The 122702-nt window shown below is 37.0% G+C and overlaps 4 protein-coding genes and 1 long non-coding RNA gene across 18 annotated transcripts; 2 read left to right on the top strand and 3 right to left on the bottom strand.

Moving 5' to 3' along the window:
• The first annotated feature begins 33357 nt into the window (after nucleotides 1–33357).
• On the top strand, nucleotides 33358–38146 carry LOC115433189 (LIM/homeobox protein Lhx1-like). Its single transcript, XM_030154466.1, has 5 exons — nucleotides 33358–33870; nucleotides 34648–34868; nucleotides 35099–35373; nucleotides 35853–36009; nucleotides 36948–38146. Exons 1-5 carry the CDS (start codon nucleotides 33701–33703, stop codon nucleotides 37322–37324), a joined length of 1200 nt encoding a protein of 399 aa, XP_030010326.1. The 5' UTR covers nucleotides 33358–33700; the 3' UTR covers nucleotides 37325–38146.
• Nucleotides 38147–49991: 11845 nt separating this feature from the next.
• acaca (acetyl-CoA carboxylase alpha) lies at nucleotides 49992–86277 on the bottom strand. Of its 10 annotated transcripts, XM_030153432.1 has the most exons (56): nucleotides 86048–86277; nucleotides 84467–84725; nucleotides 83463–83522; nucleotides 82541–82673; nucleotides 82114–82252; nucleotides 81073–81182; nucleotides 80899–80980; nucleotides 80701–80799; nucleotides 80518–80624; nucleotides 80295–80405; nucleotides 79987–80196; nucleotides 79195–79365; nucleotides 78200–78361; nucleotides 77811–77974; nucleotides 77545–77695; nucleotides 77013–77116; nucleotides 76689–76916; nucleotides 76383–76533; nucleotides 76166–76300; nucleotides 75620–75766; nucleotides 75338–75526; nucleotides 74756–74856; nucleotides 74484–74572; nucleotides 74121–74245; nucleotides 73866–73979; nucleotides 73104–73217; nucleotides 72928–73017; nucleotides 72706–72824; nucleotides 70994–71017; nucleotides 70460–70609; nucleotides 69836–69979; nucleotides 69066–69168; nucleotides 68353–68460; nucleotides 68188–68244; nucleotides 67847–67891; nucleotides 66549–66590; nucleotides 65814–66029; nucleotides 65545–65700; nucleotides 65229–65453; nucleotides 63442–63597; nucleotides 63200–63346; nucleotides 62615–62884; nucleotides 62319–62416; nucleotides 62049–62169; nucleotides 61800–61910; nucleotides 59518–59661; nucleotides 59231–59351; nucleotides 57351–57447; nucleotides 57135–57231; nucleotides 56901–57036; nucleotides 56639–56816; nucleotides 56444–56556; nucleotides 54078–54232; nucleotides 52980–53150; nucleotides 51805–51941; nucleotides 49992–51684 (listed from the first exon to the last, which is right to left on the bottom strand). In XM_030153432.1, the coding sequence occupies exons 1-56, from the start codon at nucleotides 86127–86129 to the stop codon at nucleotides 51558–51560; spliced, it is 7395 nt and encodes a 2464-aa protein (XP_030009292.1). In that variant the 5' UTR covers nucleotides 86130–86277; the 3' UTR covers nucleotides 49992–51557. The 10 variants fall into 10 exon arrangements, with proteins under 10 accessions (XP_030009292.1, XP_030009295.1, XP_030009293.1 ...); XM_030153435.1 differs by lacking the exon at nucleotides 70460–70609 and having other exon boundaries at nucleotides 65250–65453; XM_030153433.1 differs by lacking the exon at nucleotides 83463–83522 and having other exon boundaries at nucleotides 86048–86276.
• Nucleotides 86278–87721: 1444 nt separating this feature from the next.
• On the top strand, nucleotides 87722–88885 carry LOC115433411 (uncharacterized). Its single transcript, XR_003937358.1, has 2 exons — nucleotides 87722–88123; nucleotides 88440–88885. It is a non-coding gene; the product is annotated as an uncharacterized LOC115433411 (long non-coding RNA).
• Nucleotides 88549–96602, bottom strand: LOC115433410 (T-box transcription factor TBX3-like). Its single transcript, XM_030154799.1, has 7 exons — nucleotides 96045–96602; nucleotides 93400–93667; nucleotides 93159–93305; nucleotides 92643–92719; nucleotides 92030–92193; nucleotides 91236–91789; nucleotides 88549–89628 (listed from the first exon to the last, which is right to left on the bottom strand). The coding sequence occupies exons 1-7, from the start codon at nucleotides 96395–96397 to the stop codon at nucleotides 89347–89349; spliced, it is 1845 nt and encodes a 614-aa protein (XP_030010659.1). The 5' UTR covers nucleotides 96398–96602; the 3' UTR covers nucleotides 88549–89346.
• A 17884-nt stretch (nucleotides 96603–114486) lies between these two features.
• Nucleotides 114487–122342, bottom strand: LOC115432933 (protein phosphatase 1D-like). 5 transcript variants are annotated; one of them, XM_030154040.1, is made up of 7 exons: nucleotides 121658–122340; nucleotides 120059–120287; nucleotides 119140–119264; nucleotides 118870–119051; nucleotides 118506–118733; nucleotides 118034–118121; nucleotides 116592–116724 (listed from the first exon to the last, which is right to left on the bottom strand). In XM_030154040.1, the coding sequence occupies exons 1-6, from the start codon at nucleotides 122175–122177 to the stop codon at nucleotides 118038–118040; spliced, it is 1368 nt and encodes a 455-aa protein (XP_030009900.1). In that variant the 5' UTR covers nucleotides 122178–122340; the 3' UTR covers nucleotides 116592–116724; nucleotides 118034–118037. The 5 variants fall into 5 exon arrangements, with proteins under 5 accessions (XP_030009897.1, XP_030009898.1, XP_030009900.1 ...); XM_030154039.1 differs by having other exon boundaries at nucleotides 116595–116727; nucleotides 121658–122339; XM_030154037.1 differs by lacking the exon at nucleotides 118034–118121 and having other exon boundaries at nucleotides 114487–116727; nucleotides 121658–122342.
• Nucleotides 122343–122702: the final 360 nt, after the last annotated feature.

The following is a 122702-nucleotide window of genomic DNA, read 5'->3' as shown; positions in this document are numbered from 1 at the left end:
ATTGTAATAATAGAATGGGAACCTGTTATTTAAGTATTATTGTGACTAAATATGCACAACTAGACAGATTTTGGTATGCTCCCTGGCTGCAGAAAATTTGGTAACAATGTGGCAAACGGATGTTTACATCAAACTGCATGTTTTCAATGGCGTGTTGTTCACCAAAATTCATGTAGTGTCTGTACACCAACATACTTCTATCAATAATATCAATAATATGCCTTATAGATATATTGTTATAACTTGCTCACAAATATTTATTTACTCATGTATGAGGAAGACTTAGTTACAGATCTAACAGAGATGCCACCATGTGGTAAACCAGATTTCCATTCCAATCTTGTTGTGTCCATACACCATATTCAAAATATGTGGGTCTAATTTTATTGTTTCTGTCAATATATGGAATTTTTCAGCATGCATGCTTTGGACACGACATCAATGCAATAAACAATGCATGATTATCCTGAGTGCTGAAACATTTGTATATCTTTGTAGGCATTAAATATGGAGGCTATTAGGATGTAGTGTCTGTACACCCCATAATTTCTGATTTGACAGGGGTACAAGCCTGTGAAATTTTTAGTAGACACCATAATATAAAAATATTTTGGACTTCAAAAGAGAAATATCAGACAAATAAAATGGCCTGTCTGATTTTTTGACAGAGCATTATTATTTTTTATCTATATGTGCACCCTTTCTGATACCCTTGCCAACTGGTTAACAGTTCTGTTTGTGTGTTTATCAACTAGCCTGTTGTAACTGTAACTGTCACACAAACTTACAATGTATGACAAAGAATTACGTAATTCCATCCCTTTAAGTCTAGACTTAAAATGCTTAAATGTACTAGAACCTGTTAGAGTAGTAGAGGACGTGCAACAAACAGATAAACTGGAATGATCACTTTAACTTTGACTGAGGCGAGCAGGTATTTAAACATTAATAACTTCACTGTTGGTTTGAAGTTCAAGTTCATTTGTCAGTGGATCCACATTTTATCCATTACACCACCAACAACTGCAAATAGGAGATACATTTCACCAACTACGATAGGAAAAAAAATATATCACATTTAAATAGCTGTTATATCTGGAAACAGAGTATGTAATTTCATCCTTTTATATGAACATATCCCAGATTTCATATATCTTAAAAGGCAATAATTATTTTAACTACAACACTTGTTTTTAAAGCGAGCTGTGGAAGGATACATACTAAAAATTAGACTTAAAATCTGTACCTGAATCATTAAAACCCATCAATATTACATTTTTTTTTTTTTTTCATAATTAAACATTAAATTTTAATATGTCATTTAATATGTTAACCAGAAGGCAACCTGAAGCACATGACTATTCTCTAGAAGTGTCTTGATTAATCACACAGCAGCAAATGCATTTTCAAATTATATCATAATTATTCATTTTATGATTCAATTCTGGCTGATGATAAATGAAATAGGCTGAGAGAACGCTGCTAAAATACTGGACTCTTTTTTTTTTTTTTTTTAACTAAAAAAGTTCCAATAAGAACACATAAATATTTCAAAAATTACTGTGTTTCATTTTCATGTTATTGTTTTGTTATATTGTGTTTTTTTTTTAAAGCAATTAAAGTAAAATGCAAAAAGTCTAGAAATAGTAAATCAGTCCCTATTGTAGATTCACTTTAATTAAACACAACATAATTTCCTATTTAAGCATTTATTTTACTGTGCTGTTTCAAGTGTATTTACTTATTGTATTACTCATACTGGAATAATCATCCATGGAAAAGGCAAAAATATATCCGATCTTAGCTGGAATGTTTCCTTCCACAGGGTCTTCAATATTCATGGTTAAAATGAAAACTGACCAAGATATTGATTCCTTGGATATAAAACATGGTTTTTCACCTAAGGGCAAAACTATGTTTACTTAACCAGTGGCTTAGTCATCTACTGTTGTACTCTAGGAACCTCTTTAAAATGTGAGAATTTTTGTTACATTTATTGCTGCAATAATACTTATTGGTGATGCATAACCTCATGTTGTATATTAAGGTGCGATCATCCTGCTTCTGACTGGGATTTGTACCTGTGGCCTTGTATTTTGGGGTGGACATTATTTATTTGCTGTGATTGTTGTTGTTTTCTTTGGTTTCTATCCTGTATTGCCTGTGGAGGTTTGTGGAGGTGCACGTGCAGCTGGGAGGGAGGAAGGGGAATTTGTTGAACTGTATCTGAACATGTACATTGTATTACACTGATAAAAAAAGAAACTCTAATAAAAACTAAGTTGAAAAAAAAAACTGAGAATTTGGTCTGTTTTACTATTATGAAAACACATGTCATGTCAAATAGTTGGTTAAATGTAAATGTCTTTTTAACAATGAAGGCAGGGTTCAGGTATGAAAGTGATAAAATCCAGTTTTTGGGATGTAAAGACACAGAGGTCCAGGAGATATGCCTTTAGATCTGTGACAGGTCTAGTTAATGATGCTCTGGTTAAACTGTGGACTCTACGTGGGGTTTAATACATGAGGTTGGGTACAGATAAGCAGAGCCTAAAGAAATGATTGGAGAGGTAATTGCAGAGTGCCAGACTATTGGTAATAAACTATAGTGCACTAATGATAAAATATGAACATATCCTTCACTCATCATTATCTACTCAGCCTTTGGTTTTAAAGCCCAGACCTCCACCTCCTTTAGCTCCATAGCTATATCTAAGATAACCTTACTAATTAAAAAGAAGTACTTTGGCTTGATAGTTTTAGTTAGTAGGTTTAAATGTATGAATATTGCCATTAGGGATGTGGAAAAGTCCAGGTACAAAGTACAAAGTACATCACTGACATATTGGTGCCATATGAACCATACTGGACTCTGAGAATTGCATCAGAAAAAACTTGATGATATTAGAAAACCTGCTACTCTTGCCATGTTTAAATTGAAAACAAAGCTGACAATATTTCTCTGTAACTCTGCATATGGCAACTAAAATCTGCACTCTTCTCTTTTTATTTTAAGTGCATACATTTTTTTTTAATATACTTAAAATCCTATGTTACGCTTTTTAATCTCTATTCTTGTTTATCTATTCATAACGTGTGTTTTATTTTTGTGAAGAACTTTGACTTACTATGTATATGAATTGTGCTGTACAGATAAACTTGCTTTGCCTAAAATACTGTCTTAACATTTGTTGTCATATGGTATTTTGGATGATTGTAGTTCTGACGTCGTCTTGGAATATTGGCTTCTCAGGGACAGTGGACTTTCCACCAGTGACCAGACTTCCCAAGGTAGGAGTGCAAACAAACCTGCCATAGATTACTTAAGGCGTAAACAAAAACAAAACAAAAAAAAATTATATTTTACATACCCACTGGAATTTGTACATTTATTATAAGTAGTGCTGTCAAACTATTAAAATTTGTAATCAGATTAATCACAGGGTTGCTGTGGATTAATTTTGATTAATCATGATTAAATATCATTCATTTTTAATTTATATTAATCGCGTTTAATTTTGAATGAGCAAACAGACACAAGAAAGAAGGGAATATATACGCACTTAACGTGTTTGCCACAAGCTGGGCGACATGTTAGCTGAAGTGCTAGCAGAATCCCCAACTAACGTATGCTTCGTGTTAATGTGGTATTTTAAGATGGAAGTGCTTCAGTGAAAAGAAAACTCCTTTCTGCAGAGTGTGTATGATACTTTATGTCAGTCAACGGTTCCGTCTTGGGTTTTTTGTCCTCATATTTCCATCCAGAGGGCCAACATGCTGTTTAGCGTCTTCCATCTTTATGGGTTGGTTCTGCTGCCTGTCACTACCAAATCAACTGCTCATTTGCACATGTGCAATGTTAATTCTACTTGGACAAATTGCCCAAAATGTGTTGCCACGGATATTCAGAGTCATTCTGCACTACAGATGGGTTAATTGCATTAAAAATTTTAATCAAATTAATCATGATGATGGATTAATCCACGTTAACATGTTAATTTTGACAACTCTAATTATAAATTGTTCTCTCTGTATACCTTTGAAGGTTATCAGTAGACATAACAGTTGATTGAGACCCTTATGGGAATTATGTATTTTTATTTTTTATTTCTTTATTTTTTTAATAAATGCAAAGAATCAGGCTATTTAGTGTTAGTTTAACGTGTCTTACATGCTTGATGGGCTGAGGGAAAAATTATTGCACAGCTTTAAATGTATATTGAAGATTTTTTTAAATGTCTGTGTTTGATAGAGAGAGCACAGCAAGAGGAAGGCAATGTAAGGAAATATGGAGAAAGAGAAGGGAAGATATGAATAGTCCAGTCAAGCAGAAATCAAACCTACCACTCACTGTTCATTGCATTTGTATCCATGTGGTTTACATCCGAAATACTCAGCTGTCAGGTCGGCCACAATATTTTGATATGATGGCTAATTCAAGAGAAGTGACTTTAAAATCCATGAGTCACATAAATTTATTATCATTATTATTATTATTATTATTATTATTATTATTATTATTATTATTATTATTATTATTATTATTATTATTATTATTATTTCAATATCAACAATGTATAGTGCGTTTATACTAAGAAATGTTTTGTGAGGGGGAAAGTGCATGTATCTATCATAAAATACTGGGTAAAAAGATGTTACGAGGCAGGCAAGCGCTGCCCGGGAACAATCAATCTGTGTCTGAGACAAAGGCCATGTGAGACAGAGAAACTGAGGTCAACGCTGGAGATGAGTGATGATGGAATAGAGAACAGCCAGCTGAACTCTTACTTCCAGAAGTGACAATATCAACATGTTACACTGAAGAAATGTTCCTCAAACAGGATTTCACAGTGGTTTGAGGTATTAAATGCCACTCTGCACCAATTATACACCACATCCTGCTGTATATCGGTGCTGTCACGTGTAATTTAAAGTGCTAATGAACACAACTAAAACAATGAGCGTGACAAAGAAGTAAATAAGCAGAACTGCTTCATTTTTATCACCAATAAGCAATATTAGAAATATTGACATTTTGTGCAATTTTACGTAATTTGCAGAACAGAGACAGAGGATTAAAATGAAAATTACATGTAAACAAAATGTTAATTTTACTGGCCTCCAGAAAATAGTGAAGAGTGGTTATAATTAAGTGTAGCAACCATTATGTATGTGTACAAAACAGTTCTTTAAGTAGTAAAATGAACTGCTGGGTAAGTGCCATGCTCTGCATATTAGTATAATAATCATGCATATAGGTCATAAATATAGGGTACAAATAAAATATTGTCCACATGACAAAATAAAACTGAACAGAAATTGGTGCAAATATTCAGACAAACCATTATTTCTGTTAGACTTTAAAGTGTAAACACCACTGATAATATTGGCTATAGCAGACACAGAGGCTTTAATCTGTCATAAAATTAAGATGCAACAGGTTTAGTTATAAACTTCAGTAACTTTAAGTGTCGGTGCAGACTGTTGAAATGTATTCTTTATCTGATGTAGATTTACTGCAGGTCATACACTGATTTATACACCTGGATTTGATGTTTCAGGTATATGTTCATCACACAAAGCTATAAAAGACATGTGAAAAATTATTTGTGACACCAGCGTTTCCCAGTATCTCTGTTTTCACTGACCATGTGGATACACACAAACCAAAAATCTCAATTTTTGCACTTTAAAACACTGTTTACATGTGGACAAAAGAAAAATATCGTAAATGGGCAGTTGATCGGGTAGTGACATTTAAATAAAGAAAAATATCTGTTTTGCTAAATTTCTGTAGAGTGTGGAAGGGGCATTATTCATTAGAATGTTATCATTGAAATTCCACCAGTACTGCAACTAGAAGTTATTTGAGAATCATCCCATCTACACTTACATTAGGGTGATATTAAGAAAAGGTAACAGGTGTAACAAGGCTGTTCACGTTTGAGTAGATCATTATTACTCTAGAGACCATCAATAGATTAATGAATATAAGTATCCAGTGGGAGGTTACAACCTTTGCAGGGTGTATACTTCACTTCCATCATGGCTGTGGTGTGAAGTGGAGTCAGTAATTAACCAGTCGGTCACACTACACTCTTCTTCTCAGTGGGGACAGAGTGCCTCTTTCCTCATGTAATTGTTCTAATTGTGCAATATCAGACAGGAGTGACCATTTAGAAAGATGACTTGTAAATCAAGTGCTCTTACGATTAATTATCAGAGAATCCAACAGCCATGAGACACGACATTATGTACCGTACAAATGCAAAGTGGGGAGAATATCCACTGATGATGAGATGAAAGGGTTTAAACTTTGAAAAAAAGCCATTGAGATATTTAATTATTTGTGACTTCTTTTAAATTTATTTTTTCGGCAGGTGGTCATTATGGAATTGGATTTTGGCTAGCACTTCACATCAAAAATCCAAAAACATTATGAGGGAAAACAATCCTGGACATTTACTGTAAATATACCCAATTTACCTTAATGGGATATGAAAACAGTTTAAGAACAGATTAAAAATAGAAGTGTGGTTTTATAATACAGTTAAACAGAAGAATATACCTGGCAGATCAGAAAATAAATGGACCTTTTAAATGAAAATGTTAAAGTAGACCAGTCAGAAGGAAGAATGGAAGATGGGAGTGATGGTTAAGGGTTATTACAGACTATTGTTGTGGCTAGAGATTGTTGCCTCTCCACCTGCTCTTTGTGCTGTTTTACAGTGCACAAAAAGCCTCTTCACTGCCGATGGCCATTTACCGAACGTTTATCCACAAGTGACATAATCTGCCCTGACTACTACAATTACACCATTTATTTCTTAGCCATAAAGTATATTAAAAGGGAACAACAATATCTCTCATTGTAACGTGCATTAGGTGAATGTGGTCGAATTGGAGCTTGACTTGGCACTAGATTTTACCCTTCGACCATTGTTTGCCTCCAATTTTATGTGTGTTTAAAAGCAGGGCAACTGCTGTTCCACCCCCAACAAAAGGAAGAGACGACCAGGTGAACAAAAGCCAGCGACAGGGAACTGGGCTGTTACAAAAGTATTGAAACAGGTCATTATTGAAGGCCATAAAATCTCAGCAGTCTGGACACTGTGCATTTTTTTATTGCTATTTTTTGTGTGTATTGACAGAAACTGTCTGAACTAAAGTCAAACCAAGCTGGATATCAGTTAAATGAAATGGTTTGGTTTCACAAAAATCTGTAAAAAAAAAAAAAAAAAAAAAAAAAAAAAAGCTTTACTTTCCATTTGTTTCTCTTCATTTAACTATTTATTCACCTTTTTAAGCCCTTCAGTATTACCAATTTATGAAACATTGCTTTAGATCAATTTTTTTTTTTTACCCTGTGTGGTTCATATATTACAGCGCTGGATGTCGGTGAAATGGATTAAATTTCTTATTTGCAGGATGGAGGTTCTCTGCCTCTAATAATGGATAAACAAACAAGCGTGACGAGTCTGATGTGTATCACTTCATAATTTAATTACATTTTAATGATGAGCACTGCAAGCATAAAAAGAACAACGGGAGTAAGTTGCTGTCATGCACTGTTTGGCAAAACAGGACCTTGAATAAATAATATAAAAAAAATAAAATTTAAAAAATCAAGTGCATATTACCTTCAAGCACTGATGTATTTTGTTATGGAGAAGTGTTGTTATACATCAGCAAGAAATATAATAAAGGAGTCTGTCACTGTTGAAACTATATAAGAATTTGCAATATTTGGTCAGTGTAACCCAAACGTCCCTTATGTTCTGTTTTGTATTGTACTAAAATCAAACAATAAAAATAAAGTAAAAAAAAAAAAAAAAGAAATTGCAATATTTGACCAGTAAAACCAGACCTTCTAGTATGACATCAGTGGCTTCTTGTGTATGCAGGTCTATGCTGTCGACGCTAGCACTCATGTTAACCTTTGGGCTGTGAATGGAGCACCCACATGCATCTGTGCACTGATGTAGATGGACAATACTGAGCTGCTCTGGCAGGCATGTTTTTGATTAAGCAGTGATCTCCCAAAGGCACTTGGAATAAACCTGACTTAATTTACATGATAGGATTGCAAGTAAGCACAGCGAGGTCAGATCAGTGCACTGTGGCATTAGATAGAGGCATGTAGAGGTGGTGTTGCTCACTGGAGCGGAGGTCAGAGAGTCATCTGAAAACAGCCGACCCAAAGGAATATGTATGACAAAAAACATAAAACATGTGATCTGTCCACCATTCTTATCTGAGAAAACAATATATGGACTGTGTGTGCAAAATGTCACAACAGTATTACAATGAACTACATATATTTGCATTTTTACCTCCACCAAGGAATGGCGGAGGTTATGTTTTCATTGGGGTTTGTTTGATTGTTTGTTTGTCTGTCTGTTAGCAAGATAACTCAGAAAGTTATAGATGGATTTGGGAGAAATTTTCATGAAATGTTGATACTGGGACAAGGAAAAAATGATTACATTTTGGTGGTGATCGGGGGGGTAGGGTGGGGGGGTGATCTGCCTCGGCGGAGGTCTGCGCTCTCCATGTGTTTTTCTAGTTTGATGTGTGATGACTTATATTAACAGATGGATATTCATGTGGCTGTGGCTAGCGAACAAACACAGACATACCAAATAGTTATTTCCTTCATTGTTATTGAGCGTTTATTAATTCATTCGTCTTTGTCTGGCTCTGAAGTTGTAATGTTGTAAAAATAGTTCAATTAAACAGAATCACTGAGCAGCAAGTCAAAGTTCCTCCCCACTTCCCAGCAAGGGTTAATTGAGTGGATCCATAGAAATCTGCTATTGAAAGTACATGTTCTCTCTCATTGTTCTATCATTAGGGTGATAAACACATTGTTAATGGATTATAGATAATGAGCTAAAACGTTCTTTGCATGCATGCACTGGCCTGTAAGACCTGTAAATGGTAAATGGACTTGCACTTTTGGAGCGCTGTTCTATCTTATAAAACTCAGAGTGTTTAATGTTTGAGGTTGAGCTGGTTTCCTGTGCTAAAAGAAGAAAATTTAACAATTCTACATAAACAATTTACATTTGCATGAACTGTTACATTACAGCAGTGTAGACCCTGTATAACAATAAGACAGACATGATCATAGATGTATATTGTTTTAATGTACCTATTTGCACTGGCTCTTAACCCTTGAAAAACCAGTGTTACTTTTCTGGTTGTTCCCAAATGGATTTTTCTATCTATTTAACCTTTCTTAAGTGATTTATCATCATTTATTAAAATATTATCCTCTGCATTTTGCTTTTTTCACTATAAATTATGCATTTTCCTATATTTAATTTGGATGTTCATGAAAACTCAGTAAATTCAATGGTTATTATATCAAAATGTACCAAAAATTGACAAAAAAAGTGACTTTCTCAGCAAATATATTAATAACTAAACATAAAACAAGTGTCTCCATCTGCTATCATTTATCCAACTTCATGGGTTTTACTGGTGAATCAATGTTACAGAAGATGTTTCCATGTTACCTATGGAGTCTCTGAACGTCCAAATGGGTCATATCTGATGACCATGAAAAGATGACACTGCATTTTACACCAATTATTTATATGTATTGATAGGATTTATGGATCAGCAGATATTAAACCTTTTAGATCAGTACATTGTTTTGTTTGTTAGTGGATGTTTGGGTCTTTATGGGTTAATACAAGTGTGTGACTTTTAATTTGTTTCATCTTCTAGTTGTATTTTTAGAGACTATTTAATTGTTGTGTAACTGTTTCATCAGTTTTACCATATCTTACATTTTATACTCATATACTGTATATATTTTTAATTTTATTATATTTTGTATTTTAGCTATATCCTTGTACTTTAGACACTTTATATTGATGTAAATGTGCAATAGAAATAAACCTGACCTTGACCTTAACCCCGTAAAGCCTAAACCATTAAATCAATTGACAGAAAATTCCAGTTCTTTGAAACTGGAGCCTTTATTGATCCTTCTGAACAACTAAAAAATGTTTTCTCAAATATCAATTTCTATGTATGAGTTTAAATTTTGTATCATATTTGATACATTGGATCTCAAAGCTCAAATATTACTATTTTTGAACAAATAAAAATATAACATAACAAATTGGTAATTCCTTCTCAAAATTGGCAAAGTTCTGCCTCCTTCCTCATTAATGATAATCTTATAGTGTCACTGGAAAAACCTCTGGTGAATGAATTTCTCCTCCCTGATGGATTATCCATGTATTGCTTGTATCTAATTGTATACATCAGGTTTTTCAAGAAAAAAATATCACACTGATCATGTAGAGGGCTTCAAAAGTCATGTATCAAATATGTTACATTTGGCGTTACAGGGTTAAAATATAGTGAAAATGGTGATTTAGTGAAGTTTTGCAACAGAGTGCATAAAACATACCCCTCTTATCAAATAAGTAAAAGGATCCCAATTATACCATCTAATATTTGACTAGTGGAACAGTCTTGTGCATTATATAGACTATGCCTTATATGAAGAGATGAAATACTTTACATTATGATTAGTTCAATGCTAATTTGCCGGCATAATCCTGTTTGTCAGCTTTATTGGACCGGATGCATTTTGCAGGTGTGACAGCATATGCAAACAGCCATAACCCTTATGTGCCCATGCTGAGCAGCACTAACGGTGCGCTATATTTCAGACTTAATACCGCGGAGGAGGATCAGAGCTCATCAAACCTGGGTAACACCCATGAAGAGCAGGGGTCCTTTATGCACTCTCGTTTCCTCTCGTTCTCCTCCCATTTGCTTCCCCTCCTCCTGCCATGACAGCATGATTAACCATCAACCGCACAATAGGGGCACATGTCCCCATGGCCAAGACCAGCTCACTCAGACCTGCGGTACGTCCTAATAAGGATTAGGCAAGAAGTTAACAATGAATGAAAAAGTCCTCCAGGAGCTGCTAATTCTATTCATCTCAGTGTCACCCTCCATCCTCGGCTATTCACAACCCTGTGTTTGAACACAAGGTATAATCCTCTTACATATCAAAGGTGGACAAATCATATTAATTTAGACATTGCCTTCCCCAGCTTGAGGGCACATTGTACTCTCAACACAGAGCCCCAAGTCTTGCCATCTGCTCTACTTTTTCACCTGCTGCTGAGACCTCTGTGTACCCAATGCTTTTTGGCTTTTTGTCACCATGAGTAGCTCATTCTCACATATTTTCATAATTATAGGTGGGATCATGAAAAATAGAGAAACAGATAGACGCATTGGGTAGATATTTGATCATATGCCTCATTTATCTGATTTGGTACTGACTGCAGTCAAAGAAATAATAAGATGATTTATTTTGGCTACATTGCTTAGTACACTGGATATAGATAGTGCAAAAGAGAGGACTATCCACATGCTTAGAATCAGAATCACAATACTTTATTATTTGCCATGACAGAAAATCATCATCAGTGCGGCACATTGGCAATCAAACAAAAAAAAACCCAAAAACAACTATAGCAAGTATACGCACATGAATTACAGCATAAAAACGCAGTAAAGGGTGAATTTCTACATCATACTCGACTAACTAGTGAATGGTTGAGTAGATGAATAAATAAAATACAGGCAGGAAAAATGTTCAGCCCATTAAATCAGCTCCCAAAATAAAATGGAGAGGATCCTTACCATGTCTTCTATGTTTACAAAGACTGCAAAGAATTTGTCATAGTCTAGTCTCTTTTGGATCTTCAGTTTAACAATAGTTGTTTTTCTTTTTTAAATGTAAACCTGTTTTTGACAATAAAATATACACATATAAAAATACTGCATGTGCTTGGATCCGGTGCTTTTAACAGAAAATGTAGTAGCAATCTAAATAATATCTGATTGCATTTTGGGCCCAGAGCCATGGGATGACGTAGGCAAGGTAGGCAGCTGCCTAGGGCCCCCTCACTGAAGAGGGCCCCCAATGGCCGCATGGTCATTTATCTGTACAACTTATTAAAAACCATCCACTGTAAACAAACCACCACAGTGAGGCAGCGCTAACCCTCTCCTGTACTGTTTTGTGACTGGGGCCCCCCAAACTAGAGGGATTCCCCCTATGCAATGACAAACACTATGTGGGTCATGTAGAAGTGACCTCCGCTCTCGCGCACCCCCCATCACACCCCCCCCTTGCAGTCAGTGGAGGAACAAACGGTCTGTCCACACAGAGCATGGCGGCGCGAGCATTTAAAAAGAACATCAATTATGAAGCTCCTACCCTTCAGGGTTTGCAAAAAGACAAAAACAAGAAAGAAGAAGAGGAAAAACGCCAACGACACAGCGGTAAGTATTAAGTAAACCATTGTTTTCTCCAATTAGGCTACAACTGTGTGATATATTCGAAAGTGTGCGAACAAAAGCCCTCACATCAGTGACCAAACACACAGATAGATGTTAGCATGAGAGGGAGAGGATTCAGTTCAAGAACTAATCATATACACACAACACAACTGTGTTCTGTTGGAAGAATTTAAGGAGAGAAGAAACACAACTTCTCCATCGCCATTTTCTGCTGTTGTACAGCGTTCCAAAACTTCTTTGGAGCTAAATAATTTGGATGTGGAGGACCGAAGTACAACAGCATTAACAGTATTTAGTCCTGAAAAGCCAAAGCTAAGCCTACTGAAGTGTTTTCACTTACTCTGGACGGTTGTCTGCTCCTGCTGCGGTCACCCACACAACTGTATTCCAAACAAAATCGTCTGCTCCTATGAATCCCATCCAGTTTGGACAAATAATCCATCCAGTTCAGTGGACATTTTCGGTTAGCTAGCAATTTCCGTTGGTGATCTGTCCATCCCATTAGGAGAAAAATGTCCCTTTTCCATTGTGTTTGTCCGTCTCATCCATACGTATGTTCCTTGTGTGTCAGCTGGTTTAGGCACAGAAGAGGACTAGAGTAGGACTGCAGCAAAAGTTTGGATTTTCAAGCCAACATTTGTTAAAGTCCCTCACATCAGCTCTGTGCCCTCACTGCGGAACTAAGTTCTGTTCACGTTCAAGGCAGCACACGTAAACCGGACATGAGGCGTTCAAGAACAAGTAGAATAATTAGGAAATTACAAGACTTTTCAAAATCGTCAAATATTCAGAATATTCAAATACAACATCAAAAATAAATAAATAAATGGCGGTGTCTGTTAACCATGTAATCACAATCCTACATTTTAAACTCTGTAATTATTACCTCCGCCAAGGAGGTTATGTTTTTGCCAGGGTTTGTTTGTTTGTTTGTTTGTTTGTTTGTCTGTTTGTTTGTTTGTTTGTTTGTCTGTCCGTTAGTGTGGAACATAACTCAAAAAGTTATGGACAGATTTGGATGAAATTTTCAGGGTTTGTTGGAAATGGGATAAGGAAGAAATGATTAAATTTTGGTGGTGATCGGGGGGCCCACGGGGGGGCCCACTGATCAGCCTTGGCAGAGGTCTGCACTCTCCGAGTGCTTCTAGTTATCTATATTTCCCACACTTGCCCATCAACACATCACAACACTTTGCACCATGTGCTCAGGTAGTTTTGCGGATGAGGTCTGACATTACATTTTGGTGCATTATGGGAAGTGAAGTTCCTCTCCTGCAAAGTTACTATCAAATCCTCCACACTTTAATCATATACTTCTAGAATAAGGACAAAAGTAAGCCTACTCACCAAATGCCTTTTTTTTTTTTTTTTTTTGCTTTTTTAGGTGTGTTGCTTAAATTTCAGTCAGGGCCAACTGATAGTGACAATGCCACCTCCTCACAAGCTGAAGGTATTTATCAGGCTACATGGAATTAGTAATATCACAGTCTAGGAAAAAAAAAAATCTTATCATTATTAAATCTATCACAATTAGTACTAATTGCATATTATTATATAATTAATAGGCCTAAAAAAAAAATAATAATAAATAAATAAATAAAAATTTTATTTGTTTATCCTTTTATCATCAGTAGTACTAGTACTAAATGCACCAGAAAACAGGAAATTGTATCTGGATTTTATTTTTCTTCTTCAGTGATTCGACCACCACATCTTCGCGTATTAGGGGACTCACTTTACTTTCTTGCCAAGGCCCCCCAGATATCTTGAAACGGCCCTGTTTGGGCCTTAGTGTTCCTTTTGTACCCACATATTTTCTGTTTATTTTGTCAATAAACATTAAAATGCTTGAGGCGTTTTCCTTATAAATAAAGGTGTAAAATGGCACAATTGCATTTGACTTTTTTCTTTTTTTCTACCCATCAGTAAAAGACTATCATATCTCTAAGCAGTTACAGTGATGACAACAATCTCCACCAAGGTCAGAAAAACAGAAATTAATGTCAGTGTTAGCAGCTGTTCCATTCTCTTTACTGGTGCTGAATCTGTGCTCTTCAGTACCCAGCTTCATTTCCACTTGAATTTTATCAACCTCTTGCTGGTCTCTCAAGGAGATAGCATACGCACTCTGACATGAATTAGCCCTAGATTGACTGATACCTCTTTACCTTGGGGAATTCATGTTCACTGGAACCCCTGGCTTCTCTCTTCCTTCGCTCTGTCTTCGGTTTTCTCTCTCCTTTTGCACCACTGAATCTGCTCTATTTTCTCTCCAACCTTGTCCTTGTCACTCACCTGCCTCTGAAACATCAGGCTTCCTCTTTGGCTGACAGACATGTGCTGGCAGTGTCTGATGAAGTCATTTGTCACAAATATACAAAACATGACTCATCAGGGAAATGTCATCCAAGGAAGTAGAAAACACAAAAGAGCAGGAATTCATTGGCAGTTTTCCTTTTCATTTTTCCAGTGTCTAGTAAAGCTTCACATCTTTTTCACATATATATCAGAATCAGAATACTTTATTTATCCAAGAGGGAAATTATTGGATGTTACAGTCGCTCCATTCAAGTACAATAAAAAGTAGCTGGGAAAAAAATTATTAGTACAACCGAAAAAGAAAAAAAAATATATAGCTATATACTGTATATATATCACAGGGTTGCTAAGGATTAATTTTGATTAATCATAATTAAATATCATTAAATTTCAATCTATATTAATCGCATTTTTATTTTGCATGAGCAAACTACAGTGGCCGACAAGGGCCAAACGCATTGCAATGGTCTAATATGTCTTAGTTTAAAAAAACAGCTGCAAGTACAGAAGCATTTTTCTTTTGCAGATGTTTTCTTGGTTTGCATTGTTTCTTTATTTGCAGAGCATTTGATGATTATGCATGTGTTTCTGTGTCTTGTGGTGCATTTTTTCATTTGCACCACGTTCCTCTTTTTGTACCTCGTTTAGATTTATTTTTGAGGTTATGAATTTGCATCGTGTCTGTACTTGCAGCTGTTTTCTCTAACTGAGACGCATTTGGTCATTGCAATGTGATTGGCCCTTGTCAGCCACCGTAGCAAACAGACTTAAGAAAGACGGGAGTACATATACACTTAACATGTTTGTAACAAGCTGGGCAATGTGTTAGCCGAAGTGCTAATAGAATCCCAGACTAACATGTGCTTCACATTAATGTGGTATTTTAAGTTGAAAGTGCTTCTGTGAAAAGAAAACTCCTTCCTGCAGAGTGTGCATAATACTTTATGTCGGTCAACTGTTCCATCTTGCGTTTTTTTTTTTTTCTTTGTATTCAAATTTCCCATACAGAGGACCAACGTGCTGTTTAGCATCTTCCATCTTTATCAGTTGGTTCTGCTGCCTGTCACTACCACACATATTAAAACACTCCAGTAAGATATAAAATTAGAACAGCAATTTGTAGAATATGTACTAAACAATAAAAACTTTCTGAAACCACATGTTTGAGAGGACAAATAAAACACAATTACAACTAAGTAATAAAACACAGATGAAGAAAGTAAGGGAACAAAAACGTTTAAAAGTATGGGAAAGGGCAGGAATGACTGAAAAAGACTGCATGCCGGTTGACACATGCACAGTGATGTAAAGGTGAAAACCACTTTATCACACTGACATAGAATTTGTCAGAGTACAAAATCTTTTTCCCTGTGTTTAATAATATATAAATCCTGAGTTGCAACCAACATTTTTGACTTATTTTTCCTAATTAGCGACTCAGCTACTTGTAGACCACTGTGTTGCACAAACACAAATATGACTGAACCTGAGGAAAAGCATGTTTTATTAAATGCAGTGCTAGTACAATGTAGAAAATACCAACTAATTGATTCAAAGACGGTTGTTTTATAGCTTTGTTCACATGACAACATTCGAAGGATCATCCCATGCCAATCATGGATTATCTGTGGTTCAGAAAGACCTTTAGAAATGGAATGATGAATGCAATGATTCTGTTTGTTGTCTGGTTAAAGACAGGCACTGGTACCAAATCACAGAAGGTAAACAACAGATGCAAAAGCTTAAAGGCAGCCTAATCATGTGGGTGACAAATGGAATTAAAATTTATTTTTTGGGGATTAAAACAAATTAAAATGGAAATCTGATATCATAGAAACCCCACCTGGTAAATGTGTTTTTTTTTGCTGCCTTTGGTAGGCATAAAGTCAGTGACAGTGGTGACTAATTATAATGACAATCTTTATTTATATATTTCATTTTATGATAATAACCTTAAATGTGTTTTTTTTAATACAGATTTGCTCCATGCAGCTCAAATGACTTGTTTTTTGTGAAATTTCAACAACATACAGTATATTTGGTTATTGTTGTTTTTAAAACTTTATTACATTTGAAACATTCAAGTTCTGTAATGCAAGCTGAAATGTATTAACAAAAACAACAACAAAAAATAATCAATATGTTGAAAGAGGACATTTAGAAATACCTACCTTCCACAGCACCAAATGAAAAAAACCTCCTTCTTTTTCCCTAAGATCCTCGATTTAAGTCATGCTAACTGAAAACTGAATAACATTGTATTGACATCAGTGAGACAACAGCAGAGTGGATGTGTTCACAAAATCCCAAGATGAGACAGGAAAGTGAGCAGCCATGAAAGGAATGATTGGTCTTCTGGCTGTGGTGAAAACTCCAAAGAAACCACAAAGAATAAAAGAAATCAATACACACACAAAACACTTACGATTCGGCACAACAACCCTCTTTCAAAGTCTGCTGTGACCCTGGAACGACCATATTCCTTTATTGTTCTCTCATCTCCATTGAGAGGACAAGACCCACACAGAATGGACTGTGTCCCCACAAACCTGACACAGCCATTGATTTTACACCTTTAAAAATACACTCAAGGTTTGTTTGTTTGTTTGTTTGACATACTGCATGCCTGTTTTTATTGTAAAAAAAAGAAAAAGAAATATAGAGAAGGAAGATATGAATGAATGAATGAATGAATGAATGAATGAATGTTTTTATTATTGTGTCTTGCATAAAGAACATCCCCAGCCCTTACATAGGCTTATAAGACACAAAAAATACACACCAAAAATCAAACACTAGACAATAGGCACAATAGATATGAACAAAACAAAATACTGACCTATTTAAACAAACACATCTGCCACTTTTTCCAGGCTTTACAAACAAATAATGCTAATTTATATACATTAGAACTAAACAACCATTTCATCTTGTCATCATCAGTGCTCCAGAACATATCAGGATTTCGGATACACATATCATCAAACAAATGGGCTCTCAGTTTATCATATAGAGGACAATACAAAAGAAAATGTGATTCATTTTTCACTTCCCCCAAATCACACAGTCCACAAAGTCTGTTTTCTTCTGGGGTTTGGGTGAATCTCCCAGTTTCTAAGGCCAAGGGAAGAATTCCTGTTCGCAACTGAGCAATTAGGGACCTCTGGTTCCTGGTCAAATTTGCGCTGACATAAAATTCTGTTTTATGAAAATCTTATTTCAAGAAATCTTACCAAAATAATTTTCATCTGTTCTGTTGGCAGATTTTTAATTTTTTTTTGCTTGAATTAAGCAAAAAAAATCTTGAATTCAGCAAAAAAAAAAAAAAAAAAAAAAAAATCTGCCAGTGGAACAAGTAAAAATTATCTGAAGATTTTCGTAAGATTTCTTGAAATAAGATTTTCAACATCTCTTGTCAAAAAATAAGCTCTTATATCTCACTGAAAAGTTACTCTTTAGGTGATTATGTCTTATTTTAAGTGTGATGGGATCTTTTGACTAGAAATTAGAAAAATACACTTGGTTAGATTTTGATTTTTGCAGTGTATAACAAAGAAGTACGTACTGCATGTTAATTCTAGTGTAAAGGATATGCTTAATACAGAGAGGAATTAGTATAAAACAGTATTTATTTGTACAAGGTTACTTTTGCAGTTGCCATTTGATTAATATCTAGAAGGCCATGAATTTGTGGATCAGTGGTTACAAATGTGAGGGTTAAAACCTTCAAAAAGTATTGCAAGAACAGTATTTGTGTGTATATAAGAGTGGTTTTGGCTAAGATACTGACTGACAGGCTGCTTTTGGCTCTACATGCAGTCTCATTGTTTAAGACATTTCAGTTCTGTGCTGTGTATTATACATGTATTCAAGTCTAGGAGAAAAGGGAGACGCCAATCACACCTAGGGTCATTTACTAGCTAGGTGTTGTATTGGCAGGTTTAGGTGTGTCTGTGGAGTGCATGTGGGGGAGGCAGAAGACAGTAGGAGGATTGAATAGAGAGCAGTAAGGGTGCAGGAGAAGTGTTTTGTTTTGAGCATATGTCTAAGTCAAGAGGCACTGAACATGGGGCTTGGCAGACACTCAGGGCTGTGATCAGCTGTTCGACTGTGTCAATCCATTAGCACTTTTCCCTCTGCAGTCCCTTGACTGTCACCACCCACCGATCTCCTGAGAGCACAAAGGATGACCGCATGTGAAATGAATGATACAATATGATACATAGCGGTTCATAGCACTTGTTTCTGCTATACTACACTTCAGTGAAACTACTATACACAATGTAGAATTCTGGATGGATAGACTTTATCATCACAGCAACAGCAGTGTAGAATTCTTTGTAGCGCTGTAATTGTGTCCACTTAGCCACCTTCAGTTCATGTCCCTTCCCCAATAGTGTGACGAATTAACTAATTTGAGGTAATACTGTTTAAAGCTCCGAGGCTATGCTGGAAGATAACAGATTAGCACACTGACATTGCAGAGGCTAAAAGACGACTCCTGGCTCTGCCTTAGGGCCTGTTGGCTATCAGAGCAACTGCTTCTCAGACATCAGCAGACAATTAGCCAGCTCCTTTTAGCAGTCAATAAAAAGCATCCAATAGAAAATTATCTTACCTGGTTTTCATGCTAACATTGAACTATTTCTTTGTTGCACAGAGTTGTAAATGTTTTTCCAAATGTCACACATTAGATATACTAAAATACATTTACTTTACAAATACACACATTCTTCCCAATAGATCAGTGGTTCCCAACAGTTTTTGGCTCATGACCCCATTTTAACATCACAAATTTCTGGCGACCCCAGACATTCAAAGCAGACAGATTTTTTTTTGCTAAATTAATTTGTGTATGATCATGTAATATTTTGCTATACTATGTTGCAAATAAATGTTAATTTTAGATGACATTTATCATACTAATATAATGCACGTTCTGTGTCCGTCTGATCGATGTTGCAGCACAGGAGAGTGTTTATACGGATTTTCCTCAGCCTTCACAGGCCCGATCGCCGCCAAACTTGCCAAATGAATAGAAACATCACCTCACTATCTACTAGGCACAATTTTATGTCCGTATTCAAATGTTGTGAGGTATGCTGGATGATTTTAGCCTCTCTCTACTTTGAATTCTTCATCCCTGCCACCATACTCCATTTTTGGAGGTGGTTATGCTGCCGTTCATGAAATTTCTACTGCTAGCACACGATGCTACAATGTGAAGGCTGCAGTTCACTACTGCTGTATGAATTTAATCATGCTTGACAGGCCAAACAAATACATGCTCTTCCCTTCATGCCTCACATGTTGGCTCAAATTATTACCTGCACAATGCATGATTAAATGGTAGTTTACAAATGGATAGTGATGGCAGACAACTTCTACTTATCTTGCTATCGTATAATGGCACCATGGGTACAATGCCGCTAGTGTATATAATGCACCTTTTTGGTGTCTGTTTCGCAGTTTCTCTTGGAGATGTCTTAGTGGGGACAGGCGAGCGAAGAAATCTTTCCATTCTCGGTTCGGTCCAGTTTTCTGACTGTGACTGTGTCCAGGCAGGTTGAAGCGTAGTAACACATGTGGTCACATGATCGGGTCAATCAAGATATGCCCTCTATTGTATCCTGCATTTTATTTGAACTTGATTTTTATTAGGAAAAGGGTGTGGTGTTTTAATTATAATGAAATACATATTGAATCTTTAAAAAATATTGCTATAAGTAATTTTTTTCTTTGATTTTTATCAATTACTAGAAATTTCAGGCGACACTATTTGAATTCCAGGCAACCCCACGCAGGGTCGCGACCCCAAGGTTGAAAAACACTGCAATAGAGGAACTATTTTTACTAAGTTTATTCAGTCCAGAGTCAATGGGATACTGTGTGCATTCTTCCCTGTGACTTCCAGGCCTTCGTCTAGACACAAATGTGAACCCACAAACCACGCTACCTTTTTAAAGAACTCCTCTTTCTCTCCAGGGACATTGACCCTGCCAGTTAGGTTCTGGCTGGGTGCACACTGCAGAGATGTTGGATTGTCAGAGGAAATATACGATCCTTGTCCAGAACCCAGGTGTGCAGAGGCAAACTGTTAAATTTGGTCATTACTCTTGTAATAGTGGCTTTACGGCTCGTTCACAGGGGTCATGTGTGCAGCCACTACAGCAGGTCTTAGGTGAAAAGTCTGCAGAGACACACACACACAGTCTCAGGCTTATCCGTTGTCAGGTTCATATTGAAATAGCATCCTGAAGGATCATATCCATATCAGTAAGCCATCACCAGATGCTGAAAGAGTGAAAAACAGATAATAAGAAAAAGAGAGTGCTATGAAGAAATCACCTGTACTTTCTAGAAGGAATACTAGATGCAAAAAAATGTGTTGATAACTTCAAGACCTCTGAAGGGTGTCGGACAAATCACGTGTACGTGTGTGTGTCCGTGTGTGTGCATGTGTGTGTGCATGTGTGTGTCTGCTTTTTCCTGCATGCAGCAACATATGTATAAATCCATGTGTTGATTTGTATGTGCAGACTGGGCTGGAGGCAGGACCAGGGGGAGGATACGGCAATTCTAACGGCTTTTTGATGTAGATAAATGGCTTACAGATGGCCCACTCAATATATTCAAATAAGATATAAATATAGGGGAGGGGCTATCAATAGAGAGCTGGTTCCAGTTGGAGCATCATATGGCTTGAATGCACAATTTAGTCACACTACAAGTTTCACATATATATCCTGTATATAAATATTTGCGCATCTTTAAAAATGACTTTTTTTTTGTCCTGCGTCTGATTACTTTTTCTGTTTGTTTGTTTGTTTGTTAAATTGTAAATGAGATAAAATATTAACAGAGCGTTAGCTAAATCTGTCTGAGCTGCATATTTATGTTTATTTGGTCTTGTGGATTAACAGGTTTACGGGAACATAATGCATATCTTGTCTGTAATTTTGCAGGATTGTAAGAAAGTGGAAAAATGTGCAAAAAAATGTATTCATATTACTTCATAAAAGTGAAGAAAGAACAGAAGGATAAAAAAAAAAAAAAAACAAAGCTTAGTTTTTGTTTTAATTAGATCAGTGCAAAACCACTGCATACACAGGATAATGCCAGGATATCCTCTACTGAAAGCTACCTTTGGTGGTATTACAACTTTCTAAAACCCTGCAGTCTGGGCAGTGTATGACTGACGAGATAATCCTCTTCATTCAGTCTGCAGATACTATCCTGAAGGTAAGAACTGCCAACACATTCCATACTACGATGGTAGATCAGTATAAATTGTATTTACCCACGTTTCACCTTTAACATCGGGTGAGGAAAAAAAGCCCAAATGTGATTATGCACATGAAGGATTAATCCAAAGATGAGCACAGGGTAATGTATGGTAATTATCCAACAGGATATTCTTACATAGCGATTAGCATATCTGGAAGGCCAGACAGCGATGGGAGGGCAGTCTGAGAGGAAGGAAAGGACACAGCTGCTGATAAGACACCCAGTTTGTTTTTTTATGTTGATGAAAAATGTGGATAGTCTGGCTACAGGCATGTTCTCACTCCCCTCTTTCTTCCCTCCTCTATCTTATTTGCACATACACAGTCTTGGATATGAATGGACATGTGAATGCATGGCAAACACATACACACTGACAACAGCCCTTTCACTGAACAGGATAAAATCAAAAACACAGATTTCAAGAAAAGGCTTCACTGCTAATAGTGTACTGGGAGTGTATATTTTTGCATTTAAAAATAGTTTAAGACACAAAACAAACTGCAGTGTATTACATTGTATTCAAATGAAGATTTTTAGAATAAAATGTGAATTCATATTAAATATATTGTTGTACTAACTGGCAGTTGGATGAGTACTGCTATTTTATACAAGTATTTCATTTAAGGTATTAAATGTGGCTAATGTCTAATTTTGACTGTCACTACAACTGGTCCAAGTGGGTGGGCTGTTCTACCCACAATACCACAGACAACTTAATACGTATCGATACTGCAAACATAATAAAAGAACATGTCTTTCTACATAGCTCTGTTTTGAAATCTGTACATGTTATTTGTTCTTCTTTCTAAAATCACCTTAAGTCTCTTTTTCTACATTTCTGATATTGTAGATTTGTGTTAGATTACATTTCATCATTGGCATAAAAGCTATAAGCTTTGTTTTTGTTAATGACACGTAATTATCTCAAAATCTATATCTCAGAATGTGCGTGTGTGTGTGTGTGTGTGTGTATCTGCACAGTTCTGAGAAACTGAGACATTTTTAAATGGCCAATTTGGTACCTACAGTTGAGGAATAGTCCCATCTCCATATTAATACCTTTTTTTCATTGATAGAACCAATATTTTGGGAGATATTAGTAATTTTGTCATACAATAGCCTTACAATCACGCCACTATGCCCATGACGGCTGACAGGAAGTGCACTACCATGCTGCATGAAGGGAAATAAAGTTAAAAACAGGAATGATGCTTTTGCTAACTTCAGTATCTATTAATATATTAACTGTCATTTAAATTTTAAACAATGATTTGCCAAACAATTTTTATGTCAGTACTTAAAATATAGATTACCATCTTTTCCCAAAAGTCAGCTGTCCCCAGCATAAAACCTACCACATCTAGAAACCTTAATGTGCTAGTCTGTGTATATTCCTCCTTGCAGTCACTTAATGCCTTGAGTATAAAGATTTATGTTTTTAGCTTTAATGTTATATATAGAAACACTGGTCACTTTTCCATTGACCCTCAAATTGCTCAAATATAATTTGCGCATAAAAATGTATCTAATGGAAAAATGACAATTTCGCCAAAAGTGTCATTTTTTGATAAAAAGTTTTTGCGCTGGCAAGAGATGTTTTTTTTGGGCGTAGTGCAAATGGTAAATCATGCAAAACTGCAATGGAAAGACCTTTTTTCGCAACTAGAGTCAGGTGATTTCAAAAAAACAGATGCTGACAGATGTTACAACAAGCGAAGAAGAAGAAGAAACATGTCATGGTATGTGTGGACACACCAGGAAACCCTATTATTTTTTAATGTAGTGCGAGATAGAGGAGTAATATATAATAATAATGAATGTATCTGTAAATCAACACAATATTTACACTCGTCACCATCGCATTTGTGATTTAATGGAAAAACCGACATTACGCACTTCTGTTTTTTCAACATTTAGTAAATATCAGTAAAGTTTTGCACAGATACCCAAAGGAAAAGCGACTAATGAAGAAATGGCTCTCAGAACTACTCCTGCAGCTTTTGTTTCTTCTGCTTTCTTTCTCTTATTTATTTATTTATTCATTTATTTATTTATTTATTGCCTTCCCTGTAACCCCGTGGTACAAAGTGACATGAGTCACTGTATCAATTCTGGGTTTGGTATTTAGGTGTAATCAGCCATGCAGGACACCAGCTTGCCAAGAAGCAGAGCCCTTTGTGAGATGCCCATCTGTTTAGTGGATTGGGACAGTCCCAGTCCCAGAGAGCTGCTGGAATGAAAGGGTGAGCATGAGAAGGCCCAGCTGAAAAGACAAGTGTGGGCGGCTGCATCAGTACACAGTCTGTCTGCGGCTCTCCTGCAGTCCACTCTTATTCTAATGTAGCATCTATGACTACCCTGCTTGCATACAACTCAGAGATCAGAGACTGACAGATGTACCGAGGGAAGCAGACTGGGATATGTCTGACACATGCACACATCTATCCTTTAATGCATGTGTGTCTGTGTCCCCCCTTCCTCCCTCTCTGTTAAGCTGTTTGGCTAATATTTTCCCATTGACTCACCAATGTACATATTCCTCAGTCTTGGTGACCTCTTAGCGGGACATATCTGTATGAGTAGAGATCGATTCATACAGTGTGCTCCCCCTCCTTTCTGTCAGAGGAGAAGCTGGGCAGTGTGGGAGCAGGTGATAAGCTGCTATAAGCCGGTCAAACCATTCCAGAAAGAGCCGTGACCCTGCTGCAATAGGCCTGATTATACTCCATCTATAGGTCTGAGAATCAAGCCAGTGCACTGCAGCCTGAACCATATCAGCCCTGACCAAGAAAACCTAAGCCACATAGGAAATGGTAATGGATAGCAATATGTGTGGGTTTTTTTTTTTTTTTTTCAAATATGTCTTCACTTTTTAACACAAGAACTGCTAACAGGTTAAATACACCTGCAGCTGCATCTTCATGACATGTTATAGCTGTCCACCCAAAACTGTGATGCATTATGTTCCCTATTGTTAAATATAGTCAAGATAAATTCAGATTAAAAATACACAAACTAATACCTGTAACAGCCACTGGGTCCAGTTTGCCCTAAAAGAAATGCATTGATTTTTTAGCTGTGTTTAAGCATTCCAGGCATTTTATTAATAGGAACCAAACAAATGGGCAGATATTTCCTTCTAATAACCATTGTCACTGTCATTTTAGAGTGATTTGGACTGATGTCTATGTGAAGTGGTTAGTGTTTTTAAAGATTATTAATTATGATACCAGACAATCAAAACACATGACATTTAACACATTTGTTCCCTAGTGAAGAAAATGACTTAATACAATGACAAGAGGATATTTATGAGGACTAGAAATGCTACATGGGTAAATTTGACCCATTTGACCATTTTTGTTATAGAGCAAAGTGTGGCTGTTCTAGTGTTAAAATGTATACGCTCATGTCATCAAACTGTTCTGTACTTTATTAACATTTGGTCTATGGTTAAAATTGTTGGACTCTGAAAGCTGAATGTTTCTATACAAAGTGGTCGATGTCTATATTGTCACCTTCCTAAAATAATTGTCTAAGTCTTTTTTTTTCAGATTTTTCAGGAAACAAAAATGTAACCAGGCCTAAACTGCTCTCTTGACATATGCAATTATGTTATGGGGTTAGAATCAGTTGATCTGTTCAAATTAGAATGTAGGGAATTTAATTAAGGATTCCAGACTTCATAGAAATATTCTAAAATGTCATGTACATTTGTTTTAGGACGCACATGCACTTTGCTTGCACAAAAGTTTTGTTTTTGTTTACTTTACTTTGAATTACAAGTCAAATGTGTCGCTGGTAGCCTGCTTGTGAGAGACTTAGCATGTGTTGTTTAGAAAAGAGCCCTTCTCTTCAGCCAAGCTCCATATGCCCCCCCCCCAACAATCCCCCATCTCTCCACTTCCCCCAAATGTACACACAAGCACACTCTTTTCTGTCAACACAGCCAACACCCCACTCCCGGACAACCAAGCCTCCCCTTGCAAACACTTGGTAACTGACAGCAGCTGCTGATGAGTACAATGCATGGGCCATGGCAGCTCAGCTGGCCTCACTCCCCACTTGACACTGGTTTGACCTCTGGCATGTGACTCATCCTGCCTGAAGGCGGCTCTGCGTGGCCTGTCTCTCTATCACCTCTGCACACACACACACATCGCTTCCACGCAGGACACACACTGCGTCCTCAGGTCAGCCAGGTCAATTATATTCAAATTGAAGATAAATGATTAGTAAATCATGTTCAGAAAAACAAAGTGATGCGCAGCGAAGAGAGGAAACATCACTTTCTCTCTTGTCAGATGAGAATCTTATGCTGTACTCACAGTTTTCGTCAATATCTGCTTGTTAATGTGTATTAACTGACTCTGTAGATGGTGTAAGACAGAAGTGCAATGATAGAGAGGTGGTTTACATCCTTTGTTCATTTGCTTTTTATAGTTAGAGAAGTCATTTAATTTATTTTAGAGCTGTCAAATGATTATGATTTTTAATCAGATTAATCACAGGGTTGCTGTGGATTCATTTAGATTAATCACGATTAAATACCATTCATTTTTAATCTATAGTAATTACGTTAATTTTGCATGAGCAAACAGACTCAAGAAAGAAAGGACTATATATGCACTTAACGTATTTATTAAACACCTTCGACAGTTTCAACAAAACAACTTGAAACAAAACAACTTGAAACAACTGTTTCGTCTTGTTTTTTTTTTGTCCTCATATTTCCACCCTGAGGACCCACCCTCTGTTTTGCGTCTTCCATTTTATGGGTTGGTTCTGCTGCCTGTCACGACCAGATCAATGATCGACACTAACTCTACTTGGACAAACTGCATGAAATGCGTTGGCAGACACGTTCAGAGTCATTCTGCGCTGCAGATGGCTTAATTGCATTAAATTTTATTTATCAGATTAATCATGAAGGTGGATTAATCTGCGTTAACGCGTTAATTTTGACAGCCCTAATTTATTTGTATATTAGCTTATTGGTCTGTTAACATAGAATATTTCATTATAAAGGAAAATGACGTGTTTCCAACACAGACAAAGGAGCATGGAAGCGAGATCTAAGAAAAGAGTGTAATAAAAAGATTTTTGACCATGTAAGATAAATGGACAAAGAAGGAATTGGTTTGGAAACAAAAAATGTTTTGGTTTTGGAATGAGGCTTGGTGATTAATTGAAGAAATTACGAACTTAGATAAATATTAAAAAATATTTTGAATCTTGGATCTTTTCTGTTTCTTTGTTCAAACTTTGCAATGTGAATCAAAATATTCTGCTCTCATTAGATTTACTTTGGGTTTTCTCCTTTAGAGACAGTGTTGAAACAGTTACTTTTAAGGCAATGCAAAAAAAAAAAAAAAAACCAAGAAGACCAAATTTTTTCTTGAAATCTTATTTTTCTTTGCATCACCGTAAAGTAAAAAACAGTCAACAATAAATGACAATAAAACTTGAGCTACAAAACCAGCAAATGGGTTCACTGTGTATATAAGATTCTATAATGCAGCATCACTTTGTTATATGTTTGAACTCACATAAATAAATGGCTCATGCAGAAAAACTAGTGATACCCTTTAAAATACAGAGTGAACAATATGGAAATTTCTTTAACAATTTGTATCAGAAGTACCACATATTTTGTTAAATAATTTAAATCTAAGTATCCATAAGAGGGCAACAGTACTATATGTATTAAATTCAGTCCCCCTCTAAAGCTGATGGGTTTACAGTGGGTTGTGTATGGATCCATATTTACCCCCTTCCACACACATGAAACCTCCATATGTGCACAAGCAGCATCAGCAGTGTATCTACTATGAATGAGCGTGAAAGGCTTGTAATAGCTTTTCTCCCTGAGGGATTGATGACACCGAAAAGCCAAACAGAAGCTGAAGTGTGACAGAGAGGCGGTGGGGAGGGGCTGCTCCTCTGTCCCCTCTGCCATTCTGCTCCTTTACAACTTTACAAAATAGCCTTTTAATTTGCTGCAGCGTCTGGGGTGTCTGAATTCTGCCTGAATCAATCACCATCGTCACCGGAGCTGTGGGCACTCGGTCCCTGGGGCCCTCTCACCGAACTACCCTCAGGCAGATCACTCTCTCTTTCCTCATATATTGTAGATTTCTCTTTCTGTGCGCCTCCTCTTCCTTCGCAGGATCTGCTTCACACCTATACTCACTCATGCAAACAATCTGAACCCCACCGCTCTATGTTGCTTTCAATTCACCAGCACTCAGATCAGGTACATGAATTGAATGTTTCAGTGGAGCTTTAACTAATCCACAGTGAGTTTAATAGCATTTTGCATTGATACACCAAGGGCCTATGATCAGTAGGATTGATTACCTTCCATCTACAATAACAGTTTGATTATACGCAGAGGAGTTTTTACATTAGCTTAATATAAGCCTCCCTCTCTGGAGAGATTTACTGTAATACGTGGTTTATGAGAATTACTCTCACTCAGTCTGTGGCACTAATGGCACTGCTGTAAAGATGCCAGTAAAATCAGCTCTAAGTGTTAGATAGAAACAAGGATGATTGATACAATTTCCATGACAAGACCTGGCAGGTCAGCGTAGAGGTGATCAGTATGGATCAGTCTTCCATTTGCACTGATGGGGATTCAGGCTCAAGTAATGTTTGTGTTTTTTATATAAAGGAGTCACATTTCTGCCTAGAACATATGAACTTGGATTAAACCTGTTTTCTTTTCTTTTCTTTTTGTTTGTCTTTTGTCCAACTAAGTTAGGGGAGAACAGGGTTGGTTGTGACACTCATCATTATCTCAGTCAACAGGGGGCACAGTCACAAAATATTGGTAGCGAAATAATCAGAATTGGGAACAGATTAAATGTTTGTCGTTCTTGCTGGAGTGTGATGGTTAACCTTGAGCTGAGAGGATATGACTATTTTTCATGTCATTTTGTAAACGTTAAGTACTTCACTGTTTTTTCTTCTAGGCTTTTACACAATAGGTTTCTAACAAAGATGCTGTTATTATCAAAAAATATGAAGGGAAAGCTATAGTTTTAGTTGTCATTTGCTAGCCAGCTAGTTGCTGCATGGTCGCTAGCTTTGTTGCCAGCCAAAAGTTCCACTTGGGGCTGGTTGTCACATTTTGAGGGGGTTTGGTTGTCACATGTGACAACCTCTGAATGGATATGGAGAGAGGTTTTTCCAGAGACTGAATTTGCACCAGCTACCACAACAGACCGTCCCACCCCAGCTTGCATTAGTGAATATTGTGCACCCCAACCTAGTTGCCAAGCCCAGTGCACCCCAGCCCAACCCAGTTGCCGAGGCCAGTCCACCCCAGCCCACTCCAGCTCACCCCACTGTACTATTCTGATTTCTCAGGTGCTTTAATGAAAACCTCAAGGATATGATGTTTCATGTGTCCTGTTTATGTCCCTTCCTGTTTATAATGTTTAAACAAAAATTTCACTTGTAAATTTAATTCTGAATGTTGCCATCATTTTTAACAATTTTCCCATTGAAATAATATGGACATCCAACCCTGCAATGGGGCTGGTTGTCACAATGTATCAGAATGTCTTTGATGGTTAATAAGTCACTGATAAAACAAGTTAAAATAATGAAAGGGATGCCTGTTACAACCCAAGACTTTAAGCTTTACTGCAATGTAGGAATGACTATCGTAAGATATGTTGATCAGGAGATATTCACACAAGAGTAAAAATTGTGACAGCCAACCCCGTTCTCCCCTACTGATTTTAACTAACATATTAGAAGCACCCAGGGGTGGATCTGCAGGGTAAAAAGTGTTTCATTTATCTACTCCACTACATGTTAGGGTCAATTATTATAATAATTCACTTTTACTCTTTACTTACTTTACTGGCTTCATCATTTTTGCTTTGTTTAAACTGGTGTTGTTCCTTTTGTACATTAAGAAAGACATTAAGTAGATTGAAAGTATTTTTGCTAAATCCATTTATATGCTATATTTATGGGGATTCCCATATACTGTGCTGAGACACCTCACCTCCCATTTGTCACCCCATGTAAAATTTCCTGGATCTGCCTGTGGAAACACCCTTCTGCAACACAACCTAAATATTAATTGAAGCTAAGAGAAGGTGGCTCTGACTTAAACGGATGATCTAAGGAGCTGAAATGCATAGTATAAGTCCAACACTTCTTGTCTGAATTTGCCATGTCAGGTAAAGGATGGATAGTAGTAGTGTGAGGTTTAAAATATTAAATATAGGGTTCTGTGCACTAGTGTCAGGTGTTTTGCCGCCTAAAAGTTGCTCACCCCACATCTAATCAACTTTAATTGACTTTAATTAGCATCTAGTAATTAATTTTGTTTTCTACAAATTATTTGTATGACTGGTCCCAGTGGGTGGCCCGTTCATCTCGTTAAGGCCAATTAGCTGCAATTAACAAACACTAATGACACGCTTTTTTTTTTTCCATTCCAAAACAAACAGTGCGCACCCTGCCAGATTCCAGTGCTGCACAGAGACCTCTTGTGTGTTGGAGTGGTGCTGGGGGCCAGCTTACTGGGCCAGACTTCCAATCAACACCTCTCATGTAGAAAACCCAGAAGGAGTCGCTTATCCTCAGCACTCACAGTCCGCGTCATGGAGATAATTGCATTCCTCTTTGGTCTTTTCATTGACAACTGTTACACTGAGAGGTCTAAAATGAGGTCTGAGAAGTAGGTGAGATGGAAGAGAGGTCAAATTATTAGAGTCTTCTATCAAGTCTGTGGGGCCAGAGGTGAATTGTACATGGAGTCACATGCAGTGTGACATATTCTGATGTTGGACACACAAGAAGAGCAAAATATTTTAGGATAAATGAACCCTTTCATGTGTGAATTATGAGAAACTTTGTCAAGATTTTTGTCTTGAGTGTTTTTATTCCTTTTTAGGTTTGAAAGAAACAATGTGATTGATTTTTTTTTATTTTTAAATGAACCTATTTTTCATGGAGTTCCAAAAATGTCCACTCCGCTGGACACTGTGAGTTTAATTTTTGAAGCAAAGACATGTATTTAAAACCTATTATCAGAAAGTGATGGACTGTGTGAAAACTATGAAATAAAAACATTTTTAATGCTGATAATCTGATGTTTACTCATATTTTGACATACTCTACACTGCAAAAATCAAAATTTTACCAAGTGTATTTTTTCCTCATTTCTAGTCAAAATATCTCATCATACTTAAAATAAGACATAATCACCTAAAGAAGAACTTTTCAGTGAGATTTAAGAACTTATTTTTAGACAATAGATCTTGAAAATCTAATTTCATAAAAACTTACCAAGATAATTTTCACTTGTTCCATTGACAGATTTTTTTTGCTTGAATTCTAGCAAAAAAATTTTGCTTTTGCTTTTTTTTTTTTGCTTAATTCCAAACAAAGTGAAGCAGCATTCAATTATTCTGCCTGTGAATCTTGAAAATCTTATTTCAAGAAATCTTACCAAAATAATTTTCATTTGTTCTATTGGCAGATTTTTTTTTGCTTGAATTAAGCAAAAAAATTCTTGAATTCAGAAAAAAAATAAAAAAATAAAAAAAATAAAAAATCTGCCAATGGAACAAGTGAAAATTATCTTGGTAAGTTTTTTATGAAATAAGATTTTCAAGGTCTATTGTCTAAAAATAAGTTCTTATATCTCACTGAAAAGTTCCTCTTTAGGTGACTATGTCTTATTTTAAGTGTAATGAGATATTTTGACTAGAAATGAGAAAAATACACTTGGTAAGATTTCCATTTTTGCAGTGTAATACAGTTGTTACTCACTTCATGGGAAAAAAAAAAAAAAAGTTTAAGAAAACTATTAATTACAGCCTAAGAACAATTAGCAATTGATTTACACTCAAACATGTTACAGCAGATCCGGTTTATGAAGAACAGCAAAGTTACGATAATGGTAGGAATTGCAGTGTTTGGGATGATGCACCAGCGTTCACTGTTTTGGCTGATGTGGAACTAAAACAACAAAACCCATGAGTAAACAAGAGAACAGCCGGAGAATGACTGTCCACTGGGGTGAACACTATGCATGAAAGGGTTAAGTGGTTTGATAAGGTTAGTGGAAATCACACCTTGTCTGCTTTGCGCGTCTGAGGAACAAATCATAAAAATGTACCAATGAGCAGCTGTTTTATGTCATATTTAAAAAAAAAAAAAAAAAATCTATAACGATTCAATGAAGATTTTGTTCGTACTCTTCAACAAATAAAACATACTTTCAGCATATTCAAAAAAAAAAAAAAAAAAAAAAAAAAAAAGGGGGTTGATTCTAGTTTGAAACAATCAGATCAGAGTTTGGATCCGTGCGTGTATTTTCTGCAGGGAGGTCCGGAGGTTGGAGAAAATACAAACGCTTACTTATACAGCAATAAAAATAAATTAAATATCAGTGCAGTGAAATAAACTAGTAGTGGTTTCATGTTGTCTGGAGCAAATTTCCCCACTACATCAGAGAATATCAGTGATAATATCACAGAGGCTCTGTATGGGGACACTTGTTTTGCGCACCAGAAAGAATTGGATTGGGTTGGTAACAGCTGTTTTTTTCCAACCGTAAAACACACCTTTAATGGATTCACATACAGTATAGATTTTCAATGTTTTTGTACATTCGTCTGTTTTGATAGATGTATTTATTGTGTTCATTCCTTATTTACTGTGTGCTGTGGAAGCTGTGTTTCTACATATTACAAGTGTAGCCCTCCAATATGTGTGTTTTTTGTTTGTTTGTTTGTTTGTTTGTTAAATGAGACAGTGAAAAATAAATTCATTCTGATGTTGGAGGACTCTCATAAGTGTCTCATAACCTGTATTTTGTGACTGTTTCCAAAAATGAGCCGATCCTGTACAAAAAAATAAATTAAACTAACACAATTATGAGTGGGATTTTTAAAAGTCTGTTGAGAAAAAGAAGAAAAAGATACAATAAAGTGATGACATTCGCATCCAATGACCAGTTAGGATTAGTTTCATCTGGTTGTTTGTTTCCGTTACGCACCACATTATAGCACTCAACATGTTTTTGATTTTGTCTCTTAATTTTTCATCTAATGCATTTCTTTTCTGTGTTTTTACCTTTTGTAAAGCTGCAAGTGTTGGAGTGAAAACATGCTCATCCTTTTTTTTTTTTTTTTTTTTTTTTCTGGGCCTGACGTCACTGGTTTCTTAATAGGCAATAGGCTGCGCGTTAAGAGGTGCGGTCATTACACTGCTGCGTTCACACCGAAAGCCCATCACAGGAAAAAATGGAACATGAATGACAAGACTGAGCGCTCTGACTGTATTTTGTAATGATTTTTCTCTACTTTAGACACCACTCAGGATATTTGACACAGCCGTGAGCTGATATTACTAATGGGTGGGCTGTATTTTTCTGCGCTTACCCCAACATACGCACACTTCGGATCATCTTAATGGGGCCGCTGTGTTCTCCACTTTATAATTTGGCTTCAGAAATGTTGTCTGACAGTTTTTTCAACAGGAGCTTCTTGTCAAATCTGGATTGTGGTCCTGGAGCAGAAGAGCAACATCTAAACTAACGGATCTTGTTATAATCAGCTGATTTAGATTGATTTGGACGCACTGGATTTCCTGGAACGCACCAAAGAACGCAGAGGTTTCTGGGACTATACGTCGGAGACCAAAATATCTTGGTCAGACAAACACCATATAGGCCATAAAGTCCACACACTGGGCTGGAAATAAGTCAGAAATGCTTCACTGTGAAAGCTGTGAAAAGCCTATTCTTGATAGGTTTTTGCTGAAAGTTTTGGACAGACCATGGCACATCAAGTGTGTCCGCTGCTGTGAATGCAAGTGTAGTTTGACAGAAAAGTGTTTCTCACGAGAGGGGAGACTATATTGTAAGAATGATTTCTTTAGGTAAGTATTCAAATGTTCTGAAGGTTACCATTTGTTACCGGGAAAAAAATTGTTAATGTCTTTTTTTTGTTGATTTATTTAATTTTCATCCAGTATTTGACCAGTAATTGTGAAATTATGTTGTTAATGGCAACAAAAATACTTGGACTTTTCTAGTATGAATGAGACACCAAAATTTGATACATTATATTAAATTAATTTCGCAAAAAGGAATCACAAAAATTTGTTTACATTGTGAACTGTTACCTATAGGCTATGATTTCTGGCACAAATGAAAATAAATAAATTTAATAATAATAATAATAATAATAATAATAATAATAATAATAATAATAATAATAATAATAATAATAATAATAATAATAATTCTATAGTTGTATACATATGGTAAAACCAGCCTGAAAATGTCCAAAACATTTTTATATAGGAATGCACTTGACTGAGACAGACACTTGAAGCAAAAATCAAGTCATTATAATGCACCAAAATCTGATTATACATGTTTGCTTTGAGTGTGTTTGGTGCAGTTCTATTTCCTATTTGTATTAATTAATGAATCCATTCATTCCTAATGAATTTTCAGTTTCTGTGAAATTTTAGAGCAGGCTACATGATGCAGAATAGGCCTTATTCAGCCACATGTGATATTGTGTTTAATCTCAGTTTGTTTTAATATAATTATATAAGTTAACTAAAAGCTGATCAGGTGTATTTATGTTGTGTGTTAGTCCATGATATGACTCTATAGTGAAAGCTGTTGCTTTTCCTATTGAACAGGAGATTTGGGACTAAATGTGGAGGATGCGCCCAAGGAATTTTACCCAGTGATCTTGTCCGCAGAGCCAAGAGCAAAGTGTTTCACCTGAACTGTTTTACCTGCATGATGTGTAACAAACAACTGTCGACCGGAGAGGAACTGTACATACTGGACGAATTCAAGTTTGTTTGTAAAGAGGACTACCAAAATAACAATGGGAAAGACACAATCCTCCTTTCAGGTGATTTTATATGTGAATATATGAATTATTATTATTATTATTATTATTATTATTATTATTATTATTATTATTATTATTATTATTGTGGTGTTTTTTTTGTTTTTTGTTTTTTTTTTTATTATGTATTTTTAAGTTAATGTCCTTAATGGAATTTGTCGTTATATGCGTAAATCTGGTTTGTCGTGGTTAAAATATCAGTATCTAACGTGCAAATGTTTCTCTCGTGACAGTCACGACGTGCAGCGACCCAAGTTTGTCCCCAGACTCTCAAGACCCGCAGGATGACGGGAAGGACTCCGAAACGGGCCATTTATCTGATAAAGAAGTGTGCAACAACGAGAACGACGAGCAGAGCGCCGTCGGAAAAAGACGGGGCCCTCGGACCACCATAAAAGCCAAGCAGCTCGAGACCCTGAAGGCAGCATTCGCAGCCACACCGAAACCCACCAGACACATCCGAGAACAGCTGTCACGGGAGACTGGCCTGAGCATGAGGGTGATCCAGGTACAAAAAAAAAAAAAAGAAAAAAAAAAAATTATTATTATTTTGAATTATCTTCTTATAAATTCTAGGATGATCAATGGAATGTATCCCATAAATGACACTTAAATGCACCTCAGTGTTTACTGATGCACACTCTCACATATAAATAGACTTTATGGAGGATTAAATAAACTGTAGTTGATGGCCACTGGTCTGTGTTTTATAAGGCCTTACAACACTGATCCATAAAGTTTATTCCTTCTAGTTGGACTTCCAAACTATTCATACTAAATTCATGGATTTATTCTGAAAATCCTTAAAAGTCCGTTTGTAAACTTCATAAACATCCTGTAGAACTGACAAAACAAATTCAGTAATTTTCATCATTATTGTCTTTGAAATTGTACGTGTGTATTTAACTTTTAGGTTGCTTGTGTGTGCATTGCTGTTGATGCAGTTTTTTTTTGTTTTGTTTTTTGTTTTGTTTTTTTTGTCCATAGGTTTGGTTCCAGAACCGTAGGTCCAAGGAGAGACGCATGAAGCAGCTGAGCTCCCTGGGCGCACGGAGACACGTGTTTTTCCGTGGGCCGAGGAGGATGAGGGCGTTGGGTGAGAGACTGGAACCAGGGGAGCTCGGACACTTCTCATACTACGGAGGTGGGCAGTGGTGTTTACAGTCTGCATTAGGGAGTCTTAAGGGTGCCATGCATTCAGTATTCAGGACATGAGAACCACAGTCTTTATACTCACACAATGTTCTTTTATTTTCTACATGCATTTTTTTTTTTCTACTTCTGTATTCTATAGTTTTCTATATGCTTATTTATTCTATATTCTATAGTTTTTTATATGCATATTTATTCTACATTCTATAGTTTTTTATAAACATATTTATTCTATATTCTATAGTTTTCTATATGCATATTTATTCTATATTCTCTTTTTTATCTATATTCTATGTTTTTTTATTTACATATTTATTCTATATTCTATAGTTTTTTTTATAAACATATTTATTCTATATTCTATAGTTTTTTTTATATGCATATTTATTCTACATTCTACAGTTTTTTATAAACATATTTATTCTATATTCTATAGTTTTCTATATGCATATTTATTCTATATTCTATAGTTTTTTTTATAAACATATTTATTCTATATTCTATAGTTTTTTTATATGCATATTTATTCTACATTCTACAGTTTTTTATAAACATATTTATTCTATATTCTATAGTTTTCTATATGCATATTTATTCTATATTCTATAGTTTTTTATATGCATATTTATTCTACGTTCTATAGTTTTTTATAAACATATTTATTCTTTTTTCCATATTCCATAGTTTTTATAGATATGCATATTTATTCTATCTTGTAAATATTATCCTGTTTATATAGTGCCTGTTTGAAATTACTGCTACTGCCTGCTGAGCAAACTGCATCGAAATTTCATTTTTGGTGTAAAATATAAAATGACAAAGTCTAAGTCTTCATATTGTTCTTTTCCCTAAAAATGAACCATTTATTTATAGAATTCACGTAAAACCCAATTCATCTTCTTGGCCTAATTCAGATGTTTATACTTGCAGATTATCCTGGTGAATACTACGGCTCAGGAGGGAATTATGAGTACTTCCAAGGGCCACCACCATCCCAGGCTCAGACTCCAGCAGACTTGGGCTTCGTGCCTTCCTCTGTCCCCGCTGGCACTCCTTTAGGGGCCCTAGACCACCACCATCCCGGACACCACTGTCCCACAGAGGTGCAGTGTTTCTCTGACACAATGTCTCACCACCCTGCGGACTCACCGAGCCCAGAGCCCAATGGACCGGGCTCAATGCACAGCATCTCCAGTGAGATGTGTGGACCCAGCACACCGTTCACCACTGTGGCCCTCAGTGACAACGGATACACCAACCAGCTCTCACAACCCTCCTCAGAACTGAGCGAAGGCACTGTGTGGTAACACTCACCCAGAAGGCACACAAAGCTCAAGTCAAAATAATGCTTTTATTTGTTTGTCAAAAGTACATTTATTTATTTATTTATTTATTTATTTATTTATGTATTTATTTGCTCTTCTGTTGGGCCCTATTTAACTATTTATATAAATCTCTATATTTGTATGTCAGTATAATTGTTCATCGACTGGTCAATCAATACATACTTTTAAATAATCCATGGAAATTTGACTCATTAATATATTAACAATGATTTATTGAGCAATAAATAAATACAGCTGTCGGCTGAACAAAATGTCTTTTCAGCCCCATCATATTTATAATTGTCTCTAAAAATGTCAATGTGAAGTGCATGTTAGCATTTTTTTTATTATCTTTTATCCTGATGAAATACAACATGCATGTTGTCAAGTACAATGTTTTACAATTAATTTCAACAAATTATGATTGTGACATTTAATACATCTGACCAAACCTCTCTCAGGACACAGTAAACATTGCTTTGTCAATTCTGTTTGTCAGACATCTCCTTAGTTTTTTTTTATTTATTCATTTTTTAATTGCCAACACAGGTTTGCCTTCAAAATAAAATCAAAACAAACATTTTATATGTAACAGAAAATGATGTGACTTTGAGGTGAGTCCTACCTTATTGAAATAATGAACAATTGTACAGAGCAGTCAACTGTTTACTTAAAGCTCCAGTATTCAGGGGTCTGAATATCAGTATTGTGTGAAACCTCTTGATTCATACGGACGGACCATGTAATGCAAACAAACCAAACTTTTGTAGCTGTTCTATTTATGTGGTCACTCACTGTGCTAGTTTGTATAATGTCCTCATTAAAAACAGAGAATTCTAATAAATTGTTCTAGCAAATGTTCTCTGTACATTCAGTTGTGGGAAATATTGGTTTTTCATGGGTTTGGTTCTCCTTTAACCTCTGTTTTGATTTTTCACTCCACTATGTCAAATAATTTATACAACAATACATAATATCAACAGTTGCAGGTTTTACCTAACCACTATAATCACTGTAACACCACTTTTATTTGTAAATCACATTGGAAATACTTATTTATATTAGTATAATAATATAAGTGCTTTTAATCTTTATCATTTCCTAAAAGGAAAAAAAAAAGTGTGACAGTGTCTTTCTGGAAAAAGACAGAAGCGTAGTCCTCATAATACCGCAATTTACACAGCGCCTGTTCCTTCATCTTGTATTTACAGACTTAAAACCCATATATTTAGCTTTAAAAAAGTATACACACACATATTAATTTTAATCATGAGACAAAATGACGCTTAAAAGGACTCCTCTACATTTGCCATTTTTCAGTGAAAATCATGTATTTTCCTATGTGTAATTTACTGATCATTTAGATGTTTGTTGAGTAAATTCAAAAAGTGACTTTTTCATTTAAATATTTCATTAACACAACATGAAACTGAGCATATACCAGTACCATTTATCAGTATACATGGTTGTATTGAATAATCAATATTGCAGAAGATTTTGTACTTTACTATGGAGCCTCTGAATGTCCAAATGGGTCATACCTAATGGCAACGAAAAGCTGAGAAACTGCATTTTACCTGAAATCTTTAACTATATTGATGGCATTAATGGTTCAAAGGTTATGCTGCATTTACATCAGTAGATGCTTTTGGTCACCAATGGATATTTAGATCTTTGAAGGTTAATACATTGAGAGTCTGTCAAAAAAAACAAACAAACAAAAAAAAAACATACAAATTACATACACTTCAATTTCATTAGGGCCAGTAAAGGTAAATGTGTTTTTTTCCTTTTTTAACGTTTTGGAACCAGTTCAGGTTTATATTCACCAAAACCAAGCAAAATAAATGATATCTAATGTCACATCTAAAGATTTAGAGGCGGGATATGGTGAAATCACAGATCTATCAATGCACATCATATTCTGTGAAGGTGTTTGTCTGCATGGATGTGTGTTTTTGTGTGTGTTTAATGAAAGTGTGAAGGTTTCTGAGTCAGGAGATATGAACGAGATACATATGAAGCTGAATAAAACAGCCTGAGGTTAATGACTCAGATCAGTGAAACAGAGATACGGTGACAGCAGGATCAAAACCCACAAAATATACAACACAGGGATCTGTAATGTAATAGAATGTTTTCATATTGGCCTTCGTCAAGATATTCTGCTTTGGTTGAAAAACACTTTGCGGAAGTATAATTAGAGCCTAGACCTCAGTTCTGCCTGGAAAATCGGCTTAAAATAGGTTTTTCAGAGATTTTTAAAAAGTTGATCACATATTTTTAATGTTTTCCGTCATGTATGGCCCTCATCTCAATATCATCCAGTGTCGATGCCACTCATCTCTTAATTTAATAACTAAAATTAGCTCAAGCCCACTTCTAGCGCAGTGTCCTTGACACATTGGAGTTGGTTGTTGAATTTAAAGTAGAGTAATTCTAAAATTCTGACCTAAATAAAAAATCAGAATTAAACTTGACTTCAGAGGAAAGAAAAATACAATATTTCCAAGAATTTTTCCACTTCGGTCACAAACACTAACAAAAGTGACACCAGATTCTCTTTTCACTGTAGCGTAGGAATCATTCTTTTCTTTCTCTTTACAGTGAAATATTTCAATTAGCCACAAATAACTGATCCCTGGGATTAAAAACAGCACATGGAATCATTCTCAATCTCATTTTTGCTTTTCAGACTCATGTCAAAGTGATGCTTGTAATGTTTTATTTGGCCTATGTTTTATTTTATAAATGGTAGCCTCTGATGTTTAGATGTTTTGTGTCAGGAGATAATGCCATGCTGGTAATCAAACTAATCCTTGTTTATCTGAACAAAATGCCTCGATTAAGAGAGAGATTTGCAAGTCAAATATGAGGCCAATAAATCTATTTAAATCTAGCTGATAGTGATTATAGAATTTGACAAACCACATGCTAAACAAGGTATTTGTAATTTATAATAATGATTATGCAACTATTTGAGTGAAAATCTCTGAAATATTTTGACAAAATTTTACTCTTAATATTTCATATTAAAAAAGATTACATGTTTAAAAACACTAATTAAATTATTTCAATAAAGGACTGCCCCATCAGTGTGGGAAAAATGTCTTACAGAAGAGATGTAAAGAGGACATGTGACACTAGTTTGCATCCCAGTCTTTCAATAGAATCATACACCTCAACCTACAAACCCAGATTTCCATATTAATGTAAATAAATGAAGGTAAATATTACAGTTGTTCAGATATTCTTGCTAAATTATATTCTATTGTCATTTGAAGTTGAGATTGCATTCATTTTCTAATCAGAATCTTATTTGAACCCAGATTTGGCCTTTTTTTGTCACCGCTGCTTTTTGTCACATGGACTATCTGGCCCAATTCTCTAATTTGACTCTTTCTTCACTTTTTGCTCAAGGCTTGCTAGTCTACTTTCTGCATGAAAATCATTCACACATACAATTTTATAATCAATGCCCACAGTAATAGGATTCCTCTGGCCATGGGCAATTAATACAGTTCCTTTTTTTTTCCTCCTTGTGCTGATCTCAAAGCTACGAGACATTGGCTTCTCCTCATTTACATATTTATTGCATTGGACTCAAATCTGGCGAGTGATTGATGTGGAGCCTGCCTCCTGAATTTTCAGCGGCCCATTATTATGAAAGAGAAGAAGGGGGCTGCAGCACATCAGTGTACTTTTGATTAAAGTTGAAGAGGAAAGAAGCATAACAGTTCCCCACCTACTTTCTTTTCCTGCAGTGCTTAACCTGTAGGGCAGAATTTTGAGAAGATTTCAGCTTGTTAAGTATAATGACAAGTCCTGCTCTCAAAAAAAAAAAAAAAAAAAATCAAAGGAGATATGGTTGTTAAGATTTTAATCAGTGTTTTTACTTGGTGTTAATTTTTAACACTGTAAAGTCAACATAATCCAGTTCATTGAAACCCATTTAACCCATAAGGACCCAGTGTGACATTTGTGGCAGTTCCCAAATTAATTTTTCTGTATATTTAACCATCCTTAAGTGGTTTATCACCATTTATTGTAATATTATTTTCTGTATCTTGTGTTATTTTCAATAAAAATCAGGTATTTTCTAACATTTAATTCACTAATCTCAGAAAACTCAGATTAAAATTGAGGATTATCATATCAAAAATAGAGAAAACTAAAGAAAAAGTGAATTTTTCAGCAACATCCCTCTTTAACTGAACATAAACAAAGTGTCTCCATCCGTTGTCATTGATCCAATTCTATGGGTTTTACTGGTGAATCAATGTTGTAGAAGATGACGGTGCTTCCATGGTAACTACGGAGCCTCTGAACGTCCAAATGGGTCATATCTGATGACCATGATAAGATGATAAACTGCAATTTACACCAATTATTTACATGTATTAGTGGATCAACAGGTATTAAACATTTTATATCGGTAGATGATTTTGGTAAATGGTGGATGTTTGGGTCTTTATGGGTTAAATACACCAGCAGAGCTTGGTGTTATAGGTTTGGTTTGGCTAGAACTAAAATGAGTGACAGTTATTCCCTGCATTTTCCCTGAAAAAGTAAAGCTGATGATAAAATTAACAAGACAGGGTTCTGAATATCACCTAGGCAAGGTTTAGTTTTGACGTAATGGGAGAAATTTGGAAACATTCAGAAGATCCTCTTACCTGCAGTTTGTAACAAATACAATATTATTACAAGTCAGTATGAATAAAGCAGTACCATGATGCATTTCACCCCCGGTTCCTTCCGATCACTCTCTGTGTTATATTACATTTTACAGGGACACTGAGACAAAGACACGACACACTAAAGGTTGATCGTTCTCTCATTTGCAATCAAGCATGTAATGTTCTGGTGCGAAAAAAGCTCTGGTCTGCAAAATATATGTGTGCACGTGTGTGTGTAATGGGGTGAATGTGCAGGGGGGGAGATCAGAAGAAGCGGGGGTGGTGGTGGTGGTGGTGGTGGTAAGGGGGGTGGTGGGGGTTCACCTATACCAAACCCACAGCTTGTCTCCTTGATATTCGTTTGACAGAGACATGGATTGCTTTTCCCTGTAAAGACCATTTGAGGGTAAAAGATACAGTTTACAGAATTGGGAATGAGTTATTATTGTAGATGACATCACTGCTACCTTGTACCCAGAAACGGTAAAAAGAAGAATATAATGATATGCTCTGATATGCTCTTTTCTTCACATTGTGATAAGATGTGACTGTAAATATATTTAGTTTTGATCCAAATTCCATTATTAGCCTCCTGGAGTCAGAGCGCTGATGACTTAACCCTGTAAAGCCTGAACTATTTAATCATTGACAGAAAATTCCACTTCTTTGAAACTGGAGCCTTTATTGGTCCTTCAGAACAACCAAAAAAAATTTTTTTTTCAAATAGCAATTTCCATGTATGAGTTTGAATTTTGTATCATATTTGATACGTCAGGTCTTAATGCTCAAATGTTATTATTTTTGAACAAATAGAAACATAATATAAGACAAACATGTCTAACAATTTGGTAATTCCTTTTCAAAATTGGCAAAGTTCTGCCTCCTTCCTCATTAATGACAATCTTGTAGTGTCACTGGAAAGGCCTCTGGTGAATGAATTCCTCCCCCCTGGTGGATTATCTGTGTATTGCATGTATCTAATTGTATACATCAGGTTTTTCAAGAAAAAATATGACACTGATCATGTAGAGGGTGTCAAAACTCATGTATCAAATATGATACGTTTGGTGTTATAGGGTTAATACAATAAATAAAGTAATGCTAATATTTAACTTGGCTGCTCAAAATCAGACAATTATCAGAATGTAGTTTCCTTTTATTCTGTTTCTCTAAACTCTTTATTTGTGTCACCTCTCTTATGACGATGTGACAGCTTCTCGCCAACTTAGAAACATCTTTATCAGTCCAATTTAGATGATAAACGTCAAGACTGTTAGATGATATTATATGATATGGGATGTGAAGCACGATTTTTCTGGTTGATCGCCTTTGTCCTTCAGACCCAGAGGACACTGGTCACAAATCTGATGTTCCATGGGCCCTGTGCGAAGCAGTAAACCAACATTTCCATAGGGAGTTGGCTTTCCACGCTCCACTGATATGCCTGTAATCTATGCATTTTAATGTGGTTCTTTCGCCTTTCAAAGTGTGCCACCAATGGACCGTTGTGTTTATTTACCTAAACTGTTTTTGTCAGCAACTCTGTGTGCACTGTAACTGATTATGAACGTTGGTGAATGTGTTTGGAAGTTTTCTTACGCAACCATCATTAGTATGACTTTGTATTTTGACCGATACAAGGTGAAAATTAAAATCAGTCTGTGGATTCTTTGAAATATGGAGGAAATGAAGACACAAATTTAGAAGTTCGACCTAAATACTGAAAATATAAAAGAGAAACATTTTAGATAACAAGCAGTCAAAGTGACTCCTCTTCCATTGCGCTATGTGGACTTGTCACTGCTCCTAATTTCCATACAGGTCATTGACCTACAGTAATAACTGTGATGTATGGCCACAGATGCAGCACCTTGGCTACTGACCTTTCTCACAATCCCATACTGGGCAACCTTCACCGCCACGCCCCACCTTCTTTTCTCCCACCAGCCCTGTTTGTGAGCCTCCCTCCGCCTACCCCCTTCCTTCATCCCTGCATCTCGTCTTTGGCTTGATGTACGCGGCTCGCCACACTCCAGTGGCTCCATGAATGTTAATGTCGGGATGGGAGGAGGGAGGAGAGGGGAAGGGGTGGGGGGGGTATGGTACAGCGAGCAGCTTCACCTGGACTGTAATGCTCATGAGGACCAGTTTTTCTTGTACATATTGTTATTTATCATGGCTAAGCTATTGCTTCTCCTCTATCGGTGTAAGTGAAAAATCTGCAGCAGTATTAAGAGTATTTATAGTCTAAATAGTTACGGTGTGTTATTGATTTCCACACAAAACAAATAGACTGACAGCAAGCCAAGTGTTTGCTGTTTTAATGCTGAAACATTTCCCTCACTGTTTTATAAAACAAACAAACAAAAAAGTCTGTCTGGTTGTGATGCCTCCTCCTCCTCCTCTTCATCCCTCTGCAGCACCTCGACCCTCTTTCTGTCATCCTGGTGTTCAGTGGGGCTCAACCAAGCCTTGGCAGGATGAGAATGTATGCATTATGCGGTGATGATCACAGTGTTTTGTAATCTTTGACCTTTGTGGCACGTTTCAAATGGGGATTGGAGATTAAGTCTCTTGTGCAGCTGGCTGACAGACTGTCTTCCCTGCCCCTGGAGATTTTCACTGTCTTATTATATCAGCTGGTCTCCCTGTATTACATATACAGCTATTTTTATTAGAAAAAAACAAAACAAACAAACAAAAAAAAAACAATCATAAAAGGTTTGAAATATATGAAGAAAATCCCAAAAGTCCAAGAAATTAGCACTCAGAAACTGCCTAGACTTCTTTTGTATTGTATCTGTGGCTACATTGACAATATTGTGATAAATATCTTTATATGTTAATATTATTTTTTCATTGGGTTAAATCACATGTGCACAAAAAGAGATGCAGGTTAACCATTAAACATTATAAAAGTATTTTTGTGGTGACTTCCAAAGGATTTTTTTCTCTAAATTTTACCTTTCTCAAGTGATTTATCACCAGTTTTCACAATATTATTTACTGTATTGTGCATTTTTCAGTGGAAATTAGGTATTTTCCTTTATTTAATTTAGTGATCATGTAGATATTCACAAAAGCTATGAGTGAATTCAGAGGTTATTAGAGAAAGCTGCAGCAGATCATACACTGCAAATTATTTGGATGAAAAAAAAATACATAGATTTTGAAGCATTAGATAATTTAGCTTGTTTTAAGAGTTAATTTCTTATTTTAAGTGTTCATACCTCGTAGACATGCTTAATTCAAGAAAGTTAAGTTAGTGAAATTATCTTGCTGCATGGACAGATATTTCACTTGATTTGAGTACCCTTTTCCTCAGATTTAGTGTTTCCATCTTGCTTTTTAAAATTTTTCTATTTATTTAATTTTTGATTTTTATTTTTTAAATATCCCCACCCAAAAAAAACAACCCAAAAACAACAAAGAAAAAAAATGTAATTAAAAAAAAAAAAAAACATTCAAAAAGGAGGGGGAGGAAGTACAACTTATATACTCCTGCATCCTTACCCCCGCTTTTTTTTTTTTTTTTTTTTTACTGATCACAAAGTCCCATGTCAGTTCCTCAAAGTACCTTAAGAAATCTTAGACATGTCAAAATAAATTCTAAACAATCCTGCACAAAATGCAAAAAATATCATACATATCAAAATAAACTCCATCCACTTCATAGCCGTATTATGCATGTAGACTTCAGTTGAAACATAAGTAGGCAAAAGAAACTCCAGATCCAAAAGGACACTCCAATATATGGAAATAAATCAACCAAGAAAGAAAACAAATATCACACAAATGTACTACAATTTCACTGTGACTCTTCAACAACACTCAATATCTGAAAAAGGAATAGGAAGAAGTCCTTTTAGACCCCCCTTTTTTGCAGTATATCATTAACAGACATAAAACCAAGTGTCTTCAGCCAAACTATATTGGTTTTATTGATGGTGCACTGTAAAAAAAAAAAAAACAACAATAAAAAATGGTATTATTCCGGCAGCAGGAGCACCAAAAAAATACTGTTAAACAACGGAAAATAACCATCTCATAAAAATACGGTAATTTTCCATATTAAAATATAGTTTTTTGCCCTAACTTTACATGAGATTTTTTTTTTTTTTACTTTTTAATATTTAATAAAGAATATTTACATGTATTAAAAGAGTCAAATTACCTATAAATTTACATATATAAATAATTTTGAATGACACTAAGTTGTACAATCCGCTGATAAAAACCGTATTTGAACAGTTTATCAGCGCTTATACATGTTATACATTCACAAAAATACATTCATTCAACATTTTTGTTGTGAAACCTCCTGTAATTACACAAGATATTTGTCAATTAACAAACAAGTCTTTTTAAACTTACAGAACAAATACTTCTTTTACCGTTAATTGTCAGTAATTTTATCTCATTTTATTATTATTATTATTTTTTACCATATTAAACTTTAAATTAACAGTTTAATCTCCTAAATAGAAAAGAAATATTTGTGAAATTACGATACATTTGCAAATGTATTTTAACTGTATTTCTCTGTGAAAAAAAAAATTTAAATGGAAATTTTTTGTGTTATTCACAGTTACAACTTTTTCATGTTATTTTACATTTGACGTGTAAAATCACAGTCTATTTTTGTCATTTCCTTGATATTTTCTTGTATCTTAAAAATACAGAAAAACTCTGTAACATAAACGGTAAAAATTCTGTTAAATTACAGATTTTTTAAATTTTTTTTCTAGAGTGTTTCTATATTCATTACAGAGCCTGTGAACGGCCAAAAAAGACAGATCCGATGCCACTGAAAAGCTGCATTTTACCTGAATTACTGAAATCTACTGATATGATGAGTGGTTCGAAAGTTATTAAATATTTTAGATCAGTAGAAGCTTTAGGTCTTTGAGGGTTAATGACGCAGAGGTCATCTGGTTGAATCTTCACAGGAGGGATGGAATACATACAATCTGATGTCTTACTGTGGCATGAGCTGCTACACACTCTGCAATATGGTTAAAATGCAAAAGCCAAGCAGGGGGAGATGAGATGAGCTCTTCAGAATCCTCAGCCTGGAGAGAACTCGAACAGCTGGGGCCTGGCACTCCCTCTGTGGTGGTCTACTCTTTGTCACAGGCAAAAGAGTCTTGTTTTCAGGCGATAATCAGACAGCCCCAGGGCTCTGTAAAGACCCTGTTCTCTTTTCATCTCAACTGTTGCATACACCCAGCTAATTGGGATCTGGCAACTGGGTCATAGGCATTGTCTCTCAAGTGCTGTCAAGTCATTGAGACGCGTGAATGTGGAATTATGGTTGCCTCAGATGCATGATTGAGTCTCTTCTCTGTCCTATCTTAATGCCTCCATTTCAATCTCATCAGAAATACTGTTTTTCTCCTCTTCCCTCCAGTAACATCTTTTCACATTTCCTCCATTTTGTCACAGTTCTGCATCAATCGTAGAGACTTGGTTATCAGAATGTAAAACTAAAATGATAAATAAATAGGTTTAAAAACTAATACAATTATAATTTCAGTTGGAAAAAGCAAAATCTTACAAAGTGTATTTTTTGAATTTTTCTAAGTCAAAATATCTCATCACACTTAAAATAAGACATAATGACCTAAAGAGTAACTTTTCAGTGAGATACAAGAACTTATTTTTAGATAATAGAAGAAATCTTACTAAAATAATTTTCACTTATTCCATTGGCAGATTTTTTTGCTTGAATTAAGGCACGTTTACTTGTATAGCACATTTCCTGTACAGGACAATTCAAAGTGCTTTAAAGAAAACACAAAAGCGTCATAGGATAGGCACAAAAATACATTTAGGATGAAAGAACGTTAAAATAAAAGATATTAATTATATTAAAAATATTAACATTAAAATTAAGATAGACATAAAAATCATCAGCAATAAAATGTGATTTTAAAGTTCATTTAAAAGACATTATTTAAGAGTTTAAGAGAAAGCTGCAGTAAACAATAATGTTTTCAGGTCTGATTTAAATGAGATGACAGTTTGAGCAGGCGTCAGGTATTCAGGAAGTTACACAGGAGAGGAGCAGAAGAACTGAATGCTGCTTCACTTTGTTTGGAATTAAGCAAAAAAAAAAGCAAAAGCATTTTTTTTTTTGCTAGAATTAAGCAAAAAAAAAAAAAAAAAAAAAAATCTGCCAATGGAACAAATGAAAATTATCTTGGTAAGATTTCTTGAAATAAGATTTTCAAGATCTACTGTCTAAAAATAAGTTCTTATATCTCACTGAAAAGTTACTGTTTAGGTGATTATGTCTTATTTTAACCCTTTCATGCACGAATTATGAGAACCTTAATCAAGATTTTTTTCCTGAGTGTTTTTATTCCTCTTTAGGCATGAAAAAAACAATGCAATTGAAAATTTTCTTAGGAAAAATTAATGAATAAACAAAAAATATACAAAAAACAAAAGTAAAAAAAAAAAAGACATACTACTACTACTACTACTACTACTACTACTAATAAAAATGATCTTATGAACCTATTTTACATGAAGTTGCAAAAATGTCCATTCAGCTGGACACCTTGCATTTAATTTTTGAAACGCAGAAACATGTATTTACAGATAAATTGTGTGAAAACTGGGGGGTGGGGGGGTGGGGGGGTGGGGGGGGCTTGTAGTTCTAGGGGTGAGAGTATGCTCAGGGGAGATCTACGCAATGTTACCAATTCATGAATTCAGAAAAGATATGTAGTGTCTTAAAACTTTAATAAAGATATGTGCAAAAACAAACAAACAAACAAAGAAACAAAAAATCCATGAATATATAAGAGAACAGCTGTAGACTGGCTGTCCACTGTAGTGACCAGTATACATGAAAGGGTTAAGCGTGATGAGATATTTTGACTAGAAATGAGAAAAATACACTTGGTAAGATTCGGATTTTTTCCAGTGTATGTTTAGAATTCAGCAGTGGAGACAGGTACACATATTCTCAGTACACCCAGAACATGCCTAGGTGCGTAAGTGTTGGTTATTGCTGTTTACCAACTGCATTTCAAGTCCACACTTGTAGTTCAGTATAACCTATAGAAATGACAGCATAAAATAATTTCCATCGGTCCTCTTTCCTCTGCTCCACCGGCCAAGGAAGAACATTATTCTGCAGTTTGTCTGTGATTAAAAGAAGAATTAGCCGGCCTAGCATGCCACCACAAATGAGCAAAACCCTCTGGGAAACCAGAGACCAAGCAAGGCACATTTCCAATTATACTGCCAAATGACTCATTTTCTTATTGGGCTTCCTATAATTGTGGTGGGTATTGGGTGCATGCAACTCAATTTGTCTTACATATTTGTTGGTAGGATGGTAATAGAGTTGACAGAGCCAAGGGGATGATATGAAAAGAATAAGACAAAATAAAAAAAAAAAATAAAAAAAGAAGAATGAGATAGATCCCTCAATATTTGTTTGATCTGCTTCATCCGCTTTAAGACTGTTGAAGTTTAAAAGTCAGAAAAAATGGCACTTTAATCAGCTGTGGTTTGAGGAATGGAAAGACTATCATTTTCGAGTAATCAGAAAATGTCTCCCACGAGTATTAGGCTTTGTTCTGACTGCTGAAATTAATGAGGCTTCTGCTGATGTGATTATCTGTCATGAGGATCATCAATATATAAAAATAATTGACAAATGAAATCATTGCCAATTTTTGAAAACTCTACTTTTGTAAGATACATTCATACTTTCAGAGCTTACTTCTATTTGATTAATCCATTAGATGCTTTTAAAAAGGAATAAATTATCTCACTGTTTTTAGGGAAATGACCGTTGTTTCAGACACGACTGATTTTTGTAAATAAAAACATCTTTAGGTTTGTGACAAAAACACATTTAACACAATTTTATTTAACAGCAGGAGTCCTACTTTTTTAATGTAATAAAAAAAACCAAAGCACTAGATTCAAACCATGATAAAAACACAGAATAAGTTAAGTAAGCTTTATTCAGTTTGCAAACACATTGAAGGGTCATTGTTGTAAACTCTTTCCATTGTCATTTTAGGAAAAAACAGTCACTTATGAAGCAACTGGACAGCATGTCAGAAAAGACTATTCAAGACACAGCACTGACAATGAGGCTTTTTCACATTGGTAATGTTTTCTAGCAGAGCATATGACAAAATGATCTATCACTGACTTCAACAGTGCTGTATTTATTATTATTATTATTATTATTATTATTATTATTATTATTATTATTATGTACTCTTAAAAAGAAAAAAAAAGAGACAGTAACTACAATTTGCCTGTCCGTTAGTAACAAACTCCAGGAGATGAACCATATTCAAACAATTCAAAATCAGTAATAAAAATAAGTCACATTTCATATATATAAAGTACAATGTTTAAATAGAACAGTTAAGGTGAATTACAGTTAAAATTAGATCCATTACGTGTAACAACAAACAGTACCCTTTGTTCTTTCACACAATATACATTTAATGATTTAGCCATTTATGTGTTACCATTTCAAAAATATCCTTTTAGTTAAAAAAACAAAACAAAACAAAACAAAAAAACCTCCTCTAGATTCAACAGTTGCTTTTTTTTCCCAGAGGGAGCAACACACTAGTTGGCAAAGAAAGTTAGTCCAATAGAGAAAAGACAGTTTCCTAAATGAGACTGCTATTATCCTCCCTGTGTGTGTTACTCTGTTCAGCTGTCATCAACTCAGTGTATTTCTTTTTTGTAACACTTGTGCGTGCACAGTGATAACTGTGCATATTTGACGCTGGGTGAAGTGTGAGGGAGCATGGGCAGTAAAGTGCATCTGAAGCAGCATATGTGTAGTCTTTGAGTGTGAACAGAAGGGACAGCTGTGGTTTTGTTGTGTGGCGAGCTGCCCATTGCTCACTGCAGGATAACTGTGAAACAGTCAGGGTCTAAAAGGGACATTTTCCTGCTCCCTGCTGGGCTCTCCAGTCCAACTCTATTATAGTCTTCCTCGTCTTTGTTCAGAAACTAAGTGCTCCCTACTTGATTGTAAAATCCCTTTTCTTGCTAATGCCTCCAGTAATGTGTTGTCTTTGTTGAGTTGGTCATCAAAACGCTTGCAAATCATAACAAGAAAATGTCAAAAAAAAAAAAAAAAAAAAGGCGCATTTTAATATAACAACTTTGTGACTTGTTCTGCATATTCCACTTTACAGAGATGGAGGCAACTGATTATCATGGAAGCATCTGCGTGAACACCAAAACTCACTATTATATTTTAGTCTCCAAGTATCGCTTTAGTCAGTTATCAATTGCACTTGAATACAAAAATCATTATTCTATCTAATCAATGCCATTTTAACTCTGAATGGGAATCACTGCCAACAATTCATTAGTAACCTGGCAGCTGCCAAGGGCCATCATGTTGGCTCCTCCAGCCTCAGTTTTGATCCACATCCCGGTCGGGAGCAGGTCTGACTGAGCCGGGCTCCTTCCCGCTGGTTAAGCCTGAGCTGAGCTTGAACCAGCCTGGGACGAGCGGAGAGGGCCGGCTCCTGTTAGGAGGAGGCTGACGTCTCCATGGTGGACAGGATACGCACCACTTCAGCTCTCTGTGTGGGTGAGATGTGCTGCGTCATGTGTACAATAGAATCCATGGCAACCTCTGGATTTGCTTGAACGAGGCTAGGAAAAGAAAGAGGAAACAGGTAAACAGACGGACTGCTGCAACGTACACACTGGTGACAAGTGAAAATTAGCAACATGGAAACTCTGCTGTGAACTTGCATCACTTAGAACCCTCACCTGCGGATCTGTTTAAGGATGTGATCGCGGCGGATGTACTTGATGTTCTCATCGATGACAGACCGAGCGCCCTCCTCTTCAGCCAGTTGTCTCTCCAGCCAGGCGACCACCTCTTCATTGTTGTCCCATAGATATGCCTGCATAGGAAGAGGAGAGCTGTTAAAGAAGAAACCGCTAGGTCTGGAGTACAGATGAAATATAAAAGGTCAAAGTTTTGAGGATGTGATTTGACACAGAAAATAAAAACACCATGGTAAATATCATGATAATCAATTTAAGTGCATAAGACAGATTAGTTTCCTATTTTTGAATTGAAAGGACAACCAACAGAACCTCTCTAACACTCATAATATACTGAATGAATTTCAGGACACATGAAAACAACAAACCTCTTTAATTTTTTTTTATGTGATAAATTAGCAACTAAACAACAAAAATGATGGACTGCCACAATATGTACATCTTGTTGACTGGGTCTGATGGAAAAATTAGTATTCATGACTACTGGCATCTCTGATCCCAAACAAAGCCAGGCTGGAGGGCTTAGCAAAGATTTGGGGGTGGAGGGTTTAATGGGCTCTTGCCTTTTTATGAACAGTCCTGCTTGAGGTCCACAAGAACATTTAATGCCCTTATTAATCATTTTTAATCTGTTTGCATTTAATTAAGAAACAGCGTGTTGCTCTCCTATCAGCACGTGCCAGGGCTGTGATTAATTGTGGCTTAAGACAGCCAGTCCTGATTGGGATAATATATTAGCTAACAAGAAGGCCACTTCTTAGGAGATCTTAAACGCCGGGCCGGCTCCTGTCAACCCTGTGGCTGCTCCTCTGAGGCTGAGATGGAGCCTGAAGGTAGGGCATTTTTTTGTGTCTCTGAGGAATGTTTATTTCCATTTACCACCAGTTATCAGTCTATCTGCATTTTAATCACAATGAATTAATAGGAATGTTTATCTGCGACACCTTGTGGACAAGGCTTGGGAGTTGGAGAATAAAAACATCTCCTTTAATCATTTCCAAAGAGCAGAACAGTGGCGTTGAGTCACTTCACACGTCTCTGACAACAGCTTAACTAATTTAGATTGTAATGTTAGCTATCATATCTGTTTAATTTTGTCGAATATAAAAAAAAAAATACTAAAAGTTTGTCTTGTTTTTTTTTTTTTTTTTTACCTTCACAGCACCCTCAGCCTCCACAAACCAGCGGCGCAGCATGGCCTGGATCTGGCCGTCAGTCAGCTCGCTGTTGGCCACCTGGATTTTTCTCTTCACTGTATCCTCTAGTAGCAGACGCCGCAAACGCCAGTAGAAGAACTGGCGGGATGTTTGCCACTCCAGTATGTCCTGAGAAAGACAAAAAAAACTACACATATTTCTGAGGGATCCTACTATATCACCACTAACTGTTTATACAATGCATCTCTGTCTTTATGCGTCAGGTTAATGAGTAAAAAGGGGGAGCTATAAAACTGGAAATTAAACCCATTATCTGTTCTCATGTTACATTCCATAAAATTGATCACAGTATCCCAGAATACTGACTTTAAAAGGAATTAGAGCTGATACATGTACTACACTTACATCTTTAAAGTTCATACCCCCCTGACCACCATCCATCTGCCAAATACCCTTTTGGTCATGTGAGTGAAATGAGTGTGTGTGTGTGTGTGCGCGTGTTTGTATGTGAAAGATGGGAGTGGTACGTCAGGCTGCCTCAGGCTGCTCTGTGGTTGCTAAGGTGACTGACCAGGGTCATCAGAAGATAATTATGAGGACGAATGTCACAGCCTGGTGAGACAAAACATTATTCACTAGGCAGGTGCAGCAGCCTCTAGACTAATACTGCCCTGTGGGTTTTTTGGACCATTCGCACAGTGCATTGATGTATTGCGGCAATGTATGTACAGGAGTAGAAATTTTAAACTTAAATCTACTCTACAAAGAGGGAAGATCTCATAATGGTAGCTAATATGGTCATGTGTTCTGCCGAGTTTTTATTAACCCTTTAAGTGCCAGAGCTGTTTTTTTTTTTTTATATTAAATTTTGATCAAGACTTCAACAAGCTGTCCGTTTGATTCAGTTATATTGCCTGTCACAATTGCCAACTAAAAAATAAGGATGGATGGAATGCCTTTTATTATCATTATAATGAATGTACAATGAGATTGGAGAGCTACTTTTTCAGTGCAAACAGGTAACTATACATAAAATATAAGGTGCAAAATATGTACAAGATAAAGTTCTACAAGACAGTGCATGAAAATTCTCACCGTGATAACACCCTTTTCCTGCATGCGACCTGGTGTGTCATGCAGGTCTGCGAACTGTACAGCCACTTGGTGATAGATCGGTAACAGAAACTCCTCACGCTCCCTCAGCTTGGTTTCCAACTCTTTACGATCAGGAGTGCTCAGTTCTGGAGTACCTGATCGAACAAGTAAACACAGACAACATGTTTAATTTCTGATGTTGGGGATCTCTCAAGAAAAACAACACCATAAGGCAGACTTTAATTATACTGCGAAGTAGTGTGGGATCATGGGAGTTGTTTTCATCACAATTGCCATTAAAAATCTATCTGAAGCATCTCGTGGATATAATGTTTAGAGACAAGATTAATGTTCATTCATTCGTTAATCATCTGAACTCTCTTTATCCTCACTAAGGTTGCGGGGTCGCTGGAGCCTATCCCAGCTACTTATGGGTGAAGGCGGGGTACACCCTGGACGAGTACAAGGTAATGTATTAAAGTGTAATTTATATTATGTTTAATGAGATGCACTCACATTATATTACTCAAAAGTAAAATAAGTGCAAGTAAGTTATCATTAGATAAGCTGATTTTTTTTAACGTAATAGTAAGTTAGCTCTGAAGATTACATAATTTTACACATGCGTGGATGCTTACAAAAGGCAGAAGCCAGTGGTTGCATACCAAATTGTATTATATCAATATTACATAAGGGCGACACGGTGGTGCAGTGGTTAGCACTCGTGCCTCACAGCAAGAAGGTCCTGGGTTCGATTCCAACACCAGTTGATGGGGGGTGGGACCTTTCTGTGTGGAGTTTGCATGTTCTCCCCGTGTCTGCGTGGGTTTTCTCCGGGTACTCTGGCTTCCTCCCACCACCCAAAGACATGCACTGATAGGTTAATTGGTTATGTGAGAGTGAGAGAGAGAGAGAATGTGAGAGTGATTGTTTGTCTCTATATGTCAGCCCTGTGATGAACTGGCGACTTGTCCAGGGTGTACCCCACCTTCGCCCCTATGTAGCTGGGATAGGCTCCAAGCGACCCCCGTGACCCTAGTGACCCTAGTGAGGATAAAGCAGGTTCAGAAAATGAATGAATATTACATAATGCAAAAAATAGGTATTTATAAACACTCTGGATTACTATATTAGAAAATATCATGAAAATGCACCATAAAAATGCAGCAAGGCCAACACTTTATTTACTTGTTGTGTTTCCGTGTAAAGGAGATGTCATATTGAGTGACGACTAAATTAAATGGGCATTAAATTGAATAAAATTATGCATTTCTCTGATTTGAGTATTGCTGGAAATTGTTGTGATGATGTAAGACACAAACCAACAAAATAAACAATATACTATACTTCCAGTAATCTGTACATTATTAGATTCCACAAAAATTGCCATAAATGCAGTAAATGTTTATGTACAACAAACTGTGTAACATAGTGTCAAAGCAATCAGTGGTGACAGAAAGGCTCATTATCATCAAATTGACTGATACATAAGTTTACAACCCTGAATTAGTTGCTGTTAACAGCGTTTTGCTTTGTTTCTCCAACCTCCCGGCAGCTGTCAGCATAGACTGATTTCTATCAATTCCAGTCTGTAAGCCCTCAAAACTCCCACTATTCACGAAACCACAGAGACCACACAGCATCGGACCACAGTTCCTCTGAGCCTTGAGGAAAATCAATACACTGAACAGGAGAGCTGTGATTGATCTGAGCAGGCTGTGATTGACACTTCTCCTGAGGGAGTGCAGTCAAGATGATACAATCAACCGTACAGAACAACACCGCACATGCTCCAAGTTGATATATTACTGCTTACTAAAAGAGGACAGGAAGGAAAAAAAAAAAAAAACACTACAAATGATAATGAAGTTGATGAGACAAAGATACCTGTACAGAGCTATACACTGTGAAAATCCAAATCTTACCAAGTGTATTTTTTTCATTTCTATTCAAAATATTTCATCACACTTAACATAAGACATAATCACCTAAAGAGTAACTTTTTAGTGAGATATAAGAACTTAATTTTAGACAATAGATCTTGAAAATCTTATTTCAAGAAATCTCACCAAGATAATTTTCACTTGTTCCGTTGGCAGATTTTTTTGCTTGAATTAAGCAAAAAAAAAATCTTTAATTAAACAAAAAAAAAAATAAAAATCTGCCAATGGAACAAGTAAAAATTATCTACGATTTTTGAGATCTATTGTCTAAAAATAAGTTCTTATATCTCACTGAAAAGTAACTCTTTAGGTAATTATGTCTTATTTTAAGTGTGATGAGATATTTTGACTAGAAATGCGAAAAATACACTTGGTAAGAATTCGATTTTTGCAGTGTAATTCGTACTGAAGTAGAGGACTTACCCAGTCTTTCAGCTAAACCCAGATAAACAGGATCTACTCTTCTCATGGTCTTCACTAGGTCCTTCCTCCTAAACTTGATCTCCACTGTTCCTTCAGGTTCCAAAACGCCACCTCTGCAGAAACAAAGGTGCAAAAAGTGATGTCAGTCAGGGTTGATGAAAGTGAGTTAATTGAGACATTTTCAGTCCAACTCACCGGCTGTCCTTATCGGCGTACATCTCCATGTGACGAGGGTTGATGGTCGGATCTATAACCACCCAGGAGCCCCCCCTCAGCTCAGCCTGGGGGGGGATATAAACTAGTACTGGCTGCTTGTACTCCCTCAGCCCATCAACGATGTAGGCCCCAAACTTCAGCACCTGGTCGTACATATCTGAGAAGAAGATGCCTTTCATATGAGAGCCTGATTGGACTTAATCCCGTTTTGACTGAATGACAGACACTGACGTAGAAGTACCTTTCATTCCCCCAGAAAAGCCCCTCCAATTGGCGAACACTATGAGCGGCAGACCCTCTCTGTTCAAGTCCTTAATGGCCTGAGCTGTTTTGAAAGCAGAATCTGGGAACCACACTTGTCCTGCCTGCTGAATGATCTAAAAGCACACACACACACACACACACACCGCAAAATCAGCATAAACATCTAAATCTGTCTGTTCATGGTTGAGTAAATACACTGAGCAATGCTTACTTTAGCCTCCGAGTCCAAATTGGCTGGATCAGCTGGGATTGACAGCTCCACCGATCGTGTTTCTACAGCAACCACTCCAGTAGGGATTCCACCCAGTCTGTGGAGAGAGGCTGCTCAGTACTGACACTTTGAACATTTCTAGAAATTTTACCTTCATCTGTGGGATAAACAAATCCAAATGTTCAGATATATTGTAGCATTTGGTTTGTCACTTACCTGGCTCTGCCCACCACCACACTCTGAGCCCATGGCTGCATGATCTCCATGAATGAACCATGGTCGAAGAAACCACTCATCCAGGACCCCTTCGGTGCTTTACATACATAGAGAACAGAATAGCAGGACAGGGAATGGAAGTCAAAGTTTATTATTTCATATTTGGAACCACAACTTTTTAATGATATAATTAAACAGCGAAATGTCTCTCACTCCACTTCTTTTTTTTCTAATGTAGCTAGAGGCTGTATTTTTGCCCAGAATCTGCAATCTTGGCAGCAACCATGATGGATGACTGTATGAGGAGGCTTGCTCAGCTCTTTTTCTGCCTGCACAACCTGACAAACATAACCAGCCTATGAGGTTACCATTCAATTAAGCCATGCCGCTCATTGATAGCAGAAATGTAGACCGGCTTCCTACACAGTCCCAAATCGCACTGCTGTCCAGAGCTGTAATTACACTGATATGGAATTTAGACAGCCCCGACCCGCTGTGTAAAACTAACACCATTCACTATGGTGTTGTTGTTGCTTTCAGGAGCGTGACGGTTGCCTCACTGTTCCTCTAATAAATTATTGCAAACTTTAACCCTTAGAAGTCTGTAAAGTTAAATCTGGATATTTACACTCAAGAAACGGCATTTTGACACTTTAAAGCATTGTGGTTGAAATGAGTAGAGGAACTGAACTCTACTAATCATGGACCTTACTCCTGAATATAATAATATAATATAAGCTCTCCTCAAAACTATGATCATTATCAGACATGTAAAACAATTTTGGCTCATAAAAATGGCAAAATACTGTGAAAAACATAGATTGCAGGTTTCTAATACCTATTCAAATTTGCTTATTATGTTGCAAACAGACTTAAAACATAAAATAAGGACTAACAACCACACATTAGAGAAGCTTTTTGCATAAAAATGGCATTAAAAATATAATTTTATCATAACTTATTAATCAATTAATGTACCATTCTTCTTGAAATGAAGGAGAATGAAGATGTCACATGGTGTAATATTGAAATAATAAAGATGCTTTGTTGTACAAAATTTATGAAAGGCTCAAAAGAGTGAAAGAAAACAAAAACAAAACAAAAATCTTATCCCAGATTATTTCATCACTTTATAAAGATTTAAATTCAGGGATTCTCTGTATCAGCATTAGACCTGATAATATTTACTTGGCATCTTATTACAATATAACCATTAAAGGAGTGATATTTTGCTTTTTTAAAATGGAAATATGCATTTTAAAACATTTCCCTGTGGTCTACATAAACTGTAAATACTATACTTGGGTCTGAATTCTTCATTTATTCAACTCCACAGGTCCATCTTCAACCCTATTTCTGAGTAATGACACCAGAAATGTTGTTTTGAGCGCTGGCCCTTTAAATGCAAATGCGCCTCTTCACGTCCCGCCCCCTCCAGGTTGTTGACCGTGCTTTCTGTCCCATTCAGCGGCTTGTGTTCATTAATACAACCAACAACTGAACATTTTAGGTAATCGACTCAAAGTTTGGACATATTTTCAGTTTTTACTTCAACCGCTGCTGCTGACAAACAATTATGTTGTACTCGGAGAAATGTTCGTCGGAAGTCTTAACATTATATGTGCAAATGTCGTGACGTAACTAGTTACAGATGTAAGAAATTAAGCAGGAATTGCAACGGGTTGTAGAAATCCACTTGATTTTTGACGGAATGAATATAAAGATAGCTTTGTAGCACCTGGGGGGTTCAAATTCAAACTTTTTGAAATATTAGGGTCCAAATACACAAATAAAGGTACCAAAGACTAATAAAAGTAGGTGTAGCCAAATATGACCCCTTTAATGTATTCTCAAAAAATCCTCAGACATTAGGCACTCACTCTGGCTGGGACGTCCTGCTAACATCCAACGTGGGTCATAGGGTGCTTTAGTGGGAACAAACTCCACTGGCCGATCGATTGGGTCCTTAGCATTGAGGATGGGCACTGGACTTGATGTACACTGTTAATAAAAAAAATAAAATCAGCATAACCCTGATGATTGGTGATGAATTGTACATTTGGTGCTGTAAACCTGGAATTTCCCCTTGTGGGACTAATAAAGGCATATCTTATCTTATTTATCCCACTAGTGCATCATCTTATTCAAAACAACATCGAACCATTACCTTGGGCATGAAGGACAGCCACTGCAGGAGTGTGAAGACTCCCTCAAAGTCATCACAAACTGTATTGTGGGTCACGCCATTGTTGTGCATGATCTGAATTCCACCAAGTTGGTTGTTTGATGTGTACACTTCCCTACCCAGAACCTGGAGTTGGAAAGAGATAAAACAAAAGAAATAACGGTAAAACGTTTCTAATTTGCTTTTTGGCTGTCCAACAAGACAAGCAAAGTAAATGACACAGACATAACAGTAAACTCCTGGTTGAATCACACATACAGTAGCGACACCAAGCGAAATAACAATATGTGCAGTAGTTCTAGTAGTAGCAGACTGCAGTAGTTTGCCAAATTTAATTCAGTGCGATTTCGGCTTCTGATGTAGGCAACAGAATTAATCTACTATTCATGTTGGACACTCTCAGCTTTGAAAGGACCTCTGATTGGGGAAGCTGTAATCTATTCTGATCCTACACAGACACATGCAAAGAAACATCAGGGACCATACATTACATGGACCCTCAGCATATATGATCAGCAACCAGAAGCCTCTCTTTTACAGAGATCTGGAGGTACCTGCTGCTTCAACAAACACATTTTTTTAAGAAGCTCAATTTGTGCTGTGTTTATTCTAAATAATCCATCCACCGGCTTTGATAGAGGCTATTCTGACAGAATGACAGGGAAGGTACTGGATTGCTTTTGCCCTCAACGTTGCCTCTGTGCCAACCTGAAGCTATAAAACCTTACTCCCATCCCACCCTATTTTCATAAGCAGCCCAGAACAGGTGGCAGGGCCCTGACACAGTCCCATAAAAATCAGAGAGGAGCTCAATCCCTAGCCTCAGCTCTCACCTTTTCAGCCATCATTTACTTTCTTTATTACCATTAATGGTTATGTATCTGGCTACAAATCTAGGGCACTCTCCTAAAGCTGTCAAGTGAGCCCGCGGCCCCAAGAAACATTGCAGTCACCTTGACATACACAAAACCCTTGTGCCTCTGGCCATTGCCGGCCTCATTAAGATTCCACAGCAAAGAAACGAGAGGAGGATATAGAAAAAGGGACAGAGGGAAATAACTGGAGGGCCATGGGAGTGGGAGAGGGGGCAACTGGATGTAACTGCTCACTGGGGTATTTGTGCTAGTAGTTACTATCCAGTCCCCATGAAAATATAAGAGCTTTCCAGCAGCTAATGAAATGATGATCTCTAGATGGCAGCCACCCGCTTTCCATTAAGTTTCAGTTAATAGCCAGGAAACCAAATGATGACCCAGGAGGAAAAAAAAATTACTGTATTTATTTCCATTTAAATTATTACCTTTTCACCGTAACACTTTTACTTGTAAACACAGCAGATTATGGACACTTGTCAGCAACTACAACTCTGGGTCTACTGACAAAGAGAGCTAACCAGGGGGCTATCCAAAAAATGCCGGGTTTGCACAGACCTATCTGCATAATTTGTCAAAATACAGACTGTCGTGTAATTTGAAATGAATTCATCTACATACACTGACAAGAAGAGACAATGAAAAAGCAAGACGGGGGGGGGGGGGGGGGGGGGGGGTAGTGAAGCCTACAAGCTTACAGTACATCATGTGAATACACACACACACAAATACAAATCAAGTGCATACAGAAAACAATCTGCAAAACTTTTCATTTTGATTAAAAACAAATGACATGGGTGTCCTGCACCACAGCCTCTGGCATGCCATTCTATTTCTATGTAAATACAAGTTCATGGTTTGTTTTCAATTATTCTGCTATAAGTAGTAGGAAGGGATCAAAAAAAGAATCCTCCTAGTGAACAATAACACCATGAGAACTCATCGTGGAAGAAACACTAAAAGCACAGTCTTAGAGGTGCAAAGGCTAATTGATTAGTTTCCTAATATTAGATTAATAAACAATTATTTTGATAATCAGTTTGACTCATTTTCTAAGAACAATCTCAAATTCCAGCATCTTAAATTTGATTATTTTATGGTTTTCTTACTCCTCTGTGACAGTAATCAGAATATCTTTACAAATCTGCACATTCACTATCTACTTTGCAAATCTGTTTGATATATCACAATTTACAATAACTCCTATTTTGCAATATCTCCAATAAAGGCAAATTCATTAAGTATACCCATTTGGTGTTCTGGAAGTGTACAACACACACTCATACACGACACACACACAAACACACACACAATAGTGTCTCTAATTTAACGCAGAAAATGTTTTTTCTGCAGGTTTTTACAGTGGCTGAGCAAACTCTGTAAATCCTGTACCTTGTTGAGCGCTCCAGCTCCGGTGAGGATAATGTGTGAATTGTCGACTTGAATGGTTCGCTGTCCAAGCCTGACCAGATAGGCACCAATCCCTATGGCTCGGCATGTGACCTATAAGACAAGATAACAATAGTCTTGCAAAGTAACTGAAAGTCATCTTAATTTGTCAAGCAAGCCAACTTTTTAGAACAACTAGTCTTCACTGTTGAAAGATCATAGTGCCATGCAGAACCTGGTGTCTAGTCTTACCAGGTTCATGGTAATGATCTCCTCATAAGCCAGAGAGGACTCTCCAGCAATCATTCCAGACCCTTTCAGATTCTCCACACCGAGTCCTTCATCCTTTCCAATAATGTCAGTGATCTTGTACCTGTACGACAACAGATATTCATAATCCAGACACATGTGACTCATTGATTTTTTTCCCTATGACTATCTTTGTTATTATCTACTGGACTTTAAAAAAAAAAACAACACACTGTCTTGCACATCTAAGTGTATTAAATAAATCACACATACCTGGATTCTCCCTCATCCTCCACATGTTCACAATGCACAGAGTTCAGGGCTGAAACCTTTTTGTAATCCTGAGGTGTGAGGTACAGATACTTGAACCCCTGCAAAAGGAACACAACAATCAGTTAATTTTAGGGTAAACTATGATGCTAAAAATTTTTGATCAGAAATTCTGGATGAAATTATAGTTTTTTGGTTCATCTTTTTTTTTGTATAATGACAATGAAATAAACGGTTACACACAACTGTCAATAAAAGCCAGAAGTACAGCATTATGAGGCTGAGGCTGTGTGGCTGACCTTATATGGGTCATCTCGATCTTGCCAGGCCACGTGGAACATGTGTCGGATTTCCTCTGCCAGGCCAATGCGGGCGCCACTGTTGGCTGCGATGTAGATTCGAGGGATGCCGCTCTCCCGTGCCATTTCTGAGGCTCTGAGGAACAACACATCCTCCTGTGGCCCAAATGAGCCTATCTTGTGAGTAATGTCATTGCTTATAACAATAATCTCCCGTCCTGCTGGGTACTCAGGAGTACGCAGTGCCATCCGCCATGCCACCATACCAATCTGGATGAACAGGAAAGATTAACGATATGTATTAACAGTCAATTACAAGTTCTACTTTTTCTAATTACAATAATAGAATTTCTATATATATTTAAATTCTCAATTTGCTTTCTATGACATATTAAGCTTTACCAAATGGTAGCTGAGTGTAAAACAAGCCTTCCACAGTATATACACAGAATAACAGAGCCACCTACAGAGGAACAGGAAAACTGCAAGTTTTGACAGAGGAAGCACAGACAAGGAGCAGCATCTTGTGACAATATGAGCTGTTGTTATTACTTTTTTTAAGTATACTAAGCCCAAAACACCAACCTCATTGCCTCCTGGTAGTCGGTTCATTTGTACCAGCTGACCCTGGGGATCAAGGACCAGCTCTGTGAACGTGAGCAGCTCAGAAGGCTGAGGACATTTGGGTAAGTGGCAATAAGCCTGAGATGAGTGCCACATCTTCTTTAGAGCCTGGAATAGAGACGAAAAGACAATTATTTCATTGCTATCATTTGGCAATTTTCGAGCATTCAAAATGTTCCTAATACACTCAGTAGTCCTTATACCTGTCTGAACATTTCTGGGAAGTCGTAGACATAAGTGGTGCCCAGAGACTGTGCCTGGAAGCGCTTAGACTGCAGCAGGTCCTTGGTGACATACGGGGTATTGATGAGCATGCCATGCAACGGACCCTGCTTGTCTCCATATGCTTGGAACATGATCTGAACACAGAGGGATAGAACCAAAGTTACCCCAAAAGACAGAATCAAAAGACTTCCCCGGCAACCCTGTGATAATGGGACAAAAAAATAATGATTTAAGGACATGTTGACAATGTTGATGGAAGTCAACAACAAATCAACAAAACAAACAAGCTGGTCCTCTAGAAACAGGTGAAAGTGTTTCAAACATATAGACAATTAAAAAGTTAAAGAACAATTTCCATACTTGTGTCTAGAGAGAACATAAACCTATTTTTCACTTGGAAGTACATATGCTAAAACCAACCCCATTTATAAGGAATTTTTGGTTAATTCGTTACCTCATATGCTACCCTACTACGCTAAAATGCAAGTAAAGTTATGTTTTTAAATGTACTGTATATAAAATACTCAGCAAAAGTCTTACTTGTTAAAATGAGCTTACATTTTTATTTCTCATTTAATTTCTTCAGATTCAACAGGAAAATACAGAGACTATGTGCACAAAATGAGCTTACATTTTTATTTCTCATTTAATTTCTTCAGATTCAACAGGAAAATACAGAGACTATGTGCACAGCTATAAAAGACATAAAAATCAAACTAAATGTGTACTAGAAGTTAAAGTCACTGTTTAGTGTGACCCCTGATTCCATGAAAAGATGCAGCACAAACAGAAACATGTAGTGAATGAAACCTGGTATGAAACATCTGAAAATGAATGCCATAATTCTCATACTGTCTGGACAAAAGGGTTAAAGACATGATAAGTGCAAAGGGAAGTCGCATTAAATACTACAACTTTGGTTTATAGAAGCCTTTTTTTCCCTGAAACTTTTGTTTTTACTGCTGTATGCAGTTCCTATAGGCCTGTATCTAGATTGCATCTAAACACAGAGAATGATAAATGCATACGTGTGATCTTTACTGAGCCAGCACACTCAATGTTGATCTGGGACTTTTACACAGTACTGTTTAAGAATATTGTACTTTAAGTGATTTAACTGGGACACTGATGAAGGATGTTACTGTTAGTCTGACCATTTACATAGTAGAGTAATAAGCAAACTTTGCCACATTCTTCTATTGCAAACGTTATGCAAGAAAGCAAACCAAAAAACAGCAAAGACTTCCTTCATTTTGGTCTCAGAAGTTCCACATTCACATCTAATAAATAACAAATATTAATCTCTCTTTAGAGGAGTAACAACAGTCGACACCTCATACATTCCATACACAGTCACAGAACTAATGAAGCAATTCAACAAAAATTAAAAATACACAGGAAAAAAAATATCAAATATGAGCATTGCGGGTATTGGATTGTGTCCTAAAATCACACTGAAGGATGGAGGTGGTTGATGGATGAATGATGGATTTCTTGATGGAGTCTAACTTACCTGATCAGGTGTGAAGAGAAACATATTACTAAAAGTACTGTCAAGTCTGCTAAGGGCAAAACATCATACTGGATCTCAAGCCCAACCCAATCAATGTACAAGCTAATAATGTTATATTGTTCAGTTCTATGTGTCACTAAAGTAGCTTACTGATTGCATTCTGGGAGTTGAAGTATCCAGGATAGTTTCAGCCCTTTGCAAGTGACATAGTGCATAGTGAGGAGATGAGATGATAAATGGATGGTGCCCCACCTGTCGATCTTTGGGCCCCACCTGTCCCGTTCGGGAATCAGTGACCTCTTTATAGAGGCTGATGTCCAGGTAATAGCCAGATTCATTGGTAAGGAAGAGTCGGATGGGGATTTGCTTCCCTGTGGGCGTCAGGCGGATGTTAATTTTCAACTCAGCTTGGAGGACACGGAGTTTCCACAGTCGGCTGCCGTAGCGCATCACCATGGAGCGCACAGACTCCTCGATCTGAACATGAGATTGAATGAAAAGCAGATGTTTAACTCACAGAAAATAATGTAAAATGTTGCATGAGTGTGCATGTGTGTGACCATTTCACCTTTGATGGGTCCATAATGACTGTGGGGACAAAGTTGAGGAAAATGTGGTTACAGTCAGTTCGCACAGTGGTGTTGTTGAAAGCCACCTCGAGTTCATCCATGGCTTCCAGCAGCAGACGCTCAGCCTCGTTGTGAAGGTACTCAAAAGAGGCCTCCTAATGAAGAAACAGGGCAGAAATAATGAATTTGGGAAGCAAAACAGAAATAAACATGTCTAAAAGCAGCTAAAAATGGGAGCAAAAATGTCTTTATTTCTCAGTATTCCAACCTTTGTGACCAAGTCAGAGTGGCGAATGATGGCTCGCACAAAGAAGCGGTAGTCAGTAACTTCTGTGCCCACTTCCACACGTGCTGCACCCAGGTAGAGGTGCATCTTGTGGTTGGCACAAGGGATAGCGGTCAGTGCAAAATTGCGCATGCGGTTGAGTTCCAACTGGAATGCTAATGCTGGCTCCAAATGACGGTAGATCCTGTCCTCCTCAAACTATTAAAACAACACAAAAATTGGCTTGTTTAAAAAAAAAAAAAAAAAAAAAAAAAAAGAAACCACATTTTCTTTAGAAGATAGGCCTTCTTGTCATCACCTGCTTCATTAACAGAAGCAGTGCGAATTGTTAGCTTCAAGATTAGGTAGTTGATGTAAAAGATGCCTGTGAGCCACACAATGTATTAAGTAAATGAAATCAAAGGCAATCTCAATCTCAGAACGGTACTAATGGGTGTCATTTCTCTTAAATGGGAGACATAATTACAGAGTTCATTACTTTAATGAGTTTCTGTGGCGTCATTGCAGTGAGACATCAGGGGTAACAGAGAGAAGAGCCATCACTGATTGTGATAACAGTGAAATTCAGTAGCGCCGCAGGGTGAAAAGTTGTTTCTTTCAACCAAAACCTGATTTTGAATGGCCTCCAAGTTGCTCAAATCAGTCAGTTATTGTATGTAGATCTGAAAATTAAAGTTATCTGATGAGTGAACATAGTTACGTATCCAATAATCTTACCTTGTCTCTGGCACGGAATGTAAAAAACTTAGGGAATTCTCTCTGTGTGAAACAGAAAAATGAAAGAGAAAAAGAAGAAACAGAAATCAGTAAGGACTCTATGACTCTGGTGGCAATTTAATGTTAAGGATACAGAAATCAGACATGATTGGGCAATAAACATAAATCAGTGAAAATCAGCTGTTATGGGCTCTAGCTGAATTGCAGTGATCATTGTCTTGTTTTAAAAGCAAAGTTACATCTTCTGCTGTATTTTGAACATGAGGAGATCATTGTGCAATCACTCAAACACAAACCTCTCACAATAGAGGTAATAGGCTACAGTGTAAATGTGTGTGTACACCACTACACACACACTACACTAATGAATTCAGCATTTCCGTCTTTCAGAGTCATTAGATCCTCTAAAAAAGAGCCAGGTATCCCTGTTTGATATTATCATGTGAAGTGTTCCACTTGCCAAAACAATGTCAGAGTGATTGTTGACACACTCCTCAGCTAACAGTCTACATGATAACAAATGAACTACAATAATCTACACACACTAGAAACCAGCAGAGCTATGATTTTGTGCACCAATCACTCATCATATTCACACTTCACCATGTCATGAATAGGAGAACAAAACATTTAGGTTGAGCTCTCAAAATGGCACAAACTGAGAAAAAAGTGAAAATCTGGTGACATTATAACAGTGGCAGCAGTAAGCGTGATTAGCTCTCATCAGGGACCGCAATCCCATCAAAAGAAAATCAGAGGCTATTGTCAAAATGACAGCAACAGAACAGGGCATTTCTCAAACTCTAATCCTGCCCTAAATTACCTGTCATTATCATTTCAATGCAAGTAGGTGTTTTGTTGATGACGCGCCAAAGCTAGAGAGACAAAATTAGGTCCTATGTGTTACAATATAACAGACCCACCATGTACCAAATCCTAGCATGATTACTGGTTAAATTTACACATTTTATTTTCCAATATTGTATCTACTACTTACTGAGTGAAAGATGCAAAAAAAAAAGCAAACAGTGAAGTTTTAAAGACTAGAAAACTCTTCTTGCTTTATTATTATCTGATAGTAATTAACATCCTCTGCTTTTGCTTTGTTGAAATTCTATTGTAGAAATGTGTTAAATGTACCCAGACGTGTTTGAAGTAACCAGTGGAATCCAAACAAAATCCAAAGAAGTCATGGTTGCATTACACACTTTAATTTTTGTACTACTTGTCTAAATGAATGAAAATACTTGAAAGAGCCATCTGTCCTCACTTCCATCTTCATGTTATCCTCTACTTACATGAAACCTTTGGTCCACCTCACAGTTGATTTGCTTCCTGAAATCCTGTCATCAAAAACGCACCAAAAGCAATGCATGCAGAAAGAGATATAGAGACAAAGAAGAGATAAGCAAAATTTCATATGCAAATTACCATAAATTGTTAAGAAAAATACATGAGTAATTAATTCTCCTGCATTCAAACAGGCTATGAGTGAAGAATTAGTAGTCACAAACACAGGTGAAACAAAACTTTCTCCATTTTTTATGCATGCAATTCTGAACAGATGCAATAGTGACATGCAGGGTAAAAGACTGTGAGAAAAACATTTAAAAAAAAAACAATTAATTGTAAGACTCACCTTTTGGGCTACAAGGAAAGTTAGTCTACGGATGCCATGTTCAAACAGCAGAGATTTCTGAAATTGATAAAAAAGGAAAATGTCAGGATGCCTTCCTCATTAATCTAAAACATTAAATGTTTCTCTCTGCTGAGGTGTGAGAGATGTTAACGATTTGTCTCTGACCTTTGACTGGGTGAACTCCCGGAACATGGCTGCCAACCCGTCATCATCAATGTCACTGTCAGTCTTTATAGCCACATTTAGGATATGTATAGGTTCGTCCTGGGTGCTCTGGGGGACAAAACAGATCAACATTTACACAACATTCTGACGCTGAGATACATGGTCAAACAGATCGAAGACTAATATTTATTTTACTCAAACTATACGTATGCACTGGAAAAAAATCTAAATCTTATCAAATGTATTTTTCTCATTTCTAGTCAAAATATCTCATCGCACTTAAAATAAAACATAATCACCTAAAGAGTAACTTTTCAGTGAGATATAGGAACTTATTTTTAGACAAAACATCTTGAAAATCTTATTTCAAGAAATCTTACCAAGATAATTTTCACTGGTTCCACTGGCAGATTTTTTGCTTAATTCAAGATTTTTTTTGCTTAATTCAAGCAAAAATATCTGCCAATGGAACTAGTGAAAATTGTCTTGGAAAAATTTCTTGAAATAAGATTTTCAAGAACTATTGTCTAAAAATAAGTTCTTATATCTCACTGAAAAGTTACTCTTTAGGTGATTATGTCTTATTCTAAGTGTGATGAGATATTTTGACTAGAAAGGAGAAAAACACACTTGGTAAGATTTTGATTTTTGCAGTGTATATATACATACATTTACACACACATATAGAAAACAAGTACAAGTTTGCTCGTTACCTTGTTGTCTTCTTCACCGTATAGAACCGGATTACCTCCCTCTGGGAAGGTTGGACTTGGGGGAGGAGAGTCTGAGAAGCAGCTCAACACGTCCATAATGTTTCTGAAGAGGTGGGAAAATCATATCTCAGACTGCAATTGCAATACACATACAACAGGGTTCCTACAGGTTTCTACAAGTTAAATTAAGGACTACTTAGAGCAGAATTTCATACCCATTTCACAGCCTACTTCACAGCCATACTGGCAAAAATTTGTGGCTTGTTGAATTTAGGAAAATTCATGTCAATCAGGTTGAGAATGATCTTTTCTCCAACCAGGCATTATTAAATTTGCACTTCTCCATGCTTACTTTTTGGGAGAGGCACATGTGACTAGCTGCTGGACATGTGTTGGGCTGAATGTTCTGTGATCATTTCTCACTGGGGGCTGCAAAGTTAGTGATAATTGGTTCCTAAATTCAATATAAATTGTCCAGTTGGAACGGGTGGAACTGAGTCGACTCATGTTATTTTCTTTGCGGCTTGGACATTTAACAGACACATTTAAACACAACACAGCGAATAAGTTTATGGCAACATACCTTAAGACCTACAATATCACATTTAATACCTTTTAAAGCCATTTTTAAAATATTAAATGCAGATTAGGCAAATTCAAGATTTTTAAGACTTTTAGACCCTGCAGGAACCCAGATACAAATCCAAGAAAACTTCATAAAACTCCCAAGCTTGTATTATTATTATTTTTCTTTAAATGAAGAAACTTACTTGGTGAACTCCTGGAAGGAGCGGAAGGAGACCATGGCTCCCATTCGCTGACATGGTGGAGTAAAAGAAGTGTCAAGCAGGACGTCACTCACACTGGCCACGTGCACCATCCCATAGTGGTTTAAGTTGGATGAAAATGACATCCTAGAGTGTTACGAGACAGCGGTTACAATGACATTCTGCAATACCGGTAGAATGAGCCTGAAAGATTACCCAAAGCACCTTTAAGAACCTCAGAACAGTTTGGATTGCACAGATTTTGATAATAACGTGACTCTGATCATTTCATCTACTAATGTGCATGAGTGCACTTGTACATTAATTCTTGGTGTTTCCTTAACTGTCAAACTGAATGAGGTTCAGATTTACACCATTAGAAGTGACAAAAGTGAAAACGAGCTGTATGTAATGGACATGTGACAGTGTGTTAGTCATATTTGAACAAAAAAAAAAAAAAAACTCCTTGCACAGGTACAAGGGAAACATACACCCAACAGACAGACACCAACTCCCCAGCAGATTGCAGTATTCAACCACCTCCCTTTGGTGTTAGTCCTGCGATTATAATGTGCTGTCCCATGAACTACACCAATTAAGGTACTCAAGACATTTTATGTCTCAAACCTGTCTGCAGACTCCAAATTTGGGGCATCATTCTTCTCAGCATTATCATCCTGAGATTTACTATCCTGTGCATTAACATCCTGTGTTTTTGTTTCCTCTAATTTATTCTCCATGGCTTTTACATTGTCCAGGACTGGAGGAGACATTTTCCTAGTAGGACAGTCACATATTTCAGTTCAGAAGGCATTTCCCCAAAGGTCATTTCAACTATTTTATACCATATTTCATTCAAATTATGTTCAAACACATTCACACAGTTACTAAGAAAGCAAACACACACTCAAACTATATGACACATTGGCTCAACACCAGGGGCCACGCTATTGTCCACAAATCTAAGAAAAATGTAAGCTTATCAACCAGAGTAAAATCCAGTCATTAATTCTATTTCATTATAGGAATGTTGGAAGCATCATATAGTTGCATTAACAAATGTATTGTCTTGCTCATCAGATTAATTGAATGTGGATTATTAACCGCGCAACTAGCTACAGTCACTAGTAATCTATGCAATGAAAAGAACGTTTACAATACCTGTTTAGAGTGGGGATGTTCCCTCTGCAATCAAACGACATTGATTACCAGGTGGTTAGTGGCAGGCATCAGAAGAGAAAGACAGTCAATGTGCAGAAATGTGTGTATATATTTGTACAGTATGTATGTATGTATGTGTATATGTGTGTAACTGCATTAAATATCAAAACTAGAAACTTTAGATTGTAATGGCTGATACTGACAGATATTTTGTATTCATATCTGTCAAATGAATGTATGCAGGAAAAAGTCAGTTGTGAAAATATCTTTCACAAGCAAACAAGTAACACACATTTTGCTTGTTGACTGCTCCCTTTATAACATGCATCATGAGATTATAAGGCTTCTTTGTACTGAGATATAGTCTAAAGAAAGAAAGAGGATCATGTGACACTCTCATGCTGTGTTTAGTTCACAGTAATGAGCCAAACGTGAAAGTTAATTCAGATCCGTTAAATCATAAACATGCAACAATGTGAGTATAATAGCATTCAAAGGTTTTCTACGACTAGATTCAAAACCAATCTTAACCCAACATGGCAAAAAAACACCAGCACTGTAAAGACACAGGCATGTAAACAGCCAAAACAATACACAGTTCAACCAGACAGACTGATCACAATCACACATACAGGATGTGGAATACAAGTCCTGCAACAAACACATACGCAGCAAAACTGCTGCAGAACTGGGTCTGTTACAAGCATTCTCAAACACTGAGCATGTGCAGGACAAATCCCAAGTTTGTCTCTTTTCATCTCTTTGACTTTAAACTTTGATGTGCCCCTATAAAGACTTACAATGAGAAGCACCTTTCACGAGATATGTAGGGCTTTGATATGGCACAATTGTGACAAACCAAGAAAGTATGTCCAGTCTCACAAAATACCATCTTTTGCACATGAAGATAATTTACACTGAGAAAAACAACAAGGAATGACTAATAGCTGTGAGGGTGGCCTGAGATTGTAAAGACTCTCAGCACCACAATTTTACTGCTGCAGGAGTTTAAGTAGGAACCTGGTTAACATCTGTACATTATACACATATATTTTCTTGGTAGTTCTTCTCAGTTCAACTGGACTCTTTTGAAAAAGTTTTGTCTCTCATCCAAAAGACCTCTTCAGTTCTAATAACTTGTTCGGGGAAACTGGACTTATAAACCTGTAGGGGGAGTGGTCTGTGTGGGTGTTACTCCCACCTTATGTGTTAGGGTCATAAGGGGGATTTGTCCCTGGGGGTAGGGTCGTTAGTGGGTATTGTGTGTGAGTTTCAGAGTCTTTGACCAGAAACGTCAGAGCTGACCAGTCCAGTTGAACAGAGAAGAACTACCAAGAAGAATGATGACCTGGGCAAACGAGAACCTACACAGACATCTATACATATATATCTGTACAGAGATATAGTTTAGCCAGTCATAGAAATCATGTGAGGCTGAAACATCTGTTATAGTACAAAAAGTAGTCCATTAAATTAAAAAAAGGTAATAGTGAGCAGGAGTGACAACAGATATAAGAATGGTATAAATCAGTATAAAACTATAACCAATCATATTCTGAGGTTGTCACTTCGCCAGCATCACTCCTGTCAATGACAAATTCCAAATGCATCTATGTTATTAATTTTGACTGTTGTCCACAGTCCCAAAAAGGGGGGAGCAGCAAGAAAGGTGATGCACAGCACATAAGTGTTACAGATGGTGTGTGTGATACCTGTTGGGATGTGACGTCGGAAGCATGAACTGGAATTCTACTATACATGTGTTGTCCTTCAGCTGACGATGCTGAACGCTGTTTAGTTCATAGGCAATGTAGGCTCTGCGAACATACACCTGCAATAATAAAAAAAAAAAGATGATCAAATATATTAGTTTTATGTGAACTTTCTGGATTGTAATATTCATTAAATCTGAATCAGTAATTGATTTGTCTTACCTCAAGTGCAGCCATCCTGACCACCTGATTACTGTGGTAGAAGAAGTTGGGCAGAACATCAAAGATGGAGGTCTCAGACAGGATCAGTTTCTGGAAATATAAGGATTATCCAGGATTGTACATAGTCCTCACTAGACAAAGTTATGTTGGTTAGTCCTTTCCTTTTCAATTCCTACCTGAAGGTTCTCAATGCAAAACTGATGTCCGTACATATCAATTGCAGAGAGAAAGATGGACTCCACCTGGTTGTGTCGCAGTTCATATGAGGGAAGATGGGAAGCTATCAATACCTGGGACAGAGAATGCATGAGAAAAGTACTTTACTTTCAACAGTTATGTATTTATTCTTTTAATAATTATGTCTAAGTAAGCATTTACTGGGCTGTATTTCAGGCTGTATTAGTGTCAGCAGCTCCTCTGTACCATAATGGACTGTGGACAGTGACACCTGGTGGTGAAACACTTGCTTTTCAAAACATGTTTTGGTGTGGATAAACATTCAATAAATATCTCATGTTGAAAAGCACATGGGTTGAGGCACATACAACTTTGTAAATAATTATTAGACCACTTGTGATAATCTAAAAAAAATTCAGTGTAGTCCCTCAAATTAACTTGTGATGTTGTGTTTTGATGTTGATTTTTCGTTTTCACATTCTTTATCTACATCAGATATTCTTAATTATTATCCTACTTGTGATTAGGAGACCTGACCTCTTGTTGTCGGTAATTTAAATAGTGGTTATTACTTATCTACATTTGTAAAGCAATCATTTCATGAATTTTTGCACATAAGCAAATGTGACTTTTCCCTGCTTTGTCGCAGTAAATAAAAGCTAAAAAGCTACACCAAATATATGAAATGGTTTTAGCATTTTAGTTTTCTTTCTCTCCTGACACCATTAAATGTTAACAAAAATTAAGAATAAACTTCCCACCTGCCGAGCACGCAGTGCCACCTTGGCATTGGTCGTCTTGCTGAGCTGGGTGAGTTCAGTCAAGATGGCCATCAGTTCATCTGTCAGAGTGGGATCACGACCACAAAGCTGATCCTACAAACAGTAAATCATGAGGATATTTAACAGTGGATAGCGGATGTCAATATGGATATGACGAATGAAATAGTATCTCAGACATCACCTTTATCCTTTAGGATTTCTAACAGTTCTATCTCACTAAGACGGGACACTTACTATCAGCATTGTAACCAGCAGGTTCTTCTTGGTGACTTGTGCATGAGAGAAGATGTAATTCAGCACATTGGCCATGTCACCTTTGTTTTCCTCACGCAGTGCAAACACACACTTGTCATAATGTCCTGTTGAGCCAACACATTAGAGAATTAGTAAATACTGTGGAGGGTAAATCCAGAATTACAGAATGTGAGACATTTATTGTGAAAGAACTCCCTCAAGTGGAGAAACAAAATAACAGCATTTATTCTATAAAAACGTATAGTACATTACACAAAGTCCGTATAGCTCACACATGCAGTGACATGTCACCAAAATGTACCTGTGACACTAGTAAAAAAGCCTGCATCTCCTACTACTCACCATTCTGGAACTGAATCTCTACTTTCAGATATTGTCTGAGTAAATCCATCACCACTGCCTTCATGTGACCTCGGATGCCACTGCGATACCTGTTGGGAACAGAAACAGCTTGCTCTGACACAACTAAAAGAAGGAGTCAGGCAAGTACTACAGTTTTTGCAAATCTAACATATTCAGTTGGACTGTGCAGTCACCTTGGATCATAGAATCTACTCTAAGTGACCACTTTAGAAATACTGTCTGTTTATTGAGATGTAGAGCATGACACGTACTTTTGTACCAGCTGGACAATGCTTTGTGTGTTCATGAAGAAGACTTCTCTCTCTGACTTCTTGTTAAGCGTTGCAGCATGGCTGTCTAGGATATTTGCAATCTGGAAACAGAGATGAACAGTTCACAACATAAGCATGTGATCCCCACAGCAATGAAACCGTGGTGTCTAATCCAACTGACACTGACAGCATCAAGGTTAATGTATTCCAGTTGTATATCAAAATACTTTAAGAAACTGACATAGAATACAATAAACGTGACAATGAGGAAAATAAACTGCCAATCACTTTTGCTTACCCTATTACTTAGATAGACATGGAATTTCTTGGAAGTAAATCATAGATTTGAAATAATTTGCTTGCACAAGACATTGTAAAAATCATGAGCAGAGGGTCACAGCAGTTTTCTATTCTGCTGCATTACAACAACAGACTACAGTTGAGAAATAACCCCTGACAAATTTGTTGAAAAAATAAAAAAAATCAGAGGGGAAAACAAATTTTAAATGGTATTTTAAGGTATGTTCAACAACTTCTACATAGTTGTAGTTACCATAGTGAGAGCATGTGTTGGCAAATTACCTGCTGGCTGGGGAACTGGCAGAGTACAGAAGTGATGTTGCTGGCATACTGAGCCATCTCCTTTTTAATGGCTTTCTCCACAGCAGGTGGGATTCGACCTGAAACACTAGTCATGATGTCTTGCAACTCCAGTAGTGGCAAAGATGGATCTCGCATGGTTTTCATCAGCCGTTCCACCCATTCTTTCAGCTAAAATGGCACAAAAAAAAGAAGTGTAGTAGGAACACCTTAATGTCAGCACAGCTGCCATTGGTGCTTCCTCAAACGTGAATAAATTCTTACCTTAGCACCAAAGAAAGGCTCAGGGAGACAATATCCATTCATCATGTGAACAAGGTGATCCAGTGTGTTGTGGAAGACTCTATGGAGCTTCTCTCCTCTCAAAGCTACTGCCTGAATAGAGGGCAAGGCCCCTGTATGCAACTCTGCCTACAAGATGAACAAAAATATTCATTATTAGAGCCAAACGATATGCAAAAAACTAACACTTAATAATACTTTGTGACTATTTTGAGATGGATTACAAGTGTAAAATGAGCCACAATTTCATAGATAAAAACATTGCTTGGGCTCTGTATCCAACAATCATTTTCCCTTACATGTGGAAGATACACAGAGCTTCACTTACAAATTTTACAAGTTTCTTCAGCAAAGCAGTGCTTAAATTTGGTATACACATCCATAAAAAAAGAATGGATATCAGATCTGATACTGTTAAGTAATCTGAAGTATACAGTACACCAAGACTGAGTATGTCGAAGAAAATATAGATTCTCTTGGAACAACATAAAACACAAACCTGCCCTGTATTAGTTATATATACTATACCTGCTGAACTCTGCTTGGGTCATCCAGCTGCAATTTAGCGATAACACATCCTGGTTCCAGTGCTGCTCCAGCCCTCTTCACATAGTGAATACAGCCAGATTCTGCAGCTGTCAGGGTCATTACCATCTTCATTACCTGGAATTTGGGGTAAAAGTGTAAAGATTACATATAATCACTCAGTTTATGTGTAAGACATACCCAGCTAAACACACTATACCTCTATCTCAGCATAGCACTGGCCAGAAAATACGTGTCCGCCATCTTCCACTGTGTACTGGATGAGTTTTCCTGCTGAAGGAGAACGTAGCAGCGAGGGATCATTCTCCTTTTCAAACACACAAGTCTTGTTCCCAATTGTGATGCGATATCTGTGGAAAAAAAAAAAAAAAAGATTTGTCTATATAAAGTGTTAAACAAAACAAAGACTTTTTAATTTTAACTAAGCTAATCTTTATTCTTTATTCTGTGCATATTTGACTCATTTAAATAACATTAGTTTCATTTGCAGGCTTTGCTTTCTTACCTGTCCACCTCTTCCTTCATGTACGTAGTATAGCTACTGCCATCATACGACAGCAGAAGGCCTCCATCACTGAGCCGATGGACGTCCACTTCAGCCGAGGAGTTGTTCATGATGACCACATAGGAGTTTGGAGACTGACGTGTCACTGTCAGGACGTACTTAGTACCTTCATAAATTAACTCCACATCCACAGTGTTGAGTAGTGTGTGCGCTGGCAGCACCTGGCCCCTGATCAGAGATATGAAGCCGTCTTAGATTTTCTATTTAACTACTCTCTTACTTTCTGTCTATTTGTGGCTAAAATGATGCAGTGTATTGCTTTACCTTTCCAGAGAATGTAGAAAGTTAGACACACTATTCCTCAGATTGACGTCTGCCACATGAAGAGCACCACTCACAATTCCCAGCATGGTATCGGGACGCTCAGCCTACATTCAGAACATACTTATTACATACATATTATTGTATACAGCATAGATATGCTTAGACTAGGAAGGTTATTATTGTTATTAATTATATAAGGAGAAGGAGTGGGAGTTTATAAGTTATACTTCTTCCCACTCGTTTTCGAATATATATTATATGTCTTATGTTTAAGTGCTTTGTTAATTTATTTTCTTCTGTTTTGACATTCATATTCAAAATAAATACATCAATCAATCAATATTTTTCTTTACAGCCACCCATGCAAACATTCCTGTTAAATCTAAACTGCATGATAATTCAATCTTTTAAATGTCATATCACCACCTCAATGTAGTGTGGTTTTACATTTCTGGATTATACCAAACATATCTTTGTCACAATGTTTCCCAAAATCATCTCATGTAGAGATCTATGAAGCATCTCTGCAAACCTGCATCTTCTCTGAGATAAGCCTGTCCAGCCAGCCGGTGTCAATGCTATTGTGCTGAAAGCTTTCAGTTTCCAGTAGTTTGATGAGGTATTCCACTGTGGTCCTGAAGTCTCCTCTGATAGATAGCTCTTTGAGGGCCACCACCATATTGCTACAAAACAAATACAAATCTTGTAAGTGTATATTAATATTACTACATTTGTTCTGGGCAAGATTCAGTTCATGTAATAATAAAACAATATTTTTAAAATGCTATGTGTACTGACGATATGGCTTCTTCACGATTCTCGCCCCAAGAGAAACAGTGTCCAAACTGGGAATCCGCAAACTCATGGAGTCCTCCAGCTGCTGCAACGCTGAAGTAGCCCCACACGTTCTTATTGCTGCGGAAATTCAGCTCCTGCACTGTTCCAGAGCTTGGCTTAAAGCCCTGCAATTAGATATGTACATTTATTTGACTTTCACATAAAATGAAGACCAACCAACAAAACGTATGAATCTAAATTCTTACAATATAATTATTATATAGAATCCTGCATGTAAACACTGAAAATGCCAAATAAAAATATGTAGCCAAAAGAAAGGATCAACAAAACATCAAAAAGAATTGATATATTATACATTATTCTAGAAAAAGGGAGACAGTAATGATTACCTCATCAGGATTTTCACTGGTGATACGTGCTGCGATGACATGGCCTCGTGGTGATGGAGCTGTAGATAAACCCTCAAAGTCAATAGGAGAGTCTCCCCAGGGCTGGACCCCATAAAGCATCCTGATGTCTTTGATCCGGTGAAGAGGAATGCCCATAGCAATCTGACCGAGGAGAGCGAAATAAGCACATGAACTGTATGCATGACATCAGTAATGATTAATGAAACCATCGTTTATAAAAGGCCTCATACTGTGCAAAGGAATTTAATTCTCATACACCATGAACCATTGAAATTGGTTGCAACCTTTGCAAATGTTGGAAACTATGTTAATTTTTGCTGCTTTTTGATTATATTCTAATTTCTGTTACATTGTTCTCCCGTTTCTGAAAAATAGCTTTTGTTTTAATTTCAGTGTAGACATATTTTCATCACAACTAGTTTTGCTCTTAATTTTCATTAACTATAATAACCTTGGTTATGAATACATCCTTCTTCAATATGTATATCTGACGGTTGTCAACGTCATAATTTCAGTGTTATCAACTACTAAAAAAATCTTGCTGACATATAATGAAAGTTATTATTGCTCTGTAGGTGACAATGAGTGTGTGACCTCCTCTGAAGTGGGGAGAGTGCGTGACTCCACACCCAGTGAGCGTGCCTGTGCAGATTTCCAGCAATAACAATGTCCTTCAGCTTGGCTGATACTGACCTATATACACATACAATCCAAAATACTGCAGAACAGACCATGTGACCAATTGGTGCTATAACCCCTCGATCCTCTACAATGCGTCTGTGTGTCGCCTCCGTCTTTTGTCAGTTGCCATGGAGACAGGGGGCCTGTCTGGTGGTTTGTGCTGAGAACAGTGAAGCGTGCTAACGTCTTTGTTACTGGACAACCAGAGATGCAAACACCACGACGTGGAATATGATGCAACATATGGCGTTTTCTTTTAAGACGATGCAGGTTTGTGTGTTAATGACACTGACCTGCAGTTGTGCGGCAGGCAGATTGACGTCAGCAACCATCTCGGTACAGGGGTGTTCCACCTGCAGACGAGGATTGAGCTCCAAGAAGTAAAAGCTGCTGTCCTGGCTGTAGAGGTACTCAACTGTACCTGCACTGACGTACCCCACCATCTTCGCCAGCTTGACTGCACACTGAGAGGAGATGATTTGGTTAAATTAAATGTGCTTAAATTATTTTACTCAGCTTGTTTGCTCTAGACTTTGTAGTCAATTCGTCTTACTTATATGGCACATTAAAAAAGAACCTCAGTTGACCAAGGTGCTGTACATCAACCACAGGATTTATAAATGGACAGTATATATAAAAATTATATGACAAAAAAATAATAAAATCAAAGTACTAAATTTTGAAATAAAAACTTTGTGAGTTTTTACACAAATTAGTAATAGTGAAGCGACCGTGACCAGACACCTCCATCTTGGTGTACTCTAATCATCTAAATCATAGTGGCACCAAAAATAAATCTATTCATTAATTTTTCTCTATTCAAATGGAAAACTTATGTCATACAAAATTGTTTAGTGCAGTCACAAGCTTGCATCATGACACTAAACTAACCAAGATATGAAATACAAACAATGGAACTACAACATGATGTTTGGATTTCTGACTTGTAAAAAGGGCCTTCGATTTATAGTTACCAGCTACATAGATGTACAAACAATGATAAAGAACCTCTGTTTCCTTCAAAATAATGGCAATGCTTCTATGGCCAAGAAGAGTAGAAACTTAAACTTAGATGTTTTTTTTACCCTTTCCATATCTTCAAACACATCTGAAGTTGCAATGGTTGCTGGAGCCTCCTCTATGATTTTTTGGTGTCTCCGCTGCACAGAACAGTCTCTACCAAATAAGGAAATGGCGTTTCCGTATTGATCAGCCAAGATCTGGACCTCTAAATGACGGGCATGCTTGGCTAGCTGCATGACGAAAATGGGTGACCCTGGAACCTCTGCCTGGACCTAGAGGACAAGAAAACAGAAAGGTAAGTTGTCTTCCTTGTAGTTGGGAAGTCTTTCGTGACAATTCAAATTCTGATTTACATGTATTTGGAGCTCACCTGTCTAAAGAGGTTAGGGAAATCATCTGCAGAGTTGACCTTACGGATGCCTTTTCCTCCCCCTCCCTCTGAGGCTTTTATCATTACTGGGTAGCCGATGTTTTCAGCCGCCTGGTGATGGACACATACCACATACGAGCATGCATTTACATATTGTATATATAATAAAAAATATGAGATATCCACCAGGCATTGCCAAATATCAATTAACAGACAATCTTACTTTCAAGCCATCCTCTACATCCTGAATGCAGCCAAGTTCGTATACATCGTGAGGAACATTGATGACTTTCTTCTTTTGGTTGTTCTCTGACCATTCTACTGTCAGCCCTAAAAAAAGATATATAGTTAATATTTTCTGCCTTGGGATTTTAAAACTAGAAATCTCACATTAACATTGACCCACCTATTCCACTCCATGGCAGAGTGGGGATGCCAGCTGTCTGAGCCACAATGGAGGACGCAATCTTGTCTCCCAGGGCCCACATAGCCTGGCTTGGAGGACCTAAAAATTACGTAAATAGCATTTTATTTTATTTTTAGGTAATAGAAGAAATATGTAGGTATGTTAAAGTGGCATATTCAAGTATGGTACTTTTCTTACCCATGAAAGCAATGCCATTCTTATGAAGCAGCTCTGGAAGTTTGGGGTTCTCTGAGGCATGACCCCAACCAGCCCACACAGCCTGCACGGTACAATAGAGAAACCATTTTTTAATCAGTGTCAAGTTCTTACTTGCTGTAACCAAACATCACATAAAAACATATGAGGCTGTACCTGAACAGGTATGCGCTTAGCAATGTCTAGAATGAGCTCCACATTGGCATAGTTATTGTTGTTTGTCCCTCCTGGCACAGGCACATAATGATCTGCCATTTTGATGTACTCTATACAAGACAACAAAACAAAAAGGGATCAACAATCATAATTAAATGACCATAAAGCATTTATACTTCTGGATATAATCCGTGGTCCACAAGGCCAAGCATGTGGCTTAATTTCTATCAAGAATGTAAACTGCTTTTACTCCATAACTTTTAAGTGTTTAACAATGTCTGTGCTTATAAACAATTACCTCTAAACCTAATGTTAAATTCATATTTTAATAGCCAAAATTCTTGTTAGTGATACCACAGATAGTGTCAAGTGGCAACTTATCACAATATAACCATTAAAGGGGTGATATTTTGCTTTTTTAAATGGAATTATGCATTTTAAAACATTTCCCTGTGGTCTACATAAACTGCAAATGCTATGCTTGGGTCTGAATTCTTCATTAATTCAACTCCACAGGTCCATCCTCAACCCTATTTCTGAGTAATGACACCAGAAAGGTCGTTTTAAGAGCTGGCCCTTTAAATGCAAATGAGCCACTTCACACTCCACCCCCTCCAGGTTGTTGACTGCTGCTCTGTCTCATTCAGCCACTTGTGTTCGTTAATACAACCAACAACTGAACATTTTAGGTAATCAGCTTGAAGTTCGGACATATTTTCAGTATGGACTACAACTGCTGCTGCTGACAAACTACAGCATACTCAGAGAAATGTCCGACGAAAGTCTTGACCTTATATGTGCAAATGTCATGATGCAACTTGTAATAGACACAATAGATGAAGAAGGAATTAAAACAGGTTGTAGAAATCCACTTGATTTTTGCCAAAATGAATATAAAGATAGCTTTGCAGCACCTGGAGGGTTCAAATTCAAACTTCATGAACTATTAGGTTCCCCAAATACACAAATAAATGTCCCAAAGACTAATAAAAGTGGGTTTTCAAAATATGACCCCTTTAAGAATAACTCACTACACCTCACCTGCATTGGCCTTCAGGTCCTCTGGGGTCACCATCACAACAAAGCGGATTGCCCTTTCATTGCGGAACATCTCATAGGCCCAGCGGCGAATGGAACGCATGCACTTTACTGCTGCAATGCCATTGTTAGCAATGAGCACCTTGTGAAGCAGAATGGTAGAGTTCATGTCATTCAGTGCATCACATTGATTAAGTAACACTTCAAGACTTGACAAATCAAAGCAGGACTACAGCTACTTGATCAATAGACATTTACAAAATGACATTCCAATGATGTGGAATACAACACACAAACACCAAAATTTGTTTAGTCATTTTCATGATTTAAACAGTTTGACATCTTCTTGGGTACAATTTGAATATGCCATGATTTATTCCACCAGTTGTACTTTAAACTTTCATTTAAAAAAGTAGAGAATAATCATCACCTTCTCAATGACTTTATTGCCACCAAAGCGTGTAACAAATTCAGCTGGAGAAGCAACAGTGAAGTCTCTCTGCAGATCAATACGTCTGCGATCTCTGCCCTGTTTCACCAGATGCAGCCCAGACATGCTTGGCCTGTTTTACGAAACACAAGGAATGTGTACAACACTTCGTCAAACACCTCTAATTATGAAAAAAAAAAAAAAAAAAAAAACATTGAAAAGCTACGCAATTAGTAACTTACATCTTAAAGTATGAAATAACAACATATAGGGAATGAAGCCTTTTAACAGCATTCAAGTTCATGTACAAGTATACAACCCACAAGATAAAACACTGTTATCACCTTATGTTGATAAGACAGCTACTGGATTTGGATACCATGTCTTAAATTGTATAGTTTGTGGAAATGACAAAGAAATATAAAGAAGATCAGCAAAGTAAAAAAAAAAAACCTTGATATTCCACTAGTTGACACTGTTGATATGATAAATCAATTTCAATATATATATATATAGTAACTAGGAAGCAGGGTACAGTATGCACAAGACGGAAGGGCATTGTCCTGTACTGACAAGCTTGAGCGTACATTACAGCTCTCTCCACCCAAATGGAAACCATAAGGGGGAGTGGATACCACAGAGGGAGGGATATCATATGGTTGGAAGGTGTGGCAGTGAGTGAGGCTGTGTGGCTGGCTGGCTTCTATGGCCTGATATTGCTTTATTGCAACATGGCAAGATCTACCGGCACGAGCAGCTTCTACTAAACTGAGGCTCTACTTTGAATCAGCTGTGGACCACAGGGAGGAGTTTCTGACCTATGAGAAAAAAAACCATGGGGGTGGAGAAAGCAGACACTCCTATCAAGTATTTCAAGTTTTTAACTGTCTGTCCTAACTTCATTAAGTCAACCCCCACTCACCCTCTTCGTTGTTGTGCAATTGATACACAAAACGTAACAGGACAAAGCAAGTATGGAAATCTAGGACATGATTCAAAGGGAAAACAAAATATTGTAAGATTCTAAACTTCAATTTTTAAAATTTGCAACTTAAATATGTGAAAACTGGCCTGAAATATGAAGAATAAATGAGGTATACATCTATAATGTCATCAGTCCACCTGCTTAATTCAACGAGGCATACTGGAAACCAAGCTCGAAAAAAAATCTGAGAAAAATCATAAGCACCTCACTGTCAAATTGACAGTAAAATAAGAAATCTCAAGTTCCACTGAAAAACCTGGATTTGGCAAAGCAACTAAAGACTGTATGTATGTTCCGGAAAAAAATCAAATCACATTGAATACCTTCCTTTCAACTACTGGACTGGGAAGTTCTGCATGTGAACAGTTTTTTAATTTTTTTTTTATTTTTCTAAACCAACAGTCTGATGTGTAAACACCACAGACTCCAGAGACAGAGATCATCTGTAGTAGCACAGGCCTAGGGAAAAGAACACTTTTCACATGTGAGGTAAAACTAAGGGGCCACCCATTAAGGGGGGGTACCTATTCTGAACACAGTGTACTATTGGATATTGTTGGCGATAAGGCCAATCCCATAGGTGGCAAAGCACATTGCAGGCTCTCTGTTCGCATTTAATATTTGCACATTTCATGAACAGCAAAAATCATGTAACTTAAAGCTACTGTAATGAAGGTAGACATTCATTCATTATGGGCCACTGATAAATAACATTAAGACACATTAACTAGAGCAGTTCAAAAAAAATAAATAAAACAGTAATATATTCATAAAAGTATTTTCGAAACCAAAACTGCTGTCTTAAAACAAATGTGTATGCAAACCTATTCACCCACACCAACAGACAACTCGTAAAACAACTCAATATTGATGGTATTCAGTATAGAATTTTTTATAAATAAGCAATAACTGACACAGGCAGGGCAGGTTTAGATTCTTACCTTAGATTGTGTATAGGGCCATCAATGTGGTCAAAGCCCATTTCATAAGTGCTGTCTGAGCTCCCAGATGATGGTGACAGGGAGCGCGTCTCCTTGTCTTCCAACTGCATGTCTGGCTTCACTTGAGTTTCATCCTCTGAGTTCTCCTCTGACACAGATCCCACAATGAAGTGGGAATGCAATGCCGCGACTGCAGGGTTCTTCTTGGCAGCACCATCCTGCTGTGCCATGACTGGACGACACGAACAGGCTGCAAATACTGAAAAGGATCAGAACAGTGACATTAATACTTAAAATGGGGGTAGAATGAGTCCAAATGTCAGGTCACTGTGACACAAGATCAGGTTGGAGGTGATGCTGTTTGTTCTACTGCAATAGTGGGTTACATAAACTTAATAATCTTGATAATGCAAAAGATATTGCATCACTTCTCCAACACTAAAAGCATCAATATAATGTATAACAATATGAAAAAAGTTACTATATTATTGGACAATAATTAAAAGAGCTGGTACTTGAATTAATTATGGATGTCATCTGAATTGACTTCTGCCTCTGCTGGGATCAGTATCATATCATACAGCCAGAAGATAAATCTGATATTATACTTCATAACAGATGCTAACAGTTAATATTTTAACACTATACTACATGTTTTATAGAATAATTTAGAAAAATGCATATCACTTTTCATTTGACCAACTTAACCCTTTCATGCATGAATTATGAGAACCTTAATGAAGATTTTTGTTCCTGAGTGTTTTTATTCCTCTTTAGGCATGAAAAAAAAAAAACAATGTGATTGCATTTTTTTTTTTTTATCAACCTGTTTTTCATGGAGTTACAAAAATGTCCACTCAGCTACACCATGAATTTTATTCTTGAAGCAATGAAACATGTATTTAAAACCCAATATCATAAAGTGATATGAAAACAGTGAAATGAAACCATGTTTAATGCAGCTAATCTGATGTTTTCTCACATTTTAACATATTCTAATACTAGTTATTACTCACTTCATGGAGATAATATGCAAAAAATAAATATTAACATTTGATTTCCACTCAAGAACCAATCAAGAACAGCAAAGTTACAATAATGGTATGAATTGCAGCTTATGAGATGATGCATAAGTGTCCACTGTGTTGGTTGATATGGAACTAAAACAAGAAAACCCATGAATATACAAGAGTAAAGCTGTAGAGTAACTGCCCACTGTAGTGACCACTATGCATGAAAGGGTTAATAGAGGTGAAGCATTTACAAAGTAACAAAGATATAAGACAGAGGACAGGCAGCCAGTAAATGAACCACTGTAAAGGAGGAACATCTAGTCATAGTAGTGGTGCACAGTCTTATTTGAACTCACAACTACATGCATGAACTGAAATGACTACATTCTCGTACAGGCGTTCTACTTCGCTTCAACGCTGAGGCAAGCTAAGGATGCTATCTTGTTTGTCATCTGGTTCAGCAAAAAGTGCATAAATGTAACGTTACTTGCAGCAGTGCTGTCCAACCTGTCTGCTCCTCTGCGTTGCTACATGTAATATTTGCGTTGAGTTGAAAGAGTACACTCACTGGAAAGGCACACCTTGCGAGACCAGAAAAACAAGCCGAGCACTGCACCAAGGCTCAATAAAAGCGTGAGCCAAGGGAACATGACAAAATGACACCAAGGACAGACCGAATCGTCTGTCTTATTTCATTATTAATAGCATAGCAAATGAACTTCTTATTAGAATATTCAATCAGCTAAGTTAATGTAGCGGTCAGGTACGAAGCTAGCGGTGTCTAGTTCAGCAGCGACCACAGGCTGAGTTAAACCCAGTCGCAGATTATAATAATGACACAGCTAGGTGTTAGCTATCCTGGCTAATACCATTATAATGCTACTGTAATGACACAGATACAACACTGCTGACTCCACTGCAGCCGGTGTCGTACTGCAGCGTGGTTAAAACAGTCCGAACACACTTTACGACAGGACTACCTGAGATAAGCGCACGAGCTAGCAACTCACCGGTGGAGATAAGCCGACACGCAATCCTGACAAAGTTACCCGACTGACCGAACAGATAAAGGTATCTATCGGACACCTCTGTTTTCAGTGATGATAAAAAATCACATCATGATGAGGTCACACAGCTCCAGCATACGCTTCAACAGCAGAGAGTGGGGTGATGTGATGATGCGCAGCCAGGTTACTCCTGGACATTGACCTCCGACCTTAACTTCCGCTATAGAAATACGAGATATAGAAAAGATCCAACGGTACTTTTAAAATGATAAAATTAAATAAACTTACTTTTCGATGTAATGATTCAGTAAAAAGTAAAAAAAAAAAACCCACAATGATCAAACAATATGGGAAAATAATAAATAGCATAAATTATAAACACAGTGACACCACTCCTCAATTGAAAAATCTTCCGAGGAGGTTGTTTTGATTTCCTTGCCAGCTTTACTAAACAAAATTCACAATCCTCAACACACAGTGTCATAAAAAAAAAAAAAAAACTCCTCGTGCTCGTAGTCCTGTCGAATGACTTCAATGCGTCTACGGCGTCAGAAACAGTGTACACAAACGGAGTCTTGTCTATCTCCTCTAATTCTAGGAAGGTCTGACACGGACAGCCAATCAGATTTCAGCGTGACCCGTGGCCTGCGTTTGGGGAGGTCTAGGCAGGGGCGGGTCACGGAAGGGGCGGGCCTTTCCTTTAAGTGTCTGTCTGGTGCGGTGGTACAGCATGTGCTTTGGACTTACAGTATATAGACCGCTGCCAAAAATGCACGTGTGTTGTTTGCTTAAAGCATCATATTTAAAGGCAGTTTTATCCGAAGGGGAGGTCAACTGATGCCAGTACCTTTAAAACTGATGCAGTGAGTAGCAGCTCAGCAAGCATAAGTTGAAAAGGAATATAATGACAGAACAGTTGGACAGTTTCTAAGGTTTTTGAAATAATGATTCAGGGAGCATGAGACGTATTTTTTTTCTATCTATCTATCTATCTATCTATCTATCTATCTATCTATCTATCTATCTATCTATCTATCTATCTATCTATCTATCTATCTATCTATCTATCTATCTATCTATCTATCTATCTATCCTGCTCAGCTTTGACCTAGGACAACCATTCTCCTCATGTGAATAAAGGAGGGAACATTAAAACTTGTCTTTGCGTGGAAGATCACTGTTACTCAGTTTTTCTATTTAGAATTTGTCCTCTTTGCTGTGTCAAAGCATTTTGGAATAGGAGGGTCAATAAATGACAATAAACAGAGGCTCACAAGGTGTTAATATCTGTTTTTCCATTTTTATCCACTAGATGGCAGTCTCTAAGCACTATGACACTATTTTCTTTTCCACCTACTGTATATCCTTTCAACAAAGCTGTTACATACTGTATGTAGCCTCCACAACTAACAAACACAGCAAGAAAAGGAAAGACAGCTTATTTATATAGCACATTTCACACTTGGCTTTCAACATTAACATTAACAGGGACTTTTTCTATGAATGATGAAGGAAGTCAAATATGTTTAAAAATGTGTTTTATTATAATAATTATTATTATTTTAGGTGTATAGGCATGCTGCCACAATACAAGAGATGTTTTGAGAAAACTGACAGTGAGCTGACAATAAGTAATTGTTGCATTGTGTCACTTATCTTATGTCTTAAAACATTAGCATTTAGATTGCAGTAATATGGAATGTCACAGTTTTGTAAATGTGTGTTTAAGAAAAGGAAGAAGGGACATCTAGAAGATAAAGCAATGTAGGATAGAGCAAAAACAGAAACCCCAAGGCAAACCTGCCCAGAGCGGAAGAGTTAGGCTGTAAGTAGGTGCAGACTGCAGTGAACTGAAAAGATAAAACTATAAAGGCATGCAATAAAGTGAATGTAAATGCATGTAAGCAAAAATCATTATAATACAAGAAATATACAGTTAATAGTATTATCTAGTAAAAATCCTTAGTAACATCCACCCAACTTTTAGCCCTAGGTTTGACATTTTTTCTTTGGATTATTATGGTGACACAGTGTTTTAAAGGCCCAGGTAGGCACTTTTTTCAGGAAAGAGAACACTACTCAGCAGATTTTCATGTATAACACACAGAGAAAAGTTAAGCAGGCAGTAGCTGGAGTAATTTCCTTATTTTCAGCCATGTGTGCAAAGTTTAGATGTTGTTAACTACAGGGAACCATCATTGTAGATTATGAATTTAGCATTTTTGTGAAGTACAACTTGGGATGAAATAGCATTGATAGTGGGGGATCTTATGATTCTGTGTCTGACATGTAAACAATAGCACTAACATGCCAGTATACACATACACCTGCAACAAAACCTTAACATCCTCTTTATGTAACTGTGAAAAACACATTCACACATACATAGATTCACAAAATCAAAAAACAGATTATACCAGCAAAAAATTACTTCCAATAAAAGTGTATTTTTAAGTGCTAGTGGAAAACAAATCCTGAGTTTTTTCTTAATAATTCACAGTGCTACACAGTCAAAAAAAAAAGTGGCATAGAGTTTAATTATTTATTATTGGCAAAATTAACAGTCCCCTGATATGTGTGGCAACTGAAATACATAAGGTTTTGGATATTTGTGAAAAATCTTATTTGCAGAATATTTACATGGTAAAGCTATCTGCATCATTTTAATACACAATTGTGTCTGTTCATTATCATATCTACCACTTCATTTGTACATAACATGAAATAGAGTCTGTTGAGGAGAAGTATTTAGTAAAGTCCTCAAATCAGATGACATCTGTTTTCCAGTTCATATGACCCCTTAGTGCTAGTTGTGCTTGCAGCAGTCCTCTGGTTGGCCCTGGATTCATATAATTATTGTTTATTTATGATGGTCAGACACTGGACTTGGTTCTCCACTGTCTGATTTGGACAGGTCTGATTGTGAACCTTTACTCAGTCTGTTTCTACACAGGCTTTGGCCGGATGTCACAGAGGAGGGGATATGATAAGGGCTGTATCGCATCCAGGGTCGAGAACTGTGGAAAGAGCGGTGTCGGACCAGGGCTGACGTGGCCGAAGAGGTAGGGAGAGCTGGAGCGATTGCAACTGGTGCTGCCATGTAATGTGGATATGAGAACAATCCTCCAAAGGGTGAGATTCCCTGTACAAAGATACAGCAGTTCATTAGTCCTATTGAAATGCTAGTGTGGATCTCATCTTCCTTCATGATTTTGATATGCAATTTTATGTATTCATTTTATACATATAGAGTTCCTTAAAGATTAGTAAAGAAATGATAATGTGACCAAGAAAATAAAAAAAATACAGACTAAAAATGGTCACTTTAACACTGGAACACCATTCTACTGTCACACAATACACAGAATAAAAGATGAATGCAATTGCAATTTTAAAGTCTTTGAAAACACCAAACATATTCAATAAAATAACCAAAAAAACACCCCAAAAAATCTCTTTATTTTAGTTGGTTTCAGAGGTAGAAGTCTAGCAAAGTCTAAACATTTTATTGTATACTATTTTTGGACAAAGGTTGGTACGCATTGAATGCAGGTATTTCATTGCTAACAGGGTTTGAGCTACAAAGTGATAATCATAAAATGTCATACTGTCATTTTATGTTGCAATAAATATCACTGCAATGAGCATTTTTTTCCGTTTGTCTACGCTGTCATATAAAATACTTACATAATGGTTCAGAGTTTATTTACGCAATGTTGATTTTTTTTGTCATTAGAATTGTTACCCTGCCCCTGAAGAGGATGCAAGGGGTACTGTTTTTGGTTTAGTTTCTTTCTTTGTTTGTTAACACTCTAGTAGCAAAACTATTGGTTCAATTCATACCAAATTGGGTTTATAGATTGCCAGTGACCCAGAATAGATGTCATTACATTTTGGCAAAAGTAGGTGAAAGTTAAAATTTTTAATGAATTTTTACAATCTTTTTTTTTTTTTGATTTACTTATAATGGGCAAAATTTCAAATGTCTGTAGCAACAAAACTATTGGTTGAATTCATATGAAATTGTTTGTATATATTGCCAGTGACCCACAATAGATGTGGTTACATTTTGGGAAGAGTAGGCCAAAAGTAAAATTTTTTAAATGAATTTTTAAAATCTTTTTTTCCTCCCATTTATCGATTGATGCCAAAATAAACTACAATACGTGCGAAGGGTGGGGTTTGTTGTGCTTGGCACCACTTGTTTTATATGTTATAACTCTAGATTTCTGAAATGTTTGCTCCATTATGACCGTAAATAATCATGTTAAACCACAAGTCACTGACTGATTGCTTTAATTCTCGTTCAGGAAGAAAAATCATCCGTAAAATGTAAAAGAAATATTGATTTGACATATACAGTGTTAACTATCAACAATATCTGACATGATGATAATCTTTCAAATCAACAGGAATGGGATATCGTATAAACTGTAACTGATCTGTCACAATATTTTTGTCCATATAGTGTAATGTATCATAAAATCACATGTCTGCAACATTGATGCACTGACAAAATAATGAGCTAAAAGTGAAAAATATAATACTTTGCCTCAGGATCACATGAAATTACAACTGTCTAAACTTGATATTTCTAGTCATAAAACATATGTAAAGTTTAGGAAAACTGACCCTTTAAGCCAGCAGACATGATTCTTAAACTCATGATGTAATTTTGGTAGTTAATTCTTAGTAATTTCACAGTTAATTCAGTAAAATAAAGAATATCATCTTCCTGCCAAGACATACCTGTGATGGCAATGTGTGCTGCGACAGGTGAAACATGACAGGAGATGGAGAGATGAGGTTTTGAGAAGATAGACATCCGTTATCTAGGTGATTTACTCTAGGTAAAGACGAAAACGGGTGCATCGTAGATGTGGTGGAAAAAGCTTCTGTTTTTCCTGATAGTTGTCCAGGATGAAACAACAAATGTGACCCATACATATGAAACTGTGGGCTGTTGACTGTGTTTGATAAAGCTAAGGTGTTATGGTACCCAGGTCTAAGGGGTGATGAGCTCTGCATTTGCATCATCATTGGAGAAACTTGGTCTTTGACTCCTTGCAAGGGTTTTTTGGAAGAATCCATCACCTCAAAGCACTTATCATCTGACGTTCCCAACACTGTTTTGTTATTTGTTGTGTCCTGATTAGCATTGCTTTTACAAGCAGTAGACTTGTTTTGCATGTCGTCACTCTGCAAACTCAAATTAGAAGCATGTTCAGATTTAGAACAGCCGGTATCAGGGTTGTCCTCATCTTCCAGGTCAACATCAGAATCACTTCCAATGTTGTTCTCATCTGTGGGGAAATACTCATTTTCAGTGCTATATGCATTAAGTGAATAAAACAATGGGGGCAGACATGATAGGCATAAAAGTTATTTGAGCAAAGACTTACAGTTTTATGTTGGCATAAACTATTCAATACCTTTTCTTAGTTAGATTTCTGTTCAGTGACTGTGTAGAAAATTGAATTTCATAGTGGTACATAGCACTAACCCTAACATTGGCATAATGGTTATTTCATGGTATAACACACCTTGACTGGTCGGGATGGTCATGAGACGGCTGCTCACCAGTTCCAGTGAAAGCTTATCACTGGTACTACGTATTTCACAAGAGTCATCAGACTCTGCACAGTCCTGATCAGCTTTGCTCTGGTCCCCAATCATCAACAGGGAAGAAATGGTTGACTGTTTATTCCTGTGGACAAAAACTCAGATATTAGCCCACATGTAGTTAAAGTACACTACCAGTCAAAAGTTTGGACTCACCTTCTCATTTAAATGGCATGAGATGGACTGCAGATGGCCAACCAGTGCTCAGCATCACTGGGAACTCCCTCAAGACTTTTGGAAATCATTTCAGGTGACTACCTCATGAAGCTCATTGAGAGAATGCCAAGAATGTGCAAAGCAGTAATAAGAGCAAAATGGGGCTATTTTGAAGAATCTAAAATACAAAACATGCTTTGAGTTATGTCACACTTTTTTTAACAACATAACTCTATTTGAGTTCATTCCTAGTTTTGATGACTTCAGTGAAAATCTACAATGTAAATAGACATGAAAATAAAGAAAAAACAGGTGAGTCCCAACTTTTGACTGGTAGTGTAAATGCTCTGTTTTGTTTTCTGACAGCAAAACAAATACCTCTTTTCTCTTCGCCCATTTCCTGTGTCTCTGAATCCTTTGGCAAAGGGATTGTTGTCAATTTTTAGTTGGGTGATCTGATGGGGAAAAAAAAACTCAATTCAGTTAAATTCAATCAAGTTCAGTTCAATTCAAATCAAGTTCAATTCCATTCAATACTTTATTTTCATTGTATAAAAAACCACAATAAGATTGAAGTTCAAGCATATTTCAGGTAGAAAGAAAGTCTGCAACTTATTCACTGAACAAAGCTCACAGACACTCATGTAATGACAGCCTGAATTGTACTTGATCTACTCCATTAGTTGTCTTGCAAAATTATGTAGCATGTTATTTATTTTTTTACTATAAGAATATATGTGGTAGTCCATATTTTTTGCAGGGTCTGTCATTTCACTGTCATAAAATAAGTAACTTTGATAAGATGAAAAATATGGGAATATTTTCATTCAGTGTAAAAAAAAACCCAAAAAACATTTCTGAGTATGTGCAAAAATGGAGTGGTGTTGGGTTCACCTGTTCATTCTGATAAGCAGTAACGGCGATAAACTCGGTCTCAGGGAAAACATATGTCCGGAAAGTGCTGTAAGGAAGTTTCAACAGGTCGTTGGCTTTCACAATGTGAAATCTGGGCTGGTATTTATGCATTGAATTCAAAATTGTCTGGAAAACCAAAGAAGAAGAATGTCAGAATTCAATGCTAATAACATGAAAATTAAAAAAAAAAAAAAATTGAAAATAGTTAGTTGTTACGTACAAAGCCATGCTTATCGGAGACATTGTTGGTAAGTTTGAGTTTATGAAATGCAACAGGTTTGGACATCCAATGCTCTCCTTTAGATGGGCTGTCTGGATGGATGTACATGCGCTTTGGCATCTCCGGGTCAGCTTTACCAGCTGCAACCCAGCGGGAGTTGTAAAACTTATAGCGACAGTCATCAACAGCCACAATGTCCATTAGCAGGATGTACTTTGCAGTTTCATGCAGCCCATTTACCCACACTTTGAAAGGTGGAAACATCCTCCTGTAAAACAGTGTGACAAGTGTGAATGTCAGGAACTCCTTTTAATTTCAGGAACACTGTGCTTTTATTTACATACAGATTGAATAAATTAAGGATCAAAATATTTGACAATCAAAGTTGTGCATTAATGACTAGCTATGAACTGAAGAATGACTACTGACATTTTTTTTTTTTTTTCTCAGTATAAAACAGCACATCTCTACTCATCTCTCTCTATGGTATTGGTTCACCAACATCAACATTCTGCCTAGAGTTCAGGATAGTTAGTCATGAGGGACTGCAGTGAAGATTTTTTAGCCTTGGTGGTATATCCTCCTAAGACCCAGGAAAAGTCAGCAAAGTACAAGCTTTTTTGTTTTTTATTAAATAAGTGCCTATATTGGAATCATCATGACGCAACAGTTTTTTCAGATGCAGTTTTTAAAATTTTTATGGAATGTCCTTTGTGGTGGACAGTTTTCTTTTCTTTTTTTTTGTATAAAGTTGTGAAACTCTTGTCCACAAATGTTGACAGTGGGTCTTAGGAGGATGTATTTGTGACATGTTTAGTGAGTTTGGCTACTTTTTGACTTTGGTTTAGATGGCATAAATAAGAGATATGAATCAGTATGTATACATGAGCGGCTGTAAAGCTGTCACTTATCTGACTAACACCTCAGTGCATTTAAACCTTATCAGGTAACATCATAATTTGCTTGTCCCTAAATAAAATGTTAAAGATCATCACAGAGGTCATCTGAGATCAATACATTTATACATTATCCAGTTCTGTTCAAATAGGTCACCACAAGGCTAGTCACATCTACATTTTGGAAAACTTTATCATCATGGCTTATGAATCAAAGCTGAAAACTAGAAGATGATCTGTTCTGTTAAAATGCATTCATGGGGCATTTGAGACTTACATTAAGTTATTAAAAAGGTTACAATATGTGTCCCATTATAACCACAAAGTCACAAATTATTACTTGAGTTTTACTGATTTTTGTCAGGTGGTGTAACCAGTCATGATAACAAGGACAGAGGGATAGTAAAAAAAAAAAAAAAAAAAAGAGTTTCCACCCCTTTGGATGGATCTGTTTAAAAATTTAAGGGGTCTGTCCTTGGCCCTACCCTTGTACAAAGATTCACAAGCATCAGTGCACACACACACAAAAAGATGCTATTCTACAATAATATGTATAAAGAAATGCACCATTGAGCTTGTAAAATAGGTAAAGGGTAAAGGTAGTTTATGAAAACATATCAAGTTGAATTACATGGATGGATGGATCACTACCCTTTTTTTGTCTTCAAAAAAATGTGCATTTTACCTGTCGGAAACTTTATTTTTTCCCAAATTAATATCAAATTAGCTTTTTAAATGCATTTTAATTGATATTTTACATTTATTGTATCCTGCACAATAGAATTGCTTGTCACTTTTAAGTTACCAATGGCTGGTCCAGTAGTCTTTGCCCTTTACTGCTCGCAGATGGACAGTCTATTGTCTCATGGAACAACTCAAGTCAATTCAAGTCTTGTTTTGGGGAGAGAGCACAGAAGTAATGATAGAAGAAATAGAGAGAAAGCCTGACAGTTTATGTCAGTGATTTTCAACCTTGGGGTTGGGACTTCACGTGGGGTCACCTGGAATTCAAATGGGGTCGCCTGAAATTTCTAGTATTAATTAAAAAAAAACAACAACATATTAATAAAAAATATATGGTGAGTTGACAGAGACAATCCCAATTTATAAAAGACATGACAAACGGTGAAGCTGAAACTGAAGCACTGTGGTACTGTTTATCTTTCAGATGTTCATTGTAGTCAGTTTAAGATGCTGCACTCTTTCATAATTCATAGTTTGAGTTATTGGGTTGTTTTGTTTGTTTGTTTTTTTCAGTATTAATTTGCAGCCTTTTAAATCCAAGCTGGACTGACTGTACATATCCTGACCAAGGGAAATAAAATCCTCACTTTGTGCAGCAATCTACACCTGGCTCTTCTGCCTCCGTCCACTATAATATTCTTTATATAGCCTAAATGTCGTCTAAAATTCATATTTGCAATATAGTAGCCTATAGCAAACTACTACATGATCAAAAACACATTAATTTTAGCAAAAAAAAAAAAAAAATCTCCGTTTTGAATGTCTGGGGTCAGCAGAAATTTGTGATGTTAAAATGGGGTCACGAAAAAATTAGATAAAATAAAAAAAAATAAAAAAAAATAAATAAATAAATAAATAAAACGGGGTCACGAGCCAAAGCAGGTTTGGAACCATGGGTTATGTTTTACAAACAGTTCAAAACGAATGGAAGCACAGACGTCTACATAGCTACCACATTACGTGCCAAATTCCGCTTTCGGGGACAGATGGTATTAGTTTACTAACCTTCCCGATTTTGTAATAACCATCTCCGTTCCCATTTTATGAAATGCGTTCCATAAATTCTTGGACTCCAGAGTGACTTTGGGGTCGTCTTCCAGTCCGTCCTGCGGTTGTGAACCCTTCACGGTGCGCGCGGACACCGGCTGCAGGTCGCGCCTCAGAGCCGCGCGCATCCTGGTGTCACAGACAGCACGGTCTGAAGGAGACTCCGTTAGGGGGGAGGCATCTGGGAAATTCAGTGCAGGAATGAACGAAGGCTGAGCGGGGGGGAAAAATGTTGGCACGGGAAAGGCAGGCTGGGGACCCTGAAAAGGATGGTAAGCCATGGCAGCCGATGCGCAAACTGGAACTCTCATCAGGGCGTCCGGTTGAACCTGCACATTAACCCCAAAGTCCCAGCCTGGGTGTCACAGAAGTCTATGTCCAAACTGAAACCAACTTTTTTACATTTCTGCGAGTTGTTGTATCTCCAAAAAAAACCCACCAGACTGGGTGCATATGACATGAAGATCCTTGATGTGTCCAGTAGATCCACCCAGTCAGAGCATGCAGAGGGCACTGGGGGACAGGCTGCACACGGTGTGGCTTAGGAGTGAGGACACTAATGAGGTTAAAAAAAAAATCCTGTTTGTAGTTTCACTGCCTCACTGGTGTGTTCTCACATGTAAATCATTTCAAACATGAAATACATTTATTTCCAGCAGCTACCCAGAATAAGTATACGCTGTAAGCCCGGATAAGTAGAGTTTACTCAAAAAATCTGAGGCAAGTGATTGCACTTAATGATTTGAGTAATGATCGACTAATCAATTGGTTTAAGTAGGTTCAACTTTAATGCTAAAAGTATTGAACTTAAACGATTAAGTTGAAAACACTAAAAGACAAGTTATTTGTACTTTAAGTCTGTTGTAAAATCAACCCCACTATCCAACCATTCAACACAGCATTTTAGGTTACACTGACTAACTTTCTCCATTGCAGCCAGATTAATTTATCGTTCATCACACAACTTTTTTTTAAGATAATCAAAATCATACTCCTATTCCTGATCAAATTAGCTATGATTTTATCCAATTTAATATATCATAAGTTTAATGGAAATAACCTTAATGTCTTTTGCTGGTACAAGAATTGATTTTACTTTGACAATACTTGGAATATATTCTACTACGTGAGTGAACTCAGACGAACAGGAAAGCAATTGTTCTTCCTATGGCTCTGACTCATAGTGCAGCTCTGCAAAAATACAAAAACAAACACAAAAAGGGCGATAAACATTGCCATACACACATTAAGTCAAAATTAACATTAACACCACAACCCCGCTGAACCCCTGCACATAAAAATAACACATTTTCAACAACATGCCCAATACCCACAATGCAATGCGAAGATAAAAAGGTGTGGTCATGACTAAAACTTAGTGATTAAATTCCATTCAACTTAAACTTTTTTGTACTTTCAACTATGTCTACAAATTAGTAGAATATACTTAACATTTTAAAGTAACATCATAAAACTTAAATCATTTAAGTGCATTGTAATTAAAGCATTTTAGTAAATACAAATTCCGGGCTTACAGTGTAGCCTCCACCACACACTGTAAGCCTGGAAATTGTATTTACTAAAATGCTTTAATTACAATGTACTTAAATGATTTAAGTTTAAAATGGTAAGTATATTCTACTAATTTGTAGACATAGTCAAAAGTGCGAAAAAGTTTAAGTTGAATGGATTTAAATCACCAAGTTTTAGTCACGACCACACCTTTTTATCTCCACATTGCATTGTGGGTATTGGGCATGTTGTTCAAAATGTGTTCTTTTTATGTGCAGGGGTTCAGTGGGGTTGTGGTGTTAGTGTTAATTTTGACTTAATGTGTGTATGGCAATGTTTATTGGCCTTTTTGTGTTTGTTTTTGTATTTTTGTAGAGCTAAACCATGAGTCAGAACCATAGGAAGAACAACTGGTTTACTGTTCATCAAGAGAATTGCTTAACTAGTGAAATAGTGAGGTTTCCCAAAGTAGAAGATCAGCCTGTACTGGTAGATGACAGTGTGTTAACATCTTTAGTCTCCATTTATGCAATATTGCAGTAAGTTGAATAATAATACAAATCACTTTATATTGCAGAGAGATTTTAATTTGAATCAACATAAAATTGAATATAATGAACTGATGATAATAAGTCTAATGATTGTTCAAAACAATTGACATTGCAACAAATTTAAAGTTAAATCAACTTGGCATTTAGTGTGTTGTACTTAAAATAGCAGTTCCATTTAAGTTTAATACACTCAAGTTTTCATTACTCATTACTTAATTTTTTTAAGGCAGTGAGTTACCTGAGATTTTTTAAGTAAACTCAACTATCCAGTCTTACAGTGCAGTAAGAATTGGATTTTAGGGTTGAACACTATCTCTAAACAGGACAAATGACCAAAATATACCTGGATATATATGTAATTATGTTACTTTAGTAATGGAACTCATGTCTATTTCATACTATACTGCTACTAATGATAAACTATGAATGATAATGTTTTTATTTTATAGAAATTAATGGAAAACAATTGTGCCATATTGAAAATTTTAGAGTGAACCAAAGAATACAATGTTTTAACAATGTTAGCTGTTTTAGAGGATCCGTGTTCAATGAGTCATATTTAATGACATGTAGGAGTGAAGTGGCAGATTACAATTATAAACAGTCTATGCAAACGCAGGCTGTAAGACAGTTTTTTTGTAAATCACTCTGTTTGTCTCCTCTCTATTCCAATATTTAATTGTGTGTTTGTTTAATACCACTATTCAGTTGTAAGATCATGTTCAGAAATCTGAAGCTCCTTAGACACAAGCAGCTGTTGACATAAGGTCACAGCAGCAATTTACAGTAGTAGATCACTGGTTTAACAAAGGGGAACTTGAAGATGGTGTGTTTTATGAAGTTGATAAAATATTTGAAGAAGAGCATGATGGTTAGACATGAAAAAAAAAAAATGCTGAATTATAAAAATGTGTCTCATGTTGACAATATGGCAACACGGTGGACCGTATCGTGACATATTCAGTCTGTAGCAGTTATCCTTTTCTTGTGATTATACACTGATGGCAACATCCAGGGCCCGACTGAGACTCATTTTCAGCCCTGGAGTTTCATACCTCAGACCGGCCCACTTTAGATCACGACCAATTATCATTAAAATCATGTAATTATAACCTTACATTTTAGGTCTACACACTGTTCTGCAAAGCCTGAGACAAACAGAGCAGTAGAGAGACTGATTTTTTTCACAGTAAGTCAGCCACTTGGGGTTTGTTCCATCTTTGCTATTGAAAACTTTTGGTATAGTAATATTAGGGGTTTGACGAGGATAAGAAAACAATGTCTGTATATCCTGTGACTGAGGGTGAGAAAAGTAATCAAAGCTAACAACAGACTCATCTTCATCTGTCTCATTTGTGACTAGTGGTTCAGGGTTGTGTTGCTGAGCTGCTCCTCTGTCATCAGTAGACTCTGCTCTCCCTTTCACACTTCCTCCAGTTTCTCTAGACTCGCCTGCACCTGTATCACAATAAAAAATGATATCTACAGACATTTTGACTTACTGAACTAATTAAGATATTTACATTGGCAAAATATGCAGGCTTATTTGATAGTACTTTATGCTATTACCTTTCAGTTGTGGGCTTTGTGTATTTACTGTCTCACTTTTAATGATAAAAAATAAAATATGGTTTGGGTATAGAAAGTGGTTTTACTGAAACTAATGCTTGTTCACACAGTCTGTTCCAACAGCTCACCTTTTCCTTCCATACTGACAGGAGCAATCCCCTCATCACTACTGGCTCCTGGCTCTGCTTCTGACACTAAAGCACATTTTAAAAATGGTCATAATTCTCAGCACAAATCTTCTATTTTGCAAAGCCTTCATGACAGTTTCATTCATGTAGGGCTGAATTATCCAGCATCTCAGAGCACCTTTCATATTGAACAGGCCTACACCATACTCTTCATTGTAGCCTATTTATTCTAATCATCTTCCCTCTCTGAGCAGTCCTACCTGGCCACTCTGGACTTGTGGGCTCATGGCTGCTGTCTGCTGCTGGATCTGCTTTCTGACTCTGAGGAGCTACAAGACAAAGTTTCCCAGTTATGTGGTGTCGCATCATACTATTATTTAAATTGCATAACGTTATGTTCCATGCCACAATGCCACACAGTTCATTGACTTGATAATCAACTAGCTTGAAAGGTGGTTTACCAGTTTCATCGTCCTCATTAGTTGTTTCCAACCAGAGGTCATTTTTGTGAAAAAAGTTGCAGGTTTTGGTACATTTGGCTGCGTTTGCTTCAAGAACTTTCCTCTTCTTGGTTGCGTTTGCTTCCAGAGCTTTCCTCTTTTTAATTCTTGCTTCTCCACACCACCCTTGCTCTTTCTATTATCCATGTTTCAAACAGCAAACACAGCTGACCATCGACAGCCTACAGAGCACAGATCGTATATGCTCCACAGCTACAGTATAGAGCTACTAACTGTATGCAAGGACGTATTACGCCAAGGTGCATCTGCAATAAAAAAAGGAAGAAAAACAACAGCTTGCTAGTAGAGGGGGTGGGGCCCAGGAACAGCGGTTGCGGTTTACGTGATCAACCCAGTGCTATGACTGAACACCCCCCCCCTCTCAAATAAATAAATAAAATATTAAATATATATTTAAAGTGAACTCTGGCCCTCGCAGCCTAAATATTATACCGGCCCACCAGGAATTGTCCCGGTCCTCCCGATTAGCCAGTCTGGGCCTGGCAACATCACTATGAATATACAGCTCTGCAAATAAATCCTTCTAAATTCCCCTTAATCTTACAACCTGGATGGTGCTGAAAGGAGAAACAGATTTATTTAAAGACAAACAAATGAAAGGACAAAGAGAAAACCTGATGGGAGATGGCAGCAGCCAGAGTCTGGTGGGTAATGGGGATGGTGGTGAAGTCCGGGTTATGGCAGGATGTGGTGAACAATAATCTGATGCTGCACAGCCACAGAAAAGACCCTCACAGCTCCTAATGACAAGGAGCTGTGGCTGTGCGGTGTGTAGCAGGTGGATGAGGAGGGAGTCTGATTGCTGAGAGAGGGACCAGCAGCCACGCTGGAGTGGACTACACAAACCTTTGAAACACATGTAGTTCTGGTTTTAATAAGACTATCTGTGTCTTTGTTAAGAAGACTTGGCACCACTTTGTGGACATCCCACAAGAGCCAAAAGCTTTCTCCTGTCACTTCACATTTAGGAAAGGTCCCAAATCCTCATGCTGCCTGCTCCAGTTTTTGGTTCAGTACATGGCCTATTCTGCTCTGCTTTGGAAAACAAAAGAAAACACAAAGAAATAGTAATCACTGAAACATCAACTGGTTTACTACCCTAAATGTAATCTTAGCTAAAGACCAATAAGTGCAAGCAGCCTTTAATAACACTAATGAAAAAGGCTACACCAAAGTTTTCTCTAGATTTTTAAGATCTTCTTTGGTTCCAAATGTGTTTTAAACCAAATTCACTTGTATTATCCTCATAACCAAATGTCCTATTTGAATTTACTGGGGGCCTCAGGGTTGCATCTCTGCTTTTTTGCAGATGATGTGGTCTTGATGGCTTCATCAAACTGTGACCTCCAGCTTGAACTGGGTTCACTGGGTATGAAACTGCTGGGATGAAGATTAGCACCTCTAAATCCAAGGCCGTGGTTCTCAGTCGTTAAAGGAAGAATTGCGTCCTCCAGGTTGGGGAAGAGTCACCGCCCAAAGTGGACGACCTTAAGTATGTCAAGGTCTTGTTCACAGGTGAAGGAAACCTAGAGTGTGAAATCCGCAGACGGATCGGGGCAGCATCGCCAGTAATCTGGATGCTGTAAGAGTTGTGGTGAAGAAGGAGCCAAAAGGCAAAGCTCTTGATTTACCAGTAGATCTATGTTCCTACCCTCACCTATGGTCATGAGCTGTGGGTGAGCTCGCATCTTCATATAGAAGGCAGCATGGAAGTGATTCCAGTGTCCTATTATGTCAGTACTGTTGCCTTATTTCTAACACATACATTACAGTACAAACCACTGAAACAGTCCTGCAGCAAACATTGCTCTCCTTAAGCCAGTGTGGTATTAATTCAATGCTACACACTAAATTGAATTTTCTTCTGCCATTTCAAAATATTTGCAGAGAGACACTTGGTCTAATAGATTAACCAGATGAATTTTGGGCTGCATTAACTCATTTGCTGTGGTGTTTCAAGCCCAGACTAGGAGTGTCTGGGATTCCAACCTAATGTAGTGACGCAGAAGTGGAGCCACTACTATTTACAGAGAGGGCCAAGTATACTTCTTGTTATTACTGCAGGAACTATGAATAGCCTAAAATTTAATCAGAGCCTTACAAATGCATTATAAGATACACTCGAGGAGCCTCTCAAAATTAGTTTAAAGTGGCATTGGCTACAAAAGCAATCTTTGTTCATTTAAAGAAATATTTTGCTTCTTAAACATGTTACACACTCATATGCCAAGCAGACCTCCTGTGATATGAATAAATAGTTTTAAAGGCCAATAGAGTTCATTTGTTCTCCATAGACTATTATTAGCACTGCTATCCACTTAAATTTATTAGATTTACAGGAAGGCATATTTTCTTACAAATTCATTTATAAAGCTATTAGAGGAACAAAAAGGCTTCCCATTGTCCAACAGATCAGCTAATACATCATTTAGTCTGTTCTTTTGTACAGCATCTACACCATTTCTATGCATTTTCTGGAAATCAGTGGTGTCCAAAACCACTGGCAGCCCACAAAGCATCCACAAGGTTTTGTAAAGTTTAACCAAGTTTAACTAGTCTCCACACAAACGGTCAGGTGTAGCAACTTCTACCGTGGCACTTAATATTTAAATGAGTACATGTAAGTGTGAGATATAGGAAAGAGGATTTTGTTTTTAATAAATTCTACTTTTTCAAGTGCTCTTCATGCCTTACGTGCATGAAAGCCACATCAAATACTACGCAAATGTAAGCAAATTACTTATTAACTTTATTCCTATTTTATACAGTCATGGAAAAAAATTATTAGACCATCAAAAGTCATCAAAAACAATGGTTATGCAATCAAGTACTAACTCCTGTGTGTATCATGTGACTAAACAGACAGAAAAGAAAACATGGAATGCCTAAAAGCACTGTTTTTGTCAGTACAATGCCATAGATATTGATGTAAGAACTGAAGTGATTTTGGTTATTATCAAGAAAACATGGAAAATGGATAGATATCAGCTCTGAAATTAAACTCTTCTGAGATATTTTTTGTTGTTATCATTATATTTGTCCGAACAAATTTACCTTTAGTTGTAGTAGGCATTAAAATGTACAAGAAATTGAAGAAAACAAGGGGTGGTCTAATAATTTTTTTCAGTGACTGTATACATCAGTAATGACCTTTGACCAGGTGTAATAATTACAAACAGAGTCCAAGTTACATTTCGTCTATCAAGAATAAATCACATTGTCACAGCCATATCATGAGAAGAGGTACAAATATTTTATTCCAGCTTCATGGCAACAGTAGTTATACCCCAGAACTCACAATGAAGAAATGTTGGACGGTGGCCATTTGGTCATGACATTTGTGACCTGTTCTTGGTAGATGTGGAATTTCTTTGAATTTTACACATTCAGCAGATCAATTACACTGTGAGCCCGGACTTTGTATTTACTAAAATGCTTTAATTACAATGTACTTAAATTATTTAAGTTTTATTATATTACTTAAAATGTTAAGTATATTCTGCTAATTTGAAGACATAGTCAAAAGTACAAAAACAGTTTAAGTTGAATGGATTTAAATCACTAAGTTTTAGTCATGACCACATCTTTTTATCTCCACACTGCATTGTGGGCAGTGGGCATGTTGCTGAAAATATGTTATTTTTATGTGCAGGGGTTCAGCGGGGTTGTGGTGTTAGTGTTAATTTTGACTTAATGTGTGTATGTGTGTTAATGTTTGTTGGCCTTTTTGTGTTTGTTTTTGTGTTTTTGTAGAGCTGCACCATGAGTGAGAGCCATAAGCCAAACAATCGCTTTCCTGTTCATCGAAGATTAATTCCATTCAATTAAAAATTGTATGCCTTGCCAAATAAATTGCACTCCCTGTACTGACAAATTACAATGAACAGGTTTTCTACCTGACTTCTATCCACGCTACAATATGTTAAGTTTAATAATTATACAAAGTAATTTATATTGCAAAAGATTTTAATTTAAATCAAATTCGAATTGAGTACAATGAACTGATGATATTAAGTTAATGATTACACAAAGCAATTGACATTGCAACAAATCTTAAGTTAAATTAACTTGGCATTTAGTGTGTTGTACTTAAATGGCAATTCCATTCAAATCAAGCATCTAAGTTTAAAACACTCAAGTTTTCATTACTCATTACTTAAATTTTTTAAGGCAACCAGTTTACTCAAATTTTTAACGTAAACTCAACTTATCTGGTCTTACAGTGAAGCTAATCCTACTTTCTGGGTTAATGACTGTAAAGGCATTTAAGCAGGTGACACCATTACAACCTTTTGCTTAGTAGCACTGATGTTGTTGTGACGCAGCCTAACACTGACACTTTCACATGTATAGGAAGACAACATGCATTTGAATGTGTATGCATGTGTGTTTAATTTGTAAATGAAATAAATCATTGGGGATTTTTTGGTTTGATATCTTTACATGTACAGTTGTCCTCAAAATTATTCACACCCCTGCCATTTTTTGTGTGATTTTTTTTTTTTTTTTTTTTTTTTGTGATGAAATGAATGAGTTTCGTCAAGTTTGTTGGTGACTTATATGTGATACACAAGTGAGGGAATAACAACAAATGATACTTGAAGAAATACTTTGTTTCAGGAGTATTTTATTAATGGATTTCCAGAAAACACTATGTTCAAAATTATTCATACCCTAGGTTAACTAAGTCTATTGTCTTTTCTTTATGGTCAGTAGAGTAGCCTTTGTTCTTGATGATGGTTCCTTTAAGTGTCCACATGTTCTCTTATGTCTCCTGTGAGATGTTGGTCCACTCTTCCTGGGCAAAAGCCTCCAGCTGGGTCTAGTTGGATGGTCTCCTACTTATCATTCTGGTCTTCAGCTCCCTCCACAGATTCTCTATATGATTTAGGTCAGGACTTTGACTAGATCATGTCCTTGAACAACTACTGCACTACCTTGACGGTATGCTTGGGGTCAGTGTTCTGCTGGGACGTCCAATCAGGAGTTTCTCAGCACTTTCTCAACTTAAGAAGAGTTACTCGAGGTGAATTTGACTTCATTGGCTGTCTCCCCAACATCCCAGCATTCCCTGTCTCTCTCAACTGTTGCCATTCATACAAAGTAGAAGGGATTCAGAAGGCAAGGCGTGATTGTATTATCATTGGCATAGATTTCCATTGCATCTAGACAACGTCACTGAGTTGTAAATAGCTTACTTATTGCAGTTCTAAAACCGGAGGAGTACATACAATTCAATTAAGGTCTTAGTCACAACTTTGCCTTTTTAGTCCCTTAAACCTGAATTGAGTTGTAGTCCAAACACTGTAGTAGGCTTTTAGAAACAAAAATATCCAAAAAAGTATTTACATTTTGTTTTCAGACAATTTAGAATAAACATACTTACATAATCCATTTTCACGAGATGATCCTGTTTTTTGAGAAAACTGAGAGCTACAGACTATATTATGTTTTTACTGTTTATTGTTCTATTTTAGCTTTTTATTTTTAACTTGTAGATCGTCTATGTTGAGAAATCTATTGGTTGTTATGATGTAATGCTGTGCACAGTGCGCAGAAAGTCATCTGAAAGAACGGGAATGCACATATTTTACTACATCACTTAAATAGTTCAACTCAAATCAAGACGAATATAACAATAAAAATCAAAAAGGTTCTTTCTTTACTTTGAGGAGTAGTAATATATACTTAGTGCCTGGCTCTAGAGATTACGGTCTTCACACAGTGTAATTCAGGGCAACAGGATTACCAGTAGGCATTACCGCATAACTCAACGCTCCCACTACAGTAATCCAGCAGGATAACTTCTCACCTGTGCCTTGGAGCAACGACCCTCGGTGGCGTTATAATCCAAGCTTCAGAGGTTTGATCAGAGTAGGAGCTTTATGGGTCAGATGGATGCCTTCATAGCTTACAAGGTCACATTAGCAAAGGAAACAAAATAAACAACTTCAAACTGATAGTCAGATCATACCCACTGAATTATTAGTGGTGGTATCAACCAGAAAACATATTACAGCATTTAACATGACTTTAAACATAGTCATGTTAAATATCCATTAGTGGACTCAACTGTCTCAGCAAACCATAAACCATTCAGACACCATCACCTTCTCAATAGGACACATTGCAGAGGGCCAATAGCACTGCGACATGATTCTTCAAATCTGCTTAGGCTTGACATTTAGAGACTTATACTGTCCCATCCCTGGCCCCATCCATAGATCAGGTTTTGGAACATTTTCATCACATTTCTTGGAACCTTACAGGTGTTCCTAAAACAAAAAATTGAGTAAAGTACAAACTTTTAGATTAGACACTGTCTGTTGTATTTCTTGGTTGAAATATCAATTTTAATTAGTTCTTTTAATGTGAAAGGAACATTTATAATAAAAATAAATAAATCAGCTCAGTATAAATAATATGTGATCACACAGAGACTGGTAGAATAGGCAACTATAACCATTGTTGTACCTAGACAGGTTGATTTGACTTAATCATGTCCCAAAGTGTGTGAGGTGAAATAGATTTCATGAGGAAATCACCCCAGGGCTTTACTTACTTAAGAATCTTAACCTCAGCAAACCTCTAAATCCAGGTTCAAAATGAGCACGAACCAGTTTTGGGTCACATTTATTTCTCTTAAAGTAAAAAGCCATTGTAACCATGGTGTAAAGAACATAACTGGTCTAAGCAAATGTTTTTCAACTGGTTTTTATATTCCAGATATAAGGGGAAATTTATATAATGGAAAATAGAATTCAGTATTGAGTATACATGTTTTTCACTTAATGTTTTGTAGAGGTCTCCACACTTATTGTAGTTTGTAACTCCCTACAAATTAGTACATTTTTGATTTGAAATCACTTGATTCATATTTCAACTAAATATTAATTAGGAGATTTTAGCAAAAAAAAATATTAATCAACTGCAAATGTGAATACAGAAACCTATGCTCCAGATGTAACCTCCTCTGCAGCTAATACACCATTACTCATATACAAGTCTTAGTGAACACTTTTTCCATAAAAGCATCATACATCTATCATCATCACTTAAAAAATTAACAGGAGATGGACCGTCACCCTCAAAATCACCAAGAATTTCTTTCTGAAAGCTCACTGTTATTTTAGAGTACAAAACAATGATAGTTTGTCAGTGCCTACTATTCATCTTTGAAATTACTCATATCAGTAATGTGATGGAGACACTGATCCTGGTACCCAATTGAAATTATAGCCATTGGACTGGATTGGATTAAATGACAGGTACCCTCTTTCCTCATCAGAGTTCCTGGAATAGAGGATATAGAAGAGAGCCTAAGGAAAGCAAATAAGCCACTTGAAACCATCTGTTTCTTGTTTAAAGTAACCATCATTTCAGACTGCTACACAGACTGCACAACAAAAACACCCTGGGCCTTCACACAAAACATATGAACTACAAAAAGGGATTTGTGCATAAACTCTTCTGCAGTTTTAACAAGACTGATCAGCAGCCACTGGACTGGCTCATTGGGAATAATCACCTTTGCAGCCCTAGGGCAATTAACTCATTACATTAATCCAGAATTGAGAAACTAGATGGGACAGAGGTTTCCTTAGCTACCTCTTGATAACAATAAAAAGAAATCATGAATGAATGAATGAATGACTAAAAAAAAATAAAATAAAAAAACCCCATAGATAAATGCCCTGCCTTTGCCCATAGGTAGCAGGGATAGGTTCCAGCACCCCCCGCGACCCTAGTGAGGATAAAGCAGGTTGAGAAGATGAATTAATTAATTAATAAATGAACATAAATATATGAATAAAGTGATATCAGTTATACCAGTGCATGTACTTACAAAAGAGCATAATAAGGCCAATATTGGACAATAAAGTAGCTCTGTATGCACTAAAGCAAGTGTTTGATGATGTACTAAAAAGAAAATGATGTATACTTGCATTATAGAACAAAAAGAGGAAAAAGATAAAGGTGAAACAGTAATATAAATGTCCTTTAGGTACTTTTTACATTTCAGTGACATTAAAATGTGATACAGTAAGCAGAAAGGAGTAATTGTGTAGAGACTTTGAACACAAAAGTGAATAAGTGAATGTAAAGACAACAAGACTGTGGTAGAAGATGAGGACTACACTAACTGATGGCTGTATTAAGAGTATTATGAAAATGCAAATAACATTTTTCTAACTAAATAAAATACATTTCAATGCAGTAAACGACAAAATATAGGAGAAAATTGTCATTTATCAGAATTGGTTCAAACACATTCATTTTTTGCTTCCATCTCTCATATAGAAAAGAGGGGGAAAAAAGAGGGCATGTCATTTCCCATCGTCTGGACGAGTCTTTCTCCTCATAGCTCTTACTCCAGAGTCTCCCAAGAGTGTCAGAGGGCAAACCATCAAAGGCCTGTTGAAACACAACTAATACTGTCAGACTGAGCCAAAAGAGAGTGAAAGAAGTAAAGAGCGTTTTTGACATGTAAGGAATAGGTTATCAGAAACCTGTGTGTACTCAGCTATCTTTCAGGGGTCACTTCTAGTTTACTGTGATGAATCTTATTTGCAAGAAATGCAGGGAGGAGAAAAGCAATAGAAATGGTGGACACGGGGACGCTCCACTGGTTGATGCGCTGTGACAGACTGTCGGCAACAAGGGGGCAATGTTGCATGTTAGGCAGATCAGCAGATGCCGGGCTGACAGTCAATGAAATATTGAAGTTAAGGCACTGCCATCATGGATGTGAGGACTTAGAAACAGACTACAGCTGGGGAAAAGAAATAGGTTTCTAAAGTTCAAGGTTATGAAATACTGCATGATGTCGTTTACTCTGATGGGTGTTCTTCAGACGCAAAAACACACCCTTAACATGGTGAAATAATGGCACACAGAGGGCAAAATGCATAGAGCAGGCCAGGCACAATATGTGGAATCTGTTCAGTGTTGTGTAGTAATGAATTAATAATACTTCTACTGTATATCAAGTATGTTTTGGGAGAATGTGTACTTTACGGAGTATTTTATATTCTATTTACTTTCACTTCACTACATTTCCTAACTCAATTGCATACTTCTACTCCGATATCTTTTCAAAGTACAGTATTGTTAGTCATTACAAAAAATAAATTAAAATAAATTGGGTGTTTACACTGCTGAGATTACCGGTCACTGCAAACAAAGTCTGGAAGCTGATTTGCCATTAGGCCTAATCCCATAATTAACAACTTCAAATGCTTGACCTGTCAGTACTCTGTTGATGTGAGCAGCCGGGTAATATTCCAAATTCTGACTGTCTTTGGTTGGTATTAACATTTACTTTTACTTTTGCTTTCATTACTTGAGTACATTTAATAGTAGATTACTTGATATACTTAAGTACAGTAAATACTAGATACTTAAAGACTTTAACTTGAGTAGTATTTCAGTTGGTGACATGAAAGTACTTTTTTGGTAGGGTACCTGTACTTCAGTTCAAGTATGACTTTCCAGTACTTTATACAACACTGAATCTGTTTAAAGGTGATATTTTACACTTTAATTACACATTACAGTTTCTTTAATGTGAAAAAAGAAGTATTATGAAGATCTTGACTCCATTGGTTCACTCACTTCTGGAGTTTTTTTTTTTTACTGCAGCTGGTGGTGGATTTCAGAAAGTCTAAACTCTCTCTTCAACCAGAAATCATATGTGGGGTGGACACTGAGTTGGTGCCAACATACACAGATCTTGGTTTGCAAGATGACAACTACATGGACTCATCTCTGAACACAGACACACTTTATTGAATGGGACACAGTTGGCTGTATTTCCTGAGGAGGCTCAGATCCTTTGATGTCTGTCCAAAGATACTGTACATTTTACCAGTCGGTTGATACCAGTGCTGTCTTCTATGCTGCGTTCTGCTGGGGAGGTAGCATCAGACAAAAGGATGCAAAATCTCTGGGTAATCCTGGTTTTGCTAATGGAGAGAAGCTGGTCACACTGTGGTGGAGACATGCAGGCTGAGGAAGGTGGAGGGCATCCTGGAAAATCCAGATCATCCTCTTCATCTCATTCAGACAAACCAGAAAAGCAGCTGCAGAGAGTGACTATCCCCATTAACCCTTTCACCCCTGAGACATCATTTCAGTGAAACAGACTTCTGCGAATTTGTGTCTGTTTTAGTGTCATAAAAGCTGCTGTGAGTGTGTGTTTGTGTTCCTTCTCTTCAGTGGTTTTGCTTTACTGAGTGTTTTATTTGTCTAAAAATGGTGGAATAACAGAAAAAGACAGAGAGGAACTGAAGTTTTCCAGGTTTTTACTAAATAAAGCACTCAGAATGTACATCAATAAGAGATTTAGGATGTTTAACATGAACTGTGAACTGGAACACACTGAACAACAAGTATTTGAATTTCGGCCCAGTAGTTTTTGTTTTGGGGTTTATTTCCAAATCAGTCCAGCTGCTTTTTGGTACCTGGTTGAACTGCAAAAAGCAGTTACATGGAAAAAACTTGGTAAAAACACAATTAAAAAAAATAAAGGAATCACCACAACACTGAAAATTACAGTAAAAATTAAAAAAAACAAAAAACAAAAAAAAAACAAAAACACAAGGAAAATTGTGTAAAAAAAGAAAAGCCCAAACCATCTATTTTTATAGCAAGTCACTGCTGTGTTTTACCCCCTTTCCACAGGTGATGGGGTATACTGAGCATGCTCAAATGCCTATAGAAAGCACCAGGCCTATTCTATGAGCACATTTTGAAATTTTAACTACTGAGAAAACAGTTGAAATTTTACGAATATTTAATATAAATCATACAGACACACCAGGGGTTAAACGGATAAGATGTAGGACAGGGAGATATACTGTAGATCGTGTCCACTGCCCTCAGAGTTTACCTCTACCTTAGTGTGATCATTCTTGGAATGATGATGGTTCATTTTTGTTTAGCTTTCCTTCTTTCTTTTTACTGAGCTGATGAAAAAAGCGAATTTCATTTTGGGGATCAATGAAGTTCATCTGTATGTACTTGATTTTATATATTAAACATATCTTAACTGAATAGCATAACATACTGACCAAAACTGTGGATGAACTGTTTTTTGTAATTTGCAGTTATTTTCTAATACAACTGACTTGGTGAACCAAAGTATAGCAGTAAGTATTGCCACTAACCTGGACCTGCAGAATTCAGTCCCTCCAGGAATTCGCGATGTTGTGATCGCAACTATTAATGCAAATTCAACCAATCACCGCGAATTCTGTGTGGCGCTGCAATTTCGTCCAATCACCGCAAATTTTTCCGCAAATTTGACTAATCACCTTAGCCCCCTTTCGCCCACCCCTGTCTACCTGACATGTACGTCATCACGTTCACTTCCTTGTTGACGGTTGACAAGATGAAGACGTGCGATCACTGCCAAAGTTCGTGCAAGTCACTTTCCAGATGTCTTACATGAAAGCGGAAGTATACTGTTCTGCACTGCCTGCAATATTGTGGTGGAACACGAACGAAAGTGGCCCCTCTACAGACACTTTTCAACCGCAAAACATGCAGGAGAACGGCTGAAACTGGAAGAGGAAAGACGAGACAAGTCCCAATGACAGAGGCTGTTGGATCCAGAACAACAGCAGGAGCTGAAAGGGTCAAAGTTAGCGCCGATATACTCTATAAGGCAATAGAAGAGAAGAAGAAAGAACCTGTGGAGGCATGCTTTCCTTTTGTGTGTGAGGGAGTGCAAGCGCAAGTCTGTGTGTGGAGTTAAAAAACGAGCTCACAAACGAAAATAGTCATTAAACTTGGTGTTAATATTAATGTTTACTCCAATGTGTTAGATAGAAAGTAACCCAAGTTTGGCTGCACTGTGTGCCTGTGTGTGTGTGTATGTGTGTAGGTGTGTCAGTGTGTGTGTAGGTGTGTGTGTGTGTGCATGTGTGTGTGTGCAATTAACCCATCTAACCCTAACCCTAAATATACTACTATATCATTGAGGAAGCAAAAGTCATGTGTTGCGTTGTATAAATGTGAGATGGGGGTGGGATTTAATAAGTTTTCTTCTTCCCACTCCTTTTTGAGCAGTACATATTGAATTTATTTAGTTATTACTAGTGTACATCGCAATTGTTATTTTGTCTTGATCATCTTTATTAATGTATTTGCTCTGATATTAGTTCCTTGTACACAAAAAATGTTTAAATTTTTCTTCTGCTCAAAACAAATAAATGAATGAATGAATGAAAAAAAAAAGCCTGTTTTGTTTAAAATCATTGCTTCCTGGTGCTTTTTAAGGCTAAAAACTCAAAAAAGTCTGTTCTAGGTAATTTGCAAATGCCCATGTTCCTGTGACTTTAATAAAAGAAGCCTAAAATCCTCGCAACTTTCACCGCAATTTTTTTGAAAAGCTGCCGCAAAATCAGGCATTTTAGGCCACAATAATAAAAAAACAAAAATCCCGTGAAATTCTGGAGGGACTGGTTAATAACGTACTGCATGTATTTGGATGAAAGTGATGTTCTACATTGCATTTGTATATATAAGTTATTTATTACAAAAAAATGTTTGTTATAACTGTGTAACAGCACAACAGGAAAGAGAAAAACAAAGGATCAGGCTCTCAGGTTGTGTGACCCTGTGCTCTCATTGGCTGGCGTTCTGTGACGCTGCTCTCTGATTGGTGGACGTTCTGTGACGCTTCGCTCTCATTGGCTGACGTTCTGTGACGCTATGTTCTCATTGGCTGACGTTCTGTGATGCTGCACACTGATTGGTTGACGTTCTGTGATGCTGTGCTCTCATTGGCTGACGTTCTGTGACGCTACACTCTGACTGATTGATGCTCTGTAACACTGTGCTCTCATTGGCTGACGTTCTGTGATGCTGCACTCTCATTGGCTGACGTTCTGTGACGGTCCGCTCTGATTGGCTGGCATTCTGTGACGCTATGCTCTCATTGGCTGGTGTTCTGTGGCGCTGCGCTCTCATTGGCTGACGTCCCGTGACGCTGCACTCTCATTGGCTGACGTTCCCTGACGCTGCACTCTCATTGGCTGATGTTCTGTGGCGCTTCGTTCTGATTGGCTGGTGTTCTGTGACGCTGTGCTCTCATTGGCTGGTGTTCTGTGATGCTCCGCTCTCATTGGCTGCTCAAAACAAATAAGTGAATGAATGAAAAAAAGCCTGTTTTGTATAAAATCATTGCTTCCTGGTGCTTTTTAAGGCTAAAAACTCAAAAAAGACTGTTCTAGGTAACTTGCAAATGCCCATGTTCCTATGACTTCAATAAAAGAAGCTTCTAATCATTGAAACTTTCACTGCAATTTTTTTTTTTGAAAAGCTGCTGCAAAATCAGGCCTTTTAGGCTGCAGCAATAAAAAAAAAATCCCGAGAAATCCTGGAGGGACTGAGAATTAAACTGATTGAATAAGTACTGTATGAAGAACATAAAGAGTAGAGTCTATTTAATTGACAGTCCTGGTCAAAACTATAAAATCAGAAAGAACAATGATTTAACACTTTAACAACAGCAGTCTCTCCAGCACTGTATTTTGCACTTTATAGCATTCAAATTGCTGTAACTCCTGAACCGCTTGTTGTCCACATTGGAAAGCTGAGATCCTGAGTTTTTTGACATTTTGTAACACTTCACAACTCAATGTGAGACTCTATGACAAGCAGAAAGGAACTGTTTCAGGGTTCCACACAGGCTAAAAAATGCCTGGAAATAAAAACTATGCAGCCATAATATGCATACTGAATGTTCAAGACCAAACAGCATGTTTGAGCAGACATAAAATAAGTGAAAGTTTATTTATGTAATGTCAAAAAGTTTCGTTATGGACATTTACAGTTGCTTCTAATAAATATGCTAAAAACTTCTGGTCTGCTTTTTCTTTTTTATGAAAACACCGTTTTAATCATTTATTATTTCTAAAAATGACGATTAATGGCCAGATATTGAAAGTTTAGTTCTTCCTGAAAACAAATGTGCAGAAAGAATTGGCTAAAAAGACATTTTCTGACACTTTTAGCACAAATAAATCATGAAGACACCTAGGCATGTCCTAGTCCTGTCATAATGGCAGTCTTAAAGGGTTAATAAAGTACAGAACAGGGGGGCAACATAAAGTAGAGCACCAACTTAAAAATGAGAACTTTATTAGAACACACAGACACTGTATATTCAGTCACTTTCATAGTATGTAACAGTTTCCTCTGAAAAGTGGCTGCAGTGGAAGCCAGACCAAGGTATTGTAATTGTTAAAAACATACCACGTGCCCATTAACATCCATTAGCTCCGGACACTTCACAACATACAAAGTAGATCTGAGCATGCCAAACTCCCAAAAAAACACCCCTCCCAAAAAACAAACAAACAAAAAAATTACCTTGCATAATAATGTGCTGTACAAACTTCTATTGCATACTGACATACTGTACAAAATAAACAAAATGCTCCGTAATACCAAAGGACACATTAACCACATGGAGCAGTGTTATTATGCAGCATCATCAGTGGTGAAATGACACCGGTGAATGTAGAACACCGATGTGGTGCTGAACGGAAAGTGCATGATTGTTAGTGATTAAAACCGCACCACAGCGATTCACACATTGCCACACCTGGGGAATTCTTTACATGTTGGGGTCAAAATATGTGAAAAGCACCACTGACTCATTTGTACTAAGGCAACCAAGACAAAAAGACAAAACAAATCTGCTTCAACAGTTACTGAGCTGCCATATTTTTATATATAACATTTTGCTATAATTTAACATCTACTCTGAATCGGGCACTTGTATGAGACTGATACCATAAGGTGTGTTATATGAGGATTAAAACACAAGTTATGATCTCAAAGTACACACAGAGGTTCCAACATAGATGAACAAGGAGGAAGACGTATCGCAGTTCTGGTAGTGCTTAGTGAGCATATACAGTTAAATGAAAGTTTGACACCCAAAAGGAAGGGCAAAGCCATATGAAGACCAATTTTAACAAGGCACAGGTTCTGATCGTATGTTTCCAAAGCAGTAGGTAGACTGTCAGTACAACCAACAACCTGTACATGTGTTTCTACCATAAAATACAAATACGCTTATAAATAGCACTTTCTGTAAGTTAATTTGATCAGAAAAGATGTGACTAATATGAGTACAGACAACTGTTAAAGGACCCGTGCCTTCAAATTCATATCGAGGAGCTAACTGTATAGAGGGACAGTAAATAACTGGCCTTGTAAACGACACAACCATGTACGGTAAAACATGGCAAGACCATAACCTGAGTCAAATGCTTGTTGGGTGTTTCCATTATTTTTCTATTTAGCTTCTTTTAGCTGACCGTGACCAAGGATTCTTTGCTGCAAGTGAGCCTTAGACACAGAAACAAACAAACAAAACCGTGGTAATAATAAAATGTAAAAGTTTTTAAATGACATGTTTGCGACCTCAGTCATCGGAAGATAGCCATGTTACAGAATCCGTCGAGTCAAAACAATTTTAAATAGTTATTTCATAAAAATCTTTTGTGGAAGATTGCACATTTGTCACAATTCTAAACAGGTGACCTGATTTTTACAGCTCAGATTTTAGAGATCTACGCTCTTCAAAATACATCTTTTGAATAAACTGTATACTTCAACGTATGAAAATAGATCACGTAAATTAAACAAATCTTAAAATTTCATTTTCTGCAAATAATTCAATTTTCAAACGGGTCGGGTGGTAAAATAATTGAAAGCAAGTTGTAAAAAAAGGGGGGCGGGGGCATCAAAACAGCAACATTTACAATCTTAAATTTGCCACATATTTACAAAATAAAGACTGTATAAAAGTATACATTTATGAGTAGGTCTGCAGCATACCTGGCACACAAGCAAAGTCAAAATAATACGGATTATCCTTCTGGTCTCAAAATACATTTCTGTGAGCCAAGATTCAGCACACACATAAGGCAGCTTTGTGGTGCTGTGGAAGCATAGTGCATTCCTCAGAGGAGCTATTTTCTGTCTTTTGAGCATGACTCTGATGTGACTGTTCACTTTGTACTTTGCTGTGTGACATCTTTTGAGGCAAACGTTTGTTAGGGGGACGGCCAACGCGGCGATGAGGGGCTTTAAGTTCAGGGGCAACATGTGGGGACCGACGAGACCTTTTTAACGGAGGTGGAGAAGTCGCAGAGTCCATTTCAGTTGTTGAGGCTTGCTTTTCGTCAAGTGAGTCTTCTGGGGAAGGCGGCACGGTCCTCGCAGAGTCCGGTAAGAGCTGTGACGTGGCACAGAACGCTGCTTCGCACAGACCCAGAGCCTGCATCAGAGTGGGGGGACTTTCATTGAATGAGGAGGGAGCGTTTGCTGTATCGCTCTGCTGAAATAAAACATACATTTATATTTTTTTTTGTTGACTTTCTTATATGTAATGTATAGGAAAAGAAGTCAAACTCTTCAGTCATTTATAAAAAATAATTGGAATAATAATAGAACATTTACAAATAGATGAAAGCTATTGCAAATAGACAAATAAGAAACAAACAAGTGATTCAAACCATACTGGATTAAGATGCTTTCACATGGTTTCACATTGAGTTTTAGGTGGGCTGACTGCACATGTGATAATGTGGAATGAAGACAGGTGGTAAATATAGATAGTGTATTCATCTGAAAAAATGCTGAATATCTGAAGTAATTTCTAAGAGAGGACAGACCTTCCACTCTTGATCTTTCTATTTTATATCTACAGGTTCAAGAAAAAAAAAGATACCTGTAGTTTTCATCTTAATGTGGTTAAAGTGGACATTTTTCCAGTTCTAAGTTCCAGTATTTTGTCAAAGTTAGATTATGAGGGGTCAGGCAGCTGGAAGGACTTAACATTATTTCCTATTGAGGATCAGTGGATTTGAGTCAATTCACTGTCTCCCTCTACTGGTGACTGTGACCTCCTCTTGTATTTGGCCTTTAAAATAATGGGAAGAGGAAGGATTGTGGTGACATGTTAGAATAAAGACCCATTAGGGTAGTGTGTCAAAAGTGAAATTCTTGATATACTGCTGCAAAAATGACCTTGCAAAATCTGTGGCTCTGCAAGTTACTGTAGTTTCAACAATATTTTGTTGAAGAAAACCTGAATGAATTTGCCCTTGTCTGCAGTTCTGTTTACATTTGCACTATGTTCTCACCTGGCGATTTATTTGCACTGTTAGGCAATGCAGATTCTTTCAGATATTGCATTTGTCATTTTATCATCAATTATATAAATTATATTAATTTGTCATATAATTCAGCCTAAGTGTCTGACATCATGCATGATGGATTAAAAATAAAACTTTCACCTGCTTCGTGAAAAATACTGCAATTGAGTATTATATCATTATTTAGTTAAAATATTTCAAGATATGTTTTAGTCAACGTCTCTGATCCCTGAAACCCATTTACAAGTGAAGATGTTCACATTTTCATTGTTCTCCTAATGAAGCTTAATGAATAATCTCAAAACTCTTGAGTAGGGACATGTAACATAATATTAAGGGAGTTTAATTTATTGTTTTACCTCAAATTTTCTGCCAACAGGTTCAACAAGAGGATCTTGGCTGCTTGGCTAATGTATAAATTGAGACGATTCATTTTATTGCATTTAACCTCTGACATTTGACACAATTTTATAATTCAGAATTCACCTCGCTACCACTCCAGGCATGGCCATCCCTCATGTTCTTCTCCAAATATCTCATCTTCTTCAAAAAACATGCCATCCTCATGCTCCGCCTGTTGGCCCCGGAAACACAGAAGGACTTGGTGAACCAGTGGTCCACTGATGTAACCCTGCTGCTCTGACCTTATGTCAGCAGCTACTGGTATCTAAAGAAGCTTCAGATTTTTGAACATGATCTTCATATTTAACTGACGATATTACACAAACACAAAAATCAAAGTTTGGAAGTATAGGAGACAAATACAGTGAATAGCAAAAACAAACAAACATAAATATTCAGTATATTGTTCCATTGCCAGAGTGGTTCTGTGTTGATTTTTGTCCAACAGTGACCAACTCTGCATTTGGAAAATATCTGTCATTGTGCTAAATGATTCATATGGTTCATCCTTATGGAACACATTAAAGGGATGATGCAAAAAACTGGCAGCACTAACCTTTGGGACCTGACACGTGTTATAGGGCGTTCCAGGATACGAAACATGGTCAATACCCATAGACATGTCAATAACAATCTCATCTCGATGCATAGGGATAGGAGGGCCAGCACGGTCCTGAAGGGCCAGGACAATAACTGTTGTATTATCTGCACGAAGCATGCGCTCTTTCCAAAAAAGAAGAGCTGTGCATCCCAACCGACGGGCGCAAGACATTCCCTTTGGTCCCTAAAAAAAAAGCAAAAGAAAAAGGAAAAAAAATAAGATTTCTCTTGTGACATTACAATCCTATAAAGCTAGGAGAGAATTTGAAAAAATGGAGCGAACTAAAACAAATCAAAAAGCTATTACTGCGAATACACACCACCATTTTGTCATGGCTATTGCACATGTTAACAGCATTCTTGGGTGGCATCATGTTCCATAGTCCATCACTGCCGAGGATGATGTAGCGATGCCTTTTGGGGTCAAGAGTCATCACAGTGGTATCAGGCTCTGGAGAAACCACAAACTCCCCACTGTAGAAATCATAGCTCCATAGATCACCTTTCAACAAACAGAAACATTTGTGTTAACAATATACAGCATAACGTTGAGCATAACAGTTCCAGTGACAGGGGGTGTTACAGTTTACCTAGGGATCGTGCCACAGCAAGGAATGGAATTTGATCAATGACAGTACTTCTCCTCACTGGGCCGTTATGGGTCAGTCTAGGCCTCTTCCACACAACCCGGTTCACCCCAGACTTCTTCATTACACTATAAACACAAATGAAAATTTTAACCCAGAGGTGCAAGAATTCTCCCATCATGAAGGGGAAGGTTACTGGGAAAACAGGATGAAGGGCTAGTGTTCTTAATGTGCCTTACCTGTTGTCTGTTTTTGTTTTGTGTACTTGTTTCTTTTATTTTTATGTACCCTTTTTCTTCTAAATATCAGCCCTGACAATGTTCTAAATTTTAGGAGGTAATCCTGCTCTACTTGAGTTTGTTAAATATTTGTGACAAAGACAAATCCAATACCTCTGTATTTTTATTTAATTTTTAATTGTTTTATTTTTTGGATATAAGCAGAAATGAGCATTGAAACAACAGTTCTGTATGTATAAGTTATCTTGGCTCAATAAAAAATATTTGGAGGGAACAATTTTCCCATACAACCACACAATGTCTGTATTTTACTGTCCACATTTAAACTGTGCTTGATAAGTGTTAAAATGTGGTCATCACAGCCTCTCAACAAATGTTTAGGTTGGAACAACGAAGAGCAAATCTTTATCAAGAGACTTAAAGTGTGTTCTTCATCCTTCCATCCTTCAGCCTTATAGCCCCCCACCCCTAGCCTTCAAGGAGCCATTGCTCTTTGATCAGGCTGCATTTGTAAATAAGAATCTGTTCTTAATTGCTTGCCTGGGTAAATAAAGGTAAAGGTAAAATAAATAAATAAAATAAATGCCTCAATGCTAAAGACTTGTTCATATCTTCTTGAAAGTTGACTGAGAACTATACTGGCACCAAACTAGCAGAAATAAATAATATTACACTGCACTTACCTGCCACCTAGTCGTTCAATCCTTTCTTTCTCTTTAGGAAGTTCAGGTTTATGATCTTCTGTTAATTCAAGGGCCTGGAGCGTGATATCAGAGTCATTTTCTTGCACTCCTACTACTACTGCTGAGTCTCCTACATGGGCCACATACATGTGAACACCACGGATCACAATCACACTGGCTGTGGTGCCTGATGTACTGGGCAAACCGGTAAGAGTCTTTGGCCACTCAGCTGCAAGAAAACAGACAAATGATTAAAAATGGACTGAATGTGTTAAAACAGGGGTGTCAAACTCAGATCCTCGAGGACCGGTATCCTGCATGTTTTAGATCACGGGTGTCAAACATATGGCCCAGGGGCCAAATCCGGCCCGTCAAAGGGTCCAGTCCAGCCCTTGGGATGAAATTGTGAAATGTAAAATTTACACTAAGATATTAACAATCATTTTAGTTCAGGCTCCACATTCAGACCAATTCAATCTCAAGTGGGTCAGACCAGTAAAATACTACCATAATAATCTATAAATATTCACAAATCCAATTTTTTCTCTTTGTAAATGTAAATATTTTCATGTGTTTACACTAAAACAAAGTATAATTTCACAAAAAATCTGAATAACCTGAACAAATATGAACAACCTGAAATGTTTTAAGAAGAGTACAATTTTAACAATATTCTGCCTGATAATAATGTTTTGTGTATTTGTAGTGATCTGTAAGTTATAATGAACATGTGAAAATGATAAACTGAAGCATAATATTGTTAAAATTACACTTTTTTTTCAGTTTGTTCATGTTATTCACATTGTTTGAAAGGGTAGTTTGTAGATGTAAACATTTCCATTGTTTAATTTGACTTTTTTCACTCTAAAACATGGAGAAAATTTTGGAGTTGACATTATTTATATTAATTATTATATTATTATGTTATTATTTTACTGGTCCGGCCAACTTCTGATTAAATTTAGCTGAATGTGGCCCCTGAACTGAAATAAGTTTGACACCCCTGTTTTAGATGTTACCCTCTTCCATCACACCTGGAACCCATTACATCATTATCATTCTTCTGCAGAGCTTGATGATGAGCTGATCATTAATTGAACCAGGTGTGGCTGAAAGAGGGAAATATCTAAAACATGCAGGATGCAGGAGTTTGACACTCCTGTGTTAGAAGTTATTTAGAAACTTCCATATTTAAAAGGGCAACAATTTTTGCCTGTACAAGTATTAACTGACTGACTGGAAAACACATTTTCAGTAACACTGATGTTGTCAATAAAAGGTAATGATGCAGTACCAGACTCCACCTGTGCTCCAAAGATAAACAAAATGAGAGACAGTGGTAGAACACGTGACTGAATCTTACAACAACATGTTGAGTTATAAAGATTATACCATCTGTTCTCATCTCCTCAGCTTTAAAATCTAGGTCAAAACAACACAGTGTTAGTGTGTCATGGCTTACGCAGGGTATTGTCCCTCATCATACACCCATTTCATTTGGTAAAATTTATTTGATTACATTTCCGGGAATATCACAAGAAAAATGACAATAGATAACAATGAATGAAAGCAAAAATACATTTGAGTTTGATGACTTACGTAGCTGTTTCCACATTGCGTGGTGACAAGCAATGAATCCCTTCCGAAGTGCAGCACACACCTCACTATGATCCTTCGACCAAAACCCCCGCTGCCTTTTCAACAAATCCCACAGATGTTCCCTTGCAAAATGTGCGGCTTCTCGACCCCCGTGGCCATCAAACACAGCAAAAAACGCCACAGACTTCCGTGTGTCGACAGTATGCTCGGACACTTTTCCGTCTGATAATACCGGTCCACTGTTGTCGCCGCTGTCCTCATTTGTAAGAGTCTCTACCCACATCGCCGAAGCCGGACCACACTCTGCAGTAACCGTGTGATCGTGTGTGTCGTTTGTAGTCTGTTTACTGGGTTCATTCTCTGCCTTTTCCTGTCCTCCATGTCTCTGCGACTTTGGATCATTTTCGACGGGCGACGTCGTCGGCTCGTACTCAATTCTTATCTCGACAACATCCTCCATGTATTTCCTTCCTCCTTGCTCGGAAAATGCACTCATACGAAATATTATCGAGTCTTCCATGACTGTGAATGCCTAATGTTATTTATCTAAGCAGCACAATTGCACATGTAGTCGCTAATTGTCGCCTGTGAGTTGAATTTTTGAACCAATTTTGCCGCGACTGTGACCGAAGGCTTCCTTCCTTTTTGTTTATCTTCTCGAAAACGTCCCATTGTACGTCATGACGTAAAATTTTACACCTATGAGCCTAGCAACGACGCAGGGCACGCCTGACGATGCTGCATTTACGGACGCTGACTTACATAGGAATGTACCTTAGAAAGACAGACGGAAAAATCTGAAAACGTACACATGAGTTTGTGAAGCCAACCTTCTTGTCAGCTGGTGTAACTTCGTACTGACGAATACCAGTTGTTAAATAGATTAACTGATCTTTATTTAGACTGATTTTAAATAACCTTCCTTAAACAAACACTAAAAGCTTCGTCGTTAAAGTCGTAGACACAAATATCAACGACTGAAGCGTTCAATGGCAGCATGAAAACAAATAATCCACCTCAGACACACATGGGAAGATGGGGATAC

Source organism: Sphaeramia orbicularis, chromosome 14, assembly GCF_902148855.1.
Source record: "Sphaeramia orbicularis chromosome 14, fSphaOr1.1, whole genome shotgun sequence".
Lineage (NCBI taxonomy): Eukaryota > Metazoa > Chordata > Actinopteri > Kurtiformes > Apogonidae > Sphaeramia > Sphaeramia orbicularis.
The sequence above is the reverse complement of the archived record's forward strand: the minus strand, read 5'-3'. Positions and strand labels throughout refer to the sequence as shown.

What these genes read in the sequence shown, in the direction of transcription:
- acaca (XM_030153432.1), bottom strand. Translation starts at nt 86,129, where the DNA reads ATGTTCCCTTGGCTCACGCTTTTATTGAGCCTTGGTGCAGTGCTCGGC. An exon ending in TGGGGCCCAAAGATCGACAG is followed by an intron (nt 63,598 to 65,228) that starts GTGGGGCACCAT and finishes CTCTGTGTTCAG; the next exon opens with ATCATGTTCCAAGCATATGG. An exon ending in GGGTTTAGCTGAAAGACTGG is followed by an intron (nt 54,233 to 56,443) that starts GTAAGTCCTCTA and finishes TTGTTCGATCAG; the next exon opens with GTACTCCAGAACTGAGCACT.
- LOC115432933 (XM_030154037.1), bottom strand. Translation starts at nt 122,177, where the DNA reads ATGGAAGACTCGATAATATTTCGTATGAGTGCATTTTCCGAGCAAGGA. An exon ending in CGCAATGTGGAAACAGCTAC is followed by an intron (nt 120,288 to 121,657) that starts GTAAGTCATCAA and finishes GTTTTCTTGCAG; the next exon opens with CTGAGTGGCCAAAGACTCTT. An exon ending in TGCTGTGGCACGATCCCTAG is followed by an intron (nt 119,052 to 119,139) that starts GTAAACTGTAAC and finishes GTTTGTTGAAAG; the next exon opens with GTGATCTATGGAGCTATGAT.
- LOC115433189 (XM_030154466.1), top strand. Translation starts at nt 33,701, where the DNA reads ATGCTTCACTGTGAAAGCTGTGAAAAGCCTATTCTTGATAGGTTTTTG. An exon ending in TGAGCATGAGGGTGATCCAG is followed by an intron (nt 35,374 to 35,852) that starts GTACAAAAAAAA and finishes TTTTGTCCATAG; the next exon opens with GTTTGGTTCCAGAACCGTAG. An exon ending in ACACTTCTCATACTACGGAG is followed by an intron (nt 36,010 to 36,947) that starts GTGGGCAGTGGT and finishes TTATACTTGCAG; the next exon opens with ATTATCCTGGTGAATACTAC.
- LOC115433410 (XM_030154799.1), bottom strand. Translation starts at nt 96,397, where the DNA reads ATGAGAGTTCCAGTTTGCGCATCGGCTGCCATGGCTTACCATCCTTTT. An exon ending in CTGCTTATCAGAATGAACAG is followed by an intron (nt 92,720 to 93,158) that starts GTGAACCCAACA and finishes TTTCCCCATCAG; the next exon opens with ATCACCCAACTAAAAATTGA. An exon ending in AATGGGCGAAGAGAAAAGAG is followed by an intron (nt 92,194 to 92,642) that starts GTATTTGTTTTG and finishes TTTTGTCCACAG; the next exon opens with GAATAAACAGTCAACCATTT.